Genomic DNA, 144,179 nt, shown 5'->3' with positions numbered 1-144,179 from the left:
TGCGGTTTGTTGGTTTTACTAAGTCAAGGTCTTCTCTCTCGCTCTAATCAGTCCACTTAGATGTAAAAAAGAAGACGATTTGATAACCCTCCAAGCAAACACCTTTAGGCTCATTAATCATGTCGGTTTCTCCCTGCTTCACTTACAGGGTAATTAATTTCCTGATGTCCTCCAGTCATCACCGAGTGAAATCAACTTCAAATACTTGACTTTTAGCCTCTTATTATGCAGTAAACTGACTTTACAAGCATTCACTTTGTAGCACAGGACAGAAAGGTTAACGTAGAAAAAAAATCATCTGTTTGTTTTTACAGAATGATCAGACTGGCTGCTGTAGTGGTTGATGTTCCAGAATAGCAACATCAAAAAGCGAATCCAAAATAATAATCAAAGCTGCGTGTTATCATTTCACTACTGTTTTCTATTTTATTCTATTCTATGCTGGCTCTTAAGAATAAGCTATTTATTTCTGGTAATACCAAAGTATATTTATTTGGATTTTTTTTTTTTTTAACAAAGTTGTTTCTCATTTTTTTCCAGAAATAAATTTAATTGCCAGACATATTCCTTCTTCTACATCCAGGCATGAATTTAAGTGACACCCCTGACTTTATTATGAAGGTGTAATATGATGGTTGTAGTTGTAATAGTGGGAAAAGTTTTTATAGGTTTTTGGTTTTATTTCCAGGAGAACATTTGTGAGGCAAAACGTTGATGTTAAATGAGGAGGCCTCCCTTAAAGGTATGAGGACCATCTTTTATTTCCTGGTGGATCATCAAAATAAGTGGTCCTCCTAACTGTCAATCATTCTGGTCATATGTTTACGTCAGGCGTTAGCTATCTTTTTCTGCGAATCGGCGCTTTCAGGTGTATATCTGTGGTGAGCTACGGTTTCAGACACTTGTTGAAACTTACCTTTCTCACAGCGGTTCTTTGAGGGTCGTAAGAGAAAAAGTGTCGAAAAAGTGTATGTGAAGAAAAGAAATACCAATTTTTTTTTGCTAAATTTAGTAAAGAATAAAAAAAACAGAAGCCATGATCCAGAACCGATCAACAAAAAAATCTAAAATACTAGGAGACACCAGGGAGGAACAAACCAAAGGAAAGAGGGAATGAGGAAATGAAGAGAATCCAGCAACAAGTAACTGCAGACGAGTATATATGCCAATCAGAACAATGAATGGAGTATTCAACTGATTGGAAGCAGGTGTGGACAGAAGGATCTAGAAGGGAGCTAGAGTAAGGAGACTGGAACAAGTAAGAAACAGAGTGAACAAAAAATACAACAGCACTTAAATGTGACTAGAAAATAACTTGGCTGACACTAAATGGAAAAGAAAGCAATGACCTAGAAAACAAAAGGATTTAAATTAAAGTGTAACTGAAAACAAAAAGAAAATTTAAAGAGAACCAAAAAGTCCAGAACAGACAGAATCATGACAGAAACAAACAAATTTGACTGGCTTATGATCTGCTGTTACTATATAGGCTAGAGCTAACATCATTAGCAGAAGCTAACGTGAAATCAGAAACAAACCTAAAGATAATGAACAATTGTTTATAGTGACAGTGAAGCATGTTTCAGTCGTTGTAACACAGCGTTCTCATATATCTGAGAAAATATTTTTATCCTGATGCTAACCGTAAACAGCCTCAGAAAGAAACTGAAGCTCTTTGTAGCGTTGCTCTCCATCTGGGTTAGCCTTTTCTGGCAGCAACCACAAAAACACTAGCTTCTTTAAGCAAGGCATACAGTGTATGACTTTTTTGCCCTTTTCTGGCCAATTTTTACGTCATGCCAAACTTTCAGAATCATTGTGCGTCCTGCGTCATTTAGTATACATGGGTAATGAGCCGCGATGAGCCCCTCGCGACCACCTCCCAATCAGAAATCGTACGGTCAGGAGTAAATCAAAAATGTTTGAAAATTAGTCGAACGTTGAACGATTGTTGGAATCTGGAGCTGTTCCACCTTTCTCCAGCAGAGTGCGCCGTGGATCCTCCTGAGCTGAGCCTCCAACACACCTGAGGCGCATCTCGTCATCAGAGGATCCTCTCCTTTATAACCTGCCTTCAGACCTTGCCTCAACGCCGCAGTGTTGATCCAGTTTGGTTAGCACCTGAGCCTAGCTTCACCTGAGAATCTTTGTTGTCTCTGATCTAGATTGGATTCTAACACCACCTAGTCTCTGCTTTCAGGAATCCTGTTTCTCTGTAAGCTCTGGATGAGCTTAACCTGCCGAGCCTGCCCTCTGAGCCAAACCTGAAGACTCTCCTCTGGATTCCCATGCTGCTCTGGACTAAGAGCTGGAAACCAAAAACCAAAGTCTGCCCTCGAGCTAGAAGTAAGACGCTGAAGCGGTTATTGGACTCTGCTGAACTAAACAGTCTCTGGACCCAACAGTTCCTCTCTCAAAGCCAAACCCGGATTCCTCAAGGTATCCTTCTGAAACTCTCAAACTCAAACTCATCTGCTCCTAAGCTAACTGAACTGTCATCCTTACAGACTCCAGTGAACCTGCCCCCAGGCCTGAACCAGTTCCAGTGTTTATTCCATGTGCTTGTTTCAATAAACATTGTTAAACTTTTCATTAGTCTCCGTGGTGTTCTGCATATTGGGCTTTTCTGAAACCCATCATGACAACGATGTTCGTGGACAAATCCTGCTGTTGAAGCAGAGCTACTAGCCGATTTACCAGAACTTTGAGCACTGCGCAAACATGGGAGTTCTTCTTCTTCCAGATTGACAAGTCCGACCAACGTCATCTCTTGACTCAGAGTCCGACGTGGTTTTTGGATGTACAGTATGAGCTGTAGCTGCATGCAACTTTTGAAAGAAATTGCAGTGTCTGCCCGGCTTTAGACAGCCCTACCTTCATCTTCAGCACCTCTTGTGATTTCTATATTCTCATCAATCCAACAGGCTGAAAATAAATAGTTTTAATGTAACTTACTGCTATTTTGGCAGGAAAGAGCTAGCGCTACAGGACCTAGCAAGCGTTAGGGTTATATACTTAGAATGGATTTCAGCATAAACAGCATGGAGACATCCATATGACAATACGTCATTGAAATTTGAAATGTTTAAAAACTAAAAAAACACTTTACAATTTTTTATGTATTGTATTTACATCTAAAAATGCTACTTTTCAAATAAAGTCTGACATTTTAACTAATAGTGGTTCCCCACAGGATTTCTAATCTTAACCTTCATAGTGCTAGAAAAAAATGTGTCTAGTTCTCATGCAGAATGTTTGCTTAAGTCATTTATCGTGCACTGTATGGGGTCATGGTGTAGTTACGCCTGCAGGAGGTGGAGCAGAGACCTGAGAAATGTCAGACAAAGGCTGGTCTGTGCACAAAAAGTGCTTTAAGCCAAAAAATTTTAATATCCAACTAACAGCTTCATATTAAAACTTCTATTGACTCAAATATAATTTAGGAAATGCTGTATTCGAATCCCTCTAACAGTGTGTTTCATAAAAAAAAAAATATATATATTGGGAGGTCTAAACGTAGTTTTACAGTGGTTAGGTCTGGGATTGGCAGCGTGTGCAATGTCAACTGACCTTTAGCAAATATGGCTTATGGGTTTTTAAGTAAGCACGGATTCCTCTTTAAAAAGGTTGTAAATAAAGCCTTGTCACCAAGAATTAGCCCATAGTTAACATACCTTTACAGGAATAAAAAACTGCATTTTTAGAAAAAAACAAAAAACAAGATGCATGAGCAAACAAGGCAACGGAAGCAACCATGGAGATTTTTTGCTCAGTGGTAAACCTTTTGGAAGGAAAGGCATTTATCTCCTCTCGGTGGTGTAAATGCACTAACTCCAGTGATTTTTTTTTTCAGCCCCACACCAAGGCAGATATCATACTGTGAACTTAACGATTCAGCTCTCACACATCAAGCTGAGAGGCAGGAGAGAACATTGGAATATTTGATTTTTCTCATCATGCAACTAAGCATAAATAACACTTTGGAAAATGTCCAATAAGTGATTTTCTTACTCATCATGAACAAAGATATGTAAATTATACAGTATGTTAAAAAAATGTTTTACTTTCAGACCTAAATTAAAGCCAAAGCACGCTTACTTTATCAGCTTCGATAGAACAGTGTTGGGTCTTATGGATTTAATTGCATTCAGAAGCATTACTATGTCATAGTCCCACTACCTACATCAACATCTATTGTATTTTAACTCATCCAAGAGTTTTTCTTAATTTTTTAAAAAAATATTTTGTTTAATCCTTTGGTTTTTTTTTTTTTTTTTTACAGATATCTTAATTTTTTAAAATTTCTGTTTTCAGATTGAGTTTTTATAAGTTGCGTTCTTTTCGAATTGCATTTCAGAGATCACATGCTCTCCAATTTTGGGGGCGGGCTTTCCCCAACAGTGAGGAGTAAAGCTGTACAGGTGCTGGTCATAAAATTAGAATATCATGAAAAAGTAGATTGATTTCAGTAATTCCATTTAAAAAGTGAAACTTGTATATTATATTCATACATTACATACAAACTCATATATTTCAGATGTTTATTTTGTTTAATTTTGATGATTACAAATGACAACAAATGAAAATCTCAAATTCATCATATCAGAAAATTAGAATATTACTGAAGACCAATAAAAACAAAGGATTTATAGAAATGTTGGCCAACTGAAAAGTATGAACATGAAAAGTATGAGCATGTACAGCACTCAGTATTTAGTTGGGCCTCCTTTGGCCTGTATTACTGCAGCAATGCGGCGTGGCATGGAGTCGATCAGTCTGTGGCACTGCTCAGGTGTTATGATAGCCCAGGTTGCTCTAATAGTGGCTTTTAGCTCTTCTGAATTGTTGGGTCTGGTGTATTGCATCTTCTTCTTCACAATACCCCATAGATTTTCTATGGGGTTAAGGTCAGGAGAGTTTGCTGGCCAATTAAGAACGGGGATACCATGGTCCTTCAACCAGGTACTGGTAGCTTTGGCACTGTGTGCAGGTGCCAAGTCCTGTTGGAAAATGAAATCTGCATCTCCAAAAAGTTGGTCAGCTGCAGGAAGCATGAAGTGCTCTAAAACTTCCTGGTATGTGGCTGCGTTGACCCTGGACCTCAGAAAACACAATGGACCAACACCAGCAGATGACATGGCACCCCAAACCATCACTGACTGTGGAAACTTTACACTGGACTTCAAGCAACGTGGATGAAGTGCCTCTCTTCTTTTCCTCCAGACTCTGGGACCTTGATTTCCAAAGGAAATGCAAAATTTACTTTCATCAGAGAACATGACTTTGGACCACTCACCAGCAGTCCAGTCCTGTTTCTCTTTAGCCCAGGCAAGACGCTTCTGACGCTGTCTGTGGTTCAAGAGTGGCTTGACACAAGGAATGCGACAGCAGAAACCCATGTCTTTCATACGTCTGTGTGTGGTGGTTCTTGAAGCACTCACTCCAGCTGCAGTCCACTCTTTGTGAATCTCCCCCACATTTTTGAATGGGTTTTGTTTCACAATCCTCTCCAGGGTGCGGTTATCTCTCTTGCTTGTACACTTTTTTCGACCACATCTTTTCCTTCCCTTCGCCTCTCTATTAATGTGCTTGGACACTGAGCTCTGTGAAGAGCCAGCCTCTTTAGCGATGACCTTTTGTGTCTTGCCCTCCTTGTGCAAGGTGTCGATGGTCGTCTTTTGGACAACTGTCAAGTCAGCAGTCTTCCCCATGATTGTGTAGCCTATAGAACTAGACTGAAAGACCATTTAAAGGCTTTTGCAGGTGGTTTGAGTTAATTAGCTGATTAGAGTGTGGCACCAGGGGCCATCAATTTTGAAACTTTTCACAATATTCTAATTTTCTGATATGATGAATTTGAGATTTTCATTTGTTGTCATTTGTAATCATCAAAATTAAACAAAATAAACATCTGAAATATATGAGTTTGTATGTAATGTATGAATATAATATACAAGTTTCACTTTTTAAATGGAATTACTGAAATCAATCTACTTTTTCATGATATTCTAATTTTATGACCAGCACCTGTATTTCTATTGGTCTACAACATGTGGTCAATGTATCTGAAGAGAGTGAGTGTATGTATTGAGCTTCAATTAAGGAAAGTCATTTGTGAAACACAATTTGAAAAAAAGAAAGCCACTGCCCTTTGGGGATCCAGCTTTTGGCCTCTGGGGTCGGGTTCTTAAGGGACTGGGACCCTTTGGTGTTTTACCTATGTCTGGCCCTCTTGTGTCCCAGTGATTTGGGGTGCCTTTGGATTTCTAGGTCTGGTATCACCTCCTTTTCTGTCCTAGGCCCTGTAGGGCGAGTCTGGGGCCACCCACACCAGCTCTTGAGCATATTTTCCATCTGAAGAAGCCTTCTAAACCTTTTATATATGAGAAAACCAATGCTTACATACCACTGACTAGGTATCTAAGGGATACGAGGTGCTCTTGAACCTAGTTTGAGGTTCACTATGGTGGTATTTTGTCTTCTTTTTGCTGTTGTTTTATTTTCTTTCTCTGGTTTCTTTCCCTGTCATCTTATACAGGTGACGAGCCAGACTTCTAGGAGCTACTGTATACCTTCTAATGTTTTGTTTTGTTACCTTCACTGGAAAAAATTGAAATCTAGATAAGTTATTTTTTTCTTAAAATAAGTGCATTTGTTCTTGGATTGAGGAGGTAAAAGAGTCATTTTGCCAATGGAACGAGACAATTTACACTTAAAATAAGAAAACACAATTGCATTGTCTTATTTCAAGGGCATATTATCTAATTAGCTTATTTTAAGAATAAAAATACTCATTCAAACTATCTAATTTACCTACTCAAATTAGGGGTATATACTCTTAATTTAGGAAATTTTTACTTATTTCTAGATTGTTTTTCCAGTGTTGTTTTCTCTCTTTCCTATCTTTTCCTCCCTCTTTCCTGTCTATAACCCTTCATTTAATCACCTCTCCATTTCTCACACCCTTTTCCACATCTGTGTCTGTTGTAAATACGATTTTATGCCATTAATCATCTATCTATCTATCTATCTATCTATCTATCTATCTATCTATCTATCTATCTATCTATCTATCTATCTATCTATCTATCTATCTATCTATCTATCTATCTATCTATCTATCTATCTATGCATTTTGCATAAAGTATCTCAGTTCAGGCAGTTGATCCTTCTTTGACTTGTTTTGCTCTAGACCATCATACAATTAAAAGGAATATTTACTAAAGCAATCCACGGTAAATCCTTGGCTTGAGGCACCACCACCAGGTTTGTCACCATATGGTGTGAGTCTGCCCCCCCCCCCCACCCCCCCTGCAGTCACCCACCTAAACTGCGCTGTCAAGCTGCAGCCTTTTAAAACACAAGACACAAGCCCCGCTGATTAACATTTTCAGGCTGCAGGAGAGAAAATTAGGCCTTGGCTTTATGTACAAAATCTGTTTCTCTTAAATGATTCATGCACTCCAATATGTTAAGACTGGGAATTATACTTCTGATATTTATTTCATGCTATCATGCCCTTGGAAACAAATAGAAGTTTATGCTGAGGATGAAATATTAAAATCAGATCTGTAAAATAAATAAGTAGAAAGACCAGTATACATATTTACAAGAGACATGGTGTGATAGTTGAAAATAAATGAGGGCTCATCTAGCATACTAAGAAAATGATGTACAATGAGGCAAAAAGTGCTTTGGGATATTTTGCTGAAATAATTTATGAGACTAAATAAATCATTTATTCAGCCAAGCTTAGACTATTTATCTAAAATGAATGCTCTCTGCAATTTTTTTTTTAAAGCTCAGCATTTAAAGAGGCTTTTTAACAGAGGAACTGAGGAATAGCTGATTCTGAACTGGGAGGGAAAGCAGACTATATCGATGAGGTGTTAGAACAACCAAAGCCACTGAAAACTCATTTATGTGTGCAGTGAGAGGATTTTAACCTTCTTTGGCCCGTTTCTTAAAAGAACTCATCAAATCTCTGCCATTTGTGCATTTTTAGCAACTTTTAGTGAAACTTTTTCTCAGTCTTACTTCATCTGAGATGCATCTAAGAGAGGCGCCTAAATCACACAGCGGTAAACAATTAAACATGTTTAATGTTGGGGGGGGGATTAGCTGAAGCAATGTGTTCTGACAAATAAAAACTGTTGCATTTGAACAGTTTAATCCATTTTGCTTTACTGCATTGCACATATCAAAAGGCTGTTTTTGAAAAGTGCTCTGTTTTCTAACTGGAGGGTACACTTTGTACGCTTTTTACCCCTCCACCACCCTGACCCCGATCCCTCCACCGACTCCCCCCCACTCTTCGTTTTCTGAAGACAGCTAGGTGTTAACACTACAGAAGCAAGAGAAGTACGGTAAGAAGAAATCCTGCAGGTACCCTGTGGGTATCTTTCAAATTAATCGTCTGGCTGGTCTGTCTTATGTGCAGTTTTGAAACATTAACAAGACCTTTGAGAGCTGGGGAGGAGAGGAGAGGGAGAGGGAAAAGGGAGCAGGACATGGCATGATGGTCTTTAATGTTTTATTGAACAGATACAAATTATTTTGGCTCCGGCCTTCACTGTTTGGTGCAGGACAGTCAGAAAGCAAGCCTGGGCATGCCATGGGCACAGGGAGGGGAATGAAAGCCACAATCACATGAGTTATTTATTGCTCTTCTGCAGGAAAACAATACGATGGTAAATGTTCCGATAAAACAAGGTATAATTACGCATATATGAAGTCAGAATTCTGCCAAAACTGCACAAGCCTAATAAATACTGATACGAGCAGCACGTAAACTAATCTCTACACACATTTTTTTTATTTTATACATGCAGATTTAAAGGCACTTCTTCGTGCTCACACAGGAGATCACATACAAGCTGCATATATTTGCAAAAAAAATCTGTTTCACTAAGAAATCGGAATTAAGCATTAAAGTCTGCAGTGTGAACGTAGCCTAAGGTGCTCAGATCTCATCCATTCGGAAGCGTTGCTGCTATGGAGGTTTTACTCTTCTCCGACGTGTCAGAAGTGACAGCCGGATTTGATATTATTGAGTTAATAATAAATGTTATTTTCTAAGAATACCTTAATTTGAGAATAAAAATAGTTACTTCACTTTATATCTATGAATAAATGAAACATGGAGCAGCTATAATATAAAAACATGCAAAAAACACATTTGTTAAAGGTACACTATGCAACCGGTGTTGATTTTCCAGCGAGGCTCCCCCCAGAGGGCGAAAGTAAAAGTGCACTGTCGTAAATATGCTCACCTGTTCTCCTGGTTTCTCCGTCAAGCCAGGCGCGGTTGTTTTGAGCTTAGCAGACAGGCGAACGCAACGAATGACTAATGCTGCATTCACACTGGACACAGCTGGCGCGACAGAAGAAGCGAGTTTACATTCAAAGTCAATGGTTGACGCGCGTCAAGGCGCAGCAAAAGGTTTTGAGCAGCAGCGTCTGAGCAGCTTAAGCAGTGCGTCGGGCGCGTTTAATCATCTAACGCAGGGAGAGAGACACAGCGCTGATGATCAGAGGCTATGATCACTCCTCTTAAACAGTTTATTGACGCCTAAATTAACTTAAAATGCAGAAATCTGCCGGCAGAATATGCAGTTTGGATTATTTAGATGAAAAACACCTACCAGCTGCCCCGGTGAACCGCGAGGAGGCGACCCGGCCAGAGGCTGCTGATGAAGGGATTCCTTCTGTCGGCGCACCGCTGGTATGTGGGGGTCTGAGTGGCTCTGACAGAAATAATATTGAAGGCAGGATAATAATCTGAATGAACTGACTGCACTGATTACGTTTTCAGGTGTATTTTCTCACTTAAAAACATATTAAAACTACTTTATTCCCGCTGATCACAGCAAATATAGCTGCAAGGCAGACAAAGGATAGTGAAGCTCCGCCCAAAGCGCGTCAGACACACTTTTGCACCGCGCAGCCAGAGCAGCAAAGCTGCTTCAGCCGCGCGTCAGAACTAACTGGTACAAGCAGCAAAAATGAAGCAGCAGACGCGATTTTGCTGCGTCCGGTGTGAAAGCAGCACTGCACAAAGATCGCCACTGCGCTAGCAACGAGCATGCTTTTAACTGGGGGCGTGTAGCAGTTCTCGCCGTAAAGCAAGACCGACTCCCGCGAGACTTCTGAGCCTGTGGGTGCGGGTCGGTGCTCCTGCAATTGCAAGTGCGGTATTTCCCCCACAGACCACCAGGGCGGCCGAGAATACCTTTGTTCAACCTGAAATGACTCATTTAATCATCCAAAACGTTATGGAACACATTAATTAACTGAAAAATGTTGCATAGTGTGCCTTTAAATGTATTTTTGTAGGGAGTCGTCAGTCTATTGCACTCTTATTTTTGGGGTTACAGGCTGAAATGTTTGGGAACCGCAGGTCTAGAGGAAAGTGTATTCTGAATGGCTCAGGGGTTCAAAAGAGTCTCTAACAGAAGGATACTTTAGCGCTTTACTGCAATAAACAAGAAAATGCATCTTATGTTGTATATTTTTGATATTTTGACTTGATTATTAAGAGCATCTCACAGTGTCACAGCTTATAGCACAGTTGCCTTGCAGCAAGAAGGTCCTTGGTTTGATCCACTGCCTATGTTCTCTCTGCATGGAGTCTGCATGTTCTCCTCATGCATGCCTGGCATGCCTCCTCAGGTTCTTTGGTTTCCTCCAAGAGTCCAGAAACATGACTTTCAGGTGAACTGGTGTCTCTAAAATGCCCTCAGGTGCGTGTGCATGGTTGTGTGTCTCTGTGTTGCTCTGATGGCTGAGCTGTCCAGGGTGTACCCCACCTTTGGCCCATAAACTGCTGTAGTTAGGCACCCCTCTGCAACCCTCATGGTAAGGCTGTAGAAAATAGATGGATGGTTATTGGCCATGGTAGTGATGTCACTTTAATATAATAGCAGTTAGTCTAAATTTAAATGACCAAAAATATTTTTTAATATAATATGTTTCCTTTTCTAATAAATATGACATTTCACTTTTAAAATAAGCCTAATCGGTTGGGTGGCAGGTTTTTAAAATTCCCCATGAATTGATTTTTTAATAAATATTCCTGCCTACAGGTATCGAGACCTATAACAACTAGAAAATTTGCACATGATTTACTACAACATTCAGTTTCCCTTTAGGGTTAATAAAGTATTTTTTTTTTTTTTAAGATTTTTGATGTTCATTTATCATATCTTGCCTAGCAACTGTAGATGACCGGGTTTCCGGGTGAACTGCTGGGCCACTCTGGTTTAGTGCTACATGATATAGATTTAGACTTTCTATGGCAGTTAACTGGTAAGCAAACATCAGTTGGTGTAAAATACAGTTTAATATTAAAAGTTTCATTATGAAAATGATAAAGAATTTGTAAAAATATATCAATTTTTCGCTCTTTTATCAGGGAGGGTAGTGCCACAGCGCCCCCATGTGGGCTGGCTGACTCTGGTGAAACCTTCTGCAGTTTGTGACGAAGCGTGTGGAGATCTAGATGGAGAGCTAGGCTACATAGAGCTTCAGTTTCTAGCTGAGGCTGTGTACTGTTAGCGTCAGGATAAAAACCTTTTCCAAGATATATTAGAAAGATGTGATACGATGACTGAACAATGTTTCAACGTCACTTTGAACAGTTCATTTTTTTTTTTTTTTTGATGTCTTGTTAGCTTGTGCTAACAGTGTTAGCTCTTGCTTGTATAGTAAACAGTGGATCACAAGCCAATCATATTTGGTTGTTTAAACAGCTATCTCATTTATAACCACTCATGAAACTTTAAATCAGTCATGGAATCCTTTAAAATAGGTCGTATCTGTAAAAGTTGAAAAGTGTCAGGATTTTTATTATGCATTATAGCATTTGTTCTCAACCATAAAACAGAAATTATGCAGTGCCTCAGAATAAAATGAGCGATACATGACTTCTGCATTTGACCTCACTGTAGTTTTGTTCATTCAGCCGAATTACTCTTAAGCAGAGAGGGATTAACCATTAGGCAATACTGGGCAGTCGCCTAGGGCCCCAAGTTCCTGGGGACCCCGTAAAACTCTGTTTACATGTATAGTTAATACAACTATTCCTTATTTGTTCACATTAATAATGTTTTTGATAAAAATCCTTTTGCTAAAATGCCATCAGAACGCTGATAATATTAAGTGTGTCTCAGCCCCCCCCTTCAGTGTCCACCATATTGGATCAGTCCATTTGCTGCACATGTTCAGAAAGGTCCAAACAGACAGCAGCAAACCATTTGAAAACAAACGATGCAAAGAGCAGTGTTGCCAACTTAGCGCTTTAGTCGCTATATTTAGCCACTTTTTAGACCCCTCTAGCACTTTTATTACAAAAAAGCGCAAAATCTAGCAAGTTTTTTCTGCTACTGGAGACTTTGGAGACAACATCTAAAAGCAGCGAACTCTGCTCTCCAGAGCAAGTAGATTGGTAACCCCGCCTCCTGCTCTCCTCTATCTTGTCTGCTGTCATGATTCATGCAGCTATTATTTCATCCAAATGAAAAATGGAGAACAGATAAGCAGATCATTACGGTGGCTGGGAAGTGCAAATCAACAATACAAAATCTGAAACACTTTTAAAAATCTTGAAACAACTTTACATTTGAGAAAACAAATTTACAACAAACGAAACACTTTTACAAATCATAAAACAACTTTACATTTGAGATAACAAATTTACAACAAACGAAACAGTTTTACAAATCATAAAATAAATTTACATTTCAGAAAACAAAATTACAAAAAACGAAACACTTTTACAAATCATGAAACAAATTTACATTTCAGAAAACAAAATTACAACAAACGAAACACTTTTACAAATCATAAAACAAATGTACATTTCAGAAAACAAAATTACAACAAACGAAACACTTTTACAAATCATAAAACAAATTTACATTTCAGAAAACACTTTTACAACTGACAAAATCTGATGGAAAGGGAGGGACTGTCTTCGAAGCTTACCCGGAAGTGATAACCGGAGAGTTCATGCAGGATGGAAGCTAATCGAGTTGCGTTTTGCCCGTTCTGCGGCACTCATATGAGCAGTTTAACGCGGTTTTATTTTTCCTGTGGTCGGTCCTTGGAGTTTTTAAATGGTACAGAACAGACGGTAGAACCAGATATGCTGCAGCTGTGCATATATTATTTTAATGAGTGTCACTCGTATGTTGTAATCGTAGACATGATGTCATGTTTACATGGTGTACACATAGGGTGGCCAGATGTCCGGCTTTAGGGCGGACAGTCCGGATTTTCATTGCACTGTCCGGCGTCCGGCGCTGCACCCAGCCGGACGTGTATTTGTCCTCCTTTACCCCCAGATTCCACATACTCCGTCAGCGCTCCGCCCCGCTCACGTACGGAGTACTTGTCTGTCATGTAAATCAATGAGAGCTGTTCCACATCCTCCGCTCGTCACCGCCCACGTACGTCTTCTCCGTCCTTCACCGTCACAATACGGAGCTGAGCTATTTTTTGCTCCCCTCCGGTCCGTCCAGATCAAGACCCGCTATTGCAATCGCACCAAACAGAAAAAAGAATGTAGAGAAGACCCGGTTTGTCAAATTAAATTATAGTAAAAACAGATCGGTATCTAGAAATTAGAGCATAGTTTGTATATATTCCCAAAAACTAAGAGCAATTAATTAAATAATTGGATGCAGACTATTGGTGCTTCAACAGACCAGGAAGAAGTTGTGAGATTCTAGAGTGAATCTCACAACTTTAAAAGAAAATTCTTATTGCAGGAATGGATGAAGAGATGATGAGTTTGGAAGCAGAGAATAAACAGAGTTCATACAAACTATGTATGATCCTAGTTATCCCTGTTACAAAAATCGGCAACAGAAAGAAAATATTTGGGCAGAAACTGAACATCTGCTGGATGATGATGGGGATTTTTTTAATATGTCAGATTAAATTAAGCGTTCACAGGTTTTATACAGGAATGAGGAGCTCTAATTTAATGCTCTTTTAATGCTATTAGAAATAATTTTAATGCCATCAACAAGTATCATGTACACAAGTTATTAGTTTACATGAAATAAGGAGCTGTAAGCACAGTTCCATGACTCAAGTTTATATATATATATATATATATATATATATATATATATATATCTATATATATATAGATATATATAGATATATATATATATATAGATATAGATATGGATAGATAGAGAACATGGTGAAATCATCTTTACTCTCGACAGGCTGCAGCCATGTCATGAATTCCTCTTTTCCAGCTACTTTTTGCAGTTTGCATCGTCCTATTCTCTTGCTCTTTCTCGAGCTTCTTTTCCAAACAACTGCTTTATGATCAATTGCAGCAGTTCTGCGCAAATTAATCGTGTTAAAAAATTGTCACTTTTTAAACACCACAATGTATTAAATAAATACAAATGCTGGGAACCAATTCTTTTTTACATTTCTTTAATATTTTGTTCTATTCAGCTACACAAGCATCCTTTTAAACTACTAAGAATTGTGCTATAAATGTGAATTTACCCGATTCTTATGTACACCTTAGTAATGTATTGATATGCCGCACAATGTCCTCCTTTTTGGTGCTATAGAAATGGCCACCCTATGTACACATCAGCTTGAGGTCTCTGAAAAGCAAACTGAATGATGCCGGTGTCGTGCCAAGGTAGTTATCCCTGCGAAAATTTGTATCCCCTCGTCGGGAGCGCGTATGGAGTAGGAAGAACAACCCGAGTTAACTCCGCTTCAATTCCAACGTGCAGAACTTGAAATTTGAGAGGTTTTACGTGTATGAAAGTTGAGCTTTACTGTTTTATTCTTTACTTCACATGTTATAGCAGAATATCGCCAGTGATATTGATCTAAAACTAATAATAAAACACAAACGTTTGCTTGAAAGCTGGTCGCTGACAGCAGTGTTTACTCCTCCCTCTGAAAGCAAACAGATCCTTGTTCTTTTCCATACGTGCCTTAAAAAAATCTCTCATTGTTACAGTGTCGAAATGTTCTCATCCCATTGAAAACTGTTGTAAACGATATACTTGTAATAAAAATGAAATAGAAAATGGAGTGCACGTGTAATCATTAAAGACTATATGCAAAAGGAAATAATTTTTTCCTAGTTGAAATTTAGTACTTAAATATTTGTGTTTTATGTTAACTTACAATTTATCTATGTTGTACTATCCTTAATAAACAGTTTGTGTTCTAACATCAGCCGTTTTATTTCATCCCATATTGCCAGAATTGAAATAAAACCTGCTGTAATCTGTTATAAGCATCTTTTATGATGACAATTCATTCCTGAAACTTTAGAGGTGATGGACTTTTATTTCTTAAAGTTATAAGGGGGGAACAGATTATAGCAGGCCACCTGCTATAATCTGTTCCCCCTGTCTAAATCAGGCAAAAAAGGTCCCAGTTTTTCCATTTTTTGCTTATAAGCATCTTTTATAATGACAACGAACCCCTGAAACTTTGGAGGTGATAGACCTTTATTTCTTAAAGTTATAAGGGGGGAACAAATTATAGCAGGCCAGGGTGGAAACTGGCTGATAGCTGGGCACACACATTAGAATTTCTGGTTAATCCCCTTCTAATGTAAAATATGAAATATTACTGGATAAGGAGATTTCTAGTATAATATATCACACATCTCAATTTTAGAGAAATTGGAAACAGTTGCTCTTTATTTCCCAAAGATCGGGGAGGAGGAGAGGCGAGAATGAATGTTTCAGTTGACTGAAATAATCTGTTCCCCTCCATAACATGGGAAGAAGTAAATGTACCTGCAGGTCTTTAACTGTGCGTATTCCTCTCACCATCAACAACAAATCCTGTGGATTTGGTCATATTTACTATTTATTTGCAAAAATCAAAGGGGGGACCGGATTATTTCAGTATTTTACATTAGAAGGGGATTAACCAGAAATTCTAATGTGTGTTCCCTGCTATCAGCCAGTTTCCATCCTCTTATATCAGCAATGAAAAATAGAAAACACACTACGTGTTGGAAATCTGTTTGCTGACTGCCGTTTTTTTTCTGTCAGGCTGAAGGGACAAAAGTTGGAGAAATGCCGATTCTCTTGGCGTTTAAAAAAAACAACACAAAACAGCTTAAGAAGACCTCGTTAATGTATTTATTTTACAAATTTGTAAAAAGAGTAAACGATTAAACTGTATGTTACAAAGTTGACATGATTATATGAGCTGTTTTCACTGAAAAATGATCAGGAGCGCCTTGAAAATGGTCAGATCCCACTCTCTGGCTGCAATGAGCGCTCCCGAAACAGGGGGAACAGATTTTCACAGGGAAACAGAATCTCGCACAAGACCGGCATCATTCAGTTTGCTTTTCAGAGACCTGAAGCTGATGTGTACACCATGTAAACATGGCATTATGTCTACGATTACAACGTACGAGTGACACTCAATAAAATAATATATGCACAGCTGCAGCATATCTGGTTCTACCGTCTGTTCTGTACCATTTAAAAACTCCAAGGACCGACCACAGGAAAAACAAAACCGCGTTAAACTGCTCATATGAGTGCCGCAGAACGGGCAAAACGCAACTCGATTAGCTTCCATCCTGCATGAACTCTCCGGTTATCACTTCCGGGTAAGCTTCGAAGACAGTCCCTCCCTTTCCATCAGATTTTGTCAGTTGTAAAAGTGTTTTCTGAAATGTAAATTTGTTTTATGATTTGTAAAAGTGTTTCGTTTGTTGTAATTTTGTTTTCTGAAATGTAAATTTGTTTTATGATTTCTAAAAGTGTTTCGTTTGTTGTAATTTTGTTTTCTGAAATGTAAATTTGTTTTATGATTTGTAAAAGTGTTTCGTTTGTTGTAATTTTGTTTTCTGAAATGTAAATTTGTTTTATGATTTGTAAAACTGTTTCGTTTGTTGTAAATTTGTTTTCTCAAATGTAAAGTTGTTTCAAGATTTTTAAAAGTGTTTCAGATTTTGTATTGTTGATTTGCACTTCCCAGCCACCGTAGATCATGGCTTGTCTACAGTGAAAAGAAGGACTGGGTTATTTACTTTGGCCTTTTTGGAAACACAGGAAGGAGCAATCAGCTAAGTGAGCTTAGTGCTTGGAAAAAATCTTTCATTCCTTTAGAGACAGCATGAAAAGTCAGCTGAGTACAAAAAATAGAGAGGAAAACAAGAAGAGGGACAAAACCTAGAACAGATAATGGATGTCTATTCTATTAACATTTCTCTATCTGTAGAATGGGTCTGTTTTAAGAGTTGTCTTATCAATTCAGAGGGGCCCCCTGCCTGTTTTTGCCCAGGGCCCCACATTTCCTAATTCCGCCCCTCCTCCTGCTGTGTTGAGTTCTGTTGTTTGTTGTCAGCTTGTGATTTATAGGTTAATAGAAAAAAAAAACAACAATAAAAAAGCATGCCCTCAGATGACTGATATGTTGAATTATGGGAGTTAAACAGAATACATTTTTTAAAAACTAACCCTAATTTTATCCTCGTTAAAAAAACTGAATTTTTTTCCATATGAAAATGCTATTATATGAGTCATTGTTTTTTTTTTGTTTTTTTTTTTGTAACAATGATGTCTAAAGGACATGAACCAGACTTTGGAGCAGATGTTTTTCGTACGGATCAAATGCTAATTAACCTTCAGCAGACTGACCAGCTAACTGGTACTGCCTCGCAGGTAAAGTACATTTATTAAACAGTTTTACAGAAAATAATCCAATTTCTCATTATTACTGACAAATAATTTCATTGTATGACGTTTTCATAGAGCAAATCATGTGACAAAGCTTCTACCAAAAAGAAACATAAATAAAAAGAGAATAACCACCTCCATTCCTCTTGCTGTCCTCTGAGTGTCGTTGCTATTTATGCATGATTAACAGACCTGTTAATTCAATTAGTGTTACAAGTCACAGTTCTTTTCCTTACACTCAATTGTCTCTAAAGTGCTAATGATACATTTACATTGTTAATTTAAGATACTTTATCATGTTCAGCATCTGAGTGATTCCTTTAGGACTGAGAGCAGTCTGTTCCAATTAATGCTGTTAGACGAGCCTCTCTTATACGCGCCACATCGGCATTACTCAACACCATCGTTTACCTGCTAATGCATGTTAGTTAGTAAGATGGAGATGAGATTCTGTCCGGTCTGTGAGAGGTTACACATGTTCACGCACTTGTTCTTTACATGCTACAGGTGCCGGTTACATGACAGACCACGGTAAGTCATGAATTTCACAGCCAGTGCAACCATCAGAGCAGACTGACTGAGATGTTGGAATTTATCTAAACGTTAACACACAATAATCAATCATACGAGCCGTTTTATTTAAAATACAAGCATGTAAACTACTCTCCATGTTCATTTTGAATATTATATATGCAAATTCAACACCATGAGGTGAATCTGTTTGTGGATTCATGCTCCTTCTCTGCGCTCGCTTCTTATGCTCCTGTAGATCAGTTTCTGTGCACTAATGTTAAAATTTTGTCACTTTGAGGCTGTAAACAACATAAGAATGTAGAGTAGCAGCCATTCAAAACGGCTGTTCCCAGTCAGACAGCAGCTGAATGGCAGCCCACTTCCCTGCAACTCTCTGCAACTTCAAGCCCTCCTTCTCCTGGGCGTGCATATTCCTTTACTCTGGCCGTTTCTCAGTTCGCGAGTACGTACTCGCGTTCTTGGCAAGAACGCAGGAAGATCGGACTTGACGAGAACGCGAGCATGCAAGCACGTATGTGTATTGGAACAGAAGCGTACTCGTAACGTCATCACATGCAACGTTCTTTAGCATTTCTTTAACAGTCAAAACTATTTGTTTCCTACACAAAATATTTTGAAAACAATGTTTTTAATTTCTAAAGCTTAAAAACTGTTGGGATCTGGAGATCTGCCACCTGTCTCCAGCAGAGAGCGCTATGGGTCAACTGAGCTGGACCCTCCTGCACACCTGAGGATCATCAGTCCATCAGGAGACCTCCTACATAAGCAGCAGCCAGACCTGTCTTCAGCGCCGGAGTGTTGACCAGTTTTCGTTAGCGGAACCTGAGCCTCAAACCTGAACTAGAATCTCTGTCTGCTCTAGAGAGCAACCTGATCCTAACCAGTCTCTGTCTTCTCTGCTGTTAGGATAACCCGACTGAAGTCTGTAGCTCTGGAGGAGCTGATGTTTGGAAACCTGCCTGCCTGCCCAGAGAAGCCAAACCTGAAGATCCTCAGTCAGAATCTCCCAGCGCGTTCTCAGGAGAGAACTAGGAGAACAACTCAAGGTCTGAACCTCGCTAGCCTGAAGCTAAGCTCTGCCGCTGCCCAGCTCTCTGTTGGAACCACAGTCCCTGGACCCAACCGGTTCCCCCTCTCCACTGATCAGTCTGAACCTCATCAGGTACAAACCAAAATCAAAACTCAGTCAAGTCATCGCTGCTTCCTGGCTAACCAAACAATCCCTCTCTGCAGATAACTCTGTGAAACCAAGTCCCGGACCAGTACCTGAACCAGTGCTTTATTTACTCTGTGTGTGCCACTCGTTAATAAACTGTTAAACTTTTACTCTGCTTCGTGTGGTGTTCTGCATGTGGGTTTAATCACAGAGACCCATCATGACAAAAACATTTTAAAAAATTACCGAACCATGGGTATAAAACCAGCAATGGCAGGAATTTCTTTGTTGGGAGTTGTCAGAACGAGCGGTAGTTCACACATAACTAGACCGAGAGAAGTGCACTACAGACGGGGTAAATTTAGCCCTGGCTGCGGTTACCCTCGGAGGTCTGCTGGTCACTCTGGTCCGCTCAACGTCGGACTTTTTTTTGTAATTTCGCACTAACTCTGTAAACAGGCCACACAGGGAGGCTTCAATATATAATGTTATCGCCTCAGACGATTTCAAAACGTACTTTTGAAGAACAACAGCAGCAGAAAAGGGAATGTTTAACTTACCACTGTGAGCGCTGTCTGGAATCAAGCTGCGGCCGCGGGGCATTCTGGGGAAGCGGTCAGTCTGAAGAACGCACAAGTCTGCTCTGATGCATGCTCCATAAAGAGGGCGGGGCTAGAACAACATCCGGGGATTTGGTACGTTCTCGAGAATTGGAACGGTACTCGGGCTGAGGCTGATGACGTGTCACGAGTACACGAGAACGCTCAAGAACGCATATTGAGAAATGGCCTCTGACTCCACCCTTTCACTTAATAACAGGGTCTGACCAGGAGATAACGCTTCTCTTTAGATCTTAATGTCCACAAATCATGACAGAATATCTTAGATCAAAGATTGATGTTTAAAAAGGAATTATAGGGGACCAGCCAAGGACCCATCAAGGAAAGTGGGGAAATATTGAATGGCTACTATTGCAAGCCTTCTATGATTGGCTAATCTCAGAATTCTGACTTTTTTATTGTCAGAATACATTCAGAATTCTGAGATTAAAGTCAGAATTCTTAGAAAAAAAGTCAGAATTCTAACTTTCTTCCCATACTAAACTTAAATGAAATTTTAAACTCAGTTAACTTTTTTTTTTTCCAGTGGCCCTAATCTTCTTCTGTAAGAAGGTCATCTCAGTTAGACATTAAATTTTGCAGCTCAAGGTTTTTATGGGTGAATTTCTGCAGGTGAACTTTTACCAGTAATTTTGGTCGATTTAAATAAAAAAAAAACATGATTGAACAGAACAGAATTTTACAAATTAAATGTACAAATAGGTCTGATGTTAATGACACTATATTCCTACCCTATGTTTGACTGCTTTTAGCCTACTTCAAGCTGCCTGTTAGGTTCTATTTAAGGAATGTGGTTCACCAGAGAAAGAGAACCAGTAAAGCGTGTTCATTTACAAGTTTTGTTTTATAAGTTAAATAGAAATATATATATTTGTGTCTCACAACCACAACAAAAATAATGCGATGTCACACAACTGCTGTTGCCAAAAAAGACGTAGCATTACAAAAACACGGTTAGGATGACAGTAGATGTGAGAATAAACATATAATGCCAGAAGCTTCTTCATTACACAGACGAAAAAAATGAAAAAAAGAAAGTTGCTTGTGTTTGAATGGAAACAAACATTGCTCTGGGCTTCTTTGTAAACAGCACACAGCTGCTATTTCGAGTGATGGGAGCTCCACCTTGTCACAACAATTCCCTTAAAGAGGAACAGTTTAATGTCAACAATATTCTCTCCATCTGCCTGCTCATCAAAACCTTTCCAATCCACAGGGAAAATGTATTTCCCGTTTCCAAAAAGGAAAAACAGAATGGAGGGAGATGAACTGCTAAGATCACAGTCAAAGGCGTAGCATTAGCCTGGCGGAATGAGAGCTTTCTTGGTGGCACACATCCATCTGTTTGTTTGCATTTTTCAAAGGGGTGTCACACCTTCCGTTATTTAGAACATTTCCATGTAATTTTCCAAGCAGGAACGCCTCCTCTCTGCCGCCAGCTGACTGATTTGCATGGCCACGCTTGCTGTAAAACGGAGGCATTTCCACCTGTCAGGCTGCAGCGCTTTCTTCTCAGAAGTTTGATTTGTCTGTGGTAATCTGATTGGGAGGGATTCATCCAATTTGTGCCGATAATGAGACAGCCTGACAGGGAGAAAACACTTTGCACGGAATATAGAGTCTAATTAGGCAACGTTATGTGTTTTTATCTAATATCATTGTGCATTAATATGATAATTTACGGTAATTTTAAAAAACTGATCATATTTTCTTCAATGCTTCAAATATTTGACCTTATTTTTAACTTTCATTCCCACCCCAATATTTTGTGCAGTAGTTGATGTCAAATGTTGCTGGTGTCGGGGAGCAGCTGATTGCCCTGAGGCTGGAAGCAGGCCTGGGGCAAAGAGTCTAGCAACCGCAGCAGAGAGGAATGTGTGCAAAGGTGAAGGTGAGACTGACAGAAAGGAGATTTAATCCCCATCTTCCATCTTTGTCATGGGGAAAGTGAGATCACAGTCCGGAAAGATGGATGATCACTTTGCCAGGAACGTCTGCAATCCAGCCTAATATGCGTTATAGAGTCACAGCTTCTGGGGAATAAGGCCCAACGCTGCTGAGGTGGTTAGGATGGGCCTTGGTGCCTCTCACTTATCAAACAAGGAAAATGGGAAAAAGATTCAGGAGGAAATCTTCTGAGTCGAAGCTTCAGTTACTGATGATTGAGGCTCCCTGATCAGCTGCTGGAAAGCGGTGGATAGAAGCTCTGAGAGCAATAAATAACTTCCAGTGTTTCATCCTGTCACCCAAATACACACACACACACACATATATATATATATATATATATATATATATATATATATATATATATATATATATATATATATATATATATATATATATATATATAGATCTGTCATCAATGCAAATTTTATAGTATCCTATCAGAAAAGGAAAACTTGGAAAAAAAAACAACATAGAAAACAAGTAGGATGGATGGATAATATGTTTTTATATTTTTTATTTATCTATATTTTTTCAATTTCTTGTTTAAACTGATGTTTCTCTTCCTTGAAAGGAAAAGTTTGGTCAGCAAGGAATGATCAATTAGTGATTTAATAAATTTAGTGTTAATTGGTTAAAAAAATAAAAACAATCATTTTCATCACGAGCGGCCATTTTTGCCCAAATATAGTAACCCCTCCCTCCTGCCATCTTCCAGCAGTGACGTCACGGTGCGGTAAGCCTAGCGCCATTCTCCCCGCTTTACAAGCTAAATCAATGGGAACTACTAGACACATCTGCAATCAACAACAATTATTGAAGATTTCCAGAGGACTTCACCATTGAAATTCACCAGAGCTATAGTGAAACTGACAATGCCCACGTGCATGGCAGCTGGATGCTGGAATACATCGGGTAAAAGTGAAAAAAAGAGTTATTCCACCTTTCTGATTCCTGATCCTCCACGGACGGGTTGGTCGTTGGATCGCCAACTTGAAGAGGGAGGATTTGCCATCGAACTTCTGGCCAGAGAAAAAACCCGTAATATGTAGCCAACATTTGGGAGAAGAATGTTTTCAAGATGACTTGGATAATAGCGCGTTGTGACAAACACCAGATACAGCACTGGGACTTGATCAACAGCCGATACCGCACCGTGACGTCACAAACCAGCAGGTGGCAGTAGTGTTCTTTGACAAACATGGATGCCTCCAGTAAAGCACATTCAAATGCATCAAAAAACACTGATCATTTATTGAACAGGATGGAATAATTCAACATATTTTCATTATCAGTTCGTATGAAATCGTACGAAAAGTTATGCACACTATTTCGTATGTTTTGGACGTTTTTCCTCAAAAAACCACATCAGTGCGCATGCGCTGGCAGACAGAAAAAAAAAAGCAGATCCGCGGACGGACGTAAAACTGGGAAAAACAGTGCAATCATCACTTATTCATGTCTCTAACTACGTTGCTTGCTGTTTTATATCTTAGGGTTAGGGCTAATTGTAATTTATATTCTATATTCTTGAATGGTGCGTCAGATGCGCATGCACATACGACGAAAAAAACGTCTAAAACATACGAAATTACGGTGCATAACTTTTCGTACGATTTCATATGAACTCATAATGAATCATGAAGGACCCCACTCACCCAGCACACTCACTTTTTGTCCCGCTACCCTGAGGCCGGAGGCTGCGAAGGACAACCAGACTGAGAAACAGCTTCATACCAGAAGCTGTGAGACTCTCAAACTCCTCTCAGTCTCTCTCACTGCACTGTCCCTAACAATAACTTGGTCACTTCAACCCCTAACCCCCCCAATGACACTGTATTTGCAGTTTACACTTGGACACTTTAAAATGTTGCACTGCTAAATTTATCTTCCCACGCTGCTACATTACTCATACTTCATCCATTCTGTACATTCCTATTAATATACATTTTATTTTCTACTTCTTGTTTTTATATACCTGTAAATATTTTTTTCTATTTATATAATTTGATCTTGTAGCTAGTTTTTATATTTTATTTTTTATTTTCGGATGTAACTGGGGCCGTGACTCTCAATTTCGTTCTACCTCATGTAACACGTGATGTGAATGACAATAAAGTCTCTTGAATCTACACTGAATAATTTCATATTTAAAGGACTTTCAGAAGTTTGACTGGACTAGTAATTAACATCTAACACCATCATTGCTTACATTAAATATCAAATAAGGTAAAAAAAAAAAGACTGAATATCTAAATTGAATATAAATAATAACTTTTTTGTTATTTGTTTTTTCTTAAAGAGAAATAAAGCTATTGTGTAGCTAATTAGCGTGTTTTCTCGTTCCCCCTTAAAACCTCCTTTCTAAGGTAACTTGTCATCCTAATAAAACTTCCAGACTAACCATATTAATCTCTTACATGGAGCTACCTCCTCCTCAGAGGCTGAGATGTGCTCAGTGTGAGTTCTGCTCAGAGATGAAAATGCTACAGAGATTCGCTGGAAATTTGCAGGACCTAATTGGAGTTTCTGTGCATCCCTGTGTACGTCTCCCCGTCTACTGGCAATGCGCCTGGTGAAATTAAGGCTGAATTCTTTGATCTGATATAAGATTTGAATAGCAGAGGTTTAAATATTTAAAATTCTTCACTTTGATCTCCGAAATGATTAATAGGGGTTTGTTATAGAAAATATACTAAACGGATCTGGGAGAGCCAGCCCACTGTAATTGTGAGTTGTCTCGCAGAGAGAGGCTAAATTACATATTTTAAAGAAACAGGGTAAACAGTTCATTTGAATCTTATCTCATTCTTTTATGTTTAATGAGAGCCGGAGAACAGAGAGCGACTTCAAACAGTCTAATCTAAAGTGGAGAAATATTCACTCGGCGGGAGAATGACACTTGTGAAGGAACGTGCTTCCATCGTTTATCGAGATGATTAGGAAGAGGAGGCTCTTTGTTTTCTAGTCTTTGCCATTTGCATCCATGAACAGGAGGTTTTTTAGGCAAAGCTGGAGAAAGAAACAACACAGATTATACTAACATCAATAATGTTGGTTAAATGTGGGATATAACCTTTTTTATAAGAACAGACTGTAGAGGAGTCCTAAACTGATACTATGGCACTTTTGTTTCACCTTATCCAGGTTTTACGTAACCTGACTCCGCCAGATGGATTTGCTCCGCATATCCATCTGGAAACCTTCCGTTGAAGTAATTTTGGGAAGGGGCGAAAATACTGGTTAGCTGATTGGCCTATGTTGGTGATAGACGGGCCAAATAAACCAATCAGATCAACGAAGCATATGAGGTACTAACAGAGCGACGACGAAGAGGAGCCAATCGATAGATCAAACTCTTGCCGAAACCAGTCGGGAGAAGAGCAAAAACATCTTTTCCTCTGAGAAAAGCCTCCAGAGCAGTGTTTTGCTCTTCTTTCAGTGAAGAAATACTCTGTAATTCCGATAAAACTTGCTCGATACCCACGCTAACGCTAGTTTCATCGGCTGAAGCCGCCATGTTCTTTAGACTGAACTGTTGCTCTTCTCGTTGCGTCACATCTCAACCCGCCTCAAAGCCAACGCTGATTGGACGTTCGTTTGGTGAACGGCTCCAAATTTTCTTTAACGGAGAGTCTCCAGACTGATTAGCGAGTGAAACCTTGAAAGCTCGCGAGATCAGGATGGTCTCACGAGGCTAGCGTTGGACCTGACCTAAGTGATAAATCGTTCAGTGCATAAAATAACCACACAAAATAAAACACATTTGTACCTTTATTAGCTATTAATTACAAACTAGTAAGTAAGTAAGTAAAATTGATTTGTGTAGCATTTTTCACAGATAAAAATCACAAAGTGCTTCACAGTAAAAATGTAATACAATAATACAATTTATATCAACTATTAATGTTTCTAATGACTACACAGACACTAAACACTACTGAAAATAAGCACATGCCAATAAATACAGACAAAAATGGGAAAATAGGGTTTTAAGAGTCCGTTCAAGAGGCACAAGTTAAAATTTAATGCATTTAAAGTGTCCTTTAAAATGGCAGCAGAGTAAAGGTGAAAAACTCTGCAGATATTAAATGCTATCAGAACAGTTTCATTTGGTTCTACATTAATAGATGAACAATAACCCTGCTCAGGATTTTATTAAAATATAGATGTGCTGGAAAGAATGGGTTAGTTCAGCTGCTACCGGATATCCAGCTGCAGGGCGGCCCCGCTAAAACAACATGTTTAGAGGACTCAAACATGGCTGCTACCATAGGGCCAACAATGAGTTAGCTTGGAGCTAATGATGCCAGATCAGAAAGTTTAATTTCTGGATTTTCTTTTTCTCATATTTCCATTTCCAACACGTTTACAGATAATGGAACAAAATTCTCTCCATACTTTTTCCTGTTTTCTTCCTTTAGTGGAGACTCCCACTGTGGATAGCTAGACTAACAAAATACTGGACATTATTATCATATCCCTTTCAGAATGCTACATATTAATTAGGGTGACCAAACGTCCGTATTTCCTGGGACATATCCGAATTTCACGTCCTGTCCCGAGTTTTTTTTTAGAAAGTGAGGAAATGTCCTGATTTCACTGCGCACGACGCTGCGTGTGACGTAATCCCTGAGCCGCGTCAGTGCGGGCAGCCCTGTTCTTAATCAGAGGCTCTGTTCGAAAACCTAGGACGCATCCTCCAAGGACGCGGTCTACCTAGACTGGATCCTTCGAAGTCCTTGAAAATAAGGAGGCCGGAAGAGTTTTGGCTGTAAATTTGAACAGGTCTACCCTTCGGCGGGTTTTACCGCCATATGCTCTGTTGCTTAGCAACCGTGAAAGTTGACACACAAAGCAGGAAAAGAATGAATACCGAGGTTTTCAAAACTGTTTGTTTATTTATTTATTTTTTTTTAAAGTTAAAGTGAACAAAGACTAAACTCACAAGAATCCAGAGTGGAATAAAGGTTCCAACCACCGGGAGCAGGAACAAATAAAATCAAATGTAATGATAGAAACCTTAGTCAGTTAAATAACCTGCTGCTGTCATTCTGCACATCTCTGATGTTGCTGCAATTTAAATATCCATTACTGTAAAAATGTCCATAGCTGCATATTGGTTATTAATTCTCCAGTTTTATATTGTTAAAACACTTTACAGTATTTTATTTTTTATATTTTAACTCTTCCCTATTATGTTATTCTTATACATTTTTCTAAGGTCCACATTTGTGTGACCATTTTCAGTAATCTTTCTGCTGCTGTAAATTTGCCCATTATGGGACAATAAAGGGATTTTCTATTCTATTCTATAAAAGTGTTAGAAATATATAAGTAAATCTAAACAATGTATCTACAAAATATATCTGCAAAATCTCTAATATTCAACAACAAAAAAATCTTAGTTTAGCATATTGTGCAAAACAACAATAAAAAAATTAAACTCCTATCAGATTTATAGTCCCCTCTCTGCAGATCTATTAGAATCTGTCCTTAAATTACAGCCAAACCCATTTACACAGTAACAGATAAAAACCTTTAGATAAATCAAACATTACCGCCACATATCTGACTCAATAACCATTAAAACAACTATTTTCATTCATTTCAGACGGAACTATTCACAGACTGGATTATATTAAACTGAACTTCCAATTTTCACCACTGTTCTGCGCCAAGTAACCTTTCCGCTCCAAGGTGTCCTGGTTTTCCCAAAGGAAAATATGGTCACCCTATATTAATGACCTGATATGTTGCTTTCTGAGGTATTTTTAACTACTTTATGTTGATAAACAATTTCTATTTGAGGTATTTTTTCATTTTGAGGGTCATAAATGGGTCTCCTGTCCAATTTATCCAATACCAATGCTGTGACTTCCCATAGGAAAGCAAAATCCAAGAAGAGATCTCATTGTTGTTTCTTTCATTTCTCCTAGACACAAATGAGCTATTTTTGATACTAAGGTGAGACCAAAGGTTTTTTCTCCTGCTTCTCAAATTCAACTCAGGAGAAACAATCACATATAATCTCATGTTTGATCAAAACAAGAGATCTCTATATGATCTGAAATATGTCTAATTTCAGCCTCCTAAACATGAGACCATGAGATCAAAAAAGAACTCAAAGAAAACTCAGCTATGACTCCCAAGATCTCATTATTCTTCTCAAATATGTCTCAGTTTTCTCATAGTGACCTCAGAATAAACAACCAGAGTGTGTCTTACTCTGATCAAAAGAAGAGATCTCTAAATGATATTATTATAAGTCTCATTTAAGTCTTCCGAAAATTGATAAGAGAAGCTCCATGAAATCTCATAGAGTTACTTGCATGAGTATTTTGATTTTACTGGACATACTACATTTCAAATTCTGCATTGTAATTATTGTATTATATTACTGTAAGTTCCTTACCTTGTAACTTACAAGACAGAAAATAATGCACTTTTAAATTCCAAGTTTTCCAATTTATTAATAAAATAATAAAAGTCAACATAACTAGACAACCAACCGTTTCAGTATTATGTTTAGAGATTAATGCAAATTCATTAAGGATGCATGTAAGTACTGTACAGAAATCATACAGAAAAAAGAAAAAAAAAATGTGGTTAAGAAACATGAATCCTCAGTGCACATACAGTGAGAATGAACTATATTTCAAATAATTTGTAAGTAAGGTAGTAATAATGGAAATAAAATATTCACTGGGCCAAAGACGAGAGCGGGCTGGGTCGGACGTCCAGAGCAGCTGATTGGAGGTTTGAATTTCAAACTGACACTTTGAGCGGGACAGTCCAGTCGGGACCAATTAGGTCTGCAGTATCTGAAGTGGCACCTGTTGACATTGTGCAGTGGAAGTTGTCTGGAGTGAAGGTAAGTTTTGAACTTCTTACATATAAGTTAGTTTTGTAACCGTCGACAGCATTATACATTGATATGCTTGATAAAAATGCACGAATATCAGTAGTCAATTTATTTTAATTTTGGGCGGTGAATTTTGAACGACCATGCAGTCTCGAATCAAGCTAGCTACTAACATTACAAGTAGCATGGTTTTCTTTGATTTTTAGCACACTTGGAAGTTGGTATCAATGTTGTGTTTGTGAAAATGTCCATATAAATTAACCTTTTAAGTAAGAGCGCCCACTGTACAAAGGGCTGCGTGAGATGCGTGCTGCATAGACATAGGAAGCTAGTAAGCTAACATGTAGCATACCAAAATGATGCTAACCACACAAACAAGGTGTCATATGAAAGTAGAGACTCTGCTGCGTCACCAGTTTTCTGTCTTTTTGTCACGCACTCCCGCCACGCCATGTATTTCATTTTTCACGCTAAAAAATATATAATACATTTCTCTGTTCTGTTTAAAAGCTTGTGACCATGGTGAAGTTAGTTTCAGGTTGGATATGCGACACTGCTGAATCTACTGTACGCGACTACAGTATGTCTGACTAACCAACCTGAAACTAACTTCACCATGGTCATTAACAGCGGTGACGGTAAGAAAGCCGGTGAATCAGATCAATAAGACGTCAGTTTATGATTGGTTCACAGCGGTTACGTTCAACAGCACAAGACATCTAGAAGTAGAGTCTTTTATTGATGAGTAAAGACAGTTTAGTTATTTGAAGAAACATGATCTGAAGAAGACATGTTTAGTTTAATAAGTCCAATATGGACTGACTATATATACGTAAATGTATGTATATGTAGTGTTTGAGTGTGTGTAATTTTCACTGTTCTCTGCACTTTGCATGAAATCATAGTCATATCGATATTGAGATATTTGGGTTCAATATCGAGATGCGATCATTTGGCCATGAAGCCTAGAGGGTTTGGTTTGTCTTGGATTTCTTATCTTGTATGTGATATATGAAAGTATTAGATTGCTAACATCTTGCTTTTTAAACTGCCATTTACAGAATGACATCTGGATCCAACTCAAAAAGACAGAGGTTACCTTCAACCAAAATGAAAGATCATGTACAGCTGGGAACTGAAGAGGAAGAGGAGGCAGCTGGTGAGTTATTGTTAATTTATTTACTGTTATTTTTTACTTTTAACTTATCAATTGGTAATTAAAGGAAAGTATAAGTAGAATAGCTGATTTTTAAAGATCCCCTACATGCTAAACTGTATACAGTATAAACTACTTTAATAATAATTTGAGTCAAATTGCACAATCAATTAATATAAATATTTAATATATAATAATATGAATTTAGCTGCTAGACTCAAGATGTGTCTTAATTCACTGTCAAGCAGTGGCGGCACCAGAAAATTATTATTGGGGGGGCAATGGCCACAACAAATACCAACAAATAAATAATACTATAATAGATATAGATTTACTGTTCCTTGGCTAATACACTACATATTGTGAAATGCACATTACTAAATGTTTATCATATAACAAACACAAGCACATTTAACTACTTGTATTTAAAGGAGAAGTTCACTTTTTAACACTTTAAGCCCATTTTCTGTAGTGTCCAGCATGAAATCGAATGATCGACACCAAAATTTTGACAATTGGTCCTGTCTCTGCTTTTTGGCTCATTTAGAATCCCCCCTGGCTGCTTTAGAATGGCTTCCATAGAGCATGTCCGATAATGTCCTTAAAACAACCTTAAACGTTCTTTTTTTAAAATATGCTACTCACCGGGTCGTCAGCGCTGTTCAATGACGTTCCAAAAAAAGTTTCGTAAAGAAAAAACGTTCCTGTAGTGTTTTATTTAGCATTTTGTAAATCCCATTGAGTTCTGTTGGAATAGTCAATATTCCCCTGCCACCGGAAACGGAAATGGGGCCTGTTTACACAGTTGTAGTCTTTTCGCTTCACTCTGTGTACTCCGACGTCGAGGTGCTAACGTCTCTGTTAAACACTTTAAAAAACTCTAAATACGAAAAAACTAAAATACGAAAGGTGGATTCTTGATTCTCGATCTTATCTATGACTATTATTTCTCCTACAAGTCTCAAAAAGTCATTCTCACAATATCTCAATTTTGCTCCTAAGGGGGGGTTTAGGAGCAATAATTCAGATTGAGGTGATCTCAAAAAGATACACAATTCAGATTGAAGAAATCTCATAAAGATATTCAATTGAGATCTCCGTACTGTCTTGAGAGATCAAGAAAAGACTATCCTGAGCAAAAAAGTTTTCCTCTGGGTTCAAGTTGCTTTTTAAATTTTTTGTATGTTAGAAAATTTTGTTTTCTAACAAACAGGGGCCAACGGAGGCCAGTGCCCCTATAGATCATGTCCTGCCCCCTGTTATGGCCCCGTTACTGAAGACATAACACTCAGAGAAGTTCTAATGATGATCTGCACTGGAACAGACATGGTTCCTGATTGGTCCTTTGGATCTATTTAATTATTTTTTCTTTATAAATTCTGTTTTACTAGTTATTTAAAAACAATAAGATGATAGCTTCAGTGGTATTAAGATAGGATCCCAGTTTTCATCTCCTAAATTGTTTTTTTTATATAAAAAATGCTCTAATTCAGATTTGATAGAAAACAGTAATTTTAATTAAAATTAATAAACCTAACCGAATAGATATTTCACTGCATGCAGCTGTATTAATATATTTGAATCTCGTGCCCTGTTTTTTATTTCATGCTTTCCTGGGCCCCCATGAAAAAACACGCTGGCCCCCTCCTGGCCCCTGGTTCATTTGGTCTAGAACCGCCACTGATAACAAAATAAAAACAAAAAATCAGTAAGAAATCAGCAGAAATCAGTAAGTTGTGCATTTTATTTTTTTTTTGACTATACTGTAGGGTTGTCAAAACTATCGATACTAAAAAAAGTATCGATAGTGAAACGTTGTATCTGGATACAATAATAATTTTCAAAAGTATCAATACAGCCATCTAAAGTGCAGAATAGTGGAAAATGCACTTTCTGAACACTGTGTGATTGAATAATTCTGTGCATTTTTCAGTTTCAGACTTTTTTTTTTAACAGGTGCAGCTGCTGAGAATTATTTTTGTTTCTTAACCGGTTTGGCTAGCGTCATTATGTGTGCAAAGCATAGCCAAGGAAGGAACACTTCATTTTAATTTTGTAAGTTTTTTTATCAAGCTTGCTTAATATTGTGCACAGCATAAAACCTCAAAATATTATTCTTATTGTTTTTTTATTTATTTCTTGTATTTTTTTAGTAATGAAAATATTTCCGTTGAATTTTAGAGTCTTTGTTTTTATTCGTGAGGTATCGAAAAGGGTATCGAGTATCGAATATCTTACTTAGTATCGGTATCGAGTTGAAAAGTTTAGTATCGTGACAACCCTACTATACTGTAAATTAATTTGCATTTGCAGAAACTGCAGCATTTCTGTCAAATAAAAGTTTTCTTGTTTGAATTCAAAGTAATATTTCAGGTCTCATCCACTAAATTAAGACACAAGGCAAATTAAAACAGACAGACGTCAAACCGGCTTTAATCTGTTTCAGCTTAAAGTAGAACTAAATGCTTTGCTGCTAAATGCCTGAGCTCTGATCTTTCACTTGGACCCTTATTGCCTAAAATCCCCTTTTTTTGCTCTTTTTCTTCACTAGTTTTCCCACTAAACACATAAATGCACAATCTTAACTGGAGCAGATGTGAGTTGGTCTGGGTAAACCAACCCCCCCCCCCCGACGCACATGTGGCGCTCCTTTTAATGGCAGCCACAGGTCAGTGAAGATACATCTTCAAAAAATTCTGTCGGTGGCTGACAGGTGACCTACCAGACCATGAATTGCCTGTCTTAACATTTTCGGGCGGCAAACCGACCGGTGTTTCTGATTGTAGCCGTACAACCGCAAGAGAGCCACCTGCTCACCGACCGAGGCAATCAATGGAGATGATTTTTATTTCTGTTTCTCTTCTCATCTGACATGGCCCAAAAGAGGTGGTATTGACATTTGAGGCTGGAGCGTGAATCGATGCAGCCAGTCAAGCCATCTGACTGAGCAAAACCCATAAACGCCGGGCCCTCTTGTTGTGGCTGGAGGATTGATTGATTGATTGTCGGAACGCCAAATGTTAGAAAATGGTGTCAATGCCAGCTCTGTTTTCTTTATGTTTTTTGTTTGTTTTATTCAAAAATGGGTTAAAGGTAAAGGGGTTAAAAATCTATTTTTTGAAGGAGCTGGTCTGATTTGCCTGCACAATTACACCACAAATAGGACCCATTTCATGTGGAACGTCATAGAGGAGTAACTGTTATCATATCTGTCTCCTTGCAAAGCTATGTCCTTCTTGCTGCCTTTGCCTGTCTTGTCAATATCCGCCTTCTCAGTAAGTAAAAGCCACTGACAGGTCCAATTTAGTCATTGTGCCTCCCAAAGTATGTTTCCACACTAATCAGAATGACTCCCCTGTTAAATAAAGCATGAAAAAAGCTTTTCGATGAATGGTCTGCTGGAGCGGAAGTCATCTTTCCAGTAATGCTAGAAGACTAATCAACAGATTGGATTCTGCTCTGCATTGCAAATCCCTCCTGCTGGCTCCACTTAAACCCAAATATCAGGATTTAAAAAAGATAAAATGGCACACATGAGTTGACGTTTTTTTTTTTTTTTTTAAGGAAAAATAGGGAGGTATACGGGTGACTGTTTCTTTAAGGGTCTGAGAGAGCTGCCACATCATATGAGCGTGCCTCTCTGGCACTAACTGTCAGCCTGCTTGGTAAATGGTTTTAAAGGCAGAGAGGGCTGACACTCTGCATACCAGATTGTGGTCTGAACGGCACAACTTGGCACCTTAGCCTAACGTGGTGTGGCAGGTGGCTCCGTGCGTTCAGCACCTGGTTTGTGGGTCACTCTGGGATTAAATCTAATGTAAAAAAAAAAAAACCAGTATAATCATAATCTGAGAAAACTACATGTACAGTACAAAATATGTGAATATCATCAAAATGTATTTTTTTATGAGTATAATTGAAAGAAAGTAAAGTAAAAAGATGTCATACATTATTGGATGTGTTTGTATTTCAAAATAAATGTACTTAAAGGAATAGTACACCCAAAACATGATTAGCCTTCATTTTCTACTCACCCCCATGCTGAACAACACTCTGGAGTACTTTTTTGATATCTCAAATACATCTGGAGATCTGGGAGGCTTCTTGCTGTCTGCTGACATTCAAATAATGGAGGTCTATGGCGCCCGAGGCAGAAAGGTCCATAAAAGTCCACAAAAAACGTGTCAATATTCCTCCATACTGCTCGTCCAATGTATTCCAAGTGTCCTGAGTGGGTAGCGTCCAGAATTTACTCGAAACGAAGTCATTTAGAATGTTTTTAGAGCATAAACAGTAGTGTATAGGATTTCCTGAAAGCGCGCGCCTGAGAGTTCACAACTCTACGGAAGCCGGCAGACCAAACCAGATGAAAGTGCGCATTCAGCGTCTGCTCTGCCGATAATGCAAGCGTAGAAGAAGAAATGTGCTGTTTACCTGTGCAAAAAAAGAAACAACGAAAGAAAAATGTCTGAGGACTTCAGTGTTGAGGAAGAGCATGAGTTCTTTGCCGAGCTGAATGCGCTGGTTTGGTCTGCCGGCTTCCGTAGCGTCGTGAACGCGCATGTGCGCGCTTTCAGGAAATCCTATACACTACTGTTTATGCTCTAAAACATTCTAAATGACTTCGTTTCGAGTAAATTCTGGATGCTACCCACTCAGGACACTTGGAATACATTGGACGAGCAGTATGGAGGAATATTGACACGTTTTTTGTGGACTTTTATGGACCTTTCTGTCTCTGGCACCATAGACCTCCATTATTTGAATGTCAGCAGACAGCAAGAAGCCTCCCAGATCTCCAGATGCATTTGAGATATCAAAAAAGTACTCCAGAGTGTTGTTCAGCATGGGGGTGAGTAGAAAATGAAGGCTAATCATGTTTTGGGTGTACTATTCCTTTAAAGCTCCAGTGTACAATTTCCAGCGACATGAAGCCCCCCCACTCCCGGCTATTTTTTTAACATTAGATGGCATTATCAAATGCCTAAATTGTGCAACACTGTTGTCACAAGTACATTGTCAGCTATACAAATTAGAAAACGAGACAGAAACATGAATTGATCACTGCTTTATTGAAGGAGGCTGCAGAGACCGACTTTTTTAAATCAAATAATAATTGAATTTTATTGATCTCACATTGGAGAAATTTACGTCTGCATTTTGGGGAGCAGTGGGCTGCCATTGTGCAGCACCCAGGGAGCAGTGTGGGGGATTTTGCTCAGGAACCCAGAGTGGAGACTGTGGGGATTGAACCAGGTACTTGCAACTTTCTCAGTGCACTGCTCTATCCCACTAGGCCAGCACTCACTAGTGTGCCTCTCAGTCCCCTTACAGGCTCCACTGATCCTCAGCAGTCTTCCTTTCACCTGCAGTTAGCTAGATGTCACGTTGTTCTCCTCAGGATAAGCCACACCCACTCTCCCCTGCCTTTAGACGTCTGAGGACAAATCTGATCTGCATTAGCTCAGGAAGACCGTCTCCCCTCACCTCTGTTGTCCAGGCGATTCGTCGTCAGCACTCTGCGCAAAACAAACATGGAGACGATGGCAGGACAAAGATTTGAGTCCGCTAAAAAACAAAAAGGCAACCACTGGCACTTAAAATTGGTTTCATAGTAACCGGGTGGTTGCTGGTATTGGCTGATGTAAATGTAGTTTATATATATGTAAGTTAAATTTACAGCAGTATATCTATGTATATAGATAGATAAATAGATATATAAATATCTATCTGTATATATATATACATATATATATATATATATATAAACATATAGAATGATATAAATCTATCTATCAATATATATATATATAGATAGATATATACTGTTTAATTATGTATATATATATATTTATGTATATACACATATATTTATATATATAGATAGATATATATATTAGGGATGCACGATATAATCGGCCCCCTATCGGTATCGGCCTTAAAACTGAATATCGGACATCGGCCACCCCACCGATATTTAACCCGATATTTGATCAGCTTCTGAGTTTCTAAAGTCTAAAAAAAAATACTACCGGTACTTCTTCTTCTTCCTCAAAAACTTCTTTTTTACAGACTTAAAAACTTCTAAAGACGAGGGAAAAAATATTGATCCATTAAAATATCCCAATGTCTTCATATGCTGATATATTGCCATTTAAAAACACCATATCAATCTCTTTTACTAATGAAATATTGCTATATGTCATCGCTATGCTACGAAATCCCCAGAAAATTCACTAAATGTTGCCATATTTTTATATGTTGATATATTGACGCGGTATCGATCTATTTTACTAACAAAATCTCACGAGAGTTTGTAACAGAACGATGAAATTTCACGAGATTTTGAAAGTAAAATAGATCGATACCGCGTTTTTAAAAATCTATTTGATATCAACATATGAAAATATATTTGAGTTTATTATTTTTCAAAGTGTCAGAAATGGATAACAAAACTGCTATTTTCAATGACTACTTATTTTTGTCCAGCTTTAACATCGGTATCGATATCGGTTATCGGCTACATGAGTTTTAAAATATCGGCATATCGGATATCGGCCAAAATCCCAATATCGTGCATCCCTAATATATATATCTATATGTGTATGTATGTATATATATATATATATATATATATATAGGCCTAACTTGCCGTCTTCCGATTCAAGCGTAATGGAGATCGCTATAGTCTGTAGTTTGTCACCTCTGAGCAGCCGTAGCATAAAAGATGTCTGTTTCCACAAATGCTAATTATGAATAGTAGCTTCTAAGGCAAGACAAACATAAATGTTGAGATTCTCAGTTTATCAGTGATAATAAAAATATATACATTTAGATAATATATTATATATATAACATTTAAGTAAAACCCTGTAAATATAAGTACCTTTAAAAGTACAGACATTCTTTTTTTTAAACTGTATACTCCAGTAACTCACTCTGGTTGCATGCATGTAAAATTTTTATGATGAATCTGACGAATTATATCCACCCGCTGGCGTATGTACGTACACTGCAAAAACTATCTAGAAATAAGTAAAAATTTCTTAAATTAAGTGTATTCACCCTTAATTTGAGTAGGTAAATTAGATAGTTTGCCAATGGAATGAGTAATTTTACTCTTAAAATAAGATAATTAGATAATATGCACTTGAAATAAGACGATGCAATTGTGTTTTCTTATTTTAAATGTAAATTGTCTCGTTCCATTGGCAAAATGTCTCTTTTATCTCCTCAATTCAAGAACAAATCTACTTATTTTAAGAAAAAATGACTTTTCTAGATTTAGATTTTTTGCAGTGTATTTCTGTCTAAGCCATCAGACTGAAAAACTGTATAGTTTGGCACTTTGGTCTCATGCTTTCCCTTTTTTATTACTATTATAATTTTTTTTTAATCATTAAAATCACAAAAATACAAACATTTTGATAAATTATATTTGCAAGGACATTTTCACCAAGAGATCGATTGGCAGCTGGTTATGTAATCCATGAAAAGCCAAAAAAACAAAACATTTTACATGTGGAAATTGATTATTTTTCTTGCTTTTCCGCGTGTTTACTGTTGCATTAGAACTAAAGGGCAAATTTTCCAAAATAGAATCAGCCGTGGCTTTTTTCTGCTCCGTGCGTGAAAACAGTATTGATTAACGGTCATCACCCCGTTTCCCACGCAGAATGATGTAAAGACCCTGTCACTTACCATCACCTTCTCATGAAACATGTTCCATCAATCCGGCGCGCTGCAGCAGGCGAAGCCGTGGCAGGTGGCACATATTTCACCTGCCCAGGCACAATGGACCAGTAAGTGGGACAAGGCAGGCAGACAAAAGTGATACATGCGAAGGTGACAGCTTTTCACACCTGGGAATAATGGTTTTGATAGGCGTCCTGCTTGTTTCGTGGCTGTGGACTGGACGGGGACCAAAAAAATGTGTGATAATATACACTATTAGCTCATGGCACAGAAAGGACCCAGGGCCTTCACAAGCCAGGGCAAATCTAAACTCTACCTTTCAACGCCAAACTCTTGCAGCCCGGTCTCAGCGCCAGGCTGAAAGAATCGTGTGTTTTGACACATCAAAGATACAATTATTGGACCCTAAAGCCGTGCTTGTCCACACATGCACCCTATCGGTTAGAGATAGCGAGTAGTTGTTGGGAGCACTGTTGTTAATATCCACATCACCCCCAGAAGACTGTCATCCTGCCTTCATCCCATTCCCTGTATGTGAAACCATGAAGAAAAAAAAAACATCCACAGCTGTATCATCTCTGATTGTTCTGCTTCCTTTACATCTGCTAATATCACACGTATGCCGTGACTTCAAAAGTAGATCAGCGTTAATATCACCACAGCTGTCCAATTTATTCTGTAACAAATTCCTTCCTCCCTTGTGTTTTGTAAAGGACGCAGAGCTATTTTTTCCTTTTACATCCCACCGTGTTGACTTGCTCGCCATGTTAATATCCCACTATGAAGCTACAGCATGACAGAACAGACAATCATGGCAGCGTTTTGATCATCTCTATGGTATAATATCTGCGTAGGGTTCTTAGAGCTTGTCAGCACGGGACAAAGTGGTGCTGCTTGCTGTCTGTAGGGCATTTTCAAGATGCGGCAGCTTATTACCAGTTCCTCCACACAGGCTCCAGATGCAGCCTTGTGTCCCAAAAGAGAAATAACCTGAAAAAAAAAATCAATATGGTTACATTTACCATAGAGTAAAAACAAGGTTTAAATGGTTTTGAAATGCATTGGTTTTTATTTTCAGTTTGTTTTGACGACTGATTTTGAATTTCTTTTTAGTATTTGTTTGCTAGTTTAATAACCCTTTTATTTTTATGGTTTCAGTTTAGTTTTTATTAGTTCATGTTACAGTTTTAACCATTAACTCGAGTTAAGGGGGGATGAGGGCGGATGGCATCCCCCTTCTTATATGACCATTCCCCCATACCGTCCGCTGTGACATTTTATCACTGAATGTACAATTTCTACTATATATTAACAGTAATGGCAATAATTTTGCCCTTTCAACATTTGGCGGGCTGTGGGCTTACGAGTAGCCTGAGCAAAATAGATCAAATCAAAGAAGTGTCCTACCATGACCATGAAGCTGATCCCAGGGGAAAATTAGTCCCTAACTATGGGGGCAGTGATAGCCTTGTCAGTCCAGGGATTGACTTCAGTTCTACTGTAAGGTGCCTTGGTCCAGGTCAATGACATGTAACGACCATACGATGCATATTGCTTTAGGTTAATAGACTATATTAATTAGGCTATGTATGCTTCTGTCAGGACTCCTGTCTCTGTGTTTGTGTTTCTGTGTTTGTCTCCCTTCCTCCACCAGGAGGCGCCTGGTTCTGGTCCGCCTCCTGACACACCTGCTGTTGGTTTCCTCGTTAACAGAGTGTTCTTAAGCTGCTGACTGCCACTATCCCGACGCCAGAGTGTTGCCAGTTTTGAGTACTGAGTTTTGCTGAGTCAAACTGAGTTTTAACATTGTTTTTGTCTTTTGCCTCTCGGCAGGAAGTCATCCTGGAAACTGGATTTTTCGGGCCTTCTCTCCCTGGAAGGATCAAACAGGAGGTTTGGATCCACTTTCCCCAAGAGATCGTTTGAGCTTCACACTGAGAAAGAGATTCATCTCCACTACGACCCATTCAAGTACCGCAGGAAATCTGAGTGGGAGTCAGCTTTTCCGTTCTCCTACAAGCAACCTCATTCTGGGTAAACCCTGTTCCGCCCTCCACCGAATCAGACAAACACTGGAACAACAGCATACAGACTGGAGTCAAAGATTTAACAACTTCTCTGGAAAACGTGAGTCAGCAACCAAATCCTCTTCTCCAACTTCACAAATCTATTTTCCCACATTTATAATTTCAGTTCTGTTATTAGTTTCAGGTAATGATAACCTTTATAATACACATATTAAACCTGCAAGTTAAAGGTAGACAGTTGTTTGACATTTTTATATGCAGGTAGTTCACTCTTGTTACATAAAATGTTTTTATCGACATCGATAAAGTGAAGACATCATTAAACAACACTGTAGAATTCATTCTGACAGCAGCAGCAAGCTAACACTAGCTTCACTGTTTAAGCTGCTCAGACGTGCTGCTCCTGCTGCTCAAAATGCGCTGCAGGAACTTATGCTGTGCTAAGCTGCGCATCAACCATATACTTTGCATGTAAACTAGCTGCTCCTGCTGCCTCTGCTGCTTTAGGTGTGAACATAGCCTTAGTTTTAGTGTTGTTTCGCTTTTCCTGGTCTCTATACTTCTTCTTCTGTGACTACACCACTACATATTTTGTCTGGATATTGAGTTTTATATGATTAATTTCACATTTCTGACTTGTATTCACCTGCTTTTGGTTTGCCTTATGGTTAATTTTAATATTTTATTGCTTTTATTACACTCCAGTAAGGAAAACTTCGGTCCACCAACCAGCTTATCTTAGATCGAGGATCCAGGTTCAAATTCCGAGGAGGTCAAGCTTTTGCCTTTGCTCCTCCTAAACCTTGGAAGCGTTTACCTTTTCATTGCTTTGGTTTGTGAACATTTTATTTAACTGAGAAAACCCCGTAGGTCAGAGAATATGTTTAAATCATGAGCAGACCAAACACGGTGGTGAAAGGATGATGGTTTGGACTTGTTTTGCAGATACAGGTTTATTTTCTTTTAAATCTTAAATCACATGTTTTATATTTTTATATATTTTTATAAATTTTTATTGAGAGGTCAGACATGTGAACATTAATAATCTAACTGACCTGATCTTATTTCTGTGATGTTTTAGTGTGTAATTTGTTCTGTTGTTTCTTGTGTACAGTCACTGTGTTTTGTGTAAAAGCCTAACTGGGGACAGGCATTGAGAATTAGCCTTAGCTAAAATGTTGTAGTGTGTGACATGATTCATGAAACATACTTGTCCCTATCAAATAAACGAATAAGTAAAATAAAATAGTTGTACAGTCTTAAGTTACACTTTAACTAAAAAACACTCTTTAGGGTTCATAAAAAAGCTAAAGTACGCCTCACTATAAGATAATTACATGTAAAAATACCAAGTGTGGCGATGAAGTGACGTGGCATTATGGGTTATTGTACTGGATCTGATGATATTTCCACCAAGGGAGGACTGGGATATGTTAGCGGCAGTTTGGGATTAAGGGAACCAAATCCAACCTTCTGTTCACAAAGACCTTAACAAGAGCCACATAATTAAAAATTGTTGAGACTCTGAGACTTTCTTGTTGGAATCCCTTGCCCTTTTTCTTTCCTGCTCTAATTTATTTGGACAGGGGCGACACCTGTGGGTAGACTGGGCTGCCCTCCACCTCTGCTGTTCGGGGGATATACGGTTAGCTTGGAGGGTTCAGAGGTTGGGGTGACAAGGTAGAGCCATCAGGGATGAGCCGGGTCAAGCTATTTAAGTCAATACTGCTCACCCTGTCTGACAGGCACAATAACACCTTTCTGATCCACAAGGCCGCTGGACAAAGAAGGCAGCCGGTGCGTCTCATCAGGGAGGGATTGTGGGCTTGAACTGCTGCAGAATGGCTGCAGGGGGGGGGGAGGCATGTGTCCGAGGGTCCCTGCAGAGCAGGCATTAAAATGAAGGACTTCAGTGTTGTTGACCTAGCCACAGGCCATGTATGTCACCAGCACAGCCATCAATACTACCATGTCATCACATTTGCACTTCAAAACATATAAGGCCAGATTAGATCGACTGAGTGGCGAGACTCAGCATTTAAATGCAGCTCAAGACAAACCTGAGGATGATTTGGCTTTCTCCATTTAGCCTTGCATAGAAATTGACATCAGTTTTTCTTTTTTATTGATTCTAAATAGAAAAAAATGCATAACTTAAATAAACAAAAAAAGGATAATTAACTACATTTGTCTTTGCAGTCGCACGTTAGAATAACATTTAACGCCCCTCAGGGAGCAGTGGGCAGCTTGCAACAAATGGGGAGCAAAACAAAGTTTACACATTACTTCATTCAAGGCTGAAACGCCACATTTTAACCGCATACAAACGTGGCTATTTCAAATGGATACAAGGACAACCCTGCACACTGCATCTTTTCCTGGTGAGGAAACGGCAATCAGGAAGCTTGGCACGCATTATCTGGCCTCCTAGCCTTTGTGCGGGGTCAATCATCTCACCTTCCCAAGCTTATAAAATGTCCCTTATCAATATTTTAGCACATCAATTGTAACCCTTAGTAAACACATCTCCCAAAAAGTAAATTATCAGTGGACAAAGTCGCCTGGGAAGGGCAGTCTGGGCTGTCAAGGCCCTTTCTCACACACCATGTCAATTCTGTCTATTAGGGTCAATAAAATCCAGCATCAGCCTTGGTTGAGGATCTTTGCAAACCAAACAATGCCCTGGGCATATTGTATTCTCAGGAGGGCCGGCGGTCAAATAGAGATATGCTTGAATTCCCAGAGTATTGGACAGCAAACAAACCAGTCAGAAGAGTTTACAGATATATTTTTTTTCATTTTTTTTCATTTTGGGAATCTAAATTTTTTATTCATGAGTGTTGTTAAAAAATAAGTGGCAGTTAATATCTATGGGAACCATGTCTTTCGGTTGTGCTGTTCTTTTTTCATCTCGTTACAGGTGATGAAGCAGACTGAAAATGTTTTGTCATTGTCTCCTTTCTATCTCTTCTTTCTTTCATCTTTTGTCCTTTTTTTTCCTTTTTTCTTTTCATCTTCTGTTTTTCTGCTCTATTTACATTGCAGTGTCCATATAAACTGTAAAACTCCCTGCATAATTATAATAAAGCAATTTATATGCATGAAACAAGTGGAGCAATATGGCAATTGCCATACTGCTACACTTGTGAAAGTCAAATCTGTTGGGCTCTTTTTGGCATCAAGACAGTTATTACTTATTGCCACATTGCCAGACAGGACACTGTAAAAAAAATAAAAATAAATAAATAATAATAATAATAATAATATCTATGGGAAACGAAAAAAGAATTTTTCAACAGCAGAACTTCAGGATGTCATAAAAATACTTACTTCTTTTCTTAAAGTAAAAAAAAACAAAACAAACATGTTAATTCCAAAACCAGATGTATTTCTTTTAGATTATTGGAAAACATTATTTTCTTTAGTGTGTTACTGGTGTTTACTGGACCAGACTGGGGAAAGTGTCTGTGGGGAAAGTCCAGTCAGCAAGGAATAATCAATGGATCATTGTCTATAAATAGAACTAATATGTTTGCGGTGAGTTAATAAATTTAGCGTTAAAGAGTTAAAAAAATGAAAACAATATTCTTCATCGCGATCACCGAGTCATTTTTGCCCCTCCCTCCTGCCATCTTCCAGCAGTGACGTCACGGTGCGGTAAGCCTAGCGCCATTCTCCCCGCTTTACAAGCTAAATCAATGGGAACTACTAGACACATCTGCAATCAACAACAATTATTGAAGTTTTCCAGAGGACTTCACCATTGAAATTCACCAGAGCTATAGTGAAACTGACAATGCCCATGTGCATGGCAGCTGGATGCTGGAATACATCGGGGAAAAGGGAAAAAAAAGAGTTATTCCACCTTCCTGATTCCCGATCCTCCACGGACGGGTTGGTCGTTGGATCGCCAACTTGAAGAGGGAGGATTTGCCATCGAACTTCTGGCCGGAGAAAAAACCCGTAATATGTAGCCAACATTTGGAAGAAGAATGTTTTCAAGATGACTTGGATAATAGCGCGTTGTGACAAACACCAGATACAGCCTTGATCAACAGCCGATACCGCACCGTGACGTCACTAAGCAGTAGGATTATTTTTACATTCTCTATGTTAAACTGCTCAGGGGGCCAGCGGGCGGCACTGTTCGATTCCCGGGAGTTAGCATGTTCTCCCTGAGCATGTGTGGGTTCTCTCCGGGTACTCCGGCTTCCTCCCACAGTCGAAAAACATGACTGTTAGAATAATTGGCTCCTCTAAATTCTCCTTAGGTGTGAGTGTGTGTGTGAATGGTGTGTGTTGTCCTGCTCTGGACTGGCGACCTGTCCAGGATGGACCCCGCCTCTCGCCCCTAGTCAGCTGCGAGCAGTCTGGCAAAATATGATTACACTGTCTCTATCTGCATTTTAGTTGTTTCTCTCTTTAAATTATGTATTATATGTAATGATCAGAACAGTTGGATCCAGAATTTGAACGAACCAGTGTGAATGTTATGATCTGCTGTGATAGCTGGCCTTAATTTCTCATGCCTTTCACCTGCTTTACTCTTTCCAGCTCCTTTTTTTTTATTTTTTTTTTTATACAGTGTCCTGTCTGGCAATGTGGCGATAAGAATAATTGTCTTGATGCCAAAAAGAGCCCAAACAGATTTTACTTTCACAAGTGTAGCAGTATGGCAAATACCATATTGCTCCACTTGTTTCATGCATATAAACTGCTTTATTATAATTATGCAGGGAGTTTTACAGTTTATATGGACACTGCAATGTAAATAGAGCAGAAAAACAGAAGAAGAAAAGAAAAAAAAGAGAAAAGATGAAAGAAAGAAGAGATAGAAAGGAGATAATGCTGTAAATTCAAAATAGACGTAGACCAAAAACCAATCAAATGTATACTAACTTATCACACCAGTATATTTATATGAATGCCAACAACAACAACAAAAAAAATAAAAATACTTCATAAAACAAAACATAATTTCAGGTACAGGTTTACTTTTACCTTGTAAAATCAAATCTGTTTTTTGCATGATCCAATATTGTCACAAAACAAAAAAAAAATAATCTACCAGTTTAATAACGGAGAAGCTATTAGTTGGCTTTATATTTTTCAAATTTTTCATATTATTTTCTGAGAATTTTTTTTATTTAAGAGCAACTATGCAAATTAACAAACATCTAGAGAAAGTCCACTATATTATATTATTTTCCATGTGAATCCCAGATTGTTCATTGTTCTTTCAAAAAATTGTTTTAAGGGCATACTATGCAACATTTTTCAGTTAATTAATGTGTTCCATAACGTTTTGGATGATTAAATGAGTCAATTCAGGTCGAACAAAGGTTTTCTCGGCCGCCCTGGTGGTCTGTAGGGGAAATACCGCACTTGCAATTGCAGGAGCCCTCGGCCCGCACCCACAGGCTCAGAAGTCTCGTGCATCGCGAGAGTCGGTCTTGCTTTACACCGACAGTCGGATAAATGTAAGGGAAACTCTAACTTGGCTAACAACAATCTTTGTTATTTAGACACATGCATAACAAATAATGTATGAAAACATGCTAAATTTTCAAACTTGAAAATTGGAACAAAATAGTCACTTACCGCAGTAGACATGGTGATTCGTTGCGTTCGCCTGTCTGCTAAGCTCAAAACAACCGCGCCTGGCTTGACGGAGAAACCAGGAGTACAGCTGAGCATATTTACGACAGTGCACTTTTACTTTCCTCCTCTGGGGGGAGCCTCGCTGGAAAATCAACACCGGTTGCATAGTGTACCTTTAAATCAGTCCTACCTGTCTTTACCCATGTTGGGTCAGATCCTGACGTTTGAAAAGGAGGCAGGGGAAGCCTTAGCCTCTCTAAATGCAGTTAGCCAAGCCTGAATATTCCGACTAGCAGGTGATTCGTTAATTTTACACGTTAGGCATCAACCAAGTTTCAGTACAACATGTGAAACTGATCACCAACCAAAATAAAAGTTGTCATTGACAGTTAATGATTTAATAAAGATGTTTACATTTTCTCAAAGGGGCAGTGTAGTGGGAAACAAGTATTCAACTTTTCACTTCAGTTAATAAACAGAGATCGATGGATTTCACTCAGTCGGTACTTTATTTTTATATCTTTGCAAAGAGAGAACAGTTCATCATACAGCCCTGGTAATCAGCCCTGTTCTGCCTGGGAAGCGTTCGTTCCCACTTACTTACAATAATGGAAAGTAGTCAGAGTCAAAACAAATTACAGACACTTTGGTTAAACAGTAACATGTTATTAATAAACCTTGAAAATCTGGTTTGTTTGGCATTGTAGGCTAGCTCAGTTTGTCTTTATTGTGTTTTTTCAACAAATGATATTTAGAAATATTCTTTATGAATTTTCTAAGGTTCAGGATCTGAATGAGTGAAGTGCAAAAAAAATTAGGGAACTAAAGCAACTTTTCTTCATGTAAGACACTGAAAAACCAGGTAATTGTTAATGTAAGCCATTGAAGGAGATGACATTTATCTAATAACCGACAGAATAAACAGAAACACAGTGACTGGATCCACTGGTGTTTTTTAACGGAATCACTTTAAAGGGCGCAGCGATGTGTTCCACTCACATCATATCGCACATTACTGACTTAACTTAGCAAAACCATCCCAACTGCCACGAGCGAGCCACTGCTCATGTCATCTTCAAATCACAAATCGTAGCTCCTGACGCGAACCGCTGCACAGAAGCCAGGTGCCAAAGGGTGCTGGCCAAAGCCTGCTTTAGACTTTAAAGCAGTTTTGGAAGCGTGAGCAAAAAGAGGGGCAGAATTTTCCTCAGAGCCTAAAACAGAAAAAGCTTGAACCTTCAATAGTAGAAGCAGAAAAATAATAAATAAAGAGAAAAAGAAAGAAAAAGATGAGAAAGGAGAAAAAAACCCAGTACTGTGGCCAACTCATCCATCATTTCTTTAAAAGGTCAGGATTTTGTAGGTGGAACTGGGAAGAGCAGTGAATTGCAGATACAGCGAACAGCAGGGTATTTTCCGCTGCCATGACCAGCTAAGGAGAGCTGCTTTAAAACACATCTGCCAGTAAACATTTTGGCCTGACTCTGGGTCATCTCTCCTGTCTGGACGAGAACCAGCAGAGCGTTAAGATGTACCTGAACAAACCGCACCACTGACTCACTCTCTTCAGACTATTCTTCTTGGCATTTGCTCCCCATTAAAGGTAATAGTTTTCATCATGAAAACAGATTTATGTAAGTATTTATACCATTTTTTTCCCCCTTATTCCATCTATGAGAAACCTCGGTATAATTGCCTGGGTTTGTATGTGACAGATCAGTTCAAAGTAATATTTTACAAACATCTGTTTCTTAAAAATAACACTTTAAAAAGCATCTTAAGCTATTTGTCTATATATATATATATATATATATATATATATATATATAAGTATACATAAAGTACTACATTACTTTTATAATGTGTTTTATTAATTCAATTCAGTTTATTTCTATAGCGCCAAATCACAACACGTCATCTCAAGTCACTTTCCAGTTCACCAGATCATCCAGTCAAATTGATTCAAAGTTTTCTATGCAAGGAAACCAGTTGATTGCATCGACTCATTGACTCTTCAGCAATCCCTCACACTAAGCATCCTTGTAGCGACAGTGGAGAGGAAAAACTCCCTTTTAACAGGAAGAAACCTCCAGCAGAACCAGGCTCAGTGTGAGCGGCCATCTGCTGAGGCCCACTGGGGTTCAAGGAGACAGAAGCAGACATAGAAAAAGAAGCAGAGTGTGAGGAATCCAGTTTGTGTGGGTTGTGCTTTTGTTTGTCTTCCCTCCACCACTAGGTGGCGCCTGGTTCTCGTTGGCCTCCTCACACACCTGTGGATGGTTACCTTATTACCAGAGGATTCTTAAGCTGCTGACTGCCACTACCTCGACGTCAGTTTTGTTTGCCAGTTTTAGGTACTCTAGCCAAGCTGAGTTTCGCTGAGCCAAACTGAGTTTTTGTCTACCTGAGTTTTAACCTTGCTGTTTTTGTCTTTGCCTCTCGGCAGGAAGTCATCCTCCAAACTAGGTGTTTTGGACCTTCTCCCCCTTGGAAGGATTATCTGAGCATCATGCTGAGCTGAGGATTCAAGCTAGTGGTTTGGATCTACTTTTCCCAAGGGATTGTTTGGGTGTCTTTCTGAGCAGGGGTTTCATCTCCACAAGAAAACGTTCAAGTACCGCAGTAAAACTATGTGGCAGTCAGCTCCTCCGTTCCTCAAGGAGAAACCGCAGCCTGGGTAAACCCTGTCCGCCCTCCAATGGGCAAGTCATTCACTGGAACAACCCACACCAACTAGATTCAACAAGAAACACCTTTTTCTAGAAACGTGAGTCCTGTTGTCTTAATTCCCTTCTTCAAATCGAAGACACAAATTTCCCACTGAGCCTGAACTAACCGCAGAATATTCCCCTTCACTTTTCAGTCCCGGTTCGACAGTGTTCAGAGCAGCACTGGACTCCTCTCAACCTACTCTAAATAAAACCAGTTTTTTGCAGTTTTTTAATACATTTAAATCTTTTGTTCTGTACCACTCTGTCTGTTTAAATTTTTTTTAAGTCGTAGCTTTGCCGTTAATCGTATTTTTTTTTTTTTTGCGGTTTTATTTTTATTATTTTTAAGCTAAAGTCTGAATAAAATACACAAATGTTTGTGTCTGTGGTAAAATACAGAGCATGCCAAGTAGCAGGATTATTTCTGGCAGGCGCTGTATGTGTCACATTATCATACTGTTCCATTTTTTTTTTTATCAATTTGAAATTTAAAGTTATTCCAAAATACATCCATGCACACCTAGACTCCAGACCCAAACAAATATAAACACACCAACAAATATAATCATGGTATTTATGCACAGACAGTCACAGATGTCCAAAAAAGGAAGTAAATTTAGCTCCATATTCCTCCAAACAATCACATCAAAATGTCAATCCGAGTCATACGTAATTACAAAACCATATGTTTCAAAGGTGCATTCTGAAAAATCCAGGGGAAATGGGTCAAATCACCAGTTGGGCCTTTGTCAAGCCCATCAACAGCTAAGTGCCTCTTTACTGCCGTCAGCCGCTAGAGACAAGGGGGAAAGTGTGACCTTCTGGCATTATGGGCCGACATCAACAAACCAAAACGCGCGTCAGTCACAAAAGACGCACCCCATTTTACAGAATGTACTGTACTTACAGAGGAATTTAGTACAGTCAGAAAGCACTTTCTCTTCCACTGTCAGGAGTGATGAAAAGGTTGCTTTCCTAAAGCGAGAGAGTAAAAAAAAAAAAAAAACTAGATGGCAAGAGGGACAGATGTGAGCTTGGTTGTAAGTTTCTCTGCCAGCCCTGTAGCTGCCGCTCAGACACCCCTGGGATGCTGGAAAACATCTGGAAGGCAATCTCAGCGGGATTGATACGGCACCTAGAGTAATAAAAAATGAATTTCCCCGCCGCGATATAAACACAAATGACCTGAGCCACGATGCGTTTGCTTAGATCCGCTTTGATCTCCTCCACCCTGTATCTCCTTTCTTCCTTGGTTTCCCTCCAAAGAGCTTACAAAGCCGCTTGCTCGCTGTTTGGGGAAGAGTCCTGCTTCTGCCGCGGCGATGAAGCCATATTTACCGGTTCCTACTGTGGATAGAACACACCAAAGGCCTGTTAATATGAGAATTTACTAAGCAGATGACACGTTATCACCCTCCTATAGTGATTTAACAAGCGATACGGTTGCTAAACAATCTCTGAAACAGCCGGCACGCTCGGCTAGACAAGAAAAAGAGGCGATACATTAATCATGAATTGTTTGGAAGGACGCGGGCTGCATAAAAGCATGCGGTGACGGGGTCAGAGGCATTGTGCACGACGTGAGTGGAGGGGACAGATTTGTGGAGAGTGTTTTAATGTGTGCACTTGTGCTTTAACATTGTTTAGAGCTCACTGATTTGAGGTTCCTGCCACAGGGGATGGCCTCGGGGCATTTTTATGATGAGCTTTGGAAACTGCTGCCATAGGCTCTTAAAGGTGGAAATCTTTACCAAATGCAGGAAACAAACTTCAAAATAAATCACTGACGTATAAAAGCGTTGCATTTCTAACGGATGAACTCTAAGCGAGCAAAGCGAGGGGGTCAGGGAGGTGTTTGAGTTCCCGCTTCAGGGAGCTCCATAAATGATCCCGGCTAGTCGGGTTCCACCCCGCCGGCCTGCCTCCGGGGACCTTTTCATTATCTGTCATTAAATGTTTTTAAGTTTGCATAATTTATCGTCTCCAATAAGTCGTCATTGATTTATGGAGGTCCAGGCAGAAGGAGGAACTGGTTAAAAATGTATAACCCTGCTACGCTTCTTCACAATCCATTAGCTACTCCTGGACCCGGAGTCCTTCCATTGATTGACCTTGTGCCGAGAATCTCATAGACTCTGCATTTTTCCCTCTTTTACTGCACTGTGGGAAGAGTTATGTTTCAGCTGCCCCCAGATAGGTCTGTCTTTGATTTTTCTTTTTTCTGCTGTACGTCTTTCTCTCTGTCTCACCCTCCCTCTGTTTCTGCTCCTCCATCTAAACTGCAGTCCTTACTCTGGGAGACGATGAATAAATAAAGCATGTTCCATAAACAGCTTTCCACTATTATTTAAGCTTCCAGGACTTCGCACTCTGACAGCCTCCTCTCCTCCGCCATCAAATTCAAGTGTGTAAATTTTCTAAAAGGCTCTGAATGTTTTATGATGATTTCAGGGAATGATGGAGTAATAGCTGAATACTGAAGCTATTACTTTTAATATTTATATTGAGTGCTTTGAATCTTTAATGTGACAGGATGTAAAATCAGAGCTGCAGGACGCGTGAGCTTCACAACCAATGCCACTCGGTGAAAAATATTAGTTTTTTCCCGGGCATCCCGTTCCGAACCGATGCGAGCTGCTCATCGGGGCATGGCGGGGGACACTCTTCTGCATGAATTTTAATCCTTACGTGGAGAAAAAGGTCATTCTTGGAAAGCGTGGCTTGTGATATGAAGAAGGTCTGGAAGAAAATGTAGCAAATCTCTGTTGTGATGTGTTTCTAATTCAGAGATGACGTGATATTGATGCTTCTGTAAGGGCTTCCTTCCTCCAACTCAGGGAACCCTGCTTCTACAGAAAAGGAAGATTCATGGTGTGTTTTATTTCTTTTTACATAGCTATTTCCTATTATGTCTTTCAAGTTCTCAAAGTAATCATTAAAGAAATAAGATGAAGCTAATTGTGATTTTCTAAAGCATTTTTCAGGTGGAAATGAGGAGAAAACAAACAAGAGTCGGCCTCAGCAGATGGCCGCTCACATTGTGCCTGGCTCTGCTGGAGGTTTCTTCTTGTTAAGTGTAGTGTTTCCTCTCCACTGTCGCTCCATGCATGCTGGGCTAGGAGATTGCTGTATATTGAAAAACAAAATGGAAGTTGAAGTGACTGTTTAATGATAACCCGAGAGGAGGGGATCCTGCTAAATCAATGACTCAATGCTATCAGTTAGTTTTCCATAGATTAAAACTTTTATTTATTTTTTTTTTTAGCTTTATAAATAAACTTCTTGAATGAAATTGAAAAAACTGGACTTAATTTAAATAAATTGAATTGTTCTCAATTAAATTAAGCAAAATAATAAACCAAACCAGTTTGAATTTAATGAAACTGGAATTAATTAAAATGGCATAAACTGAATAATTGTTATAAATGAAATGTAACTGAACTGAGATCATTTTAATCAGATTTAACTGAACTGAATCCGATTAAGAACAACTGGAATTGGAATTTAGAATTTTAAATGAATGTTTTATTATGTTTTCACCAACATGAACAGGAAATAATGCTACGGTTTTGGAGAACCAGATTGTGATGGTATTCAAAAGAAACAACTACAACACTAATTCTGACATTTTGAATTGAAAAAGCTTCCTGGATGGGAAGTGAAGCGTCTTCAAACTTAGAAACATAGTCCAGTTTTGACAGTTATGACCTTGATGACTAAGAATCTTCACCAGCACTTGATTTGAAGCAAGAAGTCCTGGTCAGAGTGTCTCTGTAACGAGTTTGCATGGATTCCTCGTGCATCCCTGGGTTCTCATCTGTTCCTCAGGCATTTTTCCACTTTCTATAACCATTCATGTCTCGTCTTTTCACCTTTTTTAATTTGTCTTAACTATTGCACCAAAACTTCCCAACCAAGGGGGTGGGGGGGGGGGGTGTGTGGGGGGGTTAAAAGATGTAAATGTTTTTGTGATATGATCCCTGATGGAGGATCAAAATATATAGTTAAATGACATGAAACAAGTTGATGTAGCATTTACACTGCAAAAAATTGAAATCTAAATAAGTCATTTTTTCTTGCAATAAGTGCATTTTTTCTTGAATTGAGGAGGTCATTGAGACACTTTGCCAATGGAACAAGACAATTTACATTTAAAATAAGAAAACACAATTGCACTGTCTTATTTCAAGTGAATATTATCTAATTATCTTATTTTAAGGCTAAAAATACTCATTCCATTGGCAAATTATCTTATTTACAGACTCAAATTAATGGTAAATACACTTAATTTAAGACATTTTTTCTCATTTTTAGATGTTTTTTGCAGTGTATTTATCTTCTAAATGATTAAAATACAGAATGAAGCATGAATTAATTAAATGTTTTTTTCAAAAAATACAGCTATTCTAAAATTATTGTAATCACCTAACTCCTTACAAATAAATACACAGTAAAGCAAACACTGTAAAAACGAAAAAGTTAGTTCAACTCAAAATTTCAAGGCAACCGGCTGCACAGAATTTTTGAGTTGAAGGCATTAACTTAATTTTTTAAGTTTTGTAGAACTACACTTATTAAGTTGTGTCAGCTAAGTTTTTTTAATTCAAGTTACTGGAACTTTCAAGTCTGTAAAAACTTATTATTTTAAGTTCAGATTATCTGTAAAACGTTATTTTAAATTCAGATTACCATCCCCTGTAATAACTTACATTTTTGAGTTTAGTCCCCCCCCCCCCATTAAATCATCCACTGACAGTAAACCATCCATCCATTTTCTTACACGCTTGTCCCAAGTGGGGCAGGGTACACCCTGGACAGGTCACCAGGCACACAGGACTAGCAACCATTCATGCACACACTCAACAACTTAGAGAAGCCAATCAACCTAACAGTCATGTTTTTGGACAAGGCCGGAGTACCCAGAGAGAACCCACACATGCTCAGGGAGAACATGCAAACTCCATGCAGAAAGACCCCAGGCCAGGAATCGAACCCAGAACCTTCTTGCTGCAAGGCAGCAGTGCTACCCACTGCGTCACCAAGCAGCCCTGACAGTAATCCAGTTAAATTTTGCATGTTTATTTGAACCACTTTGGCAAAAACAGGTTTATAATTTCACAATGTAAACAAGTAATCTTATGCTTAAAGCAAATCAGGTTTCAGCAAATATTTTTTTTTACTTTCCAACTCCTGTTAAAACCTTACAGATAATGCAATATTGCCAGAGATGACAGGAAACCAGTGCCTTAGTCTTCTCTTGGACGAGTCCTCAGGGAAAGTTACTGCCAGCAGAGTGACCAGATGGCTGATGCAAACTTTAGAAGGGAGCTCCTGGGAAAATCCATGGAAACCCTGTAGCAGCCGGTTGCCATGACAAATTGAAAATGAGCATGCGCAGATAAGTTGACCTCGCTCGGACTGGGTGTCAACTACAACTTCTAAGTAAACTCAACTTAATTTATTGAATAAGATGAACTTTTCATCAGAAACTTATTAAAGTGAGTTCAACTGGCTCACAAAAGACAGTTCAAGTTCCAACTGGCAATTTTATTGTCAGTGAATGCAAAAATCTTAGTAAGGTGAACAATTTTGAGTTGTCGTTTTTACAGTGTATATTTATTTCCAGGAAGTTCCCAAGATAAAGGTTATGTTTTTTAGAGAAAGTGTTATTTCTGTTTCACAATTATTTTTTTCGACACTGCATTTGATCACCTCTGGTTCTAAATTCAAAATAGCTAAACAGGTTGATTCAGAGCTGGATAATTATTAATCAGCAAATACACAAAAAGTATTTGGGCCCTGATCGTTTTAAAAAATCAGTATAATTTGGTATAATTTTATTTCCCCCCAAAAAAGTTTAAATCTTACATCATTGTGGTGTGTAATGTAATGTCTGCCCTCACAGATTATTCCTGCAAATTTCCCACATATTCACATGTGATTCCCATTTGAAGCACTTATGGATTAGCCTACATGGGAATCCCATTTGAAAAACATTAGAATCACATATAAAAAATTTAAAAATTAAATGCGAAAATTATAGGATTCAGATGTGAAAAATAATCTGTGAAAAATCTGGGCATCCCATGAAGAAAATGTGAAACAATTGAAATAGACAAACACGGGAGTCACATGTGAAAAAGGATGGAATCAAATATAAAATGAATTGAAGGAATGAAATGTTAACAATCATATGTGGAAAGAAAAGAAGTTGCATCTGAAAAATCACACTTGAAAAACATTAGAATCACATATAAAAAATTAAAAAGTTAATGCGAAAATTATAGGATGGAGATGTGAAAAACCATCTTTGAAAAATCTGGGCATCGCATTAAGAAAATGTGAAACAATTGAAATAGAGAAACACGGGAATCACATGTGAAAAACATAGGAATCATAAGAAACACTGGAATCACGGGTGGAAAAGGATGGAATCAAATGTAAAATGAATTCAAGGAATGAAATGTGAACAATCATATGTGGAAAGAATGGAAGTCACATCTGAAAAATCACACTTGAAAAACATTAGAATCACATATAGAAAAATGTAAAAAGTAAATGTGAAAATTATAGGATTCACATGTGAAAAATCATCTGTGAAAAATTTGGGCATCACATGTAAGAAAATGTGAAACACGAGAATCACAGGTGAAAAAAATCACATATAAAATGAAATGAAGGAATCAAATGTGAACGAAAATATGAGGAAAACATGGAAGTCACATTTGAAAAATCACATGTGAATCCCATTTAAGGCATATGTGCTACCATACACTGCAAAAACATGAAATCCCAGTAAGTCATTTTTTTTTAAATAAATAATTTTTTTCTGAATTGAAGAGGTAAGACACTTTGGGCCGGATTTATCAAGATCCAATTTTGCGTGCAGTAATTTGCGCTCGCAAACTGGAATTTTGCGCGAGGGGCTGAACCATGGTTTGCGGGTGATTTAACAAGAGTGATTGCGTAACTGGTGGCAGGTGCAAAACTGTTTGAGACGCCCTATTTAAATGATGGTTTTGCGCGTTTTGTGGTTTGCAGCAAAGTAGTTTGTAGTTTGTGCAAACTAGTACATTAAGAAATTTAAATCTTACAGTGACACCCCCACCTCCTCCAAAAAAAAAAAAAAAGATATATATATATAAACTTTGGCAACCTTTATTCCCTAAGGTGGTATGTGGCTGAATTTCTACTTCACTGCAGTAAAAAAAAAAAAAAAAAACTGGTGTTTTGTATTGGCCTGTAGAAAAATGCACATACCAAATGGCTCACAAGAAGTAACTTTGGATAAGATGACTGCGCGTACGCATCCCCGCAGCATTGGCACGTTGCTCCACAGGCGCAGAGGTCGGGGTTCTCCAGTAGGGCGTCAGGGCGACATGGCATTTAGAACGTCGGACAGCACTTCTGAAAAACGAGATTGGGAGATCCCAGATGCAAAAAGGTGCAATGTTTCAAGGAGTTTAGTGATATCTGGTATTGCGTGGGTCCTCCTTGTGGCTGGCTCCTAATCCATTCGGAGTTCCTCCAACAGCTCCAAAATGGCAATGCTGGATTAACGATATGTTTTGATGATCGTTTCCTCGTTCATTCCAAAAATATTCACACGGAGTGAAAAAATGCGTTCTCTGCGTCTCCTTGCTTCATTTCCATGTCTCCTTCTTGCGACAATAACCGCTGCCATGTGTGCGCAAATTACGCATACAGACCATTTGCACCTTCTTTTGAAACGTGTTAAATATAGAGTCAGATACCGTTAGCAAAATTGCTTTCAGGTTTGATAAATCACTTTGCGAGTGCTAAATTAATATATTTACATGTTCTCCTCCCACAAGACGCACTTTTGCGTGTAAACGCCCCATATTGCATATTCATTGCAGAAAAAGTACTAAATGGATAAGAGGCGCTATTTAGCACGTTTTAAAGACCAAATCCTTTTAGCAAGCTGTTGATAGATCAGTTTGTACATTTTTTAGCATGCGCAGTGAAATAGCTCACGTTTTTATACACGCAAACCTTTGATAGATCCGGCCCTTTGTGTATCAGTGTATTCTCATTATCAGTTCGTATGAAATCGTACGAAAAGTTAGAGTAATTTCGTACATTTTTTATGTTTTTTTTTCCGTCGTATTTCGTCGTATTTTTACGTCTTGTCTCGAGACAAGATATCCTTGCGCATGCACATCTTACGCACCATTCAATAACATAGAATTTAACATACAATTAACCATAAGATACAAAACAGCAAGCAATGTAGTCAGAGACAATAAGTAATTATTGCACTGTTTTTCCCAGTTTTACGTCCGTCCGCGGATCTGCGTTTTTCGTCTGTCTGGCTGCGCATGCGCACTGATCTGTTTTTTCGAGGAAAAACGTCAAAAACATACGAAATACTGTGCATAACTTTTCGTACGATTTCATACGAACTGATAATGAGAATATGTTGTGTGTACACTGGAAAAAATCGAAATCTAGATAAGTCATTTTTTCTTAAAATAGGTGAATTTTTCTTGGATTGAGGAGGTAAAAGAGACATTTTGCCAATGGAACAAGACAAATTACACTTAAAATAAGAAAAAAACAATTGCATTGTCTTATTTCAAGTGCTTATTATCTAATTATCTTATTTTAAGAGTAAAATTACTCATTCCATTGGCAAACTATCTCATTAACCTACTTAAATTAAGTATAAATGCACTTAATTTAGGAAATTTTTACTTATTTCTAGATCGTTTTTCCAGCGTATGGAACAAGACAATTTTACATTTAAAATAAGAAAAAACTGCATTGTCTTATTTCAAGTGCATATTATATAATAATCTTATTTTAAAAGTAAAAAGAATCATATATTCTTATTTACTTGCTCAGATTGAGGCTAAATACATTTAATTTAATACATTTTTTTACTTATTTCTAGATCATTTTTGCAGTGTATGACTCACACTGGATCCAAACATGCTTATGTGCTTCTATATGTCATTGTGTTACCGCATGTTAATTTTTTTTTTTTTCGTATTAAACATTTTCTTTTTTTTATAATTTACCTCCGGCCCAAATGAGCTTCCATACTTTGATGCTCTATGAATGTTTGGTCTTAAACTGTAGATGGTTTTTCTAAGACTCACATAATAACTGTTACTGGAGGATCTGCTGTGAGCTTTTCGGTGTGCGGCACAGTGGGGCCGTCTCCAGGCAGCTGGCTGGACTTAAAGTGTGATGACATTCAGTCTGGAGGCTTTTTCTGCACTGAAATGAGGCCAGAGAATAAGACTGAGGGCTCTTCTGAGTGGAGATGTTTACCTTAACAAAAAAAAAAAAAAAATAGGTTCTAGCGATGTGCGCTTTTAGGGTAGCATTCACAACATTAGATGTCAGGTGTTCACATAATTCATATGTTATGGGCAGATGTTTTAGCGCGGGGGCCTCCTTATATTTGCTGTCTCAGTCGTGGTGTTGTTTCGTCCCTGCGGCACGCCGAGCTCTGCAGCGTGGAGCTTGAGCTGCGTGGAGCTTGGCAGTTAAAGGCCGATTTATTCTTGCGGGTATCAGGCAGCCTTTTCCTGAGGGAACAAGCTCTTTCATGCACAGTTAGTGCACTTGACTCAGCATGGAGATGCTTTCAGATGGAAAAGCCATGTTTAGAGGACGTCTTGTGAGACATTAAAGCACTACTGTTTCATTGTTTTAGCTCTTCCTAAATGTCACTTTTGTCTCTTGAGCCTTGCTTTCACTGAAATGTTGTGGGACACATCACAGAGAGAGGCCCTTGCTGTGCTCCCACTGAGGGTCCATTTGAGAGCAGAATGTAAACACTCCACCCTGACCAATGCTGCTGTCATCAATAGTTAAATTAATGGTGCAAAAAGGGAACAAAACAGGCCTAATACACCCTTATATTCTGCAATTCATGTGCTTTTTCTTTCTTCAAATACAATAGCTATAGAAATAGTTTTCTATTTTATCAGCTAATAAACTCCCTCTAGAGGTTCATGGTCTCCAGTATCAAACTGCCCTTAATGCAGTATGTATGGAAAAAGAACCACATCCTTTTCAATAGGCCAACTTTTCTGGTTTTAAAGATAACTACATTTTTTAAAAACATCATTTGTCATTTTTTATTAGCTGTAAGTCATGTACGGAGTGAATTTTGTTTTTTATTTGAAAAATGTTGCAATCCAGAAATTAACTTTGAGAAACATTCCAAGTGACGTGAGTGAAGTGACTGACTAATCAGCTTCTTTTTCAAAGACTCTTTTCAAAAGACTATAACTTCTGTTTTGTCAGTAAAAAGTATTACTTCGAACTGATTTTACAAATATTTTTATTTCAATGTTATTTTTTACAGATTTTATATTTTTCTTACATGTTTTGTTAAATTCTCTTGTTTCAGATTAAGTTTATTTAATGCAGTTTTTTTTTCACATTTTCTCACTTAATGCCCAAGACAAAAGCTGGCTCTTGACTTACACATTGACCAATATGTTATCGTTAATGCCATCTTACTTCCTCCCTCCAGAGGAGAGCCCGCCCCCAGAAATCTTAGAAAATGATATTTGAAGACTGATCAGAAAAACATGCATCCCTTTATTGTCCGACAATAGGGAATTTCTGGTGTTTACAGCAGCAAAGGGATTGTAGAAAAATTTTTCACACAAATCTGGTCCTTAGAGAAACGTATAAGAATAACATATAAGTGAAGAGTTAAAAATAAACAATAAAATACTGCACTGTAAAGTGATTTAACAATATAAAACTGTGCACCTGGAGAATAAATAGGTATTATATAGCTATGGACATTTTCACAGTATTGGATATTTGAAAATAGCAGCAACATCAGAGATGTGCAAAATGACATCAGCATGTTATTTAAAAGACTAAGGTAGAAATTGTGCAAAATCATCATGAATGTAACAACTTATTGAGGTTGTTGGGAACAGTGGTGGTTCTATAGTCTTCCAGCTGCTGGGAGGAAGGATCTGTGATAACGCTCCCTGGTGCATTTAAAGGAATAGTACACCCAAAACATGATTAGCCTTCATTTTCTACTCACCCCCATGCTGAACAACACTCTGGAGTACTTTTTTGATATCTCAAATGCATCTGGAGATCTGGGAGGCTTCTTGCTGTCTGCTGACATTCAAATAATGGAGGTCTATGGCGCCCGAGGCAGAAAGGTCCATAAAAGTCCACAAAAAACGTGTCAATATTCCTCCATACTGCTCGTCCAATGTATTCCAAGTGTCCTGAGTGGGTAGCATCCAGAATTTACTCGAAACGAAGTCATTTAGAATGTTTTTAGAGTATAAACAGTAGTGTATAGGATTTCCTAAAAGCGCGTTCACGACTCTACGGAAACCGCGGCAGACCAAACCAGATGAAAGTGCGCATTCAGCTCGGCAAAGAACTCATGCTCTTCCTCAACACTGAAGTCCTCAGACATTTTTCTTTCGTTGTTTCTTTCTTTGCACAGGTAAACAGCACATTTCTTCTTCTACGCTTGCATTATCAGCAGAGCAGACGCTGAATGCGCACTTTCATCTGGTTTGGTCTGCCGCGGTTTCCGTAGACTCATGAACGCGCTTTCAGGAAATCCTATACACTACTGTTTGTGCTCTAAAAACATTCTAAATGACTTCGTTTCGAGTAAATTCTGGATGCTACCCACTCAGGACACTTGGAATACATTGGACGAGCAGTATGGAGGAATATTGACACGTTTTTTGTGGACTTTTATGGACCTTTCTGCCTCGGGCGCCATAGACCTCCATTATTTGAATGTCAGCAGACAGCAAGAAGCCTCCCAGATCTCCAGATGCATTTGAGATATCAAAAAAGTACTCCAGAGTGTTGTTCAGCATGGGGGTGAGTAGAAAATGAAGGCTAATCATGTTTTGGGTGTACTATTCCTTTAAGGTGCAGCAGTCTGTCACTGAAGGAGCTGTCCAGTTCAGCACCAGCTTCATGCATGCGGTAGGAGACGCTATCCAACAGAGATGTTCATTTAGTTAGGATCCTGTTGTTGATCCTGTTCCAGAGGGCATCCAATCACAGAGCTGGACTTCCTGATCAGCTGATCCAGCCGCTTTCTCTTAGCTATAAGCCATAAAAAATCACTGATGCCACAACAGTCATAGGAGGTGTGTGTAAAATCAGTAAGAATTATAATAATTGTAAAAAAACTTAATTTGAAAATATAAAATCTGTATAAAAAAAAAAAAAATGTAATATTAAAAACAAGAAAATCTGACAAACAGCAAAGTTACTTTCACAATGTTTCAATGTTTAAAATAAAGTTTTATTTTTGAGTTACTTATTTTTTTCAAATTTCAATTTAAAAAAACAAGTTTTCTGCTTAAAAAAAATGAAGGAACAAAATTCAAACCATAATCATTCTCTTTTTATGACCTTATTTAAAAGAACTTTTGATTGATTGATTTAATTTAACATGCTCAAATTCAAACATAATTTTTCTACACTGCAAAAAACGAGCTAGAAAGAAGTGAGAAATTCTTAAAATAAGTGCATTAAGCCTTAGTTTTAGTACAGTAGGTAAATCATATGATTTGCCAATGGAATCAGTATTTTTACTCTTCAAATAAGACAATTAGATATTATTCACTTGAAATAAGACAATGCAATCACTTTATCTTATTTTAAATGTAAATTGTCTTGTTCCATTGGCAAAGTGTCTCACTTACCTCCTCAATTCAAGAAAAATGCACTTATTTTAAGAAAGAAAATGACTTATTGAGATTTCATTTTTTTGCAGACTAACATTTACGCTGCAAAAACCATCTAGAAATAAGTAAAAATTTCCTTAATTAAGTGTATTCACCCTTAATTTAAGTAGGTAAATGAGAAAGTTTGCCAAAGGAATGAGTAATTTTACTCTTAAAATAAGATAATTAGATAATATGCGCTTGAAATAAGACAATGCATTTGTGTTTTGTTATTTTAAGTGTAAATTGTGTTCTTCCATTGGCAGAATGTCTCTTTTACCTCCTTAATTCAAGAACAAATGCATTTATTTTAAGAAAAAAATGACTTATCTAGATTTAGATTTTTTGCAGTGTAGCAGTACATTTCAGAACCTCTGCTTCTTTTCTCTTACCAGAGGACTTTTATCTAATAAAGAATATATTATTTACCTCGGATTACACCCAGATCCAGATTAGTAACTCTAAATCTGATTGAGTGCTTACCTTTTGCCTAAATAAAGTCAGCGTGGAGCTGCTAAATCTACTCAGATTGTTTCAGAGAATAATTTGAGATTTCCATCATGTGTACATGACAGGACTAATTAGTGAGTTTCTTTGATTGCTGCCAGGGTGTTGTATGCGTATGTAGAGGACTCCAGGGGTGTGTTTAATATTCAGCTGGAACAACATTGTCAACATGCTCTGAGAAGCAGTCAGAAAGATTTCCTATCGATCCAGTGGATGTGATCCGTACAGGCTCCAGCGTGAAACCACAGTGCACTTTATACATTTGAATGATTGACAGGCAGCCGTGTCTCCTCAGTAACACAGTAGAGCAGTGAACCTGGTTAATAAAACATTAGAAGTGCCTGAGAGCGCCGGCCGAAACAAGCAGAGGGGGGGGAGGAGGTCATCGGTGCTCAAGCACCTCGACCTCAGAGCCGACGCGCTTCTACCCGCTCTCCAAGGCACATCACAGGGGGGTCCATGTGGCCTCATTAAAATCAAGGAGATGATATGTAAGGACCAAAGGAAGAGAGCCAGCACTGGCTCAAAGCGTCGGCCTCCCAGGACATTAGTCACTGGAGAACACTGGGATAAAGCCTCAAACCGCTGAAACAATGAGCATTTAACACAACCTCTGCACTCGCCTTCTTTTCCCCGGCGCTAATTCAGCTGCTGCTTCAAAGGAGGAGCCATGGCGGCGTCCGACCTCCTCAGATTGATGGGGATCCATGTCAAGTTCCCCTGATTTGATCTGTTAGACAGACAAGCTGGACAGGGAGACGAAGGCTGCCTTATGTGGCGATCGGAGCTCCCTTTACTTTGGATCAGCTTATAGTTTATACAAAATTCCAAACTTAACATGAATCATTTTAGAGTATATTTCTGAATGTGTGGAACTAAGTCATTTAAGATTCATTTTACCAATTTTCAGCTCTTTAAGAGAACAGCAATTAGCCGGGAGATATTTTGTTAGCGTAACTAGCCGCAAACAGGAAGAAAACAGTACTGTAAAAGAGGCTCCTGGAAAGGAGCTTATCGAAGGAGGTTTACTTTCTCAGGTTGGCTCCTCCCTCAAAGTGACATGAGCGCACGGAAATAGATCCACACGCCACAGGGGGATATAAAGCAATAGAACGCTAGGCTGGATGTGCTCTCTTCATCCTCTGACATGGGAGCTGGCTCGGAGCTCGTCTGCCTGGCTGTGTGTTTCCTGGACGTCCCCCCCTTTTACAGTTGCTTTTTGTATCTATGCTTCTTTTTCTATCTCTGCTTCTGTCTCCTTGAACCCCAGTGGGCCTCAGCAGATGGCCGCTCACACTGAGCCTGGTTCTGCTGGAGGTTTCTTCCTGTTCAAAGGGAGTTTTTCCTCTCCACTGTCGCTACAAGCATGCTTAGTGTGAGGGATTGCTGAAGAGTCAATGAGTCGATGCAATCAGCTGGTTTTCCTTGGATAGAAAACTTTGAATCAATTTGACTGGATGATCTGGTGAACTGTAAAGTGACCTGAGATGACATGTGTTGTGAATTGTATAACAATATAAATAATGTTTCTCAAAGTTTAATTTCTGGATTGCAATATTTTTCAAATAAAAGAAATTAATTCACTCCATACATGACTTACAGCTAATAAAAAATTACAAATGATCTTTTTCAGAAATGTGTGTAGCTATCTTTAAAACGTATTGAAAAGGATGTCCTTGTTCTGTACAGCATGTGGTTCTTTTTCCATACATACTGCATTACGAGCAGTTTGATACTGGAGACCATGAACCTCTAGAGGGTACAGAAGAGGATTGGGGCCACTGGAAAAAAAAAAAAAAGTTAAAATTTTATTTCAGTATAGTATGGGAAAAAAGTCAGAATTCTGACTTTAATCTCAGAATTCTGACTTTATTCTCAAAATTCGGACTTTAATCTCAGAATTCGGACTTTAATCTCAGAATTCGGACTTTAATCTCAGAATTCCGACTTTAATCTCAGACTTCTGACTTTTTTCTCAGAATTCTGACTTTTTTTTATTTTATTTAAAGTCAGAATTCTGAGAATAATGTCTGAATTCTGAGATTAAAGTCAGAATTCTGACTTTTTTCCCATACTATACTGAAATAAAATTTAAAAATCAGTTAACTTTTTTTTTTTTTCAGTGGCCCTTATCCTCTTCCCTACCAGGTAGTTTATTAGATGATAAAATAAAAAAAACTATATACAGATCACATGTGTTGTGAATTGGCGATATAGAAATAAACTGAATTGAAACGCTGAGAAGGAGCATGAACTAACGATTGTGACACATCATGGTGTTTAATCTGCACGCATAAAATGTTCAAAATGAGAGTTTCTCCTATAGGTTTGTTTGGAATAAAACTGCTTATATCAGGATTTATTATGAATGTGTACTTTTGGAGAAATTCTACATTTTAAACTAATCTGATTACTAACTGCTAACTCTGTCCCCCCGGATGCTAAAGTAACGTCTAGACGCTGATGCACTATTATGCACATTCATATCATAGTATTGTGTGTTTTGCTAAAAGGCTCTTTTACAAATAAAATATTTTAATCCACTTCGTAATATTTATTTACTCTTCTAGATCAGACCCTTTTTCATAGCTAATAATTGTGTGGAACGATGTGCATGCATCTGTCGCTTCTCTTCGTTGCGGAACAATAAAAGGAATTCTCATTAAAAACAAGAGCATTTTTCCTTCCGCTCAGCAGCATGGAGGACACGCTGATATATGCAGCCTAGCTGCAAAATTGGGGCCTATTTTATTGGAATATTTATCTTTTCATGGTAATTCAATAAATTAAACGGTTGATCGTGCAAAGAGTTGGGGGAGAAGAGAGAGCTGTTACGCCCGTTTTTCTCACTCATTGCATTTGCACAGCTGCCTTCCTCACTGTCGCAAGCATTTCATCTCCTCCCTTCTTTATTTACTCTGGTCTTTGGACGCCTTCCTAGTCATATATTAAAGCTTGGCAGCTTGGCGGGGACAGCGCTGCTGTCAGAGCGGGCGGGTCAGTCAGCGGTGGTGGGTGCCTTTAATGGTCCGCATCAACTTCTGACAAGGCTTCTTAAAGCAGTGGGTTTAGCTAAAACCCGTCCTTATTTTGTTTTAGTCATTTCCTGCATGTACGGTAGTTCTTATAGCTGACTTTCCTCTTTAAAGAGGCAGGTCTCTGCCTGCTGCACAGTAGAAAACATTTACTATGTCAGCGATGTCATTAAAAAGCTGCTACCAGACTTGAGGGGGCCACTCTCTGACCGGGCGTACTGTGAGGAGAGCACCCATAATGAGTGGGAGGCACATAGATGAGTGGCTGGTTTGTTTATGGATACGGTGTGAGGAGGGGGGCCAAGAGTTCACGACGAACAGGAGGGTAATTACGCTCCATCCGGTGGCTTCGGTATGCCTCACAAAACCTGACACGGGAGGGCAGGCGTGCCAGGAACAAACGGCAGTGACAGTGATATCAGGGAACTTGCAAATACACCAACACACACACACTGGAGCAGGAAACTCACAGCATCCGTGTAACTGGCATGTGCCCCAGGAAGGCAGGGATGCCAGCGAAAAAAGAGGAAGCAGCAGAGTTAATTAGGGCTTGGATAAACACACGTAGGGCTCTCACACCTCACTCACCTCCAGCCTGTTTCCTTCCTGTCATTGTTCCTCCATAGTTCAGCCAGGGAGAAACACGCACACACATATACAACAAGATGGCCCCCAAATAGCTGCTCCCTCCATGACAAGTTTGCCTCAGTAGTGTTGGAAGCGGCGGAGATGACGGCGTGTGTATGTGTGTATATTTGTCACAGTGTTACTCATGTTCCAGTCCTTCGTTTAAGCGGCTTTTACTGGAGGAGCTAAAGCGCGGAGACTCCAGCTGTTTATTTACTCATTATCCAATTATCACTCTCGCAGCTAGGCGGCGTGGAGCAGAGAAACTTTCCTGTGAGAACAGAAGTGCGGATGGTGTGACATGTTGAGCGAACGCTCGCCCAGGCTGACAGCAGAGAGAGGTGACACGTAAGGCTAGAGGTTTTGCTGCATCATGTGGAGAGACAGGTTTTAGCTGCGCGAGCCGAGAGCGAGGCGCATTACTCAGTCTGCTGAATTTATTGGGTCTATTTAGAATCCATCTTGAAGGTTCACACTGTCGGGTGGAGTCCGCAGTCTCTCCGATTGCCGACTCCAGCTTGGGCTGATCATTTAGTTTGCCATATGAAATTTAGAGGAAAGCATCTGCCTGCCTTTGCCCATTATGTGCAGGAGACGCTTGTGTTATATGAGTTTAAACTGGCAAGCTTAGCTGACATTCTAACATTAGCGCTTTTTCTTGAAATCAAACTGTCTGAAGATCAAAATTGAACAATTTTTGATGTGAAGTACAGAAAAAAAACAAAATTATACAAATCCAAGTAGTATAACAAGTATATGTACTTTCAGATTACTCTCAGGTTTGTTTAGAGTACGGTTTCGGTTTTGAGTCTGTTGTCTTTTATTCGCAGTTAGGGGTGTAAATAATAATGGTTTTGTATCGATGCATCGACACGTCCGCAAGAGAATTGATTCATGTTTTTTTTTTTTTTCCTCCGGTCTATTTTTATCCATTTGCTCCTGGGCGTAATTCTCCCTCCCGTGCTGCGGTGGCGCTAAACCTATTTTGTCCTCCTACCTCGCTTCCTGGTTATCCTCTTACAGCAGTGTGTTGCAGTGAGCTTGACACAGACATTTTTGATTTATGCTCAATATTGAAGCGTGGTCTGCGCTACACGCTGTAGCGCATACGGCCGAGGTGGCGAGGAAGTGGGGGCGAGTTTAGTCCGACGGCGGAGGGACATGAGGGCCAAAAAGAGCGGAGATCCAGGTGGAAAAAGGGTCCCAGCGTTCTCGCGCACCTCGCTCTTCTAGCGGGTCAAACTTCACGAGTTGTTTTCCGCAATTTCGGTCATAAAAACAAAACAAGCCGGCCTCCTGTCTGCGGAACTGTCTGCGGTCAGCTACAATCTGGGAGAGGAGCAGCGGAGCGTCTGTGGAGGGGGCGGGACGTCTGGAGCTGAGGTATTGCATTGCACTCATTGCACTGATTTTCTGCAGGATTTTTTGATGCAACTTTTCTACTTCTGTTATTTGCTGTTGTTTCTAAAAAAAAAATGCATAACGATATTACAGCTTTCATTGATTTATTTCAAACTTGAAACTTTGTTTAGCCTGTAAGGTCTAAAAAAAAAAATTATTTTAAATTAATCGATTAATCGAATCGAATCGTGGTGTATTCTTGATTATCGAAAATAATCGAATCGTTGGATCAGGAAATCGATACTGAATCGAATCGCCATGAAGGGTGTGATTTACACACCTATTTGCGGTGTCTGAATGTCTACCCTAACCTCTAAATCCCCCCCCATCACTATATAGAGCGGAGACTATATAGTAAACTAAGCTAACTGACCGTTCGGACAGATGATCATGAGGACAGATCATCATGGACTTTGTGGACTGGTGTGAGAGAAACCATCTGTCTTTGAACACCAGTAAGACCAAAGAGATGGTGAGCGACTTCAGGAGAAGAACACCCCCCCCTACCCCCCCCCGTGAACATCCAGGGACAGGACATAACTGTGGAGAGTTTCAAATACCTGGGTGTTCACGTCAACAATAAACTGGACTGGCCTCAGAACACTGACGCTCTGTATAAAAAGGGCCAGAGCCGCCTCCACCTCCTGAGGAGGCTGAGGGCCTTTGGAGTCAGCAGGCCCCTGCTTAAAACCTTCTATGTCTCTGTGGTGGCCTCAGCCCTCCTCTACGCTGTCGTCTGCTGGGCCCCTGGCAGCTCAGAGCGGGACAGAAAGAGACTGAACAAGCTGGTGAGGAAGGCCACTTCTGTACTGGGCTGCCCTCTGGACTCAATAGAGGAAGTGGCTGAGAGTGTCATGATTGGTTTTATATCAAACCCACATGCAGGACACAACGGAGGCTGGGTAAAAGTTTAACAGAGTTTATTTAAGATGTTGACACACAAAAACATGAACTGGATCTGGAACAGGTCCGGGTTGGGTTCACTGAAGTCTGCAGAGATGATAGTTTGATTAGCTGGGCAGGCAGATGATAAATGAGTCCTTTTAGATAATTCTGATTCTACCTTGAAGGGGTCCAGGCTTCTCTTGTGAGAGAGGGAACCGTTGGGTCAGCAGAGTACACAAGCAGCTGCAGCGTCTATCTTCTGACTTTGAATGGCAGACCTTGATCAGAGTTTCCAGCTCTTCACAGAGAGCAGCTGGGGAAATCCAAATAGGAATCTTCAGGTTTGGCTCACCATGGCTGGAAGGCAGGGTAAGCTCACCCAAAGCTTCAGGCTTGAGACAGGTTTCCTGTGAGCAAAGACAGAGGAAGGTTAGAACCAGTATCTCACTTAGAGACAACTTAGATTCTTTCAGGTAACAGAGGCTCAGGTTGCTAACCAAACTAAGGTCAACACTGCGGCGTCGAAGGAAGGTCTGGCAGCTGGTTATAAAGGGAAGGTCTCCTGATGAGTAGATGTGTCTCAGGTGTGCTGGAGGGCTCCAGCCCAGGAGACCCACGGCGCACTCTGCTGGAGGAAGGTGGTACATCCCCAGATCCCAACAGAGAGGAGGATGCTGTCCAAACACCAGACTGTAGAGGAGCTGAGCAGCTCCTTTAGTCAAAGACTTAGACACCCTGTCTGTAAGGAGCGCTACCGCAGGTCATTCATTCCTGCTGCCACCAGACTCTCTAATAATGCACTATAACAACAATAACTCCTGTAAAAACCACTGTGCAACTATATTATAGTTTTTTTTTATTTATTGACTGTGCAATATGCTGCATGTGCAATATATGTGAATATAATAGTCATACCACTACCTCACCGTTGTTCCTTACCTACTAAACTAATGTAAAGGTAAATCCACCTGTTTATAAGCCATCCGGATTGTATATATGTCATCTCAAATCTCTGTGCTACTCCCTTGTATTTTTTTTATTCCTTATTTTTATTTAGTTTTTCATTGTGTGTGATACATGTACACTTGCACCTTAATCCTTATTTATCTTGATATACTGTATATATATTGTTTATTCTTAATGCACCTTTTCCTCCTTTCCTCCTACTAGGGAGTACCAATATGGCGGCTGATGACTTCACAGCACCGCATACTACCAACGGCCTATCAGCAATCCAGTGGATAGAGATCAGCGGTAGCAACAGCGGGCCGCTGTGACAAATAATCCCATGATGCTTTGAGAGGAGAGTTCTCCTCGCAAAGCATTCTGGGATATATCTGCTCGTCTAGTGACCATGGATTATCGCTACTTTTGAAGGTGCATTGTGGGAAATTTCAAGTGCACTACTTTTTCATCCACTAGACGTTCGTACGCTCATCTAAAATGGTGTAACTTATATATAGTGATTATGCCGGACAACCGGACACAGCCTTTGTCTTCAGAATCTTTTTACCGTATCTGTTGCTATTTATTTAAATCCATTGCTCTATGTGGGAATTTAGACAATGTGATTAATTATAAAATGGATACTTACATATTATTGAGCACATAAAGCCAATATAATACAGAGTAATTACAGTAGAAATGTGGTAGCCATTCGGGGAATTCAAAGTTCGGATGGTTTTAAATATTTGAGCTTTACAGTCACATGATTATACGGTATGTTTGCAACGTCAGGAAAATAAACCTTTTTTGTGTAAACTCAAAATCCACCATTTTGGTAGTCATAATCTGTTTTTAATTTGGAATTAAAAATTTATCCTGGGCTTTCCAATGAAAATCACTCAGCTGTTTGAGGAAATCTTCGGTTCTGTTTATTCAGGATTTCCAAAGATGGCAGAGTTCCTGTCGTCTCCTCAGGCCTAAAGCAGATGGCGAGTAGAGCCTCGCTAACCCACACCCCCCAAAGGATTTCCTGCTCAACATTTTGGTGGCTGCCATGCATGTAACAAAGAAAAAATGAGTCTTCGATTCAAAGCACTTGACAAACTGGTTAGGCTTAAGTTTTGTTTTTTTTTGTCCTTTTTCCCTGAGTGGCAGGTAATTGATAGCAACAGTTCTAGCATCGCTCCGGGCAAGTGAACATGTCTTTAGTATAATTGCTCAACAAAGCAGGAGAGTAAAACAGAGAGTAACACAAAAGTTAATTTTCCACAGATACGCAAGGTGTTTAAAATGTCAGGAGAGATGATTTTTTTTCCTGCTAATTTACCTTCGATGCCAAGCACGGTGTAATTATTGACAGATTTCAGGTGTTGCCTGCAACACCGCCGGCAATCCATCTGTTTTCCTGGAGACTGTTTCTCACTTCTAAATGCAGCAATATTTATCGAGCTAAGAAGTGGGTTTCCTTCCAAACTAAGTGACATTATCATCTAAAGAAACAGCATTATTGCCGCTGTGTGTGATCACCATCACGTTCAATAGTGTTTGTGCTGATTGAGGGATGCTCAGGCTGCCTGTTTTGGCAGATGCACAGAACATCATGCATAATATATGTGTGTACTTTCAGCTCTGCACAAAAGCCAGATGTTCTCGCCATCATCAGGTCCCAGCGCCGTCATCACGTTGAGACAAAACCAAACTACAGCCGACAAATGTTTCGGTTACCAACCAGTTATTTTCAAACCGAGAACAACAGAGACTTTTTGGGGCTGAAGTTGTGCAGCAGTTTGAATTTTCAACTATTTTTATTGTCTTTGTGTTCCGCCTTCCCAACAGTGCTGTGAAGGTTTTTCTGTTTTAGATTTTTTTTATTGTTTATGTGTAGGATCGGATCAGGAAATTTAAAGACATAAATAACCCCTGGTAATATACACTCACCGGCCACTTTATTAGGTACCCCATGCTAGTAACGGGTTGGACCCCCTTTTGCCTTCAGAACTGCCTCAATTCTTCGTGGCATAGATTCAACAAGGTGCTGGAAGCATTCTTCAGGGAGTTTGGTCCATATTGACATGATGGCATCACACAGTTGCCGCAGTCAGCTGCACATCCATGATGCGAATCTCCCGTTCCACCACATCCCAAAGATGCTCTATTGGATTGAGATCTGGTGACTGTGGAGGCCATTTGAGTACAGTGAACTCATTGTCATGTTCAAGAAACCAGTCTGAGATGATTCCAGCTTTATGACATGGCGCATTATCCTGCTGAAAGTAGCCATCAGAAGTTGGGTACATTGTGGTCATAAAGGGATGGACATGGTCAGCAACAATACTCAGGTAGGCTGTGGCGTTGCAACGATGCTCAATTGGTACCAAGGGGCCCAAAGAGTGCCAAGAAAATATTCCCCACACCATGACACCACCACCACCAGCCTGAACCGTTGATACAAGGCAGGAGGGATCCATGCTTTCATGTTGTCGACACCAAATTCTGACCCTACCATCCGAATGTCGCAGCAGAAATCGAGACTCATCAGACCAGGCAACGTTTTTCCAATCTTCTATTGTCCAATTTCGATGAGCTTGTGCAAATTGTAGCCTCAGTTTCCTGTTCTTAGCTGAAAGGAGTGGCACCCGGTGTGGTCTTCTGCTGCTGTAGCCCATCTGCCTCAAAGTTCGACGTACTGTGCGTTCAGAGATGCTCTTCTGCCCACCTTGGTTGTAACGGGTGGTTATTTGAGTCACTGTTGCCCTTCTATCAGCTCCAACCAGTCTGGCCATTCTCCTCTGACCTCTGGCATCAACAAGGCATTTCCGCTCACAGAACTGCCGCTCACTGGATGTTTTTTCTTTTTCGGACCATTCTCTGTAAACCCTAGAGATGGTTGTGCGTGAAAATCCCAGTAGATCAGCAGTTTCTGAAATACTCAGACCAGCCCTTCTGGCACCAACAATCATGCCACGTTCAAAGTCACTCAAATCACCTTTCTTCCCCATACTGATGCTCGCTTTGAACTGCAGGAGATTGTCTTGACCATGTCTACATGCCTAAATGCACTGAGTTGCCGCCATGTGATTGGCTGCTTAGAAATTAAGTGTTAACGAGCAGTTGGACAGGTGTACCTAATAAAGTGGCCGGTGAGTGTATTATTCATTTTTCCAACTAAGACAAATGAATTAAAGGGAAAATAGCTGTCCAAATCAAACTGGTCACTGGTGAAAGAAATTGTTTCCCCTGAAATCAAGGAAATGTCCACAAAAACTTTACCAGCAACAGCTTCCTTGAATTGGGATTAATTTCCACTGTTATGCTGATGATACTCAGCTATATCTGTCTATAATCCAGATGAAGCTAACCCATTACATAGATTACAGGCATGTCTGAAGACATTAAAACCTGGATGACTCTTAACTTTCTGCTTCTGAATGCAGACAAAACAGAAGTTATAGTCTTTGGACCAGAGTCTCTGAAAAAGAAACTGATTAGCCAGTCACTTCATTTGGATGGGATTAAACTGATTTCAGATAATAAAGTAAAAAATATTGGTGTTGTTTTTGATCAGGACCTGTCATTTAAATCCCATATCAAAGAGGTTTCTAGAGTTTCCTTCTTTCATCAGAGGAATATTGCAAACATTAGAAATCTCCTGTCCAGGGGTGATGCTGAGAAACTAGTCCATGCATTTGTTACTTCAAGGCTGGACTATTGTAATTCTTTACTATCAGGAAGTCCACAAACTGTAGTTAAAAGCCTTCAGCTGATCCAAAATGCTGCAGCCAGAGTTCTGATGAAAATGAAAAAGAGAGATCATATCTCTCCTATCCTGGCTTCTCTTCATTGGCTTCCTGTTAAATCCAGAATAGAATTTAAAATCCTCCTTCTCACATATAAAGCCTTAAATGGCCAAGCTCCATCTGATATCAGAGATCTGATTGTTCCTTATGTTCCTAACAGAGCACTTCGCTCTCAATCTGCAGGTTTACTAGTGGTTCCTAGAATTTCTAAAAGTAGAATGGGAGGCAGATCTTTTAGTTATCAGGCTCCTCTCCTGTGGAACCAACTACCAGTTTTAGTCCGTGAGGCAGACACCCTGTCTACTTTTAAGGCTAGGCTTAAAACTTTCCTTTTTGATAAAGCTTATAGTTAGGGTGGCTCAGGTTATCCTGAGCTATCTCTATAGTTCTGCTGCTATAGGCTTAGACTGCTGGAGGACATAGGGACCCCTTTTTCATCATTCTGCTTCATTCTATCTCTATTCTCCCACTCTGCAGAATCTGTTAGTTCAATCTCTAACGTTCTGCTCTCTCTGCTTTTTCTCATAGTAGCTTCATCTGGTCTGTTCCTGTTTGGCTGTGACTCCATCCTGGAGAGAAATATCAGCTGTGCTGCTGCCATCAACACCTTTGTTTATAGATGTTGGAGCTTGGCCTGTTTTTCAGTGTAGTCCTGTTTCGCTGACTGTGACTGGACGGCTTCATCCTTTGACATGGGACTTGGCTCAGAGCTCGTCTGCCTGGCTGTGTGTTTCCTGGACGGGGCCGCCTTTTACAGCTGCTTTTTTTAATCTGTGCTTCTGTCTCCTTGAACCCCAGTGGGCCTCAGCAGATGGCTGCTCATACTGAGCCTGGTTCTGCTGGAGGTTTCTTCCTGTTAAAAGGCAGTTTTTCCTCTCTACTCTCGCTAGAAGCATGCTTAGTGTGAGGGATTGCTGAAGAGTCAATGAGTCAATGCAATCAGCTGGTTTTCCTTAGATATAAAACTATGAATCAATCTGACTGGATGATCTGGTGAACTGGAAAGTGCCTTGAGATGACGGGTGGTGAATTAGCGCTAGAGAAATAAACTGGTTTAGGTTTGCAATTACTGGCAATGGCTCACCTAGTCCAAGAACAAGACTTAGACTTAAAGGAAATATCTGGTCACATTCAGAATTCAAACTTCTGAAAGTCCTTTAAATATGAAATTATTCCATCCTGTTCAATAAATGTTTTTAATTCAGAGTAATTTTCATGTGAATGTGCTTTACTGGAGGCATCCATGTTTGTCTAAGAACACTACTGCCACCTACTGGTTTGTGACGTCACTGTGCGGTATCGGCTGTTGATCAAGTCCCAGTGCTGTATCTGGTGTTTGTCACAACGCGCTATTATCCAAGTCATCTTGAAAACATTCTTCTTCCAAATGTTGGCTACATATTACGGGTTTTTTCTCTGGCCAGAAGTTCGATGGCAAATCCTCCCTCTTCAAGTTGGCGATCCAACGACCAACCCGTCCGTGGAGGATCAGGAATCAGAAAGGTGGAATAACTCTTTTTTTTCACTTTTACCCGATGTATTCCAGCATCCAGCTGCCATGCACGTGGGCATTGTCAGTTTCACTATAGCTCTGGTGAATTTCAATGGTGAAGTCCTCTGGAAATCTTCAATAATTGTTGTTGATTGCAGATGTGTCTAGTAGTTCCCATTGATTTAGCTTGTAAAGCGGGGAGAATGGCGCTAGGCTTAACGCACCGTGACGTCACTGCTGGAAGATGGCAGGAGGGAGGGGCTACTATATTTGGGCAAAAATGGCCGCTCCCAGACTCAGTGATCACAATTATTATTTCTATATTTTTACTGATTAATGCTAAATTCATTAAATCCCCACAAACGTATTGGTTTAAGATATAAATAAAGATCGATTGATCATTTCTTGATGACCCAACTTTTCGTTTAAGACTAAACTTTATTTATCCCTTGGGATTATTGCTTTAGGGAAATTCTGGTTCCAGTATCTTATATTGAGTGCAAAGGACAGAGTTAAATCAAAATGCCATTAAAGATTAAAATACAGCAGACAATATAAAAAGAGTATAAAAAAAGGTTTTAGTTTGTTCTGCTTTGCAGATTGGATTAATTTCAGCTGTATTTTACAGTTTACAAGTATTAACTGCCATTCTGTTGCATTTCAGTCAGATGTTAATCTGGACTGGCAAGTCTGGCAACGCTTGAGGGTCGCTTTCAGCGAATGTCGGTGATTTTAAAGTAATTTTGAGTGAAAAATATATTTTTTTTTTGTACTCTCCCGACAATAAAAACGACTTGCCCCGGGCGATCGGGCGATGGTTAACATCGAGCCCTGTGATGTATTCCTATGAAGCCTACTTCATGTTTTCAGTCCGGTCCTATCAGGTCTAAAAAGTAGCTGGTGAAATTAAACCAAACAATAGGGGTTAATTACAGGTACTTTTTGATTTGCACTTTACAATAAAAAAATGCTGGATCTAAGATATTATTTCAAAAGGTGTATTCATAGGGTTTATCTCAAGTTAATGTTTCTGTTTTGGACCAGTGCATGGTGGTATATTCCTGGTTAAAAGGGAGAGAACGCTCTCCAAGTAGCCGTGGTTATGGGTAAGACAGTAAAGTATGTCTGAGGCGCACAGATTTACACTTAAAGCTAACCCTGTCTGGGTTTAATGGCCTGGTCAGTTCAGTTAATAGTGAAAAAAGACTAGTTAGAAAGGCCGACTCGGCGTTCGTTAGAGTGAGGCACCCACGATGAAAAGGCAGCGGTGTTGGGTCTGAGCTATGATGCCACAGCAAGGGAGTTTGGTGCAAGGGGAGGGTGCTGCTCTGAGGAGACCCACCCCTGGGCATCCATCACACGCAGCCATCACATGGGAGCAGAGCAGACCTGATAAATAAATCAACTCAGAGGCCCAGAGAGGTTTCAGGGTCTATTCGTCTCTATGAGTACAGCCGGGTGAAAGAAGGAGAGACGGAGAAAAAAAGAAGGCTTTGACTTCTTCACGCCTCGGTCCCAGCAGGGTCAAGGACCAAAGACACCAAGTCTGTGATTCTCTCAAAAATTAAACATATTCACTTATCTGAAAGGGCCCAGACTCAAGATCCTCATCTTTCTCTTTAACATTTGAGATAAAAGTGTGAGGACTTTCCCATTGGCTTTCAATCGGCAGCTCTTTGAAAACTCACACTTAATGATTTGAAGGTCTTTTAGAACTTACTTTGGGACAACAATTTCTGAACTGCTCCTTTTTATGTGAAGATGAGTAGAAAAAAGGCCTGTATGAAAACATCAGGGATCTTCAAATTACCCCCAACTTTAGAGAGAACATTGGTTATTAGGCACTAATTGAACACGACTGCCTTTCCTCCGGCAGCCCCCGCTTCATTTTTAATCCACTCCCCAACGTTTTATTTGTGCTCTGACTTATTTATTACAGACAAAAGTAGGAGACATGTCTCAGATTCAGTTGAGTTTCTTGGCAGTAACTTTATAGACATGATGGGGGGGGGGGGGGCATTAGGGTTACATTTTCGCACCAAACGCTAACGTATCACAGGGAAAGCGGTTTTTTGCCTCTTTTAAACCACTTTTTTCTCACTGAATCTAATAACTGGGCAATGAGTTTGGAAATTTGTCCCCGTCCAAACACCCGGAGGAACAAGACAAAACAAAGATGGGGCTGGGAGGAAGAGGAGGAGACGACGTTGGGAGACAAAAGCACACACATACACAAAAAAAAATAAATCCATGCACCCCATTTCAGTTAGAAACTTAATAGTTGTGTTTACCTTCTCCCCCCCTGAATGTTTTCTCTCAAGGCTCTCCTTTAACATACTGTATTTGACTCAAGGAAACATTTCATTCAATCTTATTTTCCTATCGCTTCCTCATTCCGTTTGTTCTCGGCTGCTGTTAAGCCGGCTGCCGTTTGGCAAGTGTTACACGGGGCTGAACGAGGGAGATGTGTCTTTAGGCACATTTCTCCCTGACAGAGGCTGCTGTGTGAGAAGGGGTGACAGCGTCGGCTGGAAAAAAATCTTTCTTCCTTTGTGGTTCGGATAAGTAAGCACGCACAACACCCTTGTGATTAAAATCTCCTTCTGATATTTCTATCAAGATTTCTATTAGGAGACAGACAGGGAGGGAAAGAAGCTGCCAAAACATTACGCAGACAAGTAACACACAGCATCCTGAGAGTGAAATACCATTCAGGAAAAACAGCAGAGGGTATTTAAAATATTTAAGCACAAACTCTTCAGCTTTTTCTTTTTGTTTTGTTTATTGTTTTTTGATTGCTGGCATCAGAATGTATTTGCAGGCAGGAAGCCTGAGCTGGGAGGGGTAGATCCCGCGGAAAAGTGTGGACTCGAGGGGGGAACAAGGGGAGTCTGACACATGACGGACGGAACCCAGCCACGCGCCTGCCGAAGCCGCCGCTTTTCAGCTGGTTTGGAGCGATTCACAGGCGGAGGGCAAGTCACCTGTCAGCTAAACACACTCCTGTAATTTTGTTTACACCAAACTGTTATGGATCGCTTTGGATCAGTTCAGCAGTTCTGGTCCTGATTTAATGTCTTCTTACCTTCTTCTTTATCAAAACCAGAAATACTTTACTTTCATCCGAAAGATAAAACCCCCAGACCAAATATGAGCGGAGTGGTATATGCTGTTCAGTGCAGTGAAGAATGCTCTGATCTTTATATTGGAGAAACCAAACAACCTCTCCACAGACGCATGGCCCAACACAGAAGAGCGGCCACCTCTGGACAAGACTCCGCAGTACACCTACACCTTGTGGACAAAGGACATTCTTTTGAGGACCAGATTGTCCATATTCTGGATAAAGAAAATAGGTGGTTTGAGAGGGGCGTGAAGGAAGCCATCTATGTTAAGAGAGAAAAACCAACTTTAAACAGAGGTGGTGGACTGAGATTCCAGCTTCCAAAAACATACAATTCAATCATAGACATGATCCCTTCCAGATATCACCAAACCCCCCACCCCATCACAGAGGAACGAGGGACCTACCCGCTCCAGCCGGTGAACAATACCTCCTTAACGACCAACCCTTAACAATCATAGACAGGTTTCAGGTATTACAGGAGACAATCCCCCCCTTAATGACAATCCCCCCTTTAACGACCGACCCCTAGAATCATAGACAGTTTCAGATATTACAGGCTAACGATGGAACTAACGACCCATTCATCGGTTTCTATTGCATGTTTCCAAGCGATACAAGGCGTTGTCTATATAAGACTCAAACTCACTGCGGATCCAGACATTTGAATTGAGAAAGCTTCCTGGAGAGGTGGCGAAACGTCTTCAAATCTTGAAAACCAAGTCCAGTGGATATTTTTTGAATTTTTACGGAATACTTTGTATTATATTTTCTACTACACTACATATAATTAGTTTACTAAAAGATACACTTCTTGGTACTTTATAGGGCCAATTTAGGTTTACTTAAAATATACTTAACTAAGTCATCCTGTCACTGTCTTTTTTTAAGTATTCAGTTTAACTTTGATCCATGTTTTTCTTTGTTTTCTAGTTTTATTGGTTTAATTCCTATTTTGTGGTGTTTTCTGGATATATTTGAGTTCTTAGGTATGTCTTGGTTGCCCTCTTGTGTTGGTCTCTAGAATTATTCTAGAATCCTCTGTTTACACCTGCTCCCAATCAGCTCATTAGTTCTGTCTTTGTTCAGTCTCCCGTACATCTGCGCTGTTCGAAAACCTACGACGCGTCCTTAGAAGGCCGGATTCGAAGGCCGATTACGTCATAGCGCGGCGCCGAGGTCTGGTCGGATTCCAAGAGTCCTCGTTATGCTGCCTTAAAATGCGTCCTTCTTTTTGCCCGATTTGAAGGACGGGTCCGATGAATCCTCGGTATCCTTGGTTTACCCAGGATTCATTGCAAGACCAAGCACGCCAGGATTTGCTCCGTGATCGGAGGAAAGGTTACTTGGCGCCGAACAGTGGTAAAAATTGAAAGTTCAGTTTAATATACCGGTAATACAAGTCTGTGAATATTTCCGTCTGAAATTAATGAAAATAGTTGTTTTAATGGTTATTGAGTCAGATATGTGGCGGTAATGTTTGATTTATCTAAAGGTTTTTATCTGTTACTGTGTAAATGGGTTTGGCTGGAATTTAAGGACAGATTTTAATATATCTGCAGGGTGGGGACTATAAATCTGATAGTTTAATTTTATTGCTGTTTTGCACAATATGCTTAACTAAGTATTTTTTTTTTGTTGAATATTAGAGATTTAGCAGATATATTTCTATATATTTCTACCCCTTTTATAGAACAGAAAATCTCTTTATCGTCCCACAATGGGCAAATTTACAGCAGCAGAAAGATTGAAAATGGTCACACAAATGTGGACCTTAGAAAAATGTATAAGAATAACATAATAGGGAAGAGATAAAATATAAACAATGAAATACTGTAAAGTGTTTTAACAATATAAAACTGGAGAATAAATAACCAATATGCAGCTATGGACATTTTTACAGTAATGGATATTTGAAAATAGCAGCAACATCAGAGATGTGCAGAATGACAGCAGCAGGTTATTTAACTGACTAAGGTTTCTATTATTACATTTGATTTTATTTGTTCCTGTTCCCGGTGGTTGGAACCTTTATTCCACTCTGGATTCTTGTGAGTGTAGTCTTTGTTCACTTTATAATAAAAAAAAATAAATAAATAAACGAACAGTTTTGAAAACTTCCGTATTTATTCTTTTCCCTGCTTTGTGTGTCAACTTTCACGGTTGCTAAGCAACAGAGCATACGGCGGTAAAACCCGCCGAAGGGTAGACCTGTTCGAATTCACAGCCAAAACACTTCCGGTCTCCTTATTTTCAAGGACTTCGAAGGATCCAGTCTAGGTAGACCGCGTCCTTGGAGGATGCAGCCCAGGATTTCAAACAGAGCTAAACTCTCCCTGTGCAGTTCCTCGGGGTTGGTTCCTTGTCTTTTCCTGGCTTCCCACGTGAGTTTTCCCATGAACTTGTTAGTTTTTTGGTTCCATATATTTTGGTTTTGGGATTTTTGCCTCAGTTATTCAATTAAATCTTCAAGAACTCACCTCTGCCTCTTGGCCTCTGCATTTGGGTCCTCAAAACCTCAACCAAACCCTGACACATCCAGGTATACCTTAATTCAATCATAAGGAAGTAATTCATAGCCTATTTATAGGTAATAAAATTATACTTTGAAGTTACTGAAATCAACTTTTTAGTTTACTTAATAGTAGCCTATATTATTTCCAAAAGAAATTGTCTTGGTATACCTGGAAGACTAATTAAATTATACTTCTAGTGTAATATGCTGATGAAGGTTCTCAGTCATCCAGGTCATAGTCATTCAAATGTCTGACAATGTCAGACATTTGAATTGAGAAAGCTTCCTGGAGAGGTGGCGAAACGTCTTCAAATCTTGAAAACCAAGTCCAGTGGATATTTTTTGAATTTTTACGGAACTTCTAGTGTACTTTAATTTGCTTAAAGTACAATTGAAAGTTTATTACAAGTAAACTAAACGTGTACATGGAATGTGGACCAATTTAGTCCATTAAAGCATATTTTTTTAGAAAACATCTCGCCCAAGCAGAATTTTTTTTTTGAACAAAGACTTTATTTTATCAAATCCATATTCAAAATCAATGATTAAAACAATAAACCAGAAACAACAACTTCCAATACAACCATACAAACAATTGAGAAACAACAACTAAACAAGTCGGCGAGCTGAAAATACATGTTTTTTTTTCTCTCTATTATTATTATTATTATTTTATTTTTATTTTTTTACCTGGGGGCTGAAATAAAGGAAAAATCTTTCTCAAGTGACTTTTATTTTTCTCATAACAGAGATATGTTAAGTATGCCTTTAAAATATGTACCTGTGTATTTACATTTATCTTACTACAATATTAACTAGAAATATGTCTTCAAAGGGTTCCATCTTTTCTCAAATAAACCAGTGGACAAGTTTAATTTTGCTGGTATTTTCTCCATCGTATAAACGTTCACTAGTTGCCCAAGCAGAGTATTTATTAAGCATCAGATGAAAGAGGGGAAACAATGTTAACCTGTTGGCTCAGTAAAATGGAGGGGAAAGAGATTTGAGTAATTTTTAAGCAAATAACAGAATGAAACTTTGCAAGACTTAGTTTTGTCACTCCCAGTAGCTTTGGAGGGGCGGGGTCACCTTAAGAAAGTTGATAGCTTTGTAGCAGCAGCTCAGACGGCAGCGGCATAGCTCCAAACAGCAGCCAAACCAAAGGGCCACGGTGCGTGGTATGGCTTATGGCGACTCCTCAGGGAACAGCAATTGGGCGCGGCTGTTCTGGGGATCACCCAGAACTGGAGTGTTTCACTTCTGCTTCAGCAGGCAGGTTCACAAAACACTCAATTCAAACTGGTTTGAAACGCAGGAAAAACAAGATAGTACGTTCACTCGTTGTGAATCACAGTCTGAGTTGGTCAGTGAACCCAGATTCTTCTGCCGAGGTGATTTGGTGGCTACGAGGTATATGTGTCCCTTTTCAAGGCCCAAGAGCCACAGGCAATAGAGTAATGCTGCGTTCACACTGGACGCAGCAGGCGCAGCAGAAGCAGCGAGTTTACATGCAAAGTCAATGGTTGACACGCGTCAAGGCGCAGCAAAAGGTCCCGCAGTGCGTCTGAGCAGCTGAAGCAGTGCGTCGGGCGCGTTTAAGCATCTGACGCGCCGCAAACGCGCTGCTGCTCAAGATGGAAAAATTTAGCTCTTGCAGCTAAGAGGCTCCGACAGAAATAATATTAGAAGGCAGGATGGTAATCTGGATGAACTGACTGCAATGATGAAGTTTTCAGGTGTATTTTCTCAAAGAAAGGATAGTGAAGCTCCGCCCAACGCGCGTCAGACCCACTTTTGCACCGCGCAGCCAGAGCAGCAAAGCTGCTTCAGCCGCGCGTCAGAACTAAACTGGTACAAGCAGCAAAAATGAAGCAGCAGACGAGATTTTGCTGCTCCTGCTGCGTCCGGTGTGAACTCAGCATAAAAGAAGAAATATTTGGAAATAATAAAATTTGATAAAAAAGCAAAGTGACACAAAACCTTTATTGTATAAGAAGTTTTTCATAGTTTTAGTTGTGATTGCATCTTTTTCAAATCTCCATTAACAAAACAAGTTTCTTTGTTCGCAAGAATAATTAAATATAATTCACTCCAGATGAAACGCTGATCTAAGTTCATCCATAGCAGTAAGTTAGAGGAGGGACAAAAGTAAAAACTTTATTTAATTTATTTATTTTTTTTCCTCCTAGTGTTGACGGAAAGAGAAAAAAAAATCAGCTCCTTTAAAGAACTTTGATCAGTTTTAACTTTGAGCCATTTTTTCATTGTCACGTCGGTACTTCCGGGGGAGAAAAAAAAGGCCGGCTCACCCCGGCTCCTCGAAGCACACGTTCCTCCCTCTGCTCTTCACACTCCCTCTCTCGTGTCTAATTGACTTCATGCCTGTTCATGAAAAAGATTCCTGGTTTCCACCTGCTCTGCCTCTATTCACGGCGTAACACCAAATTCTCCTGTGCTCTCACTCTATTAACAGAGATCATACAGGAGTTAAGCTCCCTGCTATTATTGCAGGAGATGCTAAAATCTCATTTTCAACTCTGTTTAACCTGGCCTAGCTCGGGGGGGGGGGGGGGGGGGGGGGTCAGCCTTAATTACAAAGCTGCATTACTTCCAAGTCCAGAAACTTTACTGGAATTAACATTTGGTGTATTGCTAAACAGAATAATAATAAAAAATCTTAATCCTTATTATATTTACACACATGCTGCATTTGTAGCAGTTAAATTTAAGAGAATAAATAAGAGACACTGAAAGCCCTGTGTTTGCTAAAGAACTCCTGGGGCTTTTTGGTTGTAAATACAATCCTGTTTTAACCTACTTCAGCTACTCTAGGTGCCCTAATTGTAGTTAATAATTCAGAGATCTTTATGCAGTTACTTCAGCTGACCTACATAGCAGTCTTTTAATTAAGTAGTCTCTTGTTTCATATTCCTCCCTGCTTGTGTTCAGAGACCCATTACCTGCTACCAGCAGATTTCACCAGCTCTCCCTCAAATCTAAAGTCTCCAATAAATTGACTCTGGAGCTGCAGTGTCTGTCCCCATCAGATAGATAATGTCATTCTGGTTTTTCCCGCCGCTCAGCGCAGAGGTGTGTCGGCCCTGGATGTGATCCGATCGGGTGCATGGATATTCGTGTGCTTTAGCAGAAGCCAGGGCCGTATCTTACTATGTGAACTTGTGCGATCTCATATGCTCGTGTACTCGAAAAACGTCAGCCTCAGCCCTAATACTCTTCCAATTTGCAAGAACCAGAAGGGCGTTTCTCAAAGCACTCGTGATGTCACCACACAAGTCAAGTCAGCTTTTATTGCAGGGTATTCTCATTATCAGTTCGTACGAAATTGTACGAAAAGTTATGCACAGTAATTTCGTACGTTTTGGACGTTTTTTTCGTCGTATTTCGCCTCGAGACAAGATATCCTTGCACATTCGCATCTTACGCACCATTCAATAACATAGAATTTAACATACAATTAACCCTAAGATAAAAAAAAAAGCAAGCAACCTAGTGAGAGACATGAAGAAGTAATTATTGCACTGTTTTTCCCAGTTTTACATCCGTCCGCGGATCTGCTTTTTTCGTCTGTCTGGCTGCGCTTGCGCACTGATCTGTTTTTTCGAGGAAAAACGTCCAAAATGTACGAAATACTGTGCATAACTTTTCGTAGGATTCCATACGAACTGATAATGAGAATATGTTGTTTATTGTCACTTTCTTCATATGTACAAGACATACAAGGGAAATTAAATTACGTTTTCTCTCTAGAAATATACAAGACTGACATTTACAGACTGACATAAAGTGCGGGACATGACAGATAACAGTGATAGACTGGTAACAAAATTTTACATTGAACATGTAAAAGAAGATAAGATAAATATAGAGTATAGGCTTGACTAGTCTGGAGCTGCATTTCATCTATGTTATTAATACTACATAATGATAAATTCTGCCTTTTTTCATTTATAGGGGGGAAATTAATGAACACAGTCAGATAAACACAAATCAAATGAACATTTTGCCAAATCAAACCAACGAATCACCATCGGAGCATCAGATCACACACGGCTATGCAGAGAGCGGGCCGCTGCACACGGCTAGCATTAGCCCTGGCAGCCGTTAACCTTGGAGGTCAGCTGGTTGCCGCGGTCCTCACAGCTTTGTAAAAAAAAAATTTAAATAACGCAATAAATCGGTAAATGGGCCATATAGTGACGCTTTAAAGTATAATATTCTCACCTAAAATGATTTTAAAACGTACTTTTATTGAACAACGGCATCAGAAAAGATAACTTTTAACTTAATCCTCTGAGCTCTGTGAGCGCTAACCTGGAAGCTGCTGCTGCTGCAGTGCATGCTGGGACAGCTTTCAATCTCAAGAACGGACAAGTCTGCTCATCCAGGGACTTTGTTTGTTCTCAGTCTTCTTGTCACTATCCGATCCATCCTGCACATCCTCGAACAGATATACATCCGGGTTTCTATAAATAATGTAATTATGGAACTAAAATGACTTATTTCTATCCTTAACTCTCTAAAGAATACTTATACACATCTTTAAAAAATGTTTTATGACTTTTTTGAGGCAATTTTGATGCTTTTTATATTTTCTTTATTAAACTGCTTCTGTGAAGTCATCATCGGTCATGCTCAGAGCAGTCCGGCAAGATATGATTAAACCATGTTTATCTGCATTTTAGTTGTTTCTTTCTTTAGATTACGTACTATATACCATAAGGTTAAAACGAAAAGAAAACTGGATTTATGTTTTAAACCAAAGCTGAAAAAGTTAGCTCCAGGAAGTAGCGTAGGCACAGAGTGATAAAACAGAAAGGATTTTAAGTCATTTATTTTCTCAGGAAATACATTATTAACCCTTAACCATCGGTGTCGCCAGACCCCATTTACTGGGGCACGTGCCCCAGTATAAATCTCATGAATATTTGCAAAAGTAATACTTTTTTTTTAATGCATCAATTTAGATAATTCCAACGGGAGGAGACGTATATTTATACTCAAATGCGCAGCAAGTGTGTTGGTAACTCCAAATTGAGGATGAATTAGCGCCCCCACGTCAGCGCATGTCACTGCATGAACTGCAGGTAAATTAACGAGCTGCTCTCAACTGAGTTGGATGGGACACTGCGGCCACGACGCTTTTTTAGTTCTGGTAACGTTTCTTACCTGTCAATTTTATTATTTTCCCAGTGAAACCACATGATTTATAGGCTACTATCTGAAAATTTCTGCATTGGTTTGTAGATGGATATCAGGAAATTCCTCACATGAAGCAGAGACAGGGAAGCAGTAAAACAAGATGAGAGAGGGAGGTAAGGTCCCGTGATGAATTAGTGATTAAAGCTAAGCAGGTACATTAGGGACGTTATAAGCAATATGATAGATATTTACATAATTATAGATTTTTGTTTTTTAATGTTTGCTGTAGAGAATGAAGGTGCTGGAGTAGTAAAGGGAGGAGGAGGCGAGACTGACGGGCAAGAGACAGGAGAGACAGGACCATGAAGGTGATGAGGGAGCAACAACCAGCGTCCACAAATAAGAAGGGGACATTAGTGATTTAGGGGGAAAGCATGATGGTCCTAAACAAGTGAAGTTGTCCCACTATCCCCACAATTTTGGCGTAAAAAAACGTTCATTTAATTCAAAATGGTTTGAGCTTTTCCTGGTTGAAAAAGAAAGCCTTTTCATCAAGGATATGCAGTGTGTTTTCAACTTGCTTGATACTGTAACACCATGTTCCCCACACTAACGCAGGTCATCCAGATCTCCCTCACCATCCCAGTCAACAGCTGGAGTTGTGAAAGGTCATTTAGTGAGTTGAGAAGGATCCACACTTGGCTGAGGTGCACAATGGGACAAGACAGGCTCCATCATCTTGCTATTTTATCAGTTGAATAAGAACTCTCTAAGCTGAGTCACAGTCTAGTGATTGACCGCTTTGAAAAAATGAAAAATAGGAGGTACACTTTAATGCTCATAAAATAAAATAAAAACTTAGTTCAGGTTCAGTTAAAATTTCCCCTGAACTAAAACTCTGAAACCTAGGAATTAATGATTACTTCAGAATGTGTATAAGGACACTTTTTGTCAAAGTTGGTGATGTCTTATTTTTTATAGCTGCAATGTTGAAAATGTTCATTTTTGTTAAAACAAATATGCTCTTAAACTCATTAATATCTCAACTGGTAATTTTGGTAGGAATGTATCAGGGTGGGGCAGTGTGCTTGTCTGTATTTGTGTATGGAAGGAGGGGCATATACGATAGGGGGCCAGTGCCCCAGTAAAGCTTTGTGCCTAGCAACGCCCCTGCCCTTAACTCATCATTGTTTAGTATGTTTGCTATTTTTGAGGAGGGGAAAAATGTCATTTAGGTCTTTTTGACAAAATAAAATCAAGGGCAACCCGGATGTACATCTGGATGCGGAAACGAGCTGATGGCGCAGGACGGATCGTGCTTCGGGGATGGATTACTTGTGAAATGTTATCAACCTCAGCCCTAGTACTGTTCCAATTCACAAAAACAGCAGAGAAAAGACAAAGTCCCCGGGTTGTTCTCGCCCCTCCGACTTTACCCAGCATGCATCAGTCCATACAGCAGCAGCTTCCAGGTTAGCGCTCACAGAGCTCAGACTATTAAGTTAAAAGTTCTCTTTTCTGTTGCCTTTGTTCAATGAAACATTATACTTTTGAGCGTCACCATCAGAGAATGTGAATGAAGCGGAGCGCCGCACAATTCCCGCTCTCCGCTCAGGAGGAGGTTTGCTCAGTCGCTCAAAATTGCGTCAGGACGCTCCGCTCAAAACCCGCTCCGCGCTCAGATTAATTTTCCTGCCGCTCTGGCGAAATCGCTCCACGCTCGCTCAAATTTTCAGGAGAAGGCATTTTCTGACATTTTTCCTTCCTGTAATCATGACAGGGCCCTGGGACACACAGCATTTGAATTAATGACGTGACCAATACATGTGGATTGTCTTATATAACTGGCTCCATCGTGAGCGCATCAGAGCGAAATCCGTGCTGCGCTCCACCGCTCACTCCACAATCCACTCCGCTCACATGCTCTGGTCACTATATGGCCCATTTAATGATTCAGTGCATAATTAAAAAAAATGTTGAGAGGACTGCGGCAACCAGCGGAGCTCCGAGGCTAATCGCAGCCAGGGCTAACGTTAGCCTGGCTGGCTGCAGCAGCCCTCTCTCTGCATTGCTGGCTCTGACGTACCGCTGGATCTAATCAAGGTTTTTTTTTTATTTTATTTGACAAAATGTTCATTTGATTTCTGTTTATTTGACTGTGTTCGTTATTATTCCCCCAATAAATGAAAAAAGTAAGAATTTATTATCTGGAAATTATTGATAACAGGAGGTGAAATGCAGCTCCAGACGAGCAGAGCGTGTGGTGACGTCACAAGTACGCTGCTGTTCCGATTGACCCATATTTATACTGCGTGCTCCTGTTCTCCCTCAGTCCACACTTTCCTGTTTTCTTCTCAAGAACATACTTGGTGAGAACACGAGTCCGTACTCGAGTTCTTGTGAATTGAGAAACAGCCTAAGTCTTGTTTGGCTCATTGGCTCATTCCCTGTAACAGGAGTAAGAGGTGACATTTATGTGGGGGAGGCCCTCTGTGGCTGTTGCTTTGAGCTCCCCTGGAGCAGAAACACAGATCCTTAGCAGGAGCCGTCTGGCTCAGTGTTTAACGGTACACCAATACCAGGTTCAGATTGAAACCTCGGGCCTGTCTGCACTGCTTCCTCCCAGCTATTGAGCACCGTTACCGGGCCCATCTGTGACTAAGTGCTCGGCAGTTACCCCAGTTTGGAAGCGTTACCCCGAGCACATCTATGATCTTAATGAACCCACCAGCTTTTTACTGTCAATCAATTATTGAACAGGCACCGAATTAGATTTTTTTTCTCCTCCCTGTAGATGGTTAGAAGCTGAGGCAAAAAGCATGCTGGAGAGCTACATCAGGCTGAATACAGCAGCTGATGTTGCAGAGCAGGAAAACGTTCCTCTTTGTGGATTTCCATATTTTATTTTTTTTGTAGGTGTTGCAGTTAAAGCTGTTTCGACACACAAACACACTGAATTCATGGTCTCAGCCGTTTTTGTCCAGCATTCATTTTCACCTCATTCGCGCCTACGGGGATGCATCTGACTACTATTAACAACAGGTCATAGACGAGCACCGAGCTCCACGAGAGCTAACACCTTCAAGCATCTGTCAAGTCAGGCATGATGCCTATTAACATCTGAGTGATTGAAGCTAACAGTGAATGCAGACAGACTCTTTCGCTATATTACAAGTAGTTTTGCAAGTAATTAGGCAAAGAGAAGTATTCAAACAGTAATTATCCCATTATCAGATCAGATCTCGCATGAAGATTGTGTGTGAGGTGTGGAAAAGAAGTAAATGAAGAATAATGCAGTTAAATATTAAGAAATGCTTAAAATTTCTAGTTTAATGCTTTCAGTTGTTTTTATTTTATTTATGTTTCTTTTTCATTTTGTCATCCAATATTTTTTTGCAATAGTTTTGCAATGATTTGGGTTCTTTTTCTTTAAAAAATTAGATTTATCTGCTTGTTGCTCTGGCATCCTGCAACTTCAACTACAAAGAGAAAAGTCCACAATCTTTTTTACTAGTTCTACTGCAGATACTGTGATGTAAAGATACAAAACATAATGGAGAATGGAGAAAACAGAATGGACAGAAAAATATGACTCCAAAAGCCTCTAGATACTCAACTCCAAGCAATTCATTTCAGTTTATTTATATAGCACCAATTCACAACACGTCAACTCAAGGCACTTTACAGATACGATTCATCTAGATCATACAGTCAAACTGACTTTCTATCTAAGGAAAACCGGTTGATTGCATCGACTCATTGACTTGAAGGCAATCCCTCACACTAAGCATGCTTGTAGCGACAGTGGAGAGGAAAAACAGGAAGAAACCTCCAGCAGAACCAGGCTCAGTGTGAGCGGCCATCTGCTGAGGCCGACTGGGGTTCAAGGAGACAGAAGCAGACATAGAAAAAGAAGCATAGATACAAAAGGCAACTGTCAACCAGCTCCACAGGCGGCCCCGTCCAGGAAACACACAGCCAGGCAGACGAGCTCCGAGCCAGCTCCCATGTCAGAGGATGAAGAGAGCACATCCAGTTAGTCACAGTCAGAGAAACAGGACTACACTGGAAAACAGGCCAAGCTCCAACATCTAGAAACAAAGGTGTTGATGGCAGCAGCACAGCTGATATTTCTCTCCAGGATGGAGTCACAGCCAAACAGGAACAGACCAGATGAAGCTACTATGAGAAAAAGCAGAGAGAGCAGAACGTTAGAGATTGAACTAACAGATTCTGCAGAGTGGGAGAATAGAGATAGAATGAAGCAGAATGATGAAAAAGGGGTCCCTATGTCCTCCAGCAGTCTAAGCCTATAGCAGCAGAACTATAGAGATAGATCTTCTAGGTTTTCTAGGAAAAGCCATTGCAGAGGCCAGATTTTCAATGTGATATAATTTGTTGAATAATAGCAACTGGCTTGATACATCATGGCTATACTGGTCAATCAGTTTGATTAAATCCCTGTGTATCAAACCTGTTAGATTGTTATTAAGAATTTAAGTAAAATAGTTTAAAATTGATGTCAGAAAATAAAGCTATTGCAAATTGACTGAAATTTCAAAAGATAATTTTGTCTTCCAGTGCTTGTTAACAGGTGTTCAGAAGAATTCTGGATAAGCATTATGCTATGTTCAGACCGCACGCAGCAGAAGCAGCAAAAACGCACATGTTGCTTCAGTTGTTTTCCTTGTACAAGTTTAGTTCTGATGCGTGGCTGAAGCATCTTTGCTGCTCTAGCTGCGCGGTCAAAAAGTGGGTCTGATGCTTGTTAGGCGGAGCTACTCTATCCTTTCTTTGCCTGTAATAATGGCAGCTATGTTTGCTGTGATTGGTCGGTAAAAAGTAGTTTGAATATATTCTTAAGTGAGAAAATCCACCTGAAAACTTGATCTGTGCAGTCAGTTCATCCAGATTACCATCCTGCCTTCAAATATTATTTCTTTCGGAGCCGCTCAGACCCCCACATACCGGCGGCGCGCTGTCACTGGGAATTCTGTTCAACAGCAGCCTCAGGCCCGGTCGCCTCTTTGCAGTTTGCCACTACTGTTCGCGGCAGCTGAAAGGAGATGTGAGCATTTTTAACCTACATAATCCAAACTGCAGGCACCAGAATAATAAAAACAAACATAGTTTGCTGGCAGGTTTAGACATTTTAAGTTAACTTAGGCATTAATAAACTGTTTCAGAGGAGTGATCATAGCGCTCTGCATCAGCAGTGCTGTGTCTGACTCCCTGCCAGCTCCCAGATCAGTTTCTCTGATTGGTTCATGCGGCGTGTCCAGCTGCTTAAGTTCATTTTTTCCAACTCCAGCAGCTGCTGCTTCTGAAGCAACTTCAGCAATATATGTAAATGAACCATACCATCAGCCAATCACGCTCAGCTTCTTTTCATCCAATGAAAGCATTCATTCAAAATACTACATCTGGTTCTTTTCCCCGATTTAAAAATAAATTCTGGAACAAAAACAAAACACCATTCCAAATATTGGAATATTTTGAAGCATCCATAAAAAATTTAACATATCCATAATAATTTTTTTATCAATAATGTTGAACCATACTTGAATCTGAAATATCCTCCTTATTTTTCTATTAAAACAGCAAATTTAAATCCATGTCAATAGCAGGCAAAAGAGATGGACGAGGCAATGATCTGTTTTACTGAAGTTTATTTGAGATAATTCAAGATAACCGGAAGAACGAATGCTTTCATTGGATGAAAAGAAGCTGAGCGTGATTGGCTGATGGTATGGTTCATTTACATACATTGCTGAAGTCGTGAGCGCAGAGAGTCGAGCGAGCGGAGAAACAGCCGAGCGCACAGCTGGTGTTGAGCGCGGAGAGAGCAGGTCGAGCGCGAGCAGAGACGGATCCGAGCACGCGCAGAGATGAAACTGAGCGCTAGAACAGTGTGTTGAGAGAGTTTTTCAGAGTTGAGCGCGCGCCAGACTGGTTTTGCGCGCGCGTGTTGTCTCAATGCGCGCTCAAATCGATGGCCGAAATATCCCTCCATACGCGTCAAGCATTGACTTTGCATGTGAATCAGCTGCTTCTGCTGCTTGCGGTCTGAACGCAGCATTAGAAAGCGACTGGCTGTAATGACTCAGAACAGAGGGACCATGAATTCAGGCAAGACAGACAGTGGAATAACTTAAAAAGTGTTTATTGAAACAACAGGCTGTGAATCTAACAGCAACCCCTATCATGGTGTTGATGCATTAGCCAATGGGGTTTTATTTTTTGTACTTTTCTTTAATTTTAAGTTGTTCTGTATTGAATTATTTCATATTTGTTTAATTAACTTACACATAATTCAGACTAATCCATAGAGTTGAATTTACTCAAAAAAGATTTTTGCACAATAATGAGTTTGAAGCATACATTATAATACAGTAATATAATTAATTACTTTAGACATTCAGGTTTACAGTGTTTGATGGCCACAACCAACTCCCGGTCAGGAATCGTAGGTCGGGAGAAAATAAAAAATGTTTAAAATTCAGTCGGCCGTTGTAATGTCGCATAAGAGCATCGGGTCACACAGTGTGAGAACATGCTTTGTGAGAAGTAAACTTTTAAACCCTGCGGTTTCACCGTAGAGTTTGTGCTGTAGCTACGTGCAAAAATTGAAAATATCACCCGGTGTATGATTTGATTTTTTATTGGTAGTAAAAGTATTGCAGGGGTAGTAAAATAGGTAGTAACAGTGACTCTGTTTTATGTTCCTTTTGTAGATCTGCTTCTGTGTCCTAGAACCTAGAAAATCGGAAAAAAAAAAACTGGTTCTGCTGGAGGTTTCCTGTTCTTAAAAGAGTTTTTCCTCTCTACTGTCACTGCATGCTTAGTGTGTTTTTGTGAAATACATTTTTTTTTGTGTTGCCGTTGACATTTCCAAATATATGCAACTTGTATGTGAGCTCCTGTGTGAACTGCATTTATAAAATTTAAGTGTCCCTCATGTGCAGTAGAGGACGTTATGACATCACAAGCTAGTGGGCGCTGTGTTTACGGAAGCAAACATGGATGGTAGAGCCGGAGCGCATCTAGCGATCTTTCCCAACCTTAAAAACACAATCTTTTCAATATAAATGTCATGATCTGGCCTGTTTGCTCTCCCTTAATTGGTTATTCCTTTCACCTGTCGTTTTCCCTCCCTGCCTCAATTATCCTTTATTCCTCTCACCTGTTTGCTTTGGTTTATATTGGTTTCAGCCTGAGCATTCGTTGCCAGATCATTATTTGTTTTTCTGCTAGTCTGTCCGTTCTGTTTATTTTATGGTTTTGGATCCTGGTGGCCAGTGGAAAGCGGTTTTTGTGTCTGTGTCGTCTCCTAATCGTCCATTGTTCCTCCCCTGCTGAGTCCTCAGGGTTTTCGGCTCTATACGTGGGGAGGTTCAGTTTTTATCCCAGTAAGCCTGGCTCCAGGGAGGAGACCAGTTTAAAGGTCCTGCATCAAGTTCTGGTTCCACGTCCTGTCTCGGCTACCCTCTGCCACTGAGCCTCCCCGTCTGCACCTGATCCTGTCTGCTCCTGTGCGTTACCACCTGGTCATGCTTCCGGACGGTGTCTTGACTCTGAACCCGCCTGGAAGCCTGGATCCTGCCTGTTCTGTCTGTTCCTGTCTGTTCTGTATCCCTGACTAGGATCTGTTTCCTGCAAGACCTCTGGAACTGCAGCACTGGGGACATTCTTGGACTGTACTTTTAAACCAGGTAAGTGACCAACTCAGATAATCATCTTCTGTCAGATGATCATGGTCACTTACCTGTGTTTTCCCACTAACAGAGTGTCTGTGATTGGGCGGTGCCCCGCCCCCCACCTGCAGTCGCCGCATGCCGCAGTTCCTAGTAGCTCCCTTTTTAGTTTTGTTCTTTTAATTAATGTTTTGAACTTGCCTACTGACGCTGTTACTGCTTACTCATGGAGTTCGTCTCACAAGCGCAAAGGTTTCTGACGAATTCCTGCCTCGGTTCAGCAACACTGCGACCATAATGAGGTGACAGAAACTGCGGCTCACTTCCTAAAGGTTTAAGGACTGATCAGTGAGCCTCCAGCTGCAGGGAAGAGAGAGAAAACGAAATATAGAACTCCAATTAGGGCAACACAAAATGCCTTTATTTAAACTTTATTTTGATATGCTCAAACACAATAATGATACCATATAAATAGTTAGCTTATTAAGTATGTGCCACACGTTCAGACTTCCTATACCTCTGATAAGTTTGGTGAAAGTACAGAGAAGTTGTCTGTAAGTTGGTAGGAGGCCATTAAAGGATATAACCTGGTATTTTATTTAAATCCTAAATAAAATCCTCCTGATTTTTAGGAGAATTCCTTTTAATTCAGTTTATTTCTACAGCGCCAATTCACAACACATGTCAGATTAAAGGAATAGTACACCCAAAACATGATTAGCCTTCATTTCCTACTCACCCCCATGCTGAACAACACTCTGGAGTACTTTTTTGATATCTCAAATGCATCTGGAGATCTGGGAGGCTTCTTGCTGTCTGCTGACATTCAAATAATGGAGGTCTATGGCGCCCGAGGCAGAAAGGTCCATAAAAGTCCACAAAAAACGTGTCAATATTCCTCCATACTGCTCGTCCAATGTATTCCAAGTGTCCTGAGTGGGTAGCGTCCAGAATTTACTCGAAACGAAGTCATTTAGAATGTTTTTAGAGCATAAACAGTAGTGTATAGGATTTCCTAAAAGCGCGTTCACGAGTCTACGGAAACCGCGGCAGACCAAACCAGATGAAAGTGCGCATTCAGCGTCTGCTCTGCCGTTAATGCAAGCGTAGAAGAAGAAATGTGCTGTTTACCTGTGCAAAGAAAGAAACAATGAAAGAAAAATGTCTGAGGACTTCAGTGTTGAGGAAGAGCATGAGTTCTTTGCCGAGCTGAATGCGCGCTTTCATCTGGTTTGGTCTGCCGTGGTTTCCGTGAACGCGCTTTTAGGAAATCCTATACACTACTGTTTATGCTCTAAAAACATTCTAAATGACTTCGTTTCGAGTAAATTCTGGACGCTGCCCACTCAGGACACTTGGAATACATTGGACGAGCAGTATGGAGGAATATTGACACGTTTTTTGTGGACTTTTATGGACCTTTCTGCCTCGGGCGCCATAGACCTCCATTATTTGAATGTCAGCAGACAGCAAGAAGCCTCCCAGATCTCCAGATGCATTTGAGATATCAAAAAAGTACTCCAGAGTGTTGTTCAGCATGGGGGTGAGTAGAAAATGAAGGCTAATCATGTTTTGGGTGTACTATTCCTTTAATCTGACATGTGTTGTGAATTGGCGCTGTAGAAATAAACTGAATTGAAAGGAATTCTCCTAAAAATCAGGAGGATTTTATTTAGGATTTAAATAAAATACCAGGTTATATCCTTTAATGGCCTCCTACCAACTTACAGACAACTTCTCTGTACTTTCACCAAACTTATCAGAGGTATAGGAAGTCTGAACGTGTGGCACATACTTAATAAGCTAACTATTTATATGGTATCATTATTGTGTTTGAGCATATCAAAATAAAGTTTAAATAAAGGCATTTTGTGTTGCCCTAATTGGAGTTCTATATTTCGTTTTCTCTCTCTTCCCTGCAGCTGGAGGCTCACTGATCAGTCCTTAAACCTTTAGGAAGTGAGCCGCAGTTTCTGTCACCTCATTATGGTCGCAGTGTTGCTGAACCGAGGCAGGAATTCGTCAGAAACCTTTGCGCTTGTGAGACGAACTCCATGAGTAAGCAGTAACAGCGTTCCTGGGTTCCTTTCAGTCTGAAGGTTAAGCAGCTGAGAGCCCAGTTTTTCCTCTCGCATTATTCCCCACAGGCAGCCGCAGAAAACTAGAGGAAGCGCGTCCCTTGATTCTCTTAGCCCTCTTTATCCTGAGACTTCCTTAAACCACTTTAGCTCTGCTTTATGGCATCATCATTGAGTCGCTTGTGACATGTAGATGCGCAGGGTGCTGGAGATGTACGCATTCATCCATTATTTATGAAACGTATTGCAAGGACATAAATGCAGCTCTCTCATTGTGGGGTACTTGGCCTTTTGAACCCGCCGCTCACAAACTGCGTCATCTATTCACAGACAGTTATGCTGAGCTTTTCCTTTCCAGCACTGCTGGTGTGGAGAGCATGGCACCTGCCAGGGGAGCCGGAGCAGACTGGACCCGAGCCGTTTGTTATGTGGATTTCCATTTCTGTGTTATTATGCTGAAGCCTTGAGGACTGTGAGCAAACAACTTTCACATCTGCTTTAGGCGAGCAGTAAGAAGTGGTAGAAGCCACGTCCTGCTTCATCCTGAGAGCCACAAATCCTTCCCCACATAAACTCTGCCTTAATTAGCTGGACCGAGCGTAATGGGGGAACATTAGTGCTGTTATGAGAGGAGCCAGAGTTTTGACTGACAAGGTCCTGCTCTTGACTTTTGTTGAATTAAAAGTGGATAGCTACGGAAGGTTTGGTATATTAAAATGTCCATTTGCATATTTGCGGCTATATTAAAAGGGATTAGCTCCATCCAGTGGAGCACAACAAGCAGGAGGAGGAGGATGGCACACTTTAATATCACAAATGACACCCAGGGAGTTACCCTCTAGCTCCAAGCCTGATTACAGCTTCTTAATTAGGACAGCTTCTCAACTCTCACACATTTTCCTCCCCTGCTCTGCTGTGCGACTTTAGTCCCACATTCAATATTTACTCTGCACTCCTCTACGTGTACCGGGGAGTTTTTACCGGGGATAGAGAGGTGAGTCTGGGGGTAACGTTAATCATGAAATCTGCTCTCCATGTGCAGGTGCAAACCAATTAGCAGGCTGGCATTTAAAAGACTTTAATTAATACTTCATCATAGGCTAAATCAAATATCCGTTATTTTGAAATGTCTTTTGTACTAGTTTTTTATTTTTTAATATACTTATTCTGAAAGTCGCATTATAGAAAGATTTCTGTCCTGGTTTTGGGTTATTTTTAATCTTTTGATTTACTTTTGCATTTTATCTCTCTCATGTTTACCTTTTTGACAGTTGTTTTCTAGTCTCTTTCTCTTGCGTATTTCTAGTTGATTTTGTCTTAACTTTAGTTGGTGATTATTTCTGTTGGGAACTTGGTTTTGGTTTCTCATTTTGGGTTTTTTTTCTTGTTTGCCTGCTGCTTTCACCTTCTTCCACTAGGTGGCGACTAGAGGCTGTACCTGCAGGGGCACGCCTGGTGGCTCTGTGCACACCTGTTACTCATCATCTAATCAGCCTGGAGCTTAGGAGGAAGCAGGCTGCCAGCACCATGTTGCCTCAGTGTTTGCCAGCTATGGTACTCTGAGCTCCCATAGAGATACTAGCTTTGTTATTTTCCTTTAGACAAACTTGAGTGTCGTTGTCTACCTTCTCTCAGGTGTTTCCTTGCGATGCTATGGATCCTCCTTCTGAGGACCTTGCTCTGGATTTCTGGATTCTTTCTCCTCATGACGTCCTGGATTGTTACCCACTGGTTGGCCGACTTCCTCTATCAACTCAACAGTTTAATTACAAGCAGTTCTAGGAATCTCCAGCTGGCAGTTCTGGAGGGTTATCCCTCCTCTTACCTGCCTCAAGCCCGAGTAGTAATCGGTTAATGAGGCTCTCCTGAAGCCTTTCAACTTAGTGATGGTGAGATGAAGCCTCATGAGGCATTGAACCGTTTGGCCAAATTGCTTCAACGATCCCCACAGTTCATGAGGCTTCATGTGAACATGTCACCACCTACTGGTGGGCAGCAGAACTACAGTTAGTAAAAAAATCTATTTTTTTTTTTTTTTTTGTAACTGTTCTTTTTTCCCCGTTTTAGGTTCCTTTGAAATTATTAATGGTTGGTGTATATAAAAAAATCTTTTGTAATTTTTTTAAACTGTAACATTTCTTAGAACAATCATTTAAGGTGCAGTTTTTCTGCTTTTTTAGTGAAATAAACTCAAGCAGACAGTGAAAGTGTTTGCGCAAATTGGGCAATGATGAGCAAAATGAAAGGTGTTAGTCATTTTTATTCAAACACGATAGTTTTTCCACGTTTTTTGGTTTTAATCAGGTTGGAAGTTGTGTTCAACCAATCTTTTGGCTAAACCGACCCAATTTACCCAATCTTTATATTTCTATAATCTATCTATTTTTACTCGGGCAAAACAATGCAAATTAGTCTCATCAGCCAAAATAATTAAGTTTAATCGCAACTTTCAAAAGTCAAAGACGAGATTTGAACCATCAACCTCTAGAGAGAAAGCCTGTCTTTTACAGATGATGCCACCAATATAGATAACCACACAGGGGGGAAAATACTAAATAAATGTGACATGTTAACACTGACTTTTTCCGGTGGTTTCCTTAGATTTGATCATCCATCCATTTTCTTTACACGCTTGTCCCAAGTGGGGTCGCGAGGGGTGCTGGTGCCTATCTCCAGCAGTCAATGGGCAAGAGGCGGGGTACACCCTGGACAGGTCGCCAGTCCATCGCAGGGCTAGATTTGATCATTACAATTTTTATTCTAACCAAATTAGTTTTAACCAACTAGATTGGTTGGAAAAACAACCAATCTATTCTTAGAATCTATCCAGCTGAGAGCATCTCGCCTCCAAACTCCCACATCTTGACTGAGGCTATTTAGGCCCCGTCCACACGAAGTCAAACCCTGGCCTAAACGCAGAAATTTTTCACCAAACCAGCCTCTCATCCATACGAAGCCGGCGTTTCGGGGGTCTGTAAACAATCTTTTTTTCATTCAGCCTTCAGAGTGGGAAGATTTTGAAACGCCGTTTTCGCGTTTCCATCTTTAAGCTCTAACTGCATTTTTTTTCTTACACGCATGCGTCATAGCGTCGCCTCTAAACACGCATGCGCGACACAGTATCACAACAACAATGGCGCCGTACTGTGTTGAATGGTTGCTGCTCATGCTACTCACCCTGCTGTCGGGCTTACAACAGAATCTTCTTCTTCTGGAATATTTCCAGGAAGAACAGAGCAATATCGACCACATAGTTCAGCTCCTGAATTTGACTGAACCACGAAAACGGACCCGCTGGGCAACCATGTATAAATATTAGTGCGCATGCCCAACATTTCGTCGCCTATTTTTGCTTTGGCACCACAGCGCCACTTACAGGCCTGGCATACATTTTGCAACGTTTTCATGCATTCATGTGGACGATCACATTTATTTTACGTCTCCGTCTTTACGACAAACGTTCTGGAAAACATTAGCGTTTCGTGTTCGTTTTGACTTCGTGTGGATGGGGCCTTAGATGCCCGTCAAAATTCTTGCGCTTCCCGAACCACTTCGCAAAACGGTCACGTGGTATAACTATAGCGAGGCTTCGGACGTCATCAATTTTGGCCATGCCTCGACACGCGCTTCAGGGAAACGCCCCCTCCATTACTCGACACACGCCTCGAAGCCTCGGCTCATCTCATAACATCACTACTTTCAACACATTGCTAAACTGTATTGATCCTATCTCATAGTATAGTGACACCTGCTGGACCTTTAAAGACACTACAGGCAGCTTATCAGACTAAACTGTATTGATTTGATGACCTAGAACAATGATATAATTTAAGTTATTGTAGGTTAAATTGTATAATTTCATATCTATGTTTAAATTGAAACTTATCTTTGATATTTTTAGATGTTGCCTATAAATACTGTAAACCTAACATGAACATTCAAGGGAAAATGTGAATGAGGATGCTTTTGGACTATAGTTTTAAATCACAATTTTAAAACAATAAGTACAGTAAAAACAATAAATAAACTCAGAGTCAATTTGAAATGAACTTTATTTCGGATAAGTTGAGTAATAACTGACAGGAAAAGTATAAATAAAAACAAAACAGCTTTGAAATTTCTATTCCTTTTAGGCTGCTAAAAAATTCTTGATAATTTTAATGATAAACCGCAAAAGGTGAGACGTTTTTTAGCAGATGCATAATGTTGACAAAAACGTTTTAAACACAGTTTAGTGAGTCATTCAGATCAGTCACATGACTTTCTTGAAACGATGCGCACCAATACAGTGTTTTGTTCTATGGGCTCCAAGCATGCGCCGACGCATCAGTGTTGCTGGACCCATCATTAAACCTGAGTAAAACTGTCCGCCCTCCACCGCAGTCTCCACATTATCAACCTGAACTCACTCTGTCGGAACCTCTCTCTGGAACCTGGACACCCAGAAAGGAACCAAGACCACAGCCCACACCCCCTCCCTCTGGGTGAAAGAAAGCTTTAAGCCAAGTAAGATCAGTGTCTTAAACTTCTCTCAAAGATCGCCGACAACCTCGAACTATTCCTCTCCCTTTTTCTGCTCAGCAGTGTGCAGAAGACTAGCCTCGTGAGACCATCCTGATCTCGCGAGCTTTCAAGGTTTCACCCGCTAATCAGTCTGGAGACTCTTCGTTGAAGAAAATTTGGAGCCGTTCACCAAACGAACGTCCAATCAGCGTTGGCTTTGAGGCGGGTTGAGGCGTGACACAACGAAAGGGGCGACAGTTCAGTCTAAAGAACATGGCGGCTTCAGCCGATGAAACTAGCGTTAGCGTGGCTATCGAGCAAGTTTTATGGGAATTACAGAGTATTTCTTCACTGAAAGAAGAGCAAAACACTGCTCTGGAGGCTTTTCTCAGAGGAAAATATTATATTATATATATAGATATATATTTCATTAAAAATAATAAACGATTGAATCAGCTTTATTGCCATCAGGCACTTTATTAAAGCTCTACAGCAGAGAAAACAAGCCGTTGATATTTTGGTATATTGAATCCAGCTGATGCTCTGAGAGCAGGATTGATGATAAAATAATCTGCAGTTAAGTGATCCGAACGTAGTTTGCTGTATCCGTTCGGACGCAACAGATTGTCCGGTTGATTGTTGTCTAATCTATTTACTTTCCGGATCACAATTTGATGCCCATCCGGGTCCTTTAGATAATTGAAGATTCCTTTTCCCCATCCAAAGCCATTCCTACAATTGGCAGCAGTAAAACAGACCATTATAATGATCTTTTCAGAGGGCTTAACAATGTGTGAAGTATTGGTTCTATTCACCAATCGGAGGATGTTTGACTACATTGACGTCACAGCTGGGTATTACTTGAAGCCTTTATAGTATTATTTATACCGGCCACATAGAGAAAAGAAAGAATCTACCATCACACACCATATGACTAGCCTCGTAAGACCACCCTGATCTCGCGAGCTTTCAAGGTTTCACTCGCAGATCAGTCTGGAGACTCTCCGTTGAAGAAAATTTGGAGCCGTTCACCAAACGAACATCCAATCAGCGTTGGCTTTGAGGCGGGTTGAGGTGTGACGCAGCGAGAAGCGCGACAGTTCAGTCTAAAGAACATGGCGGCTTCAGCCGATGAAACTAGCGTTAACGTGGCTATCGAGCAAGTTTTATCGGAGTATTTCTTCACTGAAAGAAGAGCAAAACACTGCTCTGGAGGCTTTTCTCAGAGGAAAAGATGTTTTTGCTCTTCTCCCGACTGGTTTCAGCAAGAGTTTGATCTATCAATTGGCTCCTCTTCGTCGTCGCTCTGTTAGTACGTCATATGCTTCGTTGATCTGATTGGTTTATTTGGCCCGTCTATCACCAACATAGGCCAATCAGCTAACCAGTATTTTCACCCCTTCCCAAAATTACTTTTACGGAAGGTTTCCAGATGGATATGCGGAGGTCAAGATCCGCTATTGCAATCGCAACAAAAAGGAAAAAGAATGGCGAGAAGATCCGGTTAGTCAAATTAAAATACAGTAACATCAGATTGGTAACTATAAATTAGAGCATAATTCTTAAATATTTCAAAAAAGATTGGATGCAAACTATTGATACTTCAACAGACCAGGAAGCAGATTTCTCATCTCAAGCAGAAACTGAACATATGCTGGATGCTGATGGGGAATGTTTTAATGTCATATTAAATTAAGCATTCATTTCTGCATGTTTTGCTCCTACGAATTTAATGATAATATTGCACATGCTCCTCGAGCTCCGAGGATAAGTTGCAGCGCAGCAAGACAGGAGGAACAGCGCAGCTTGTAGGCTTTCCTTTGCGCAGGCGGTCATGATGCTGCGGAGCGGAGAAGGAGGATGTGGGATTTCAGGGTACCAGGAGAAGCGGCGCAAGTGACTTTTAGACACTGTGGTCAGACAACATGTGGTAATTTATAAATGTTTTAAATGAGGTTGGGTCCGGAATCCGGATCCGGACCGTGGTCTGCTATTCCGTGACCTCTGCATTAAACCGAAGCCAAGAGTAACGAGTAACGAGTAACGTTTGTTTTAAAAATGTAAGGAATAGAAAGTACAGATACTTGAGTGAAAATGCAATGAGTAGTAGTCAGAAGTAGGAAGAAAAATAAGTAAAGGAGTAAAGTATAGATACCTAAAATGTGTACTTAAGTACAATAATGAAATATTTGTACTTTGTTACTTGACACCTCTGCTGAAAGTAAAAAAAACAAACAATTAAATTCAGTTTAATGCAGGAATTCATAACACGTAATCTCAAAGCACTTTACCAGATCATACAGTCAAATTGATTCAAAGTTTTCTCACTAAGTAAACTCAACTCATTGACAGAAGGCAATCCCTCAAACTAAGCATGATTGTAGCGACAGTGGAGAGGAAAAACTCCCTTTAACAGGAAGAAAATTCCAGCAGAACCAGGCTCAGTGTGAGCGGCCATCTGCTGAGGCCCACTGGGGTTCAAGGAGACAGAAGCAGAGATACAAAACGCAGCTGTAAAAGGCGACCTGTCCAGGAAACACACAGCCAGGCAGACGAGCTCCGAGCCAGCTCCCATGTCAGAGGATGAAGAGAGCACATCCAGTTAGTCAGAGTCAGAGAAACAGGACTACACTGGAAAACAGGCCAAGCTCCAACATCTAGAAACAAAGGTGATGATGGCAGCAGCACAGCTGATATTTCTCTCCAGGATGGAGTCACAGCCAAACAGGAACAGACCAGATGAAGCTACTATGAGAAAAAGCAAAACGTTAGAGATTGAACTAATAGATTCTGCAGAGTGGGAGAATAGAGATAGAATGAAGCAGAGTAGTGAACCAATCAAACAGCCAATCAATCTAATCAATCTTCCTGGTGTGTTTCCTTTGCCTCTGCTAAGCACCTACAGTAGTATCACCTTGAGTGTGTGGTTCAGTACAAAATAAAGCAGCGTTGTTTTTTTCACACAGCCCATAGAAAGAGGCTTTACTGTGGTTTTTAGATGATTAACGACCCTAAATGAAAAACAGACTCAGCAGCAGTTTAGCAAAAATAACATAAAACTGTGACAGTTAGCTGCATCAGGCTCTACCGAGGGAATAAGGAAAGTAGCAGGTTTTAAAATCACTAAAGGTGCAGCACAGTTAGAAAAGCTTTAGGAAAATTACAGTTAGCTGATGTTTATTTTAGCATTTTGTTTAGTCTAACAAAATAAAGAACTATAGATCAATGTAGCAGATAGCATCACTGTAGCTACATTTAACAAGATCGGACCAATTAGCCATGTCGTTCTTGAACTTTTGCCAATTGGGGTTGCGAGGGCTGCTGGAGTCTATGCACAAAAAAAAAAAATAGACAAACAGGACAGAGAACCATTCAGACTCACACCTAAAGGAAATTTAGAGAAGGCAATTAACCAATTAACAGACAGTCAGGGGTTGACCTTAAGGATTTTTACCGCTTGCCCAAAGGGCAAGTGACTAACCTTAAAACAACTTTTACTTGCCCAGTATAATGTTTGATAAATATAGTTCCTAATATTCATTTTTGTATATATATCAATGAATCATGTTTGTTTTTTAAATGTTTTTTGTAATTCAGTATTTTTTAAGTTTCCAGGTTCCTGTCATGTTTGTTTTAAGGTTTCTAACCCACATGCAGAACACACGGACTCTGGGAAAAAGTTCAACAGTTTATTGTTTGACACAATGAGAATAAAGCACTGATTCTGGGGGTTATCAGGTCCAGGACTGGTCACGACTGGTTTCTCTACAGAGGGGGACAGAATGGTTAGCAGATGTCCAGGTATCTTTGCTGGTAGAGTGAGTGTAGGTCTGTACCTGTTCTAAGGTTTGAGCAGAGCGGCAGAGGGGGGGAACCAGGAGGGTCCAGAGGCTGTCGGCATGCAGAGGGCTAGGCAGAGGCAGAGCTTGGTTCGTGATCTTGCAGATTTGGATCTGAGTTTCTCTTTCAGTTTCTTCTGAGAGCGGGCAGGCAGGTATCTGACAGATTTGACTTCCAGAGTTCTTCAGAGATCAGACAGGCTGGTTTCAGACTGAGAAACTCTTCCAAAGTTTCAGGGTTCAGACAGGTTCTTCCTGGGAAGCAGAGAGGACAAAAACAGGTTAGGTTCAGGTTATCAGGGAGTCAGAGATTCAGACAGGCAGATTGGCTCAGGCTTGCTAACCATAACTGGCAAACACGCTGGAGTGTTGCTCTGCCCCTCCTTAAATGCCGGTCTCCTGATGAGCAAACGAGCCGCAGGTGTGAAGTCAGCTCCAGCTCTAGGAGACCTAGAACGCCCTCTGTAGGAGAAAGGTGGACAGACCTCCAGATCCCAACAGTTCCTGGTGTGTATCTGCATGCGTCAGATAATGAACTCAAGCCTACATTACCGTGTTAACTTGCTTTTCAATCCTTCCTGCACATTCTTTTCAAACTAAACTTTGCTTTAAACTGTTGTGTGCTTGGAAAAATATAAATTGTAATGTTAAAAATCTAAAAAAAAAAAATTGACAGGTTAAAAACTTAAGATAAATCACAAGACAGAAGTCAATGTCACAAATGAATAACTTTTATTTTAGAGTCACGGTATATTTATACAAGATAATACTATTAATATAATGCGACTTTTCTAGAGAATCATTATACATAGTTATTTTATTCAGGGTTTCCACAGTCTGACATCATTTCAGGATTCCCTGACTTTTAACTGACTCAGGATTAGTTTTTCCCGCCAAAATAAATGCTGCAGTTTGTCGTTTTGGTAACAACATGAAAATTACCGCTAGGTGGACAAAAATCACGCCATCTGGCGGAAAATCACCTGGCTTTTTCTAATCACGCGAGAATGTGTACAAAACAACAAAAATGGCGCCGGCAACGCTTCTGGGTCGTTTTCATCGAATGTCTGTGATTTTAAAGTAATTTTGAGCGATAAATAATTTATGCCCGGTGGGCAAATGCAATGAAATTTGTGCTCTCCCAACAATAAAAACTACTCGCCCCAGGAGATGGTTAACATCAAGCCCTGACTGTTAATTAACCAATTAATTATTATGCTTTTGGACCGTGGGAGGAAGCTGGAGCACCTGGAGAGAACCCATGCATGCTCAGGGAGAAACTCCAATACTGAAAGACCCTGTGCTGGGAATCGAACCCGGAACTTCTTGCTGCACGGCAGCAGTGCTACCCATTCCTCCACTGAGCATCCCATCTTTGATTGTTCGTTTATTATTTTTTATCTTTGTTATTACCTGTTTAATCTTTATTCCAATAAATAATAATAATTAGAAAACAAATATAAAAATAATTCTTCTCTGATTGCCTGTTTATCTTTGTTTTCTTATTATTTAATTTATTAAAATAAAGGTTAAAGACGTCTAACAGGACATCTAGGAATCAAACAGAAGGCTGCTGACCTGCAAAGATGCAGCTTGAACCAATTGTATTTATTTTTTCTTATGTGTTTCTGCAGTAGGAGATGTGAGATGGAGGAAGGATGGATGGGGGGGTTAAAGGTCAAGTATCACAGAAGCCATACAGGATCCTCCTGGGTGAGGTTCCTTCAGACTTTCCCCTTAAACCAGGAGGCTGTCGCCAGGTTTCATAGGTCTGCCCCCCAGCCGCCCTGGGGCCTGAATACATCTGGGTGTTCACAGCAGGGCGCTTTACCACTGACCGCTTCCCCAGTCTGGCTGCCATTTGCTGGAACTGATCCATTTCAACCATTATGCATATCCAGGGAGTTAAGCTGAAGATGGGATGGTCCTGTTTCCTTGTATCACAGCTGTTGTCTCAAGATCCTCAGTTCTTAATGGAAACAAACTCTCTAAGGCAGGAGTGGGACATTTTAGTTCCTGATGGCTGGTACCCTGCAACTTTCAGATGTGCCTTTGGTTCAACACACCTGAATCTAATAATTAGGTGATTAAGAGGACTCTGGAGGAACTGGCTGCATACTGAGGAGGTAACTCAGCCATTTGATTCAGGTGTGTTCGACCAAGAATGGATCTAAAAGTTGCAGGATACTGTAAGGCATGCATCCCCAACCTCGGTCCTCGAGGCCCGCTCTTCTGCAGGTTTTAGAGGTTTCCCTGCTTTAGCACAGCCCCAGCAAACCCATCACCCTCTGTGACTCCACCATTGACACTGTGGGGTCTTTCCGCTTCCTGGGAACTATCATCTCCCGGGAACATCGACTCCCTCACCAAAAAAGCCCAGCAGAGGATGTACTTCCTGCGGCAGCTGAAGAAATTCAACCTGCCCCGGACAATGATGGTGCTACTCCTCCATCATTGAGTCCATCCTCACTTCCTCCATCACCATCTGGTACGCTGGTGCCACCGCTAAGGACAAGAGCAGACTGCAGCGCGTCATCCGGTCTGCAGAGAAGGTGATTGGCTCCAGGACTGATGGCTGATCCCTCGCAGCCCAGTCACAGATTATTTCAGTCACTTCCGTCTGGCAGGAGGCTGCGGTCCATCAGGACCAGAAAAAACTCCCGTCACAAAAACAGTTTTTTCCCATCTGCTACCGGCCTTATCAACAAGGCCAAGAGCCGCCTGTGCGACCTATTCTCATTTTGAGTGCGTGTGAAATCGCACGAAAAATGCACCGTAATTTCGTACGTTTTGGACGTGATTTTTACGTCCGTCCGCGGATCTGCTTTTTTTTTCTGGCTGCCAGCGCATGCGCACTGATGTGGTTTTTTTTAGGAAAAACGTCCAAAAACGTACGAAATAGTGTGCATAACTTTTCGTACGATTTCACACGCACTCATAATGAGAATATGTTGGCCTGTGACACTGCACAATGTTTCTCGCCCCCATTCAGGATTTCTGCATTACATTAACGCACAGTCTACTGTGTGTATATAGCTTATATATATATTCTATCTTATTTTGTTTTTTGTCTGCACCAACAACACCAAGTCCAATTCCTTGTAAGTGCAAACCTGCTTGGCAATAAACTGGATTCTGATTCTAATGATTGCAGTAGACCAAAAGCCTGTTAATCAGCTCTCAATTAAAATCAGCTGTGCTAAAGCAGGGAAACCTCTAAAACCTGCAGGACAGCGCGCCTTGAGGACCGAGGTTGGGGATGCATGCTAGTCTAAGGGATGTGTTTCAGAGGCAGCAGGTTAGACAGGGCAGAGAAAATGGTCATTTTGCACATTTTAGCTGTTATTTAGTGTTGGTAAAGCGATCTGTGATTAGGAATCCACTCAGCCAGAAGTAAAGCCTGTTTGCTTTATCCACACAGGAAGAAAAAAAAAACGTATTAGCAAAAATAAATGTTGGTGGGTTGTTAGGGAGTCTGATTATGTGTGTCTCAGGCAAATTGGCGGTAATGAGTCAAGAGACCGCGCTCGTTCGCGTACATTAAAACAGCGATCATTAGGAAATTAGGGCCCAGATTAATCCTGTTAATGACACACTGGTGCTCATGGGAAAAAAAGACAGCCCCAGATGTCGGGATGCGGCGCCGGTGATGAAGCATCAACCGCGTGCGATGGTTCCTCCCCCCCCCTCTCTCTCTGCCTCCCTTCCTGACGCGCAGGAGCAGCACTTGAAATGCAAACGAGGGGGGGCACAGCCGCCTGCTAATGAGAGCAGATCCCAGTGATAAGGAGCAGGAGCGAGAAAGAAAGAGGGGGAGAGGGAAAAGTGAATAAATTAAGAAAAAGAGAGAGAGAGGGAGTGATCTGAACTGAGGATAAGACGCAGCAGCAGGAACTGTGATGTCCCCAATTAGGAGGGATGTCACCCCCTGTCTGGGCCGCGGTAATAAAGCCCTCACTCTGTATTCGGAATCACATGGCTCCAACACTGTTAACATTCTAATATGTTGGGCGTGCGCGGGAACATTAATTACTTGGCCATTTGGATGGCTCCTGAATCTCTTTAATGTTTGCTCCCAAATGGAAATCTGAGCTCGGGCTTAGGAGCGTTACATTAGAAAATAATAAGTAATGTTTACCCAAGCAGCCCGGCCTGCTCTGCAACCAGCTTCTCCTGTTGACCGTCTGGATATTATCTTCTATAGAGAGAGACAGTTATTACAGGAACGCTGATCCTTACAAATGCAGCCTTTTTGTTCTGCTTTTTCAGACATTTTGCATGACCAGGTATGGTGTTTGAGTCTTTCCAATCAAACGTACGGAGCCCCTCTGATGACATGGACAAAAAAAAATGTTTAATTGTGGCCACGAAGTAGTATTTCGTGCGCACGAAGTAGTATTTCGCGGCCACGCAATAAGTTTAACGTGCGCACGAAATACTTATTAATAATATCAATAAATCCGCCCCTGTTTTCAGGCTTATGTTAACTGTAATGACTTATCTTGGACAGGCTGCTATGTAAACGGGCCTTTAGTCCTTCGTTTAGCTATGCTGCGGTTGTTTACACTACGCCTTTTCCACCTAAAATGGCGTCTTAGCAACAAATGTCACGTGACTGGCGGAGACCGACTGGGTAAGCAAATCGAGCGCGCCTTAGACCTTAGAGAAGGCGCGCTCGATTTGCTTACCCAGTTGTCCAGGAATGATATTAATATTATTAATAAGTATTTCGTGCGCACGTTAAACTTATTGCGTGGCCACGAAGTAGTATTGCGTGGCCGCGAAATACTACTTCGTGGCCACAGTTAAAAACATTTTTTGACCATGTCATCAGAGGGGCTCTGTACGGAAGAGGATTAGGGCCACTGGAAAAAAAAAACAAAGTTAAATGATTTTATTTTATTTCAGTATAGTATGGGAAAAAAGGCAGAATTCTGACTTTAAAGTCAGAATTCTGACTTTTTTCTCAGAATTCTGAGATTAAAGTCAGAATTCGGACTTTAATCTCAGAATTCGGACTTTTTTCTCAGAATTCTGACTTTAATCTCAGAATTCTGAGAAAAAAGTCAGAATTCGGACTTTAATCTCAGAATTCGGACTTTTTTCCCATGTTAAACTGAAATAAAATTTAAAAATCAGTTTACTTTTTTTTCCAGTGGCCCTAATCCTCTTCCGTAGCTCCGTACAAACGCTACTAATTGAGTGAATTTCCTGCAAAAAGCAGTGAGCATCTAGAACAAATAATCCCATTTTTTTCTCTCTCTGCTGCAGCAGATAGCAGTGCAGGAATGAACATTGTTCAGCCCAAACCTCCAAATGGTCAGCTTTCATCTGAGGCTGTAGATTGTTTTCAAAGTCTACTGAACCCAGAAGAGAAAGGCTAAATCCATTTTGGTGTGTCTACACAGCAGAAATGTGTTCTTTTTGGGGGGTGGCAATAGAAGAGGAGGCCTCGGATGAAGGAGGAAAAGATTACAATGTTCCCCCCTCAGAGATGGAGGAAGCCGCCGCCGACTGAGGCTGAGAGGAGCGGGGAATGTAATGGTTGTATTACTGCACTCTGCGATGCATTATTAATGCAAACGTGATCAAGGCAGGTGGACAAGCCCAGGAGAGATGGTGCTGCTTAATGAACCCCCCCCTCCTCTATGTTTGTGGGCAGAACAAGGCCTGGCAGCTGTTAGTGTTGCACTGTGAGCTGCTGTACCTCTGTGGTTAAAGTAGCCCCTATTTAATTAACAAATAATCTGCAGCCGCTTCTAATTGACTCTGTTTATAGACCGCCGCACGTGTCAGCGCGGTGGTCACGCTCACCTGCATTTTTGATGAGGACACACGTCTCGCGGCATTTTGTTACACATACAGATGTTAATAGAAATGCATGAGAGAGGAATCCTGAAACCTTTTTTTAAGGAAAATAAATAAACCTGTTTTTTTTAGGCCTCTGAAACACATAGTTTAATTTTAACATGAAGTTAAACAACATTAATATAATGCTGACATAAAAAAATACCTTCTATTAATGCAAATAATTTACTGAAACAAGGGAACTCTGCTAATTTCAAGCATGGAGCTGCAGTTATGACCGTTATGAGGTCATAAATAAAACGACACATGAAGCTTTAATTCAGGATGTTTTTATTGTGTGCAATGAAAAAAATAATGCATCCGTTTTTTGCATTTAATAAATCATATTTAGTTACTTTAACATCATTGTTTGTGTGTCCTACCCTGCTAACATGAAACACTTGTGTTAAATTATCTAAATATTGTTAAGTAACTTTTATTTTTCTGAGCTCCGTTTGGAGATTTGCTAATGTTTGCTGTAAGGGAAGCTTTTCTGGAAAAAAAAACAACAACTAAATTTTGATTAGAATTGGTTTTTCCTTTCAAATAAATATATCAAATTATTATTTTTATTTCAGTGCTGGGTGAAGTTAAATCACGGGCTAAATCAGAGCATTTTTCTTTCTATTTTTTTTTTTTTAAGTCACATACTGCCCCCTGGTGGGGTTAAGGAATATTGCCACTCAACTCTGAAACAATCTTCTGGGAGAAACTGTTTGACTTAGAGGCATGTTGTGGTAATAAATCCGAGAGGAAATTAAAATGAGTCATACTGGAGCATCTATAAATTACTTTATCTTAGTCATGGAAAATCATGAAAACATCTTAGTCATGATAAACAAATCTGCTTTTCTCCATTCACAATGTGTTCATTAGCCGTGTTAGCAGAGCTGAAAATAAATAAAAGCCAAGCGCTCTGGTTACTTACATTTACACAGACATACAGATTTAAGCATAAACATTGATTTGTGTGATTCCTTTTTATACTCCAACCCCTAAGGTGTAGCACTATTTCCAAGCAGGTGAGCATCTCCAACTTGAATCTGAGACCCTGAGTTGTTTTTCCAGGAGACTGCTGCCTGGAAGCGGCCCTGCAGTGAAAGGCCACGGATGCAGAGGCATGCAGGCTTGAACTAAGCACACTTAAAATAAGACTTTGTTTTGCAACACCTTCCAGAAAGGGCAGTCGGATTTGGATCTAATATGATGAAATAATACGAGCAACTCGTTTTTACTTGATCCTTATTAGGAAATGATTTTGTTTTTTTGTTTGCACACACACATATATATATATATATATATATATATATATATATATATAAACATGGGTTCTAATGAAACTGGGCTTTGCACAGCATCTGTAAGATAACCGCCAATAAAAATGTAAGCATAGGTGTTTGCAGATGTAAATAAACATGAATGTACTTAAGATTTGCATTTTTATGACATAAGATGTTTCATCGGTGCAAATAGTTGAGACATTTTTCTAACTGCAGGCTACGAAGTTACTAGTCCAACAGTATAAGTAGCCCCTGATTGAGCGTTTACTAGCCTAACTACTACCAGTTGTTGGTTGTAAGGCGTCTAGAAGCTGTTTGCCGTTTTGCATTTTATCGAGAATAAGACAAAAACAAAACCACCGGCTGAACTTTAAAATCGTCGAAAATAACGTTCCAGATTTAAGATTTGAACGCTGCTTTCCATTATGGTCTTCCTCTTGTTAAAGTGGTGGTTGGTGAACAACCTTCAGGTTCACTATTGCCACCAACTGGTGAGGCGTTTATCAGCTTTAACAGAGGTTGCAGATTTACCCTGCACTTGCAGTTTTTTTTTATTGTAATAGTTTAACTCTTACATATAACGTCTTGTCTTTTATCGTCACAGATGAAACATTAGATATCAAATGTCTTAGATCTTTTTTGCTTCATTTACAAAGTCAGACACCTTTGTATATGATTTTATCAACTATTATCTTACCCCAGCAGAAGTGATATTTGCCCAGAAAGGTCCTAAAAGGTAGGCAAAGAAAAAGCAGACACACAGCAACACACGCGCTCTTACTGATTTAGCTCCTCACTCCCGGGTTAATGGAATGCTTATAGATGTAGTGTGATTGACGCTGACAGAAAGATTGAGGTGGAGGTGGGATTTGGGGCGGCGCTGCAGCTCGCCGCCTCGGAGAAGCCCCCGCTAACCACCGGAGCACATCCCTTCGTCAGGCCGGATTAAGAGCATGTCAGGCCTGACGGAGCGGATAGCCAGGTTTATGTATCACCTGGGACGGACGGATCACGCCGACAATGTCATCTACATCCTGCCCTTTTTTTTTGCCACGGAATAGTTATTTACGTCTCAAGGTATAGACAGGGAGGGGGTAAAATGATTCCAGGATTATAGAGATGATGCTTGAAAAGCCAATCGGAGTTATGAATTTAAATGAGATGCTAATGTTTCCTGAAAGTGAAGGCTTGTAATATGTTACAGCTGTTAGTTCTTGACATGCTGGATTTGGAGAGTGGATGGATCTGAATTGTTAAGGCGGGTCGATACCTGGTAGTTCTAAAACAGACAGAGGAGGAAACCATGTGAGGCGCTGGTGTTTGCTCAATCTGCAATGAACGGTTAAGATGGAAGCTGTCAGCACTTTAGATCCCATCAGCTCTGCAGTCGTGGTTTTGTAGAACTAACTAGAAGCGAGAGCCAGGGGTGCAATTGTATCTCAGAACGACTTGTCATATTTCAGCCAAACAAAAATAAACATTTGGTTATGGTGAAGCCAAGAATTGATTGTGGCTTTAGGGAGGCTAACATTGTAGCCCGTGTAGGTTTGCCTGAGGCTAAAGCTTACCAGTGCTTTTATACATAGTTTATTCCTACCTGTTCTCTCTCCATGTCTTGGACCTGTATGATAGTATCTGCTTCAATTCCCCAGTCTGAGCAATCTGTTTGAATCCACGAGGTTGTGAATAAAACAAGCCTGCTCTCCTGCTCAGCTTAGTGTATAATGCAGGACCTCGCCATTGGTCATGAATTGACAAAGTCCACACAGAGAGCTATATCCCCGCACCCTTACCTGCTGGAAATAGCCATACAAGCAGATGTGCTACAATCAAGCAAAAGAGGAGGGAGGAAATGCACGACGGCACAACAAATTCTCGCCGTGTGGGTTAGGGAAAAAACCTTCGGCGAAGACGAGCGGAAAAACGGGACATTATGTTTGGAGGGGGTTGTGCTGCTGAATGCAAGTGGTTCGTGGTTCAAGGTGGAGAGTGGTCACTCTGGACAGGCATTAGGAGGTGGTGGGAGGTGGAGGTGGTGGGGAGGGAAGCTGCTAACAAAGCCACAGCCACCAGCCTGGTCTCAGGGAAGCACTAAGCCTGAATATTTCATGGCTCCTCCAAGCACAAAAAGACTGCAAAACTGAGCCAGCTCATTTGGAGGTGTTCGCCTGCAGAAGGTCAAAACCTGAGAACAGATAGAGAGGCAAAAGATGCAGCAACCATCTACATGTGAGGCCCCTGCTGCTACTCTCCTTTTTTTCTGCACATCGCCCGATTATCGGCTCGGATTCGCAACATCAGGACATATTTAGATAATATTTACTCCAGAGAAGCTGAAGTTCATTAGAACAATAGTTTCTAGCCGCTTACATTACACCAGCTTGCATTCGCTCGCTTCTCATAACAGATGAAAACAATGGGATGGTTTGTTTCCCTCGCAGACCCTAAAGGGAGACTTTTAGCTCCTTGTGACTTTGCGTGCAAAGCAACCCAAACTACCCGCGCTGGAGCGTGGCTCAGAACAACAGCCAGAAGTTAGGAGGCTGTCTCCGACAAAAGGGGAGCGCGATACCGCCGCACCTCTTCTCCTATTCCCTCCCTAATCAATATCAAAAGCAACAAAAGCACAAGGCGTGAGAAAGACACAGGAACACACGCAGAAAGCAAACAAACGCCTGTTCAGTGGGGGGGGATTAGAGGCCGGGCGCCATCGCCTCGTCTTACCTGTCGTTATGCGCTTTAGCTCTTAATGAGTGCTCCTCTCCACTTGGTCACATCGCATTTGTTTTCTGCAAGTTCCTTTGAACAGCTGAGAGATATTGAGCAGACTTTGATCATGGAATCCGTCTGAATTTCTAATGCACCCCCCCCCCCCCCCAATCGCTCAAGCTAGGTCGTCTCCACATTTCATCAGTCACTATTTTGTTTGTTTATTTACCAGCAGAAAGAAAAAAGAAAAGGAGTGCGCGTTAAAAAGAAGAACAAGCGAAGGAGAATGTGAGTTTTGTTATAATTAATTAATAGTTGTGAATTTAACAGAGAAATATTACAAATAATGAAAGAGAAAACTGCCGCAAGACGCTGCGACTGTTATTTTTTTTAGTTTTTTATATATATATATATATATATATATATATATATATATATATGTATGTTTTGTTTTTTGAAGGCAAGCCGCCCTCTAATGATGACCCTTGGCATGCTGTGGCACCTGGGACCTCCCCTAGCATGAGGGAGGGTGATGAAAATTAGCCCATTCACATTTCAAACAGAATTTGGGCTGGCCCCTGATCACAGCGCGCGGGCCCCCCTCGCAGTCCTGCAGAGAAAACACGCACCACAAAAAAAAAAAAAACGCCCTCCACGTGTCCAGAGCCTCTCCCCTGGCAATCATTGCGGGGAACACATGGTGACATGACTGTGGGACGCAAGGGGTCTGGATGTACTCCGGCTGTTATTCCCTGTTAAAAGATTTAAACCATTGGGGTATGATAGGTCCCTTTGATGTTTGCTAAGCATAAAGCTGGAGAACGGGGAGCGCGAGAGGTGGGGCGAGGTGTGGTAGCACTGATGCTGGGCAGAGAGAGCTTGTTACTTGAAGGCAACCGTCTTCATGGAGTCACACTGGAGGAGGGAGGAGGAGGAGGAGGAGGAGCGGGGAATCTCTTTTTCAACTCAACCACGGCAACAAAGGCAAGATAAAAGACAGAGGTTGAAGCCGGGGCCAAGACCCGCTGTGAAGCCCAGATTACTGCCAGCGCAAACTTCTGCCACTTCTACAACTTTTACGCCCCTAATTGCCCCGATTTGGCTCTAATATATGAGGAGTGACAAGAGGTGGCGTATGTCATAGTTGTTGCGTTTCTTTCCATGGAAGAAAGAGGAAATAAAAAAAAAGGGTTCATTAGAATCATAATCAGGTTTCTGTTGCAAACATTTACAGTGTGAGATCACTCTATACTGTTGACTGTTTATTCACACAACCAATTGTTTACATATAAACTTTAACTGTAGTATGCAATTACCTTCCACTGCACCTTCAGAAAGCTTCTGTCCAAGTTTTATTTATTCATTTTATAGTAATAGCATTTTACATCCTGCTGCTATTGCGCTTCTGGTTAGACCTAAACTGCATTTTGTTGCCCTGTACCTGTGTAATGACAATAAATTTGAATTTAATCTATTATACTGTAGTTTAGTAATGCTGCGTTCACATCGGACGCAGCAGGCGCGGCAGAAGCAGCAGGTTTACATGCAAAGTCAATGGTTGACGTGCGTCAAGGTGCAGCAAAAGGTCCTGCAGCGCGTCGGAGGAGCCGCAAACGCGCTGCTGCTCGACGCGCCGCGTCAACCAATCAGAGAAGCTGATCTGGGAGCTGGCAGGGAGAGAGACCACTCCTCTGAAACTGTTTTTTGACGCATAAATTAAGTTAAAATGCAGAAATCTGCCGGCAGAATATGTTCGCTTTTATTATCCTGCCGCCTGCAGTTTGGATTATTTAGATGAAAAACACCTACCAGGGCGACCCGGCCAGAGGCGGCTGCTGAATGGGATTCCTACTGTGAACCGCTGGTATGTGAGGGTCTGAGCGGCTCCGACAGAAATAATACTGGAAGGCAGGATGGTAATCTAGATGAACTGACTGCAGTGATTCAGTTTTCTCACTTAAAAACATATTAAAACTACTTTATTCCCACTGATCACAGCAAATATAGCTGCAATGCAGAGAAAGGATAGAGTAGCTCCGCCCAACGCGCGTCAGACACACTTTTGCACCGCGCAGCCAGAGCAGCAAAGCTGCTTCAGCCGCGCGTCAGAACTAAACTGGTACAAGCAGCAAAAATGAAGCAGCAGACGAGATATTGCTGCTCTTGCTGCGTCCGGTGTGAACGTAGCATAAGTTTATAAAAAGATACCCAACCTATCAAAGCTTGAATCCTTAACGAAACACTGCAGCCTTAATTTAAAGACGTAGGGAAGCGGCTGTTCCAACTTTTTCAGTTCTGAATTCTCCCGAGTGGTGCACGACTTTACACCAGTGAATAAAGTGAATGTGATATGGTTGTTTATCAAGAGGCGGGATTGTTGTAGTGGAAGGTTCGCAAACCAATTTGATTGTAGCCGGTTTCTTGGAAGCATCTTGCTAACCAGTTAGCATCTTGGTGCTAGCAGGTTCCCAATGGGAAGTTCCATTGGGACCAAGTAGCACTAAATTGGTGACTTAGAAACGACGCTGTCAAGGAACGCTATGGACAGCGGAAACATGCAAGAGGAGGAGAGTTTAGTGTCGGAGGTCGTGGATGAGTCTGCTTCATCAGCCATTTTTTATTTAGAGGAGGAAAGCGGGGACGAAGATGTTGTGGAAGAGGACGCCAGGGCGGCAGAAGCTTGGTTTGGTGTAGAAGGCTTCCAGCCGTACATGTTTGAGCCCATGCCTCGCAACGCTGCCAGTTCTGTTAGCTCTACGCCTGCTGAAGACACAGACGTCCATCCCCGTGAACACTGGGACGCAACTCAATGGGAAAGGAGATTATTCTGATTTCAACCGTTGCGTATATTAGCTGCGACATATGAATCAAGACGCTATGACCGAAAACATTTGATTGACAGATGATTGACAGATATGATTGGCTGAATTGCAGAAGATAACGAAAACAAAAACACCGATTTTAAGAGAGGAATTTTCCTATTTGTAAAAATATAAATGTTATAACTTTTGGGACAATATCGGCTAATCAAGAGTACATTTATATACATGTTTAAGCCAGAATGATTTGACATTTAAACATGACTTACCTACAACTTTAAGAGCATTAGCGTCACCAATGGGTAGCTCTAGACAGGGGCCAGTTCCCTGCTGTGGCCCTGAACTGGAAACATAATACTAAATATATTTTTTATGTTAAACGCTGACAGAAATAACAGTAATTAGTCCAAGGCACCAGTTTATTCTCTTATCATTTCAGTTTATCTTAACTACTATTCAGGAAACACAGCGTTTCACTTTGTCTTAAGAAGGTAGATTTCTTTTTGTCTTCTTTTCTTTCATTTTTCTTTGATTGAAAAAAAAATACATTTGAATTATTTTTTTTTTGTTAGAAGTGAAAAACTTTTTTATTGAAAATATTTACATTTATAAAGTTTCATTCACGTCAAGATAGGATCACAGTTTTTTATCTGCTAAATTCTCTGCATCAAATATTATTGCGGCTCCCTGGATAAACTAAACTATGCTCTATTTCCCTGATTATTTTTGTCTATTTGCGTGTTTATTAGTTTGTTATGAGCCCCCATGAAAAAAAAAAAAAAACAGGCCCCACTTTGCTCTCCCTTGTGAATCTGGTCTAGAGCGGCCATTAGCCCAAACCAACGCTTCCTCTCGCTGCGTCCACTGGTTTATAAAGGCAGAGAATTGATCCTCAAATTGTCGCTCCCACAGTAGCAGCCGTTCAAAATGGCCCTTCCCAGTCGAACGTGAAACAAGCAGCCCACTTCCAGCCACTGCGTGACCCCCTCTTGCATATTATTTTTAATCTGCATATTATTTTTAATCTTGATAAGGCTTGCACAAAACATATTTTCCAAATGCCTTTAGTCAGCCACATGTGACAAAACTCTCTGTTATAAAACCCAAAACATATGAATGTGCGCATTATTATCACGCACACGTTCCCAAATGATTTTCTATTTCAGATCACCCAAACACGACCTCCTCCTGGATCTCCTTCGTCTTGATCGTCTCCTTATCAGCAGCTCCAGGCCTCCAGCTCTCCAGCACATTGAGGATGGACTGTTAACCTCCTTACCATCGGATCCTCCCCTCTCCACACCTGATCTCCAGCTCCTCCGCACCATCATGAACTCATAACCCGAGTAATGTCACATCTTGGGCATCTGGGTTAAAATCTGGGTTAAAACGCTCACACCATAGCAGTTTTCCTTTCTTTTAGTTATTTACATCATGGAGTTTTTCCTTGTTCCTGTTTTTGTTTTGTTCCGTTTAGTTTGGCCTCCTGATGCCTCTAAATGCTGTGTTGTATTTGTCCACAGTTATAATATCATACGTCTTTCATATTCTGTAACAGAAAAGGAAAGCGACACTGAAGCACATTTGCAGTTGAACTCATGAAAATTCAAACATTATTTGACTTACTTTGACGAAGGTCAGCGTTGTTCTGTTCTCCTCACATAGCTCTTAGCTCTTTTTTTTCTGTTTAAAAACCCACCTGTTTCAACTTGATTATTTGTAAATATATTGATCTTGTCCCTCTCCTAAGTGTATTTACCCTAATTTGAGTAGAAATTATATAGTTCGCCAATGAAATGAGTATTTCTACTCTTAAAATAAGATAACTAGATAAAATGCACTTGAAATAAGACAATGCAATTGTGTTTTCAGGGGAACACGGAAAACCAGGTCTCCCTCGAAAAAGAGATTTTAAAAAGAGATTTTATCTCAAGGGACTTCCTGGAAAAATAAAGTAAAAAAAAAAAAAAAAAACACACACACACTTATAACTAAGGACAATTTAGAAATGCCAGTTAATCTAACAGTCATGTTTTTGGCCTGTGGAAGCTGGAGGTCCCAGATAATAATAATAATTGATCTCTCATTGGATAAATTCACCTCTGCATTGGTCGCTTGGGGAGCAGTGGGCTGCCATTGTGCAGCGCCTGGGGAGCAGTGTGTGTTTATAAGGGAGCTGAGTGCAGAAAGCTCCAGACACAGGTCTGATGGCACAGCCGGCCCAAGGCATGAGGGAAACAAGCTCCTGTTTCTGACTCTGGACCTCAACGGAAACAGCAACGCTCCAAATGTTAATTTAACAAATTAAAAGAAAACTCAAAAAGATCATTAACACGTTTTTGGTCTGAATTTTGTTCCATTATTCTAAAACAAATATAATGATAATAATCAACTTTATTGATCTCACATTGGAAATAAAATAAACTTTCTGCATTTATCTCATCCCCTCAGGGAGTAGTGGGCTGCCATTATGCAGGGAGTAGGGAGGTCTTGTGTGAGGTCTTGCTCAGGGACCCAGACTGCAGGCTGTGGGGATCAAACCAGGTACTTGCAACCTTCTCAGAACACAAGCACACTGCTAACCCACTATGCCACCACTCCCCAATATGCATTCACTGGGAGAGCATGCAAACTCCAGGCAGAAATCGAACCCAGAACCTTCTTGCTGCAAGGCAGCAGTTCTACAAACTGCCCAACCATGCACTCCACATCAACAATATATATTCCTCTACAAATACCTCTTGACGTGAGTAACGCTGAACACGACTAATTTACTTTATTATTATTATTATTATTATGTTTTTTGTATGTATTTATTTTATTTGTATTTATTTATTATCACTTTCTTTTGTTTACTTATAATTTAAATTTTTGTCATGAATGTATGCTTGTTAGCTAATTATTTTACTATTACTTTACTTTTGTAATTGTATTGTAAGCTGCATATTTTAATAGTGAAACCTGGGGGGGAGGTTTGGGCTGGCAAAGATGTATGTACACTATAATGATGGAACTTACTCTCTGCTGGCCAATTGTATTCGTTCATCTATGTTTGTGAAATACTTTGAAATAAAGTCTACAATCATTTAAAAAAATATTAAAAAAAGAAATATATATATATATATATATATTCCTCAATTAAATTCTATTCTTACAACCACTTTCACTTCACTTTCACTTTATTTTTTAGCAAATAATCCAACATTAAACAACAAAACAACAATATCCTCAGCCTCAGTTAAATTCTGTTGTTACAACCAATGGCGGATCCATTTAAAACTCGTGGATCCTGAAAAACCCAGCTGTTCAAACTTGATTATTTGTAAATATATTTTTCAGAACTGTTTGTTTATCTTTTTCTGCTCCCTGTATTTTCATTGTTAATGTTTGTAAAGTGAACTTGATTGTTATATACTGTTAAATAAAATGTATCAGTATATTAATTAGTTTGTGTTGTTTTTCTGCATTTTGTGCAAGACTTAAGTCTATGTTTATGTTTTTCAAAGCGCTCTAGAAATAAACGCATGGGAAGCTATCATAACACAAATTTATTTCAGTTTATTTCAGGTTTCTAAGCTAAATGTTTTCCTTTTCCAGCATCAGCTTTATACAGATGTTTCTTTTATGTATGTTTCGTGAAACCAGGCTGCAATGGAAAAAATTTAAATCTAGATAAGTCATTTTTTCTTGAATTGAGGAGGTAAATGAGACACTTTGCCAATGAAACAAGACAATTTACATTTAAAATAAGAAAAAACTAATTCACTGTCTTATTTCAAGTGCATTTTATATAATTACATTATTTTAAGAGTAACAATCTTCAGTCCAGAGAAAGCTTGATTTAATTTCTAGCATCAAATCACTGCTCCTTTGGAGGGTTTTAAAAAGTCGTTCTAGGAGTTTATTTGTATAAAATGTGAATATCAGAATTTAAGGATCTAAAATTAATGTATTATAAGCATTTATTCATAGTTTCTCTAATATAGAGTCATGTGGGAAAACTGATCATGACAGCAGTAATATTGTTGTATTAACGGAGCGCCGGTACTTTTTCTAAAAAGGAAAGAGTTGTGTACACTTAGGAAGCTTTACAAAGCTCCCACTGGCACCGTACAGGGTGGATGGTTCAGCATTTGGGAGACAGATGGAAGACGGTCTCTGCAAAGGGAATACTAAGGATCTGAAAGCGTTTTAGGAACAATTAAGATCTTTGATGGTTTAATCTGTTCACTTCAAAAGCAACAACCGCTCTGTTTGATTTTCTTTTGATGACACTGTATATATCTGATTGAGCCGACTGTCGGAAAACAACTGAAGGGCAGAAAGAGAAGCCTGGTGTAACATATCCAGCTGCACTACAGCATACCTGAATATGTCTGGGATTATTGGTTTTGGCTTTAAATGAAAAACGGGGTCAGCAAGGAATAATTAATGAATCAGTATTTATACCTAAAATGAATACGTTTGCAGTAATAAGTAAAAAAATAAAAATAAATTTCGTGGTGAGAGTCTGGGAGCGGCCATTTTTGCCCAAATATAGTAACCCCTCCCTCCTGCCATCTTCCAGCAGTGACGTCACGGTGCGGTAAGCCTAGCGCCATTCTCCCCGCTTTACAAGCTAAATCAATGGGAACTACTAGACACATCTGCAATCAGCAACAATTATTGAAGATTTCCAGAGGACTTCACCATTGAAATTCACCAGAGCTATAGTGAAACTGACAATGCCCACGTGCATGGCAGCTAGATGCTGGAATACATCGGGTAAAAGTGAAAAAAAAGAGTTATTCCACCTTTCTGATTCCTGATCCTCCACGGACGGGTTGGTCGTTGGATCGCCAACTTGAAGAGGGAGGATTTGCCATCGAACTTCTGGCCAGAGAAAAAACCCGTAATATGTAGCCAACATTTGGAAGAAGAATGTTTTCAAGATGTCTTGGATAATAGCGCGTTGTGACAAACACCAGATACAGCACTGGGACTTGATCAACAGCCGATACCGCACCGTGACGTCACTAACCAGTAGGTGGCAGTAGTGTTCTTTGACAAACATGGGTGCCTCCAGTAAAGCACATTCAAATGAATTAAAAACACTTATCATTTATTGAAGAGTATGTAATAATTTCATATTTAAAGGACTTTCAGAAGTTTGAATTCTGAATATGAACAGACTTTTGCTTTAAGATAAGATATTGCGTCTCTGCTTCTGTCTCCTTGAACCCCAGTGGGCCTCAGCAGATGGCCGCTCACACTGAGCCTGGTTCTGCTGGAGGTTTCTTCCTGTTAAAAGGGAGTTTTCCTCTCCACTGTTGCTACAAGCATGCTTAGTGTGAGGGATTGTATTTGAGTCAATGAGTCGATGCAATCAACTGGTTTTCCTTAGATAAAAAACTTTGAATCAATTTGACTGGATGATCTGGTTGAACTCTAAAGTGCCTTGAGATGACATGTGTTGTGAATTTGGCGCTATATAAATAAACTGAATTGAATTGACTGATAAAAACCACATTTATTTATTATATGCAAAATCAATGGGAACTACTAGACACATCTGCAATCAACAACAATTACTGAAGATTTCCAGAGGACTTCACCATAGATGCCTCCAGTAAAGCACATTCAATTGAAAATTACTCTTAATTGAAAAAAGTTATCATTTATTGAACACTATGCAATAATTTCGTATTTAGAGTACTTTCAGAAGTTTGAATTCTGAATATGAACAGACTTTTTCTTTAAGGTAAGATATTGGCTGATATAAATCACAACATTTAAATGTCAGAAATAAAAAAAAGCTAAACCACATAGCTATACCTGTCAAATACCACTAATTTTGTCAAGTTTTCTACAAATATTCAAATTAAATATTCACAAAAAAACAAAATTATTAAGTTTACTGTGCATGTGTCAGACTGAATAGTTGCATCATGTTTTGAACAGTATGTAATAATTTTATACTTAAAGTACTTTCAGAAGTTTGTATTCTGAATATAACCGGACTTTCCCTTTAAATAAATACACATATAGGCAAAAATAAAGAGAGATGAAATAAAAAAAAGCCATGTTGTGTTGTTTTTCCTGATTTTTGGTTAAATGTTTGGCTCCAGAGACGTTGAGAGAGACGTGAGATTCTCTAAAGTAACACAGAGGGGAGAAGAGACGCGTTATTCTGACCTGTTTTATTACCGCTTTTCCGAATGCTAATTAGACAGTTAATCGCTGGAGGCCGTGCGTCACAGTCGAAGAGATTAGTCTTTGTGACCTTCTGACATCGCTCCTTTTCCTCTCCAAACCCTTTTCTTTATGCTTTCCCATGGGACTCGCTATCAGACGTTCTCCTGGAATTAATTAATTTGTCTTTGAATTAAGACAAATTCGACGTGAAGTGCTTGTAGAGCAAACACCGACATGCTGATGAGGCATGCCAGTCATGCTGCTTTTCTTACTGTCCTGACTGGAAAAAAAACGTCTTCACACCTATTGTTCAATTTTTATCTTCCTTTTTATTTCTTTAGAACATATAGATTTTTATTTTCCTTCTTTTAATTTACACATCTGTAAATTGAAGCTGAATCTGACTCCTGTCTGCTTTAGTTGAAGACTACTGAGATTTGCAGCGCCGCGTTGCGTGCGGTGTGTTTACATTTGTCTAAAAGCGGTGTAAATTGAATTTTGCTGTATGTTCCCCGACAGTGACTACAAGTGTAAAGTGGCGTGTTCGGAGTTGTATGTACCGCTCCTCTGGGGGCCCCGGCCCTCCCCTCATTGTTCCATCAAGGCTCAGGATGATGGCTGCGTGAGCTGCCGGGATCTAATCAATAACTCACATGGCATGCTGCATCCTGGAAGGATCCGCCGTAGATTAACTTGACAATGGGGGATGAAAAAGGAGAGAAAGCTCCTCTGGATATCTGTTTATCTGCTCTCCTCCTCAGATGTGGCTGGGAAAGAAGCACCAAACAGGGAGCAATTGAATGCAAAATGCTCATTTCTTTCAGCGACTTTTCTGCAAGCGCAGCCGCATCCCCCCCCCTCCACATACGACCCCTTGAGGCGAGACCAGCAGAAACCCGCACTGGATCAGAAGGTGACATGTAAAAAAAAAACCATGTCACAAAAAAAAGAAGAAAAAACAGGCAGTAATGGTTGCTGAAGATGTGGCAGTAGCTCTAGTTTTCAGCTGGGGTCTTTCTATTGCTCCCCTGTCTGTTGGGGTTGTATGGTATCACACAGAAAACTCTCTCAGGCCTGCCAAGCAGAACTGGGATTTGATCTTGATGGCTTTTTGACAGTTTGGGATGAGGGATAGCGGTTAGCGCTGAACAAGAGATGCTGAGCTGATCAGTGAAACTTTTCAGACAGGAGTGCAGCATAAAGGCTCCTTTTTCTGCATTCTCTCTCTTGCTGTTAACCTGTTTTCTTTCCGGCTTATAGTATCTTCTGCAGCTTGCTGGTTGTATACATTTACACCTCGCAAACTAGTTGTATGCTTGGATCATTTCTCTTACCTAAAAAACAAATTTAGCAGAACTGTGCAGATAAAAAGTTTGAAAAAGATAGCTCAGTAATGTCTGCTCTGCTGTTGTAGGGAAAATAGCTGTTGTTGCTAGCTTAAATCAACACAAGGACATTCTTTTACAGTCGGGTCACATTCAGAATTCAAACTTCTGAAAGTAGTTTAAATGTAAAATTATTGCATACTGTTCAATAAATGATCAGTGTTTTCAATTCATGTGAATGTGCTTTACTGGAGGCATCCATGTTAGCAAAGAACACTACTGCCACCTACTGGTTTGTGACGTCACGGTGCGGTATCGGCTGTTGATCCACTCCCAGAGCTGTATCTGGTGTTTGTCACAACGCGCTAGGGATGGAACGGTTTATGAAAACCGTCCGAGCCGTTCGGTTAGACTGTCTCAGTTCGATTCGCGTGTGTTGCGTTCGGTTCATGCGCTGCTCCTTTTTCTCATAGCCGAAGCGTTTACACTCCAGAGCAGAAGGTGGCGGTACTGCGATCTAAGCCAGCCACCAGTAGTAAACAAGAAGAAGAGGAAGCGAGGCAGCGTAGCCGGGTGTAGCAGAAAAAAATCTGTTGTGGAGAACTGTGTGGGTATGGCGAGTGGGAAAGAACAGGAGTTGGAAGACGCGCTAGCAGCACTTTATAGGTCTGCTGTATGGGACCACTTTGCATTTAGAGTGACCTACGATGACGGCGGAAAGAAAGCTGTGGATAAAAACAGTGTGCAAGCATTGTGCAACACGTTTTCTTTATGTCAAGTCAGGCTAACAATCAACATATACCGAACCGAAAACTGTGACCACGAAACAGTGAACCAAACCGAACCGTGGATTTTGTGAACCGTTCCACCCCTACCACGCGCTATTATCCAAGTCATCTTGAAAACATTCTTCTTCCAAATGTTGGCTACATATTACATGTTTTTTCTCTGGCCAGAAGTTCGATGGCAAATCCTCCCTCTTCAAGTTGGCAATACAAAAACGAACCCGTCTGTGGAGGATCAGGAATCAGAAAGGTGAAATAACTCTTTGTTTCCACTTTTACCCGATGTATTCCAGCATCCAGCTGCCATGCACGTGGGCATTGTCAGTTTCACTATAGCTCTGGTGAATTTCAATGGTGAAGTCCTCTGGAAATCTTCAATAATTGTTGCTGATTGCAGATGCAGACATCCCAAGCTCCAGAAACTAATTTCAGGGAGATACTTATTGAAACTGTGTTGAAAAAATCTGTGAGATGCTTCACTCATGTTCTTCCCATCATTGAAATTTTTTTCATGGGACTTCAGCACATTGTGCACCTCGCCAAGGTGTCATCACTCTGCATCTTCACTAGACATGGATATACTTTAGTATATTCTGCTGTAAAATTAGTCCTACATTTTCGTTTTTTACTCGCGGATTCATCCTCTGCCATTTCACAGGATCACAGCTTCGAGTGGTGACTAGGTGACTGTCAGAGAGTAAGCCAAAACTTATTGGCTTATTTATCAGACTAAACCAATCGGCGCGCTCTCTGACAACCAGTTGCCTGGAACGCTCGTTGAAAAGAGCATCGCTTTGGACAGATATGCACAGGTTTCACAAGCAACCTCCTCCCCACACCCGGCTCTCTCTTCTGGGCCTGTGCAATCGCAGAAGTTCTAATTAGAATATGATGCATGAATTATTGTATTGCCTGCACGCTCTCACTCGCATTAAAAAAACACCACCGTGCATAGTCTAAAATCGGTGTTAATTTATCCGACTCGCGGGCATCTGTGAACAACGATCTATATGAGGAAGACTTCCGGAACTTCCTTGAGACTTGGGATGTCTACTAATACGCAAACATATTAGTATTAGGTTTAAATAATTCATCCATTGGTTATTTCTTGCTGACTGGACTTTACCCTTTGTCAGGATTCCTGTTTGTGTGTTTGTGTTTCTGTGTTTGTCTCCCTTCCTCCACCAGGAGGCGCCTGGTTCTGGTCCGCCTCCTCACACACTTGCGCATGGTTTCCTCGTTAACGCAGCGCTCTTAAGCTGCTGACTGCCACTACCTCGACGCCAGAGTGTTTGCCAGTTTTAAGTACTCTAGCCAAGCTGAGTTTTGCTAAGTCAAACTGAGTTCTTGTCAACCTGAGTCTTAATCTTGTTTTTTGTCTTTGCCTCTCGGCAGTAAGTCATCCTGCAAACTGGATGTTTTGGACCTTCTCTCCCTGGGAGGATAATCTGAGCTTCAAACTGAGCTGAGGATTTAAACTGGAGGTTTGAATCCACTTTACCCTCAAGAGATCTTTTGAGCTTCACACTGAGCAAGGGATTCATCTCCACTACGACCTGTTTAAGTACCGCAGGAAATCTGAGTGGCAGTCAGCTTCTCCGTTCACCTACAAATAACCGCATTCTGGGTAAACCCTGTCCGCCCTACAACGAATCAGACAAACACGGGAACTACTGCACACAGACTTTTGTCAAAGAGTCAACAACTTCTCTGGAAACGTGAGTCAGTAACCAAATTCTCCTCTTCAAGTTCAAGAACCAAATTTCCTACTGAGCCTGAACTAATCACTGTGTCTTCCCCTCACTGTTCAGTTCCGGTTGAGCAATGTTCAGAGCAACACTTGATTCAGCATTATCTCTTCAATAAACCTGTTAAACCTTTCCTCTGGTCTCTCTGAATTGGTTTCTCTGCATGTGGATCAGAGCTCTTGATGAAATCATGACACCTTTAAAGAAGTAATAACCTGGAATTTTACATATACATTAATAGAATATGACTTGTGTGAATTGACGTTTTATGTGAATGTAGCGCTAGCAGCATTAGCAGTTTTCCTTGTTTTTTTGTTTTTTTCAATCATTTCACTGTGTCTTAAGGTGTCATTACACCAAATGCAATTTTTGCAGATGGAGCAATTATTGACACGTTAATGCCAGTTTAAGGGACGCCTCAGAAGCTCTGCAAGGTGAGGTGAAGGAGGAGATTCTAGAGGCGAACAGCCTATTTTTGGAGATTACAGCGAAGCAAGAGCGCTGCCCGAACTACCAAGTTTGCTTTACTTTGAGAACTTTCAACCTGAACTAATGTCCATTTTCTTGTTGAAACAACCAATTAGGGACTAGATATGCTGTGGCATAGGCTGACAGGGCATAATGGAGACAAGTTTTTATCAATCAAAAATCAAAGATGCGCATATCTGCCTTAACTGCGACACACACGCAGATGACCTGGTTTCTGAGCATAAACCAGCTTTTACAGCTCAGTCAGGACTTAGTAGCTGCATCAATAGACACCATCCCACTTTCTAGTAGTTCAGCGGTACTACCAGTAGATGGCGCTTCTTGTGTTTACGTCAACTCATCAAGCCTGCTGGTAATGTTCTATTTAGCCTTAAAAAAGGATGATCAGAAAACTATCAGGAAGGATGCTTGGAGTAAATACATTTATTTGATAACAATCAACTGGATATAGGCTTATTTGGTTTATGTATATGATGTGACTAGATACCTTTAAGAGTATATATGGTGCAGCTTTATATACTGGGAACCTGGGAACACCTGGTTATATTTGTATCTATTGTAGAGAAGATATTTTTTTTGAAATGGCAGGGTTAGTTTTCTTTGTTCGGGTCAGGGGCTTACATATCTTTATAACAGATTAGTTCATCTGAAAGGTTCCCTGTACTTGTTCTCAGAGCTTAATCAAAGAGCTCCCAGCAGGGCAGAGATGAATGAAAGGAGAGATCCGACTACTGTGCCAGGGCAAGCCGGAGGTCAGTGGTCACAATAAGAAGCAATGCGTAAAGGATTAAATGTCAGCAACCTTGTAAAATCAAAGGCAAAGACATCCAGCGCGGCACCTTTTACCATTTAGAGGCAGCTGTAGAGAAAGTGCAAGTTTCATTATGGATGTTATGGCGAGCCAGCCAAGGTCAGAAAGCAATCATCACTCTGACACCTCGCCCAGCAGGCAGTCCAGCTCTGCCGAGCACAGCCAGCACTGGAAGAGCATCTCACACAGAAAAACAACAGCCGATGGGGCCAAAGGCAATGTCACAGGCCACCCCTCCATCAATAGCAGTGCAAAAGAGCTGTAAGAGAGCCCTGGCGTAGGACAACACCAAGCAGCCAGCCTGCAGCCTGATCCTCGGGTGTCGATACGCAGGGATTTGACATACTGTATGTCTAAACCACCTGGAGAAGCGCTGAGTCGTGAATAAGTACCTCTTCATCAAAGCACATGAGAGGTTGGTGGTAAGCAGGGTATGTAGCGGCAAGCAGTGGAAGCAGAAGTGGCAGAAAGAGCAGGAGCCTCCTCCCAGGTAGGAGCTGCCTCCCCTGCAGATCCGCCCTGTAATTAGCGAGGCTAATGAAGAAGAGGGTCCAGACTAATTTTCCCCGTTGACCTCTTCGCCCTCTTTGCAGGGCGAGAGGGTGGACATCAACAGAGCTGAACATGACATCACACTAAAGCCATTAACCCTGATCCAGCGCCCCCTGAGGCTTACAGCCTGTACAGGACTGGACCGGTACCAAGTCTCAGTGGGGCAGCAGGACTCAATGCTTTGCCCCTACAGGTAATGAAATGTCAGATAAGCTCTATTATCTCTAATCTACTGCAGTTCAGTAGCTGTAAATTCAGCCTCTGCAAGGCAGTGTGTCATTACCAGGTCTGTGCACATGGTGAATATTCCATCATTATAAAAACTGTTGTTGTCTGTTTCGCACAGCATGGTTTCTCACACTGTGATTATGAACCACACTGAGGCACCTGTCACATGGAGCTGGTACTCGCTGTTTCTGGCTGTCAAGGTTTCCTGAAGATTGGTTGCTGCGCATTTGAATTCGTAGTAAAAAAAAAAGACAAATCTAATATGGAGGTATGTCTTTTTTTCCATGGTGCACACCAATATCCGAATGTTGGAGACAAAACTACATCAGGAGGCAAAAGAATTATGTAGGTAAAGAAATATAAATAGCAAAAAAAAGTTTGATGTCAAAAGAAAAACAAAATATTCTACAGAATAGCAGGCATGAATCAAACCAAACGGCTGATTTGTTTGTGTATTGCTGCATTTTTATGTTAGGATTTTTCTAAATAATAATATATCATGTTATATTTGCTTTAAAATAACCTTATTCAGAAAAAGATCTTAAAGGAATAGTACGCCCAAAACATGATTAGCCTTCATTTTCTACTCACCCCCATGCTGAACAACACTCTGGAGTACTTTTTTGATATCTCAAATGCATCTGGAGATCTGGGAGGCTTCTTGCTGTCTGCTGACATTCAAATAATGGAGGTCTATGGCGCCCGAGACAGAAAGGTCCATAAAAGTCCACAAAAAAACGTGTCAATATTCCTCCATACTGCTCGTCCAATGTATTCCAAGTGTCCTGAGTGGGTAGCGTCCATAATTTACTCGAAACAAAGTCATTTAGAATGTTTTTAGAGCATAAACAGTAGTGTAGCGCCTGCGCGTTCACGAGTCTACGGAAACCGCGGCAGACCAAACCAGATGAAAGTGCGCATTCAGCTCGGCAAAGAACTCATGCTCTTCCTCACCACTGAAGTCCTCAGACATTTTTCTTTCGTTGTTTCTTTCTTTGCACAGGTAAACAGCACATTTCTTCTTCTACGCTTGCATTATCGGCAGAGCAGACGCTGAATGCGCACTTTCATCTGGTTTGGTCTGCCGGCTTCCGTAGCGTCGTGAACGCGCTTTTAGGAAATCCTATACACTACTGTTTATGCTCTAAAAACATTCTAAATGACTTCGTTTCGAGTAAATTCTGGATGCTACACACTCAGGACACTTGGAATACATTGGACGAGCAGTATGGAGGAATATTGACACGTTTTTTGTGGACTTTTATGGACCTTTCTGCCTCGGGCGCCATAGACCTCCATTATTTGAATGTCAGCAGACAGCAAGAAGCCTCCCAGATCTCCAGATGCATTTGAGATATCAAAAAAGTACTCCAGAGTGTTGTTCAGCATGGGGGTGAGTAGAAAATGAAGGCTAATCATGTTTTGGGTGTACTATTCCTTTAAGGGTCAAGGATGAGGGAGGTCTTGTTGGTCTCCGTCTCCCGATACGCTCTCGCCTGTGTCCGACCTTTCAGACATTTCAACATCTTTTTCTGAATCCCACATTGTAGCATGGCATAGACAATTCACGTTAGCAGTTTGAAGAACACCTGCTTGCTTCTGATGATTTCCTTTAGCTAACCAATGAGTGTTTGCGTTATATGACTCATCCAATCACACTAGTTTTCACTAGATGTGGGTGGAGCCAATGATCTGCATTGGATGGAGCACATGACGGGAAATAAATATTTAGAAAAATTAAACCGAAGCCAAGAGTAACGAGTTACGTTTGATTTAAAAACGTATGGAATAGAAAGTACAGGTACCTGTGTGAACATGTAATGAGTACAATTCGGGGAAAACTAAATAATGGAGTAAAGTATAGATACCTAAAAAGTGTACTTAAGTGCAGTAACAAAGAATTTGTACTTTATTACTTGACACCTCTGAAAATCTTACATCTCAAGCTGATTACTCATACTTATTATTTTAATGTAATTAAAACTATTGTCACCTATAGTTCTTAAAAACTATTGCTAATAATTGGCACAATATGTTGTCTGAGCTCATTTTCTAAATACTGAAGCTGTTGTCACTGTTATCTTCACTTTTCGATTAAATATCTTTTTTTCTCTTCCACCCTATTGTTAATTATTCTTTCATTACCTTTAATTTAGTGCTGTAACTCAGTATGAGGGCAGGAAAATGGGAAAGTGGAATTAAACAATATAAGGCCCACTCTTGCTAGCTCCAGTGAATGAATCTTCATCAGTGCAGACAGAGCTTCTGCGTGGTGTAGGATGACATTATGAATAACTGCTGAGAAATTCAAAAAGCCTTGATATTCATTTTTCGACAGTGATGCAAATATTAACATGTCAAGAAAATGAGTTTGTCATATTGACTTAACTGGAGCTAGAATTGTGTGACCTACACAATAACTAGAAAGAATTAATCCAAGTTCAAGGCAAGGCAGATTTAAAATATGTAAACAACAGGGTTTGTTATGAGCTTTAATTAGATTGTTTGCACAAATTGTGTGAAACATCCATCCATCCATCCATCCATCTTCCTCCGCTTATCCGGGGTCGGGTCGCGGGGGCAGCAGCTTAAGAAGGGAGGCCCAGACTTCCCTCTCCCCAGCCACTTCTTCCAACTCTTCAGGAGGAACCCCAAGGCGTTCCCAGGCCAGCCGAGAAACATAGTCTCTCCAGCGAGTCCTGGGTCTTCCCCGGGGCCTCCCCCTGTGGGACGTGCCCGGAACACCTCACCAGGGAGGCGTCCAGGAGGCATCCTAAACAGATGCCCAAGCGACCTCAACTGGCTCCTCTCGACGTGGAGGAGCAGCGGCTCTACTCCGAGTCCCTCCCGGGTGACCGAGCTTCTCACCCTATCTCTAAGGGAGAGCCCAGCCACCCTACGGAGGAAACCCATTTCGGCCGCTTGTATCCGCGATCTCGTTCTTTCGGTCATGACCCAGAGTTCATGACCATAGATGAGGGTAGGAACGTAGATCGACCGGTAAATCGAGAGCTTCGCTTTTTGACTCAGCTCTCTCTTCACCACGACGGACCGGTACAACGCCCGCTTCACGGCAGACGCTGCACCAATCCGCCTGTCGATCTCCCGCTCCCTTCTTCCCTCATTCGTGAACAAGATCCCAAGATACTTAAACTCCTCCACTTGGGGCAGGACACCCCCCCTGACCCGGAGCAGGCACTCTACCCTTTTCCGGCTCAAGACCATGGCCTCGGATTTGGAGGCACTGATCCCCATCCCGGCCGCTTCACACTCGGCTGTGAACCGATCCAGCGAGAGCTGCAGATCACGACCTGATGAAGCCAATAGGACCACATCATCTGCAAAAAGCAGAGACGCAATCCTAAGGCCACCAAAACGGATCCCCTCAACACCTTGGCTGCGCCTAGAAATTCTGTCCATGAAGCTAATGAACAGAATCGGTGACAAAGGGCAGCCCTGGGGGAGTCCAACTCTCACCGGAAACGAGCCCGACTTACTGCCGGCAATGCGGACCAGACTCTGACACCGGTCATACAGGGACCTGACAGCCCATATCAAAGGGCCCGGCACCCCGTACTCCCGGAGAACCCCCCACAGGGCCCCCCGAGGGACACGGTCGAACGCCTTCTCCAAGTCCACAAAGCACATGTAGACTGGTTGGGCGAACTCCCATGCACCCTCCAGGACCCTGCTGAGGGTGTAGAGCTGGTCCAGCGTTCCACGACCAGGACGGAAACCACACTGCTCTTCCTGAATCCGAGGTTCGACTATCCGACGGACCCTCCTCTCCAGCACCCGCGAATAGACCTTGCCGGGGAGGCTTAAGAGTGTGACTCCCCTGTAATTGGAGCACACCCTCCGGTCCCCCTTTTTGAATAGGGGGACCACCACCCCAGTCTGCCAATCCAGGGGGACTGCCCCCGATGTCCATGCAATGTTGAAGAGTCGTGTCAGCCAACACAACCCTACACAATCCAGGACCTTGAGGAACTCGAGGCAGATCTCATCCACCCCCGGGGCCCTGCCACCGAGGAGCTTTTTAACCACCTCGGCGACCTCGCCCACAGAGATTGGAGAGCGCAGTCCAGAGTCCCCAGGCCCAGCTTCCTCAATGGAAGACATGTTGGTGGGATTGAGGAGGTCTTCGAAGTATTCCGCCCACCGACCCACAACGTCCCGAGTCGAGGTCAGCAGCACACCATCCCCACTATAAACAGTGTTGGTGCTGCACCGCTTCCCCCTCCCGAGACGCCGGATGGTGGACCAGAACCGCTTCGGAGCCGTACGGAAGTCTTTCTCCATGGCCTCTCCAAACTCCTCCCACACCCGAGTTTTTGCCTCAGCAACCATCCGAGCCGCATGCCGCTTCGCCCGCCGGTACCCATCAGCTGATTCCGGAGTCCCACAGGCCAAAAAGGCCCGATAGGCCTCCTTCTTCAACCTGACAGCATCCCTCACCGGAGGTGTCCACCAACGGGTTCGAGGGTTGCCGCCACGACAGGCACCGACAACCTTGCGGCCGCAGCTCAGATAAGCCGCCTCGACAATGGAGGAACGGAACATGGTCCACTCGGACTCAATGTCCCCCACCTCCCCCTGGATGTGTTCGAAGTTCTGCCGGAGATGGGAGTTAAAGCTCCGCCTAACAGGGGACTCCGCCAGACGTTCCCAGCAGACCCTCACAACACGTTTGGGCCTGCCAGGTCTGACCGACATCCTCCCCCACCACCGGAGCCAACTCACCACCAGGTAGTGGTCAGTGGAAAGCTCAGCACCTCTCTTCACCCGAGTGTCCAAGACATACGGCCGCAAGTCCGATGAAACGATGACAAAGTCGATCATCGAACTGCGGCCTAGGGTGTCCTGGTGCCATGTGCACATATGGACACCCTTATGCCTGAACATGGTGTTCGTTATGGACAATCCATGACGAGCACAGAAGTCCAACAACAGAACACCACTCGAGTTCAGATCAGGGCGGCCATTCCTCCCAACCACGCCCCTCCAGGTCTCACTGTCATTGCCCACATGAGCGTTGAAGTCTCCCAGCAGAACAAGGGAGTCCCCAGGAGGGGCACCCTCCAGTACCCCCTCTAAGGACTCCAAGAAGGGTGGGTAATCTGAACTGTTGTTCGGCCCGTAAGCACAGACAACAGTCAGAACCCGTCCCCCCACCCGTAGGCGGAGGGAGGCTACCCTCTTGTTCACCGGGGTAAACCCCAACGTACAGGCGCCGAGATGGGGGGCAACAAGTATGCCCACTCCTGCCTGGTGCCTCTCACCGTGGGCAACTCCAGAGTGGAAGTATGTCCAGCCCCTCTCAAGGAGACTGGTTCCAGAACCAGAACCATGCGTTGAGGTGAGACCGACTATTTCTAGCCGGAACCTCTCAGCCTCACACACTAGCTCCGGTTCCTTCCCCACCAGCGAGGTGACATTCCACGTCCCAAGAGCCAGCTTCTGCAGCCGAGGATCGGACCGCCAGGGTCCCCTCCCCTGGCCGCCACCCAGCACACATTGCACCCGACCCCTATGGCCCCTCTCATGGGTGGTGGGCCCATGTAAGGGGGGACCCATGTTTCCTCTTCGGGCTGAGCCCGGCCGGGCCCCATGGGTAAAAGCCCGGCCACCAGGCGCTCGCCATCGTGCCCCCCCTCCAGGCCTGGCTCCAGAGTGGGGCCCCGGTGACCCGCGTCCGGGCGAGGGAACGCTGGATCCAATTATTGTACTCATCATTGTGTGAAACACACAATAAAAAAAACTACAGAAGCTTGATAGTGTATCTGGTTAAACCAAACTTGAGTTGAAGAAGAAATAAATATTGTATAAATGAATTTATTGTATAATGTGAGCGATCAAATTAATTAAGGGGTCCACAGCTGTTGCAAGTGAATAAGGCCATGAATTTTTCAGTGCTACCACCGTTCCCTAAGATTTTACAATAAATATTTCTGGAGGTCTTGAATTAATTTTTCATGGCTGAGTGGGGGAGATGAAAGGCGAAGGAGGGATCCAGGGGACGGGTGCTCTCTGCCACTGACACACCACAGAGAGGTGCTTCGGCTCCAATCTTTATCAATGACGCTCCAACCGACACTATTGCTTTAATTAGCCTGCTTTGTCAGGCATTCCTCTATCAATAAAAAAAGGCTGGGCTATGGCTCGGCTAAAGGGGGAGGAGAAAGATAAGGGGCAGATATCCTGAGTCCCGCTTGCTTCTGTACCCTCCTACTTTAAGAAAGAAATGATGTAATCACATTTTATGAGACAAATGTACAACCGTGTGTTATTTCCCCACAATCATCTCATCTGCAACCATCTTGTTCTCATATGCACAAGCATAAAGATTTATTTTCAGTCATTTAAATCCCAGAAGGTGAATGGCATCAGAAACAGGAGCGGCACCTTTAATTCAAGGCTTTATCATTTATTTATCTATGATAACCTTGTGGGAAACAAATCAATACTATGCCAGTATATAATATGTATACCATGAATGAGTAACCGATGTAATTGATTTGCATGTTTTTGTCGAGGCATGAGGTGCAGACTGGTTATATAAATCTGAATTGGGTACATCTTCTGAGATTTCTTTCTTTTCTTATTTGATATTCAGGAAGGAACCCGAGGTAACAGATTCAGGGGAGACATCTGGTTGGTGGGTAGCACACCGGCGATATTCCACCTGGAATATCATAATAAACAGCTTGCCGTCATCATTATTTCCCTCAGACGGCCAAAAAATGCAGGGATGGTGCTGATGCACCTACTGTAGCTGTAGGAGTGTGTCTACAGGATGGGCTTATTCAGAAGCTTTGAGCCAGGATTTTAAAAGCAATTCTAACTTTTCATTTTTGTCTAAGAAAAGATATAAATATAGTTCAGGAAAGCATTCAGTATAAGACTATTTTATTTTTTATCAAAATCAATATTTTGAACCAGACTTGGCTTAAAACTTTCCTTTTTGATAAAGCTTATAGTTAGAGTGGCTTAGAGTGTTAATCTGTGTTATCTCTATAAATATGCTGCTATAGGCTTACACTGCTGGAGGACATAGGGACCACTTTTCATCAATCTGCTTCCCCAATTCTGCAGTATGTGTTAGTTTCAACCATAACTTAATGCTCTCTCTGCTTTTTCTTGTCATAGTAGCTTCATCTGGTCTGGTTCTGTTTGGCTGTGACTTCATCATGGAGGAAACGATAAGCAGAGCTGCTAGCAATAGCATCTTCAGTTATAGATGACCAGAGATGGGAAGTAACGAAGTAGCCTACAAATACTTCGTTACTGTACTCAAGTAGATTTTTCTGATATTTTTACTTTACTTTACTACTTATTTTTATGGCGACTTTTTACTTCTACTCCTTACATTTTTAAAAATTGGCTCGTTACTTTAGTTTTTAATCATTTCAATGGAGTTACCGTTATTATTTTTCACGTCATCAATACCAAATTCAGTCTAATTGGATGGGAATCTACGTTGCATTTGACGCACCACTACAAGATGAATGGACAGATTCGGCGGTATTCATTGGCGGCAAATCATTGCAGCTTGGTGGCGGTGGCGTTAGCATAGTAGCATGGACGACGAGATGATTGAAAATGAACACAACGGAGATCTAGTCCTATTGGCAGACATCCATTTAAAATGTAGGCAACGGCATGAAAAAAGTGGTTTCTACTTTTACTTTTATACTTTAAGTAAATTTACAAGCCTGTACTTTGTTACTTTTACTTGAGTAAAGAAGTTTAATCAATACTTCCACTTTTACCAGAGTATTTTTTAACACAAGTATCTGTACTTTTACTCAAGTACGGAAGTGAGTACTTTTGCCATCTCTGTAGATGACATACTGTAGTCGGGCCTGTGACTAAATATGTATGCTTCTCTTTCATCTCTCTTGACATGAACACTGATTAAGAGCTCATCTGTTTAACTGTTTCTTTCCTAGAGAAAACCACCTGAGGAGCTAGTTTACTGTTACCTTTTCTAACATAGAGAGCATTTATTGATCATTGTGTAACCTGCATAAAATAATCAACCGCATTTTATTTTGGCGGGTCAAACCGGGAAGCACACTTTAAGTTCTGGGTCGAAGGTGAACTCGGACCTCCTCTGCTGCTGTTGCGGTGGCTAGCTGCTCATGTTGGCGTTTGCCTAAATCGCCGAAGAATACTGGGAAATCGACTTAAATTGAAACAGCGGAAGCATTGCATTAAGTGTGCTGTGACAACCACTCGATGGTCAGGTTTTTTTTTTTTTTCCCCCACTGTCTCACGTCAGGATGGCGAGCTACCACCGGATCACCGCAGCTTTGCGGTAGGATGCACCGGATTTGAATAAGAGAAAGAAAAACTCTTTTGCCTCATCAGGGTTTATTTATTTTATTTGTTTGTTATTGTTGTTTTCTTTTTGTGTTCATTGTCTACATTTAAAAAAATTATATTATTATTCAATACCTACTTAAACATATGAAAAAGTATGCAGTAAAATACAACAACCTGACTTTATTTTCTGTTGGTGTTTATTCACACACAGGCTCCTCAGCCGAATCTTTCTGATTGCCATACCAACAAACTTGGCCGTAGTCAGGCGCCTAGCCTTAATTAGCGTTGCAATTGCTTTTAATCTAACTGGATGATATGATTGGATTGTCTATAAATTGCTTTTAGATGACATGTGTTTTGTATTGGCACCATATAAATAACCGGAACTGAAATGAAAGTGTCCTGTGAATTTAAATGCTGAAACAGCCGGGCCGGAGTCCACAGCTGAGTCTGATGGAAAGAAGGGCATCCAATTTCAGTTGAGCCTTGAAGGTGAAACAGAGGAAGTGAAAACTTTTATAGTGCATAAATAGGATTAATGAATATATGTAGATAGAGAAATCTAAATTTTGATCATTGAGTTCAGTGTGTTTATATAGCACCAATTCAAAACACGTCATCTCAAGGCACTTTACAGAGACAATACAGTCAGTTTGTTTTTGTCAAGGAAAACCACTTGATGGCATCGACTCATTGACTCTATACAGCAATCCCTCACATGAGCATACATGTAGCGACAGTGGAGAGGAAAAACTCCAGCAGAACCAAGCTCAGTGTTGGTGCTTTCCCCCAAGACCAGGGGTGGGCAACTCCAGTCCTTGAGGGCCGGTTTCCTGCAACATTTAGATTCATCCTTGGTCCAACACACCTGAATCAAATGGTTGAATCACCCCCCCCCCCCACCCCCCCCCACCCCCCCCCCCCCCCCCCCACCCCCACCCTGTATGTAATTAATTTCTCCAGAGTCCTTTCAATTATCTATTTACTTGATTCAGGTGTGTTAAGTCAAGGACATATCTAAAAGTTCCAGGATACACGCCCTCCAGGACTGGAGTTGCCCACCCCTGCCCAAGACCAACTGGTAAATGGAAAATTTGCTGTACTTATACAGTATAGTGCTTTTTCAAGTCAGAGGACTTGACCAAAGCGCTTTACACTACATTCAGTCTTTCGCCCATTCATGCACACACTGATGGTAGTGAGCTACATTGTAGCCACAGCTGCTCTGGGGCTCACTGCCGTACACTGGCGCCACCAGCCTCTCCGTCCACCATCAGTAGAAAATGCGGGTGAAGTGTCTTATCCAGTGACACAACCACACTAAAATTTGAAGCCAGGGCTTGAACCGACAACCCTCCAGTTTCAGGGCAGACTCCTACATCCAACACCAATGTCACCCCAGTTGAACTGGTGTTTAAGGAGACAAAAGCAGACATTAAAAAAAGAAGCAGGGATACAAAAGGCAACTGTCAACCAGCTCCACAGGCGGCCCCGTCCAGGAAACACACAGCCAGGCAGACGAGCTCCGAGCCAGCTCCCATGTCAGAGGATGAAGAGAGCACATCCAGTTAGTCACAGTAAAGGCCAGAACACATGGAATCTTTGCGTCCGACCCGACGAAAAATCAGCAACAATTTCATGGGTCTGACAGATAGACCTGCAGCTGAAGACATTATTGGTGGCGGAGGAATTTTAAACAAGAAAAAAAAAACAGCTTTAGATCAATATACCTTCCAATAGATCTAAATTAAACTGAATATTTGGCAAGGATTAAAAAATTATCACACTGATGTTCATCTTAATTTCTGTGAATGGAGAAAAAAACGTGACACTAAAATTAACATTTGTTTATCATTGTTTTCCTTCCATTTAACACTTACAGTTGTGTCTGAAAGTTTACACTGGAAAAAATCAAAATCTAGATAAGTAATTTTTCTTCAAATAAGTAGGTTAAAGAGACATTTTTTCAATGGAACAAGATCATTTACATTAAACATAATTGCATTGTCTAATTTTAAGTGCATTTTGTCTAAATATCTTATTTTAAGAGTAAAAATACTAATACTAATATCAGTTTCTACTAATATACCAAATTAAGGGTAAATACACTTAATTTAAGACATTTTTACTTATTTCTAGATCTTTTTTCCAGTGTACATACTCTCACATTAAAGAAAATTATAAATTTATTCAATTTTGTCGGAAAATTTAGATTTCTCTAAAATCTCAGAAAAAAAAGACCTCACTAACCTGCCAGACACACCTGGATTAATCAGCTTGTCCAGTAATGAAGGACAGGAAACACAGGAGCTGCTGAAGTTCACAAAGAACTGGAGCTGTGCATAGTGAAATTAATCTGCTTCTTGAGAGGCCCTCATGCGGCCAGTTGTCAGTTGACAGCAATAAACATTTATCATCCTTTACCTGCAGGTTTGATCTCTACTTGTTTTTGATCCAAGTTAAAACAGTAAAACCTCATTCTTATAGGTATGTAGATGTAAACACAATGACATTTAGAGGCAGTTTCCTCATGCCACTCATCTCTAATGGGGGGGTAAAGCTCTTTAGCTTTGAAAAGCCCAAATATAGTAACCCCTCCCTCCTGCAATCTTCCAGCAGTGACGTCACGGTGCGGTAAGCCTAGCGCCATTCTCCCCGCTTTCCAAGCTAAATCAATGGGAACTACTAGACACATCTGCAATCAGCAACAATTATTGAAGATTTCCAGAGGACTTCACCATTGAAATTCACCAGAGCTATAGTGAAACTGACAATGCCCACGTGCATGGCAGCTGGATGCTGGAATACATCGGGTAAAAGTGAAAAAAGAGTTATTCCACCTTTCTGATTCCTGATCCTCCACGGACGGGTTGGTCGTTGGATCGCCAACTTGAAGAGGGAGGATTTGCCATCGAACTTCTGGCCAGAGAAAAAACCCGTAATATGTAGCCAACATTTGGGAGAAGAATGTTTTCAAGATGACTTGGATAATAGCGCGTTGTGACAAACACCAGATACAGCACTGGGACTTGATCAACAGCCGATACCGCACCGTGACAATGTCACTAACCAGTAGGTGGCAGTAGTGTTCTTTGACAAACATGGATGCCTCCAGTAAAGCACATTCACATGAAAAATAATCTTAATTAAAAACACTGGTCATTTATTGAACAGGATGGAATAATTTAATATTTAAAGGACTTTCAGAAGTTTGAATTCTGAATATAAACAGACTTTTCCTTTAAGGTAAGATAATGACTGATAAAAAACACATTTAAATGTCAGAAATAAAATAAAAAGTTAAACCACATACAGTCGCTATACCTGTCAAATACCACTAATTTTGTCAAGCTGTCTAAAAATAATCAAATTAAATATTCACAAAAAAAAACAACAAAATTATTAAGTTTACTGTGCATGTGTCAGACTGAATAGTTGCATCATGTTTTGAACAGTATGTAATAATTTTATACTTAAAGTACTTTCAGAAGTTTGTATTCTGAATATAACCGGACTTTCCCTTTAAATAAATACACTCACCGGCCACTTTATTAGGTACCCCATGCTAGTAACGGGTTGGACCCCCTTTTGCCTTCAGAACTGCATCCCAAAGATGCTCTATTGGATTGAGATCTGGTGACTGTGGAGGCCATTTGAGTACAGTGAACTCATTGTCATGTTCAAGAAACCAGTCTGAGATGATTCCAGCTTTATGACATGGCGCATTATCCTGCTGAAAGTAGCCATCAGAAGTTGGGTACATTGTGGTCATAAAGGGATGGACATGGTCAGCAACAATACTCAGGTAGGCTGTGGCGTTGCAACGATGCTCAATTGGTACCAAGGGGCCCAAAGAGTGCCAAGAAAATATTCCCCACACCATGACACCACCACCACCAGCCTGAACCGTTGATACAAGGCAGGATGGATCCATGCTTTCATGTTGTAGACGCCAAATTCTGACCCTACCATCCGAATGTCGCAGCAGAAATCGAGACTCATCAGACCAGGCAACGTTTTTCCAATCTTCTATTGTCCAATTTCCATGAGCTTGTGCAAATTGTAGCCTCAGTTTCCTGTTCTTAGCTGAAAGGAGTGGCACCCGGTGTGGTCTTCTGCTGCTGTAGCCCATCTGCCTCAAAGTTCGACGTACTGTGCGTTCAGAGATGCTCTTCTGCCCACCTTGGTTGTAACGGGTGGTTATTTGAGTCACTGTTGCCCTTCTATCAGCTCCAACCAGTCTGGACATTCTCCTCTGACCTCTGGCATCAACAAGGCATTTCCGCCCACAGAACTGCCGCTCACTGGATGTTTTTTCTTTTTCGGACCATTCTCTGTAAACCCTAGAGATGGTTGTGCGTGAAAATCCCAGTAGATCAGCAGTTTCTGAAATACTCAGACCAGCGCTTCTGGCACCAACAATCCTGCCACGTTCAAAGTCACTCAAATCACCTTTCTTCCCCATACTGATGCTCGCTTTGAACTGCAGGAGATTGTCTTGACCATGTCTACATGCCTAAATGCACTGAGTTGCCGCCATGTGATTGGCTGCTTAGAAATTAAGTTTTAACGAGCAGTTGGAAAGGTGTACCTAATAATGTGGCCGGTGAGTGTATACGGCAAAAATAAAGATGAAGATTAAATAAAAAAGCAGTAGTTTTTCCTTTAAGTACACTATCAATACTAGGAAACACTAATAGTGTGGAGAGGCTACCTGACTTTTACACTTGAAGAAGTCTGACCTCATAAATAGTTTAAATGTTGGTCTATCGCAAAAGATTCAGTAAAATGCATTACAATTAATGTACTAATGTAAAAAGTTCAAAGGGTACGAATACTTTTTAGTGAAGGTAGCAGTGTTGTTTGTTTAAATATCTGTAGTCCAATACTGGCAGCAGTTATTTCTGATGTAATAACAGACAGTAAAAATGGCCGCCCCACCAAGAACAACTGATTCTTTAATTCAGTTATATTCTCCCCAATCAATGCGTTCACTTCAAAGCGATGGGAAACTCCTGCATCCAAAGCAGATTGATCAGTTCTAATTCAAGTCATTAACATACAAGTTGTTAACAAGCGAGGCCTCTGTACTGTATCTAGGAATCAAGAGGAGCGTCGATAACGCCAATTTAGGACTTTTAACGTCTTAAAACCGTGAGTACAAACAGTCTGCTATTCCAGAACAGGATCGAACAGCGGTAAATTATTTCACATCCTGTCTCATTCTTTGTTTTTTATCCGCCTCGTCTCTCTTTCCACTCCTCTCTCCCCCCTCCTGTTCGTTCACTCCACCTCGGCCACTTAGCTGGAAGCCTGTACTATGGCATGAGACCACTGGTACTTGACTGATCATAAATTTATAAGCAAAACTGAGGGGAAAGTATTAAACAACCTTGTGAATAGCCAGAGCTCGCTCTAAACTGAGGCGGCATATCTTTTTCATCATCGAAAATAACTCTTCAAAGGCAGTAAAAGCATGCTTGAAAAGTAAAAGGCCATTTTACCGGCCGTAGGAGGGGTAAAAACCTAAACAATCCAGCTCTGGATAGCCTCCCTCATATTCCTCCGAACCCCTAACCACTGCAAGCAGTGCAGCACATATTCCAAGCCTTAAAAAGCTAAATCAAGGCTTTGAAAAACATACAGCGTCTTTAATAATTCAGGCATTGGTGGGTTTGAATAGCCTCTTTAACGCTGAAAAAGACAGTCTCCTGATATAGGATCAGTCCCTCGGGGGGGGGGGGGGGGGGGGGGGGGGGGGCTTCGCTCGCTCACCATCTCCATGCTTTGTGCCCTTCCTTGCCAGCAGTATCGGCTCTTGTTTAGGGTGGCAGATACCTGCCTGATTACATTAAGCTGTAAAATACAAAACAAAAATTGCAAGGTGTTCTAGCAGTTTCAGAAATATATATTTTTCCTTTTTTTCTGCAAAAGGAAAACACTCTGAACTTGTATAACACCCTGAAAAGCCACAAATCAAACGCAAAGTTTTGTAGCAAAGCAATTATTGCAGTTGACTAGCATCTTTACTCGGGTTGTGGACTAACACAAGACTGTAAATATTTAACTCTCTTTGCACCCGATGCACATTCATATTTCATCAGATTTCTTGCAGCTTATTCTCAAAGCAAAGTGTTGCGCCGCATAATTATTTCAGTTTAGCAATTTTTTATTCCAACCTATTACTTCCATAAATACAGGAATTTGAGTTATAGCTCCTCAGAGGGCTAATTTAAGGGAAAAAAGCATGTATTAATTAATTCAACCTAGATGGAAAGGAAGAAATCCCTAAGTAAGTAAGCTGTTGGCAGGCATCAAGGATGATTTCTGCCTTCAAAGGAAATGGGGATGGATTTGAGAGGATGCGGCATTTTAATCAATACTGTTGGCTCTTGAGGTTGTCAGGTGTGGTTGCGGCGTGTTCTCTATGAGAACACTCCGGACTCTGCTCCCCTGCTACTCGGGGGGGGGGGGGGCTCAGGTCTTTGTTTAATCGGGTCTAATTTCCAATTTTTGGAATGAAAAAGAGCACTGCTGACGGTGCTCGTTCAGATTCTTCTGTTATTGTTTCCAGCTCTTGCAGCTTGAGTGTACACCTTCTGACTTCAGGCCTTATGTTGCTTGCCTCCATTCACACGTCCGATGTGTGGAATAATGAAATAAATATCAAACTCTTTAATATTTTAGTGCATTCTAGGAGTAAAGTGGAAGTGTTTTTCTGACAGACCTTGCCCAAGCCCCAAACAACCAACCCCCTACTATATTCCTCCTAAGAAATGCATTGTTTGGAGCGGCCGGCCCAATCCATCACTCGGTGTCTGGCGGGAGAAAAAGCACTTTCCCAGGGTGGGTGTTTTTTAGTTCTGCCAGCGCTGCTGTTTCAGCAGGCACCCCGGAGACCTCGCTGATGGACACTCCGGTCATCTCTGGCAGGGAGCTTTGGGAATCTGTGCAACACCCCCCCCCTCCAAATACATACACAACCCTTTCCATCTGCACCTCAGCCTGTTCCACTCACCTCGCACCTTTCTCTGTCCCAGTAGTGTTGCTCACTTCCTTTTTGACAATGATGACTTTTGTACCTGCCTCAGTTCTCCCTTGCAAAGTGATTCGGCCTTCAGAGAGCAGCCGCGGTCTGTTTGAGGGCCTCTCAGGGTGTCGGGGGTCTGACTATAATGTTGATAAAAGGGGGGAAGCTAATTTCACTAGTTTTGGTCGGTATCCAAATTAAACCTACCTGAAAGTTCCAGAGACCTAAGTGGGAAAGCGCCTTGTTTTTCACCACAAGGCACAGAAAAGGAAAGAGGCACCCGTGTGTGTGTGCTTAGAACAATTATGCAGAGACGACTCCATTGGAACTGAATTCTGCTCCAGTTTTAACTGCGACAAACTGAGATTTGATTTCCAAAACGCTCGCTCATCTGCTCTACACAAAGAAGCCGGCGGGGAGAGGGTGCTGGAGAGGATTGGGCTGCGAGGCAAATCTAGGTGATGCGTATGTTCTTGGAGTGCCCCTGGGTCTTTCATGGGTAGGTAGGATCTGACAAAAGAGATCTGTAGAGCAGGAAAAATCCTCCACTCTGCTTGAGCATGGGAAATTAAGCCCAGATAAAGATTCTCTCTTAAACATACTCTCCTCTCATTTTTTTTTTCATCCCTCCCCCTCCTTTCCCTTTACAGTGGCAGAAGAAATTACCCATTGTACCATTAGATAAACCCAAACAGCCCGCTATGTAAGACCTCCAATCAAGGGCGTAGGTTTGATTTGAACTTTGGTAGGGACACTATTGGTCTGGTGTCATTGGTGCTATGCAATATGCATGCCCTTTTTTATGCTCGATGTGAGCATCCGTACTGATAAGAGGTATTCATTGTTAAAAGAGAAAAGCAACATTTTGCTCCACTAATAAAAATGTTATAAGCTCTACACTCATTAGATGCTGTTTATCAATGTTTGAAGTATCACCGGCTCTGATCAATGTGGAATTAGGACTGTTTTCCACTTTGAAAACGGTTTGATTTGAACGACTAAGAGAGAAGGTAAATACAGTATTTTCTTCTGAAGATATAGAATTGTGCAGAGTTAAACCCCACTGTTATATTTGTACCTACTATGCTCTCTCTGTATCAAGCAAAATAATACAATCATTAAAATATTAACTTCACTATAAAAGTTGAACATCTGGGCTGTAGTTACTCTGTGTCGCCCATTTCATGTATTTCATCTGGGGCTGAAAAAAAATAATCATATTAATTGATTATTTCAATAATCGTCAACTAATTTAGTGAGTGATTCATCATTAACTGGAGAATAGAGACTCTAAAACATACAGTAATATAAATGTAAAATGTGCATTTGCCCACAGAGCAACCCACTTAGATCAGTTATTATATCAAAATTGTAAAAATAAAAACAAAAAAATGAAAACAGTAATATCAACTAAATATCGGTAAAAAGGAAACCCTCACATTTTCTTTTTTAGGTGGCTGTGGCTAAGAATCAGAAATGTTGATGGCTTAAAGCCTTTATTTGCCCATTTTTCCAGCAGTCTTCAGAACTCCTGGCTGACTCAGAGTATTTCGTTTTATAAAAGAAAAAAAAAGGTTTTTGTTCTTTAGTGAACATGATATTATTTTTTTTTTATCGGGACTAGTTTTGTAGCCTAATATTAATTGTAGTAACCGCTGCATTCTAGTGTGAATACGTTTTCAATGTTGTGCTCCAAGCACACGCGGACTAGAAAACAGC

The sequence above is a fragment of the Cyprinodon tularosa genome, unplaced genomic scaffold (genome assembly GCF_016077235.1).
Source record: "Cyprinodon tularosa strain WSP-4 unplaced genomic scaffold, ASM1607723v1 ctg532, whole genome shotgun sequence".
NCBI classification, from domain to species: domain Eukaryota; kingdom Metazoa; phylum Chordata; class Actinopteri; order Cyprinodontiformes; family Cyprinodontidae; genus Cyprinodon; species Cyprinodon tularosa.
This window is presented reverse-complemented; position numbering follows the sequence as displayed.